The 139990-nt window shown below is 41.7% G+C and overlaps 4 protein-coding genes across 13 annotated transcripts; 2 read left to right on the forward strand and 2 right to left on the reverse strand.

Annotated features, from left to right (window-relative positions):
* Positions 1 to 9946: 9946 nt before the first annotated feature.
* Positions 9947 to 72265, reverse strand: LOC111236905 (DNA-binding protein SATB1-like). 8 transcript variants are annotated; one of them, XM_022765809.1, is made up of 13 exons: positions 72144 to 72265; positions 57943 to 58181; positions 54660 to 54836; positions 53501 to 53627; positions 49972 to 50095; positions 44016 to 44127; positions 42829 to 42906; positions 39479 to 39978; positions 36558 to 36770; positions 31217 to 31288; positions 30478 to 30642; positions 14560 to 14766; positions 9947 to 12714 (listed from the first exon to the last, which is right to left on the reverse strand). In XM_022765809.1, exons 2-13 carry the CDS (start codon positions 58154 to 58156, stop codon positions 12088 to 12090), a joined length of 2616 nt encoding a protein of 871 aa, XP_022621530.1. In that variant the 5' UTR covers positions 58157 to 58181; positions 72144 to 72265; the 3' UTR covers positions 9947 to 12087. The 8 variants fall into 8 exon arrangements, with proteins under 8 accessions (XP_022621530.1, XP_022621532.1, XP_022621531.1 ...); XM_022765811.1 differs by lacking the exon at positions 72144 to 72265 and adding an exon at positions 59512 to 59596 and having other exon boundaries at positions 50047 to 50095; XM_022765810.1 differs by lacking the exon at positions 72144 to 72265 and adding an exon at positions 59512 to 59596 and having other exon boundaries at positions 30478 to 30633.
* Positions 72266 to 105620: 33355 nt separating this feature from the next.
* LOC111236907 (m-AAA protease-interacting protein 1, mitochondrial-like) lies at positions 105621 to 111406 on the forward strand. Of its 2 annotated transcripts, XM_022765816.1 has the most exons (5): positions 105621 to 106125; positions 106930 to 107001; positions 107323 to 107449; positions 108120 to 108264; positions 110300 to 111406. In XM_022765816.1, exons 1-5 carry the CDS (start codon positions 105721 to 105723, stop codon positions 110397 to 110399), a joined length of 849 nt encoding a protein of 282 aa, XP_022621537.1. In that variant the 5' UTR covers positions 105621 to 105720; the 3' UTR covers positions 110400 to 111406. The 2 variants fall into 2 exon arrangements, with proteins under 2 accessions (XP_022621537.1, XP_022621538.1); XM_022765817.1 differs by lacking the exon at positions 106930 to 107001.
* Positions 111407 to 115914: 4508 nt separating this feature from the next.
* Positions 115915 to 121824, reverse strand: efhb (EF-hand domain family member B). Of its 2 annotated transcripts, XM_022765819.1 has the most exons (13): positions 121624 to 121824; positions 121435 to 121494; positions 120687 to 120830; positions 120375 to 120552; positions 120023 to 120133; positions 119754 to 119883; positions 119554 to 119634; positions 119390 to 119457; positions 119124 to 119278; positions 118519 to 118726; positions 117991 to 118218; positions 117300 to 117481; positions 115915 to 116603 (listed from the first exon to the last, which is right to left on the reverse strand). In XM_022765819.1, the coding sequence occupies exons 1-13, from the start codon at positions 121690 to 121692 to the stop codon at positions 116457 to 116459; spliced, it is 1761 nt and encodes a 586-aa protein (XP_022621540.1). In that variant the 5' UTR covers positions 121693 to 121824; the 3' UTR covers positions 115915 to 116456. The 2 variants fall into 2 exon arrangements, with proteins under 2 accessions (XP_022621540.1, XP_022621541.1); XM_022765820.1 differs by lacking the exons at positions 119390 to 119457; positions 120375 to 120552.
* A 373-nt stretch (positions 121825 to 122197) lies between these two features.
* On the forward strand, positions 122198 to 130017 carry rab5a (RAB5A, member RAS oncogene family). Its single transcript, XM_022765790.1, has 6 exons — positions 122198 to 122374; positions 124129 to 124355; positions 125323 to 125474; positions 126342 to 126464; positions 126761 to 126854; positions 128575 to 130017. Exons 2-6 carry the CDS (start codon positions 124190 to 124192, stop codon positions 128688 to 128690), a joined length of 651 nt encoding a protein of 216 aa, XP_022621511.1. The 5' UTR covers positions 122198 to 122374; positions 124129 to 124189; the 3' UTR covers positions 128691 to 130017.
* Positions 130018 to 139990: the final 9973 nt, after the last annotated feature.

Below are 139990 nucleotides of genomic sequence, written 5' to 3' on the forward strand. Positions count from 1 at the left end.
AAGAGAGAGGATTAATGTGGGTGGCAGCGTATTGGGGTCAGGACATGATTTTGTGCAAAATACTAACGAGTGCAGCCTTTCAAAAAGCTGCAGTAAACACAATCTGGTGAGTCTATCGATGCTAGTGCAGATTGGGTTTTGAGCATCTATCATCTTGCTCAACAACAAGAACTCTGTACGATCGTTTTCTGTCTCATTCAACTTCAACCGGAGACGGCTGCAGTCAAACCAGGCGAATGTTCACTGATTGTCCCATGATTCCAGATGACAACCACAAACACACACACACAACACTGACAACACACAGCACACACACACACACATGCACACCTGCACACAGACACACACTCCTGCACACAGCAAATGAAAAATGAAAAAAAAATCACTGAAAACCAGCGCTTTCTCTTTCAAGGGTGTGCTGTGTGCGAGTTTACAAAAGGTAGAATTATGCTGGTGTTTAGTGGACATGGGAAACCAGGCCTGATGGGTGCATAAATAAGGCATGTTGGAACATCTGGTCTTTGTTGTGCGTTCAGACTTTTTAATGTCTTCAAAGAGCCAACTACTGACGCATCGCTGACTACCACTCCTTGCTCCCGCTTCATTTTAGCCGGAAAATTATAAACCATCTTCGGGGAATTGAGTCCCTCAGTCTCTCTCTCTTCCTTTGGATATGCCATTGCAAACCCCCCCATCCTCCCCCCCACCCCCCCACCCCATTTAAGGCAACTTTCTTTTTTACTTAGTTGATTTTAAATTTTTATACTTAGGGAACGCTGGTGTGTGTCACTCATGCGTCGCCGGCTGTGTTGCTGCGAGCGCATATTAAAAATTCACTGCACACTTTTCTCGTCCCCATTTCCCAGCATGCTCAGAACGCTTCTTCTTTGGAGGCGCCAGAGAGTGGGGAAGTTGTTAGATTTTCTGATTATATGGCAGAATAGATTTAGTCTGGAGGCCCCTCTCAACAACAATTAAGCACGCCCAACACCCATGAATTAACACGTATAGGATTCATATCTCATGATATTCCTGTTGACCAATGAGAGCCTTGTTCGAGCTTGTTACTTTCATTACGAGTGTAGTCGCAGGCTGTGTTCAACCAGAGCTCTCCTACTAAAACTTAAATCAACCAGCGACATTGACACATTAGGAAATGTTCCTACCAAGCCCCACGCAGAAAAGTTGCTCAGTCGGCGGGTGCCAAAAGAGACGGCGACACTCTCACAGTGTGTCATGTTGCTATTTTAAGGGAACTCATTCATTGGCACACGGTAATTGAAAGATGACGGCAGACTGTATTCCCTTGAGAAAATGATAATTCCCAGCGCTTTCAATGGTCAGAAGTGTTGAGGAACAAAAGGGCATTTTATGGCCTGCAGTGGGCGGGGTGTCGTGGGAGCTGAATGCCTGTGAAAATTGGCGTGCATGCAGAGGTCAGGACTGTTTTAGTGTGAGGTTAGTCTCATGAGTGACACATGACGCACTGCACTATGGATTTTATTTGTTTGGCCAAAGGAAACGCCTTGTTGCAGGTTGATTAAAACATTGTTTTTTTTTATTCAAAGTTGGTTTCAAAACTGTTTGATATTTACACACAACTGAAATTTTGAGAATCCAAAACGAAGAAGCTGAAACATTTCTGGGTTCCTCTCTGTTAAGCAGCAGCTGCTGGACTTTCAAGTCACAGATCTCTGTTGTGATACAACAGTAGAACAAACTGGTCCAAAGTTTTCTGTTTTGGTTCAGTCATTGTGGCCTCCTGCCTTCTTCTTCTTCTTCTTCTTCTTTCCTTCTTCTTCTTCTTCCCTGTGCTGCACCCTGCATACACACAGCCGCCCATCAGCTGCAGGTCGTCAGTCATCAGGTGATTTAATTAGATGTTAGAAATGATCAGTAAAATCTAGAACAATCTACAATGTCAGACAAACATCCACCAGTGTAAAACTGCTTTGTGGTGGAAAAATAAATATAAATCACCCAACCGGTTTATAATAGAAACTTTGACTTTCATTTGATGTTTTAAGGAATTTTACTTTTACCTTTATAGTTAGTTTTTTCTGCTTTTGTTGAACATGCATCTCTTGCAGTTTGTTCCTCTGGCTCCACATGCACATGAAGAAGAAACATTTGTTTCTTTGTTTTCTCATTTCAGGATTCATACTTTACGTCGCTTTAATGCCACAATCTCAACAGCATCTCCACAGCTGCAGCCATGTTGCCTGAACACATCGTGTGTTCCTCTGCCTGAACTCGGCTCAACATTAAGTCACCACTGAGTATTTACGTCATCAGTGTCATTAAAAGAATCTCATGACGGGATTTCATCTGACCGATTCTCATCTGGTATCTCGAGTGTTGCAACTCAGGCCAGTCTGTTACTCGACCCGCACTCACCTTGGATCCAGACCCGTACAGAACCGAGACATGCCAGGCCCGAGCTCGATGGTCCAGTTCGAACTCGTCTGAATGGGTCCAGGACCTGCTTTCTCATGCAGATCCTCATACAGACGCAGCTTGGACTTGTGACCTGGACCTGTTTGACCATAGGAAACGTGGCTCCGAAACCATACAGGTCCCAGGTTGGGGGTGGACCTGTGAAGGTCTCTAGTCTGGAGCGAAGAACACCAAACGTAACCCTGAACCCGGCGGCAGTTAAAGTTAATCCAGCTCAGTCCAACTGTTTTGTCCTCTTAAAATTCCCATGAAGTCTCTATGTTTCACACTGTGACAATATCACATCATTTCCTGCTGTCTTGTTGAAGTTACATCGAGAGAAATATTCAAACGTATGACAGTTGTTCTGGCTGCATTTCCCAGATCCAATCTGAAGTATGTGGTATCTTTGTTTTGGCTGCACAACATGAGTTTCTAAAGATGAACCCACCAGTTAATCAGGCAGAGGTGACGAGGTTTGGTCTTTTGCAGGAATCAGAGAGAAGAAAACCTCAAGCTTGTGTCTTCAGCTCTTCCAGGAGGAAGTTGAGTTGCAGCACACCTGAGGAGGTAGATGCTCATTTATGCATTGTAACAGTTGAGGAAAAGCTACGATACCAGAGGATTTAACTTCTTTTCCCCTGAAATCAACCATTAATTAGCAATAAACAATTTCTCCTCACTATCTAATTGGCATCACATTTGTCAAGATACAGTTAAAGAGACTGTTTAATTAATTAAACATGAAATAGCACCTTCTCTGAGTGTTTGAGAATACAGATGTAACCGTGGAGATTTTTTTTCTCCACACACACCAACACCTCCACCCCACTCTCAAAAAAAAAAAAAAAAAAAAAAAAAACCGCAGCACCAGATTTGATAAGATTTGTTCTCTTTATCACTTTAATTAGCACCTCCCTCCTGTCCCCTTTGCAAATGAGGGGTAGGTGAGGGGGTTCGGGATTTGATGACTTAAAATGCACACAGCTAACGAGTTATTCATACCCTGCACAGCTGTTAAGGCAGTTTAACTGCTTCTTCTCCGTTCTCCCTCCGTTCTCTTGATGCTTTACTTGTCGAGGAGGGAAAGGTGGCGAGAGGCCTCGCAACTGCTCCATTATCTTGGTAGAGAAGCTCCCTGATTCAAAAAATGGCCATAATTTCCATCATACACCTGTAACAGGAAAGATTTACAGCTATTCACATCTCAAACTTGGATCTTTCCTGGAACTTACGACCATTTTTATGCAGCTCCGTCCAGGTTGTGAAGAAGTAGGTGTTACGTAGGCGCGCGAGGTGTCAAAATAAAAAAATAAAAAAAAACACCTGACTGCTTTAAAGCTGTTTCTGTTCAGAGCTATGAGCACATTTCTATGCATGCTGTATACTTGTGCGCGCCACCATTGCCCATCTGTCACTGTGCAATTATGATCAGAGGAAGGAAGAGCCTGAATGAAGTACCCGTACCTCAGCTCCCATACAGATTGCCGACCAGGAAGCGGCAACTTCTCCTGGATCAGCGTCCCCATGACTGAAAGATCACAACTCACATCTACAAACAGTGACACAGCTGCGAGCGCGCTTTACTTAAATCCACTGAATTAAGTTCAATAAGGTTCAAATATTGCAAAGGTTCTACATGGTTTAAGGACATTTAGGAATATCAAAGACAAGGAGTGAGTGGGATTCTCTTCTTTTTAATTTCTTGTTTGGGAATTGGTTTTTTTCTTTGGAGAAGCCTCGGTGTGAAAACCTCCGCGTTTGCGGAAAAAGTCAAAAACCACCAAGTTCCGTGAAAACGCTCATACCTACAATCCATCAGTTTATCCGCTGAGATTCAGTTAAAAAACAAACCAGCCTGAAACTGAATATATTAAACACAATTCAGACTGATAAGTGGCGAGGCACTTTGACGCGCCGGCGGCCTGAAAAATCTGTGATGCAACTTTCACTGTTGAGTCTGTTTTGGTCAATGCATAAGTGGAACCATTGTGACAAGTGGCATGTGCTGAGTGGTGTTGTTCATCCACGAGTTATTGCTTTAAAATGAAAGTGGTAAGACAGGTTTAGAAAAGGAAAATGGGTTCAATTAGTACTTCAGATAACAAGAGGCCACTTCAGCTAAATTCCTAGAAAATGAACAACAGGCCGCAGGCTCAATAAATAGAGATGAGATGATTTTCACACTAAGTTTTTTTTTTTCACTCTGCACAGTCAGTATTTATAATTCCTTACCATCAGAGAAAGAAAGCAGCAAAACCAACATTTATCAATATTTTAGCTCGTTGTGGACTGATTTTTCTTTCTCTATCCTCAAACCAACATCGCTTTCATAATGTTCGTGCTTTGTAAAATGTATTGGAACCTTCTTTTCAGTCTGGAAAGAAAGGAGATCTATAAACCTGTTTCTGTGGCTTTAAACACGTGGTCAGGTGAACGGACGGGAGGCTGTGGCCGCAAACTTTTGAAGAAAACAGAAGCTCGGTGGATCCATCCGTCCGTTTCACAACATCATGCCCGAGCTACTCGAATTGTAAACTGAGGTTACAAGGTCTGCGCTCCGTGGAGCCACGGCGGCGGCGCTGTTGCGTCTGCCTCCCAACTTCAGACAAAAGCTGTTATGTCTGAGAGCGAGGAGCGGAATAAAAAAGGGAAGCCAGAGGTGTCGACCCCCCCCCCCCCCCTCTCCCCGAAAACATAAATACAAGACCTGGAATGTGAAAGAGGTTTGAAACCAGCCCCCAGACCCCAGCGAGCGCAAAGGTGACGTCTGCAAGCACCGGGCTGCGATCAGGCCTGTTTGTGCTGCAGTTACCTGACTGAGAGTGTTGGGCGTCATACTGAAAAATTAGAACGTGTTAATAAAATTAATCAGCATAAGACACTTTTTTTTTTTTTCCAGAAATCAGCATCCATATTCATGTGAGCATGATGTTGCTGAATTAATGTGATCAGAAAGACGGTTTCAATCCCCCCTGAGTTGGTTCATGTTTAATCTTGTCTCCTCAAAACCGGAAGGCAAAGAGCAGGAGAGGAGGGGAGAAAGCAACTCTGTGATTAATGTTATTAATTTCCACACCTCTAACCTTCTGTTTCCGCTTCTCCACATTTGGAAACCATGTTTTTTTTTTGTTTTGTTTTTTTTTTCTTATTTTGAAAATGTTTGGCTTTTACCAAGCAGCTCAGCTCAGAGGAGAGAGAGAAAAAAGTTTCTGATTTACGTTGGGGTGATCCCGCCGAGATTGCTATCATTAGAATAACTTTATTAGGCTTTCTGCTGCATTTCCTGTTTGATTTACTGCGCAGTCCCAAGGGCTCATGGGTAGGCACTGAGGACTCCCCTGCATGAGCCAGACCTGCCAATGTTGTGCTGCAGCAACCTGAGTGTAACGTCCCTATTAATCTGGAGCTAAACGTAGCAGAAACATAACGAAGGTGCTGCCCAATAAATCTAGCGCAGGCCTTTAAAGGCTGCGGGTGCGCGCTGTGGTGTGTCAGGGTTTGTGTTTACAGCCAGAGACAAGAGAGAGGTAACAGCCATTTGTGGTCTTGCATAGGATTATGGGTAAGAGCGTGGAACTGACACTGCCGTGGTTCTTTATCCACAAAGTGTCATGGCTAAAGGGAGAAACTGATGCATTTACAGGAAACATGATCATTCATTTTGAACTGTGGTTGTATGTAACTATGGTTATATGTGCAACATTTAACTGAACCGTGAACAGTGCAACATCCCCGCTACGTCTCACTCGTTGCTGTTTCTAACAGGCAAGAAACAAGAAACTAACAAAAGAAACAAAAAAACAAAACCATTGTGTAACTAAGCGACCTACGACTTACTCAGATCTTGACTTTGTGCTGAGCTTTGTGTCATGAAACAGCTTCCAGGCTGATTTCAGGCCGTCTTTGCATAACGTCGTCATTTTTGCAACTTTCAAACGATCCGTTTTTCAGGTCGCTAGTGGGTTGTAAGTTTCCTGCTGTCCTTCAACGCAACGTCTTAGAGAACAAGGGACTTAACTTCTCTTTGAGTTGCAACGCGTTCAGAGAGTCTCGCTGTTAAGAATGTCCATGAAAAATTGATGCAAGTACGCTTTGCATTCAAACCATTCATCTTCGGTCGCCGAGTCAGAGCTGGGACGTTCCTGGTATCACCACTAGGAGGCGTCAGCGTAAGGAACTTTCTAATTTCTTTCATTTTTGTACTTTAACGACCGAAGATTTGTACAATGGCCACTAACAAGACAGCTGCAGTGGATTTCAAGCATACGATTCAGTTTTCAACAATAAAAACCAACACTGCCTAACGAGCAGGTTTACATAGTTTACATCCCAGTGCCTCCACATGTTGCTGTGGCCACTGATCACCGGGGTTAAGAGTAAACAAGGTTACAACACTAACAGCTGAGAAAATGTTTCTGCTAAAAGAAAGTGAAGAAGAAAAATGGAGAGAAGAAAACTCAAAGCACCTGCAGACTGTGCCCCAGAGTGACAGTAAAAACCAAGAAACAACTACATTTCATCAACAAACCTGGTGTTATACTGCTACTGCCCGACTCTTAGATCAAAACAAACACAAAAAGTGGATGGGAGGAGTCTGTAAGGTCAGTGGTGGATGGTTGTGCTGCTGCCCAGCTGCGTCCCATGCAGCTGATCGAGGCCTTCGATTGGTCTGCAGCCCTGAAGTCTGTCTCTCGGTTCTTGAGAAGTTTATACTTGTCACCTCAGTTTGGGACAAATGTTCCCGTCCAGAACAAAATGTTTGACCTGGTATTTCTTGGATTCGTGTTTTATGTCATGTCAACTTTCCACAGAATTTGTGCTGACTTCTATTTTTCCCTCTTATCTTTTTTTTTTTGTTAATAGGAGTTATATGGTCAGTTCCTCCTCTGCTGCTGGTGATAACATTATACGTCCTCATGATGCTGTAAATTTTTTTTAACTAACTGTTGAATGTTGTACATTAAGCTGATGAGTGCTGATACTGGCTCAAGCATCACATGCGACGGATTATGCGACAGAGAACTGAGAGACGCTGTGAGCCGTACCTCTCAGGGTTTACCCATCAGCCAGACGCTCTCCAGTCCTGCAGAGCTGCGAGCTCCAGACCACAGCTGCTAGCTGCTAGCTGTTAGCTACATCACAAACTGGGGAGAAATAATACGATGCACACTCATCATCTGCATTCGTAGAGCTCCAAACTCCTGTTTCCTTCAAGTGGCCTGTGAAGTGTTAATGTGCACAGTTGATTGACGTCTCCATGAGCACCCTGGGGGGCTGGTGTTCAGTGGAGCATGGATACGTTCTTTAAATGCGTCCATCCTGCACATGTGCATCCGAGCAATGAAAGAAATGCACATTATGGGGATAACTTATACTTGTTATAAGTCATAAAAGTTTGACTCAAGTATTTCATCAGTGCCTCATCGTCTCCTCTGTTTGTGTTGTGAGTATTTTTTCCCACCGGTGGAAGTAACTAAGTACATTTACTGCAGAGGACTTCTGACGTACTGCACCGCCAGTATGTCCATTTCTACTTCACCACATTTCAAAAGGAGATTGTACTTTTGACACTTATCCACTACATTTATTTGACAGTTTCAGTCACTTTACAGATTAAGATTTTACAAACCAAACATATGACAGGCGTAGAAAACATGTTGCATTAAAATAAGATCAGAGATCAGTGTCGACCAGCTACAACATTAAAATGCTCCTGACACATCAGTGATAATTCAAAGTATCACTTGTTTAAAGTGAATTATTTTCATATTGCAGTTCTGCCAATTCACTCATGGAAAGTATCTGATTTTAAAAAGGTCAAACACCCATAATTTGTTCTTTAAACTGTTACCACCCGTGATTAGTTCACTTTAAATCTAAGTAATGCCTGGATTATATGAAATGTTTGTATATATGATATATTCATATGTCTGTCTCAGTCAGAGATCAATCCACCGCCCACAGTTAGTTCTGAATGCCGCAGCTCGGCTCCTGACTCCGAATAATGTGTTCACATCAGCGTCTCTTCACTGGCTGCCCATTTATTTTTAGGACTGATTTTAAAATTCTTTTAATTAGTTTTAAGGCCTGGCCTGGGCCGGTTTGGGCCGGCCCCTCCCTATAGGCTATTTCTGAGCTTCCAGGGTCTAGGCTGAAAAACCAAAGGAGACAGGTCTGTGCTGTCAGGGCCCCTAAACTTTGGAACAAGTTGCCAGAGGAGATCAGACTCGCAGACTCACTCACACTGCGTGATGTCTTTTTAATTTCATCTACATTTTACTTTGACTTGTTTGGATGTTTTATAATTGACTCATGTGAAACACTTTACTTGTATTGAAAAGTGCTCTACAAATAAAGTGGTATTATTATTATCATTATATATTCACATCCTCTGACTATTTGCATCTTACAGGTGGGTGCCTCCTTTTAAAAATAAGTATGTGTGAGTCTCAGAGGGTTAAAGTGAAACCTCAGTGACTCCACCCTGCCTCAGCCGGCCCCTCACAAACCTTCATGTGGAAACTCTTTATTTGCTCTGACTTTGAGAGTTTCTACAAATATCACAAGAAGATTCTGTATCTGCTTAGGTTTTTTTTCTTTCCCAAACATGGCGCACCGCAGCACAACGTGGCATCATCTCCAGTTTGAATGCTTTCTGAGAAACTTATCTTGTGTAGCCTGCTAATTTTTTTTTTTTTTTTTTTAAATAAGAAGCCCGGGGTAAGAGAGTCAGTGATTCATCAGTCACCATTCTTGTTGTTAATTATGATTTCTATTTTGACATCTGGGAAAGTCTTTGAAGTGTTTGATGCTGTAGAGAGCCAGCGAACAGCCTAATGGAGACAGAATTTTAAAAACTGTTCTGCGCTTGCCAGTCTTCTCTGAGCAATCACCCATGATACCCACCCGTGGTGAAGCTCCGCCGTTCAAGCAGCAGAGCTGGAGCTGCTCTGCTGCTGTGAGGAAACAGCGATCGTCAACCTTTTCAACTTGTGATCCACTGAAACGAAGCTGCTGCAAACTTTTTCCTTTTTTTTTTTTTCTACAGCTATTTTTGTGGACAGTGTTTTTTTTTTTTTTTTTTTTTTATTATTTCTTTCCCAGAAATCCTTTGACAAAAAAAAAAAATCTTGTGACCACCTCCAAGACGGAGAACCACTGTTATAGAAAAGCATTAGCCATCTGTGTGGAAAAACCTTTTCTAAGGCGGAGGCAAACATGGCTGATCCTTATGAAAACAGTGATAATGAGGAGGAGTATTATGGTGGAGTTCCTGTTGTTTGTTGGTGCCTTCACCTCTGTTTGTCAGTGAATAAGTCACTTGTAATGTCAAAATCTGGAAATAATGAAGCTTAATGGTGTCTCGCTACTTTGTGGTGTTTCTTTCTTTTTTTTTTTAATCTCTTCACTTTCCACCTTTAACACAATGATGAACCCCCCCCCCCCCGAACCAAGAGCGTCTGACACGTTGTTTCCCTCTGAACACACACAATGTTACACTCTGGCTTTTTATTCATGTTTTTAAAAAAAAAATAAAGAAAAAGAAACAAAAAAAAAAGAGCAGAACATCAAGGGAACCAGCTCAGACTGGCTGGCACACATCTCAGGGTGTTAACAGGTGAGGGTAATTTCCTAAAGGTGCAGACACCTGGCCTCACCTGGGGTTCACAGTGAGGTCAGGACACCTGTGCTGTTTTATATCTTAACTCCCTGCGGAGGGCGTTCGTTATTACAGGTGTTCACACCCAACATTTATTTATTTCAGGTTTCACAGGTGCTCCAGGTTACACTCAGCAGTAGACGTGAAGATGCAGTAGGAGAGCCCAGGTACAGTCGGTTCGAGAGGAAGAGGCACGACAAGAACGCTGATTTCAATTTTTGCACGGTGAGCTCTTGCACAAACTTCAAATATATTTACAATAATAAACAATCAATGATTCATAAGATGTGATATTTACAGTTATTACAAATAACGTGTTCAGTGACTGCGGCTGAATGAGTCAGTAACTGGAGTTGAGATCTCAGCAGGAGGTTTTGTTTTTTTTTTTTTTTAAAACAATTCACATTGTTTCATCTTTTGTTTCCAGAGGAGAGAGAAGAAAAAAAACAAACAAACAAACCTCTCTGGTGTCAAAAGAGTCTGGTCAAGTTAATGCCAAGAAATCTGTGGTACAATACAAACAGTTTAATTGTGTAATTAACAATCAATAACCACTTCTAGTTAGAACATTTCTGAAGAAAGGAACCGAGAAACACTTATAAAACAGTCAGTCGTAACAAAATAACTGGTGTTCTCATTGAAATAAACTCATAAAAAAGAAACACTTTTATACAGGATATTTATACAGGAATAGCTTTTTGAATTGGATTGTTAACCAAAGGAAGACACATCGCAGACATCGATTTTCACACAGATTGCATATGTTTTTCTTTCTAAGGTGTTCTATAGGTTAGTCATTTTACCTAAGCTTATTTGCATGATAGTAAAAATTGCATACAACATTAATCGTGAAGCTTGTAGCATGAGTTGCTCGACATACAGCACTTATTATAGGCAACCTTTAAAGCACATTTCTCCATTTAAAACGTTTAAGACACTTTTTGTTTTTACTGCCCATCGAAATTACATTTATAAATAGAAAAAAGATCGGTGGAATTTAAAAAAAGCGCTACGCAACATAAAACTTTTTCAAAAAGTAATTACATCAGAAAAACACTGCATGAACTGCAAATAAATAATGTCGGACAACATAAACATGGTGTAATTCACATTTCTAACTGTGTGGCAATTCAGAAAGTTACAGTGACAAAGGTTTTGCAAAATAATCTAACATCGGCAGTGCCGTATAGTACAAGGCATTTGTTGGCATAGTTTCTTTAAGACTGTATTTTTTTTTTTTTTTTTTACAGTTACAATATATGTCTATATATATATTTATATTTCCTCCCTAACAAATATGTAAAGACTGAGCTATTCTTGGAGATGCACCTGGGCTGGGTGATCACGTTCCAGAGGTTGGAGTGATCCATAATCACTTTATGCGCTTTTTAAAAGAATAACTAATCTGCCAGCAGGCTCCAGACTTGATACCTCATGATTAAGGCCTTGTCAACCACTTGGTCCTCGATTTCATTTGCTATTTTATTTTTTAAAAAATTCCAGTTAAACATCACATACGTAAACACCTATCAAAGTCCTAGCAAACTCCAGGGGGACTTTTTTTCTTTTTAAATATAATCAGTAGCTCAAAAAGATAAAGTAAAGTCAGTGTAAAACAACAGACATAGAGTGAGTGCAGTCAGCAAATATCCACGGCAACATACTTAGAATAATTTTTTGTGCAGATTATTTAAATGATGCATCAGTCTTTACAGTGAATAATACAAGTTTTACAAAATCCAAAAAGTAGTACTTGAGTCTGAAATGGGCTTTCCAGTGTGTGAACACTCACTTCACATAGCCTGTCAGTCTGATACAGTATATATAAACACTCCTCATACAGTCTGTGCGCTGTATTCATTAAAAACACTACTTTTCTTTATTTGCAGTGCGGTGGTTCTGTGTCGGCCAGAGCGTTACATTTAGCACAGTCATCAGTCTGTGTGTGCACAAGAAAACTCTCAGTATGGATTCAGACGGGGAGAGTCCTACTCCTTGGCCTCGTGCTCCGACTCTGACTGGGCCTCGGCGCCTCGGCCCAGCTGCTCCTCGATCTTGATGGAGAAGATGGTGTTGTTGGTCTGCGTGCTCTCGTCCAGCTCCTTCAGCAGCTCCCCGCTCTCCCTGAAGTCCGTCAGCTCCTCCTCGAAGGCCGGGCTGCTGCCGCTGCTGCTGTTGGTGTTGGTGGTGGCCGCGGTGCTGTTGTTGTTGTTGCTGGGCTCCTTGGGCCCCTTGGCTGGGTGATTGACGTAGAAGCGCTGGTTCTGGAAGAACTTGATGATGGTGAGCTTGGGCAGGTCCAGCTGGGCCGACAGGGTGTGGATGGCCTCCTCGTCGGGATACAGGCCCACGTCCTGGATGAAGCTCTGCAGGATGCCCAGAGCCTCCAGGGAGATCTTCCCTCCACCGGTGCGGGACTTGATGCTCCCTCCGCGGCTGCCCTCGTCCTCCGTCTCGGCCGGAGAAGCGGTGGAGGGTTGGCGCGGCGGCAACCGGGGGCCGGTGGTGGGCTGCTGTTGCTGCAAAGGCTGCTGGGACAAGAGGGGTTGGGAGGGGTGCTGCAGGGACAGGGAGGGCTGGTGCTGGTGCTGCTGCTGTGACTGGGGCGGCTGAGCCTGCAGTGGGAAAAAAAAAAAGGGGAAGAGAAAGCAGACGGGGATGTTATCAGTGAACACTTATCGGCGCCTTAATAAGGCCTTTCATTAAAATCAATTGAGTTGTGAGGAAAAATGGGCCCGCTGTGTATAGAACAGGCACTTGGTTGGAGGAATTTTCCATGTAATATCTCATTGAATGTAATCAGTTCTGCAGATATGATTTTTTTTTCTCCTTTTTTGGTAGTGGGAGATTGTGTCTCTCATTGTGGGGGTAGAGGCATCAGCAACACACACAGCTACACACACACACACACACACATACAGCTACAAACACACACACAGCTACACACACACACACACACACACACCAAAGACACAATCAGGCCTACACACAGAGGGAATTCACAGGGAAACTGGCCTCTCTATTATAGCCTCTGCTGCTTATCAGGCTCTATTGCCAGGCAGTGATAAACAAGCTCCCTGTGCACAATTCACGTTGCGATGGTCTGGCTGATTTGCCGCAGTGTGAGAATGCTATCGATGGCTTTCACTCTGCCGTCAGAATCCCGTTAGTGTAAACACATGACACATTACTCGTAAAATGTCTCATTGTGTGGTTGGAGAGGGAGTGAGTGGGCAACTCGTGGTCCCTATTGACCCTGCAAAATGGGTGCTCTTTTATTTTCATTTCTGAGTCAGACACTGTAGAATAGGTGTTTCATAATGAAGTTTGCAAAACAGCACTTTACAGGGACTCTGTTTGCCAGCTGCATAAATGCACCCAAAGATGTGATTTTACAGTACCAATATACTGAGCTATGATAGTTCTTGTTGAGCAAATGTGAGCTAATTTGGCTAATGTGTCGCGTTAGTGAAGGACAGGCACAAAATATTTGAACACTGGTCTCTTATGGACAATGTAGAATGCAACATTAAATCAGAAATAATCTTATTTTATTTATCTACAGCCATTTCTGTTTGCATGCAAAGTATGCACAAAATTCCCTCATTCCATATCTGCTGCTGAAATTGATTTGTAAAAGAAATCCTATTACCTTATTTATATCTAGTAAATGGCAGCCTTTGTGAAACACTGGCCATGTCTCCAAGTAACCAAATAACTAATCAAACATTCAGCTGTGGCTCAGACTTTTAATAGAAGTATTATTGTACTTCATTAAGATATTTCGACCGTTAACCGAGCCTGTGTGTTATTTTCTATTCATCTGCCAGATGTCTCTTATAAAGCAGCTTTGTTAAATAAGTTCAGGCTAATGATATCGTTCCAGCTCGTGCTGAAAAGTAGGAACTTTTAAGTGTTGCTGTGTTTCTAATTAACAAGGGTTCATAAAAATTCCTAAGTGTTGTTTATTACAAATTCCTTGAAAATTAGTTAAGATTAAATGAAGGGGGGGGGGGGGGGGGGGGTTTTTGGTTACTTTGTTTTTGATACAGCACTTTAGTAAAAAGTAGGAAAAAATGCAAAACTACAGTGAGCAGAATGTCATCAGGAGAGTGTTTCTGTCTCACACACACCCTGTACACAGCAACACAAGTTTTCTGATTATTTTCTTGACTTATTGATTAATGATTTAGTCAGAATTTCCTTAAAGTTCAAATGTGTTTCCCACATGTAGATCTGCATTTATGAAAATGAACATGTGCATTTCTTTTTGCCCGGGACATATTTGTTCATATGTTGTTTGTATCTGTGCATGTTTACGTGTGTGGTCATGTTTTTATGTTTTAACACATTAACAGTGTTTTCTGAGAAAATCTGTGCATTTTAAAAACAAAGTCTCACACTCACACACACACACACACACACACACCTACATTACATTTTGTTTGTCTCTTGCTCACCTGTAGCTGGTCAGTGGAAACGTGCATCAGGTGCGACGGCCGCTCGTTGTGGTGCTGTTGCCCGGCGCTGCTCTCCTGCTCGTAGATGGCGTCGCGTTCGGCCTGCGAGAGGCTCAGGAAGCGTCGGATCATGGAGAGGTTCTCCCAGAGCGTCCGGTTCTCCGGAGACGGGTCCTCCTTCCAGCGAAGCAGCTCACAGAGCCAACCCTGCAGGGAAGATTAGAGAGAGGGAGAGAGACGGAGAGAAACAGCAGAGAGAGAGAGAGAGTAGAGGTCAGTAAAACATGGTCTTCAGGCTCAAACATGTGCACCTGTCAAAATAATGAATTATGTGTTGTTTAATGTTGGACTGCTGCCTCTAAGATCTTTCACCAGACAGTACGGAAACCGGTTCCTACAGTCACCCAGTCTGACAGTGCTTTACCTGTGATTATTAAACCTGCTTCTTTTGGTGTTAAAATAGATATAAGTAACATAACAAAGTTGCTCCTCAGGGAAGCATCAAAGTGCCGCGATGAAAACGATCCCATGACACCATTTCAAGTGATTTAAGTCACTGAAATGAATGAAAAATACTGTTGTGCAAAAACACCACCAGCACTAAAATAAATCCAAATAAAAAAGTAAAGCTACACGCACTAAACACCTCATTATTTCACAATAGCTGCACCTGCGGTTAGCGTGTTTCTCTGCCACAGCTGAAGATGAAGATGAGAATTAGCCAAGGTCAAGCTACACAGCAGGAAGGAACAATTTAACGTGACGAGAAACACACACTCGCATATTGAGCAGCACCCTTGGGAGGAAGCAAGTGACTCCCATGTTTGAAACATTCCAGCAGAGGGCCATGAAAGACAGAGCTGAGGAAGAGGATGGGACGACTGCAACCTGAAAGGATTCATGTGATTAAGGCAACGAGAGCCACCTGGACAGCTGATTCAGAGCGACACTGACAGATTACTGAAAGTGCAGCACAAGAGGCAGAATGTTTTATACTTTATATTGTTTATGTGTCACAGAAGCTGCAGTACAACTGATGTAAAACCAACTTCTGTCAGTGTGTTTATAATGTGATGAAGATGTTGTTGTTTAAAGCAACAATCACAAGAAAACTCTCTGTCTGATCACGATCAGGAGTTTCTACAGTTTTTGTTTGACGTGTGTAAAAACTTGTTTCTGATGTGATGTTACGTGTAACATGACTTGTTACCTAAATGTGATTTTGAGTATATCTGACACAATCATATAGATATTTATAATTAAAATGTGATGAATAGAGTTGAAACAAAATGGATGAATGAATTAATCAAAATTAGACAGATCATTTTTTAAATTAGTTTTTCAATCTTCACTTTTCAATATCTTCTATCATTTTTTAGACAAAATCTGTCAACCAAGAAAATAATGGACATATTAAACAATAATGAAAACGGTCGTTACTTGCAGCCCTAGATTCAAACTATACGGCCTCCTCTTTTATTTCTGTACTTTCCTTTTTAAAAGTCTGATTCGAGTAATGTTTAAGGTTGTAGATGAGAGAAGGAGAAAAACATTAGACTGAGATGTTATTGAATAAATACAGTTAATAGAAACATCTCACACTTACACGATTCAAATGTGTGTTTGTGACAAATTGTGGATTCACGGCGACACAGACAGAAGGGCTCTGCAGGGGATGAGTGACGTGGTCACCCAGGCTCAGACGTGACGATCCAAACCTCAGCAGGCCAATTTGTGTGAGTGTGTGTGTGTGTGTGTGTGCGTGTGAGTAAGAATGAAAGGAAATAACACACTGTAGAGCTGTGTGGGAGAGTGAAGAGGAGTGGGGGGGGGTGAGGTGGGATGAAGCTGTAGTGAAGCTACAACAGAGCTGTAAAGGGACAAGAGTGGATGAAGAAGGAGGGACGGCTGGGGAGTGCAACCAGCGCGGAGGAAACGCAGCGTCAAAGAGGAGCAGTGAGGTGTGCGAGTGTGTGTGTGTGTGTGTGTTACAGAGGGCTACTCGCTCAGCCGGGTAGTCTATCCTGGCAGAGTGACAGAGCGGCGCTGTAATCTCCCGGCCAGTGCGCGGCAGCACCTTTCATTTCCACAGGATTACACCGCGCTGCTGGTCCGCACACAGACACACACACATGCACACACACAGAGGGCAGAGCCACGACGCCACACTGCATGCAAGAGATAACTCAGCAGTTTGGTTGTCCCCTGTTCCAACTCCTCCCATAAGCCACATCAAACCCAGGAGGGGTTTTGGAGGAAGCCGAGAGGGGGAGAAAGAGAGAGAGACATAAAGAGAGAGAGAGACAGGGAGGAGAGCGGGAAGAGGGGGCCATAAAGCTAGCAAGCTTGCGTGCCCACCTTGTTCCTTTGCCACGTTTATTGTTGCGTTTTTAATTTGCATGCAGAGGGATTTGGACGCTGCTCCAGTTGGGCTGTCTGTGGTTTCAGCTGATTCGGTAGTGAGGGAGAACACACACACGCACATGCACACACACACACACACACAACAAAACACAAACACACAAACAGACGCGCACAAAACCACCACACACCATCTTGTCAAAGCCAGGGAAACAGTACCCCGGCCCAACGATGGAGTAATCCAACTCAAACACTCCCCAAACCAGCAGGATTAAACCCAAAGTAGCAGAGCCAATCAAACAAAGGCACGACGTGAACTCCATTTCAATGCCAGGAAGTCCATTTAATGAAATAAAGTACAGAGTTATTAGTTCACAAGTGTGAGTGTTCGTTTGTGTGGCGTTCCACTTTGCTGTGTGTTGTTTGATCATTTCTACAGTTTCTGAGCTGACATGTAGCTCCCAACAGAAGAAGGTGTTTTTTTAATGTGACGTATGTCAAACAGCAGTTAGCGCTGCTCCTGGCCAGCTCTGTGGACAGTGGACAGTCAGCATTTTCCATGGCAGTTTCAAGAGCTTTGTTTGTGTTTGTCTAATTGCATTGCTTCCACAGACCAGCCAGAGGCAGCGGGGGGAGAGAGAGGTAAGAGAGACAGAGATGGTGAGACACAGAAAGAGAGCGAGAGAGAGAGAGAGAAGTTAACACTTTGACTCAGTTGTTGCCACTAAACTTAATAAAATGAAACAGCCAATGCATAAAAGTTAATTCTTCTAAAACTTGAAGCAGTATGAACTTACTTATATGTGAGTATTCTTTCCTAAGAATGACTAAATCAACAGGATTTTAGGTTCAACATTCCTGCACTCGGCTGATATTACCATACTGTTGCAAATCTGTTTTCCTCTTTATTGTTTAATGTAATTTGTTGAGGCTCTCCACCGCAGCTGACAAGCACCAACCGCTCTTGATTGGATCATGGAACTTGCTGCCCCTGCCGCTAAAGTGTTCCAACACGGTCCAGAAAACAAAAATCTAGGGCTCTTCAATGCAGTGTACTCTGTGTTGTGTTGAAGATCATTAAGGGCTCTCTATAAATAAATAGAACAGGTAGTTCAGAACAGGCCTAGCTTCTGGCCAACACTGACTACAGTATACACTCAATGTGTTTCACAACACAGTCAAGAAATTTTCTCATGTCACCGTTTAACACTTGTGGCTGCAAAATGCTGCGGCCGTAGCAAACAGACTACAAGAAAGACTGACTGACGAGGTGGATGATTATCAAACAGCAGTAACCTATACAACAGATTTTGTTTGATATATATATAAAGATAGCAGCACTGCAGCAGGACTGCATGGTTGAGGTCTCACACCTCTCATCAACCCACTCTGCACAAAACAACATGCAGCCGCTTCCTGCAAACAATGTCAGACCAGCTGAGTTAAAGCTGAGTGTCCAGCATGAAGCGACAGAAAGCCAGCAAGTTAATGACAGTCTGGTTTAGAAGTGGTCACAATGCTCATGTTGCTGCTGCATGTGTAAGTATGTTTGCTAACATGTTAGTCAGACAAACTTCAGAAGCCAATGATATAAAAGAAGTGAGTCTGTTTGCCGCCCTAGTGGTGAGAAATCCCTCCACTCATATTTAAACTTTGTTTTTTTTGTCCTGTGTCCGTCACAGAATTTAATCTCTGGTGAAAACAGGACGTGTTGAAACGTTTGGTTGACTGACCATGTAATCTATTATCTATTACACGACAGAAGATGTGTTGTCAAAAGTTAATCAATTGTCGAGAAAAAAAGCCAAACATTAGCTGTTTCCAACTCCTCAGACGTTTCTGCCTTTGTTTGTTATCACTTATCATCATATCACCTGACATTATATTACTTTAATTTCACAGTGACTTTAAACAAGAGCATTCGAACTCAAAGGGAACGAGAATCATCAAAGTGCAACCCTCACAAATAAAAATCTTAAAGCACGTTCAGAAAGCCAGGATGCAAATACTTACAGCTATTTAAAAAAAAATTACTTTGATTAAGTAAATCAATTAATTATGACAATGAAGAGCAGATCAATTTGTAATCAGAATAATTACAGCCCTAATTTAGACCATTATAGTGCACAAAAAGTTTCTTAATATCTTAGACATGGGTTAGCTGCTTTTTAAGGTAAGACTTAAAAAAAAAAAAACTTTACTGAGCAAATAATGAAAAACAATTTCATTAAAAGTTCAACAAACCACTTCAGTTCCTGTCATGACACAAAGGCTTGACTCGTCTCTGCAGTTAACGGCATTAACTGTTTGATCAAAGTGTGATACTGAAATGTTCTATAGAAGAAATAATCTACAGCTCCTAATAGGCCTGCGAGTCTAACAGTGATAATATTAGTGATGTTAATGATATTAGTAACTGTCAAGTGTTTTTTATTTTTTTATTTCTAAAAAGCACATTTCTGCACGACAGAATTGTTTATTTGACAGATCACAGCATGACATCCCCAAGGAAACTGCTGGAGAAACCTGGTGAGGCTGTGGTGGGAATCACATTTACTGCACATTTACATTCACTACACATTTAAGGACATTTAGACCAGAAACAAATGCCGATAAGCTTTTAAATCGACCTACTGAAGTAAACCGATGCATTCTCCCCCAACCTAGATTACTGGAGAGGCAGTTTATTTTGATGTGAAAAACATCTCTCAGTTGAACTCACAGATGCTGCAAACAGGTTCATCGAAGCAATAAGTACCGACAGGCATAGGATTATCTTGCTATGTTGGCACACACCTGTGACAATATTGCACAATAATCCGCTGCCTCTGGGTCATCACTGCTTAATTAATAATTAGTTTCAAACAACGGGACTAGCAATCAAGAACCACCAGCCTTTTCTTGTTTTACAGCAGACACAGATCTGACCAGAGGCTTGTGGGACTCTGGGGTCATAAGGTGCCAAATTAAAAGGGTAATAAACTCTTCAGCAGACCATTGTATGGTCCTGGTATAAATAGCAGCCGGGTGTTCTGATAAAAATATTTTCCTCGCAACACAATAGTTGAATTCATGCGCAAGATTCATCCAGCTATGCAGTGCGGTACACCGTGTATGTGAGTGCTGCAGTCACAAGCTGCCAATGAGAGCATAGGCCCGCTCTGTCAGAGAACAGCATGGTATTCACCACCCAACCCACCCACCCATTCACCCATTCACCACCAAACTACTGCGGCAAACACCCCCAACACGGAAGCTCAAGAGGAACACTGATGAACAACTGGCCCTTGCTGTGAGACAGGGACAGTAGACAGACAGACAGACAGACAGACAGACAGACAGACAGGACTGTCACACGGCCTGGCCAACACCTTCTCTCTAATCTCATTTGCTTGTTATCAGCCCCATCAGGCTGACCTCGGCCACCGCAAAAATAAATAAATAAAATAAGCCAACAGATGTCCATCAATTTGCCATTTGAGTTTTTTCCCCCTCCTTCCTCGGGTTACTGTGTGACCAAAATTAATGGCTTGGTTTCAAACCCAGAAACAGGCTATGTGAGTATATTGAGAATCATTTGTATGAATAGGCTAAAGTGACACATCAAAAAACAAAAAGAAGAAGAAGAAAAAAAAAAAGAAAGAAAAGAAAATCACAGATGAAGAAATGATTGCGGCCATTGTTGTAGCTGACTGGTTGGAGGACAGAGCAGATTCGAGGGCAGCGACACAAACCTCTCCTCTGTCTGAACAAGGGAGAGAACTAAAAGTAGAGGGGAGACAATGCATTATTGTCTTTCCTCCTCCTTGAACCTGGCAGAGGCCCAGCACTGGCAGACAACACTATGCAGATAAATGCAGCCGATAACACGGTATGTCCAAACCTGTTTCTCTCCCTGAGCAAGCCAAACCAGCGGCTGCACGTGCACATTCACCCCACAAGGTAAAACGTGTGCTGTGCTGTAAATACATTACGCTGAGGTGGACGCCCATCTGCTGACGACAGAGGAGTCTCGAAACGTTCCTGATGCTCGGGCATATGCGAATCTCCCGCAACAATAAGCAATAATTGACTGCACAATTCGGGGGCCAGATTTCTTTCTCTTTTTTTTTTTTTTTTGGGGGGGGGGGGGGGAAGTCAGAACAGAACTGCTATGAGTGACTGTACAATTTGTCTTTGGCATACTGTGAGGAAGATAGGGCAATAGAAATGGGGTCAGTGGCCTAATTGAACAGCATTGGCAACTGGAAGCACGGCTATGATGGGCAAGACAAAAAAACCCTGTGCCCTCCTAATAGACCAGCCATTACGCCACAAAGTCCTGTTTATTTGTCTGTTAGTGTCTTTATTCAATTGTCTTTGTGCAGATAACGGGTCAGGTGAGCCAAAGTCCCAAAAAAGCCTGTCAACTATTACACCTTAATCCAAATTTACCCTCCACTATGGAGGCGTTCTGGTGGTCCGATCAATGCATGATGGGAAGGAATTATTTTATGGTTCATATAGAAACAGAAACATTGATTATCGTAGCACCACTGGCACGGTAAATGAATGCATAAGGTTAAGCTGTGCATTCATTATATATCCAAACTAATCATGTTTTTATTCTTTCTTTCACTGTGTGATAGGGATGATCACGGCCAGGACAAGGCTTCCACTAACAATGTCTGCTAGCGAGATCTTAACATAGAAATTTGTCTCGGTGCAGGAAAGGAGAAGATTACTGAACTGTGCATTCATTATATACCCAAAGTAATCATGTTTGCATTCTTTCATTCACTTCAGAGCCCAGTGAGGAGAAGGTTTGTGCAGGAAAAATGGCTTTGCAAGATCAGAAAATACTAATTTATCTCGCGTTACTGAAAAGAAGATTACTGACTTTTTTATTTTTTTTTTTTTTTAAACATGCTCCACCTTGTATTTAAAATCTGGGCTCTACATAGTCTCCATGTCCTATCGTTGACTTATGTTTTGAGGAGGATCATGTCAATGCTACTGAGCCTCTGAAATAGCTTAGTGCTATGGAAAAAAATACACCTATACTCATTTCCATTAATTCTGTGGATTCAAACTAGTGACCCTGCAATTAACAAGCTCGCCTCTCTTACCATCTCCACCCTCAGGATCATGGCTGGACAACACCAGAACAGAAAAGAACACACGACACAACAGATGGATTGAGGACATTAAATATTTCACATGGTTAGAAAGAAAAAAAAAAAAAAGAATTAGTTACAGATAAAGGAAATAAATTAACATTTTTCTAAAAATATACTACTTTGTTTACACTGTATGTAAGGCTGTTCACCATATGGTGATCAAAGAGTTGAATTTTCGTAACCTCACCATCTGATTCCAATTCACACGCTGGTCCTGAGCACTCACAAGGAGGCAGACTACAAAACAGATGGATGAAACGGACATCTTTTTGAAATGACAGGCTCTACGGATGGTTGGATTTGTAGCCACAAAAATGGATGATGAAATTTCTAGTTCTCATATGTACAAATGTGAAGCTGCTCCTCTCTTATGGAAAGCTTCTGAGGATTAAAAACTGAGTCATCTAAATCATTTGAAACGTGCCTTAAAAAAATCTTATATTTTTTTTTTATTATTATTAAATCATGTTGATATGACTCTGATGTCTTGTCAGAGTGGATGCTTTCCAGATTGTCATTGCCAGATTGTGTCACTATCCTCTTTTGTGTGAATGTCAGTGGCTGAGCTTTAGGAGAGAAATTTGCCAGTCTGAATCATACATGCCAAACAATTATCTCTATTCGAGCTGCGACATGGAGAAGTCTTAGCCAAACAGTGAACGTTGTCTGAAGAGGGGTCGCGACCTCTGCAGATACAATAAGCGAGTTGACAACAATAACAGACTGACAGCTAACACGACACACATTGTGGAGGCAAGGCATGACTGTGCAGGAAATGGCCCTCTCTGTGTCAGCACTTGCTCTCAGAAACAATACCGACCAGTTCTGTGCTGCCGTTTACGTCATGGCTGGCGAACCAATAAAGTGTGCAGGGAATTTTCGAGCAACCAAATAAAGGCAGATGGAGCATAAAGAATAACCAAAGGCAAATGACCAGTCCATCTAAAATTGAGCTCATTAAACATCTGTGTGGTTACATTTTTTTTTTTTTTTTTTAACCACGTTTTGTTCTTTTTCAGCAAAGTCCTTCCTCACACACAACTGCACATAACACAGCAACAATAGTGCAACTTGGAGGTTCCCCAGTGCAACCACGCTGGTGTTGGGTCAACAGAACATTTGCATATCTACAAAATTAGACTGCAATAATGTATTAATGTTACACTCAGTATTTGTCCAAAGTACTAAAAAAAAAAACATTTGTTAGCGACATATTTTATCTCATAAAAAGATAAAATAAAAGAATGACTGTAAATATCAATTTATATTACATATTAGTGAAATTTTGTTCTCTTTGTCCAGTAAAGCACTTGAGATTGTGTATGTGTACAAAATGGCTGAAAATCAGAGTGACTGATGATGCTACAGTACATATGCCTCTTTGTATCAAATATTAGTATTGTTGAAATTGCAGCGTAATCTGGTTTAGCCTGGTGGTGGGCTGATATTTGGGTACCAACACCGTCTGCACAGCTACACACAATGTTCAAACACTGTTCTCCCACCACAAATTTACCTCTTGTTTATAATCTTTTTCTGTTCGCTACTGCTGAGGCAGATGGAGGATGAATGCACAGAAGACAACAAACACGCTGAAGATGAACTAGAGATAAACAACAACGGCAGCAACATTACAAACACAGAAAGCACCTACATGGAGTCTGATTCCATCAATTATAAGAGCTTGATTGAGATTTAATTCAAAGCTGGGGTTTAATTGCTAATATCAAAGCATAATTAAGCTGATAAATCATGACTGATCTTATTGAATTAGGGATTGAAATAGCGGAGAACCTGCAAATTGTCTATGTCAGCTAAATAAGTGTTCTTAATTGGCCTACAACTTTGCTTCAGATACTAATGAAACTGAACAAATTTTCATCCCCAAAAAGTATTTTGAAATAAAATTCTTCAATAAGCAGTGGTTTATTCAGCACTATATCTGTGTGAAATTCATCTTGTACCTCAAATAGAATATTTACGTAAGTGGCAGAAAAGTAAACACACAATCTCAAATGTCTCTCTGTACGTTGGTAAAAAGGCAGTTTATGTGTCGTTCTTTATGCTCAGTTTCCGCAGTACATTGTAAAAGTAGTGACTGAAGAATGTGATGTAGTGAGAATGATGTGGATGGAGAGGCAGTGTTCCTTAGAGAGAGAAAGAGAGAGGGAGAGATAAGGGCAGAGAGAGGAGACTGTGAAAGACAGAGGGAGAGAAAATAATGCTAGCAAAACCAAGTGCACACAAGCACCAGCATGAGTACTTGGATAGGTCCTAATATCTCCCCATGCAATTCCCCCTGACTCACACACACACACACACACACACACACACACACACACACACACACACTCCTGTATGCACACACTTTACACAGACACACTCTCTCTCTCTCAGACTGCATCTGCCGGAGCTAGTGGCTGTAGTTAAATTGAAATATTTCCCGGCGTGTGTCAGAAGCATGCAGAATGGTAATTATGACAGATCTGATTAGGCGGGCCGAGTCGGGCGGCTCCGGGCTGCAGGTGCGACCTTGTGCATTCCTGCGTGTGTAAATAAAATTAATTACAAGCGTAGGGGGCGCGCAGCGCGTGACATCAGCGCGCACAGGGGGGACTCCCACGGGGGGCACCCTAATGGAATATTTTCCCCGAGTCTAATAATACAGTTGGTATTGACTTGAGGTAATTAGGGGGATCATTAAAGCGCTTTTCCCGGCGTATTTGCCTGCCTGATCAGATTAGCGAGAATGGGCCTCAGAACAAGCCCTGTGTGGTCTGTCAGGAGAAGTGGAGACAGTGGGAGAGGGTTAGCTAGCTAACATTTGTAGGAAAGAAAACACTAGCAAAATACTGTGCCTGTCACATGGAAAGAAGTACCATCTGTTAACAAGCTAGCAAGGTGTAAGGACTAGTAAGGTTAGGCACACCACTAGCAGGGTACACACTGGTTAGGAGACCGATCTGCTCAGATAGGGCTAGCATCCTATTCAAGAAGTGCTAGTTCAGTTAACTAGTAAACACCTGCTCCTCAGCAGAGAAAATTTGTCATGTATTATTGCTCTAGAGGTGATGACTAAGAGACAATTTGGAGGCATGACAGTCAGGGCAGAATCCTCGTTGGGTCTGCAGGGTAGGAGGTAGGCGAGGAGGAGAGAGTGAGTTGTGCAATTGGAGACAGATGGGGTGAGAGGTGGCATGTAAGGCGTAAGTGAGAGGGATGGCAGGAGAGACACAAAGTGCTCTGGGCATGCTCAGTGAGACCCCATGCTCCTGCTAAGAGGAGGAGGGTTCGATGAAACAGGCAGTGGAGAGAAAACAGGCTGGTGGGAATTCCACTGTCCATTAAACAATAAGAGAAAGGCTCATTTCAGAGGGAGGGGAAGACTTAACTGTTTGCAAGATAATTCATTCGCTAAATTAATTATTCAGACAGCTGGGTCTCCAGTTCAAGAAATTGTGTCTTTAATAATAGAGAGGATCTGGCCTAGCCTGTTTCCCATGGCAACCTAATAACCAAGCAGGCACAGGAGATAAATAAATAAATCAATTAATAACCAGTCACGGCCCTTTTAGATCCCTAGGGGTTGTGATATGCTCTCTCTGATCTGCCTAATTTGAGGGAGAGAGCGTTGTGGGGAACTGTGAGTCCACAGACAAAAAAAATGAAGACGTCTTGATGGCTGCCCTGCCACAGCACAGAGAGTAAAACTTATGAGAAGTGGTGCAAAATTGCACCGTGCAGCTGAACACACACAGCGCCAACACATTAAAACGGATCTGATAACATCTTCACTGTATCAATTTTACTATCCCATGATGTCATTTAACACCATTTGTACACTCTTCATGCAAAACATGACTTCTAATGTACTGACCTCAAGTGTCTCCTCAGAAACAGACAAACCTCTGAACGGTCACAATCTAGAAACAGACACCCAAAAGGTCAGCCATCTGCCCCTCTTATTAAGCAGCCATTGGCCGGAGCACAGTAATACAGGCAGTGTGTGTGTATTATGTGTGTGTGTGTGTCGTTGGTTTGGTCTGGTTGGGTGGGTCATGTGCTAAATATCTGAGATTAAAAGTAAGAAAAGGGTTCAAGCCCCCATAAAAGACGTACGACCACTGAACACGCTCACCCGTAACAGGAAATGAGTCATTTTCAAAACATGAAGGAAGCAGTTGCAGTTATTCTATCACCCTCCCTTCCAACTCGTATCAGTGTCCCCACCCGTACCCACCTCCACCCACTCCCCCACCTCTCCAGACCAACGAGGCACTCACTCCAACCCTCCCCCCCACCCCACCCCACCATCACCACCCCTACCCTCCACTCGAGGGACTGCCGTGCCAGGCGGGTGCAGGGTGACAGATGGCATACACAATCCCCCTCCCCCCACCGCTCCCCCTCACCCTTACTGGCACCAGCCCCCTGCCCGTCCCCCCCCGGTGGCGCAGCGGCGGACCAGATCAGTGCCATTCTGTCTCATTAGAGCCTGGCTAATTAGCGTAGCCTCTTCCAGGGGAGAATGAGCGAGTGAGAGAGAGACAGAGAGAGAAAGAGACATGGGGAGGGCGGGCAGTGTTGGTGGCAGTGACTGCGTTCTGTACTCTACTGGTCAATGAGGAGTCGGAGGGCTTTGAGCCCTGCGGTGCGCTGGGCTCCCAGGGTGCTTGTTTTATGACAGCAGGGACTCTGATTCCATCCATTGCGCAATTCCTCTCAGGAAGTGTCGGGGATGTTTAGACATAAAAGTTATGTCAAAGGAATGGCCCCAAGCTGCTCCACCGCACCGTCGGCTAACCTCCCATCGCTCAACTGAACATTAGCCGCCCTCTCTGCCAGGCTAGCCAACACAGCAAGCCTCCCCTATTAACGTGAATGAGAACAAAGCACACTAGCTTGCTAGATAGCACTCTAGTCCTACTGAGCCAGTTAATAACGTTGACATCAACTCCAGGCTATCCAGATCATGGCTTGCACCTCTGCAGGCTAAAACGAAATGGGCTGTTTGGCGAATATAGCTACTTCTGGCAGTGACATCGCTGGATGTGAACCAGTAGCACGCAGTTGTTTTCTCCAAGTCTGACATCTCCTCAAGCTAAATGGAGATGGAGCGTTCTTGGAGCATTCGATCAGTTTGAATCATTGAAGGATGGATCATGAATAATGATTCTGATTTTATCAAAGAGTAAACGTAATACGTGTCCTAATGAATCAGAATGGCTGGACTGCATGGCATGGAATACGTCCGCTCAGACTGCGCGCATTAATCTGATAGAGTAGTAATATGGCTCGGGTTAGAGTCACTGCTCTATAGTTACTACTCTGAATATGTGGCAGTAAAAGTGTGATTGAAATGCAACATTGAATATGTGAGAGGAGGGGTGGGAGGTGGGGCAGTTAAGGGCTGGCAGAGCCCTGCTGTGGTTACGAGCCCTAAGAGAGGACAGGATGGCTGCGTTCCAGGAACCCCCCCAAACACACATACACACATACACACCAACACACACAAACACACACATTCAAATGTGCCTGCACATAAACCCATTTCTGATGCGCAGAGAAGCACACACACACACACACACACACACAAACACACATCTATATATAGTATATACACACACCTCAGCATACACACAGTGGAGCATACACCAATCAGTTAACTCCTGTTTACTGCTCCTCTACCCTGGGGACCACCGCTGCCGGTGACCTCCTTCAACTCCACATCTCTCTTAGTTCTCTCCTCTCAGTTCTCTATCGGTTTTCTCCTTCCTTTCTAAACCGTCTGATCTGTCGCTCTGTGAATGAGGCTGCACACAAATGGTAAATACAACAAGAAGCCCGACATGATGCAAACACACCCACATACATATGGGACCAATACCAATACCGATCCTGGTCACCTGATCCTGTGCTTGCGTAAGCATGCTGGGAAATCCTAAGCTGAGCTGAAGAGGTAGAGGTTGAACGGCACACCGAGCTGGCAGGACAGCGCCAGCCTCCGTGATGAGGCCTCTTCCCCACCCTCCCCCCACAATTATTTTCCTGGACCCCATATGGGCATCCTGCCAGTCCAGCCCATCCTCCATCCTCATCACCAGCCACATCCACACTGCACTGCACTGCACACCGAGCTCAGTACCAGCAGTCTCTGCTCGCTACTCTACCCAAAGGCTTGGTTGGTGGTTATTTTCTTCCTGTACGGATGCAGCCCTCTATGGACCTAAGCTTTTGTAACGATGTTGAGCATTTAAATATACACTTAGCTGAACTTCCTAGCAGACTGATTCAAACTATAATGAGCTCATGAACAATTAAACCTGCTGTACTAAACACTGAGTATCCCAGCCAAAATTTTCTTTTACTGACAGAAATGATCTAGTCACATGAAAAGATCGTGTGACGTGAATAGCAAACCTGAACAGCAATAACGCCGCTTCCCCCAAATATGGATTCTTGAAGGAATCTTCCACAATTGTTTATTCTTTGTTTGGGGCACTTGGGAATGGAAGATGGTTTCAATATTGTGGAAATCTTTTCTAAAATAAAACAAGTGACGTCTCATCTACTTGAGACTGTTACACAATGATATTGTATGACATTTTATAAACATCAGTAAAAAGTGTGGACAGAGGAAACTGCTCTGCCAGTTATTTTCTAAATTAATTATTTTGTCAATAAAAAGGTGAGAAAATTTTGAAAAGTGCCAATCACAATTTGTCAGAGACACATTCAAATTACTTATTTTGTTTGACCAATAGTCCAAAACTGAAACGTCCAATTTATTATGATAAAAGCAGCAACTGCTCACATTTCAGAGGCTGGAAATGTGACTCAAGCGATTAACTGATTAGAAAAATAGATTCCAATTAATTTTCTGTCAGTCAACTAATCAATTAATTGAGAAAATGTTACAGCTGCACTGCGGTCTACAAAAGACAAAACAAAATCTGTACAATTCTCTGCCCACAGAATAAAACGGAATAAGTTAAACTACAATCTTGTCCCACTTTGAATAGAAAAAGAAATAAGGCCAATGGTGGATTTTTTGAGGAAACTGCAACAGAAGACTGGGTGCTAGTCTCTGATTTTCAGGGTTCAGGGGTCCTGACGGGGAGGAGCAGCCGCTGGCCTGGCGGTGCTGGTAGATGTGGCAATGCCGGCTGGGTAGTAAGGGGGGAGACCAGCTGCCCGGGGAGCGCCCATTACGAGATGGAGCCAGAGATAAGTGCTCTCCCAGGCCCCCTTTCACAGGCATAATTAGCACACTTCTTATCTGCTGCTCAATTCACATTCACACCCGCCTGCCATGAATGGAACGTGAAAGAGAGGCAGAAATCGGGGGGAACGAGAGAGGTAGAGGGGCAAGACAGAAAGATGGGAGGGAGGTGGAGAAGGCACGGTGGAAACCTGTTCCCAGACAAACCTTCATTTGAGAAGAGAGACATGTTCGAGTTAATGCTGCGACCGCCTCGCTCTCCCCCTTTTCGCTTTCTCCACCCTTCCCAGGAGTCTTTGAACTCCTTAACAAAAACAGTGGTTTGTGCATCAAACTGCAATTTGGTAAAACAAAGCTATCTGGGGGTATAATCATCCTAATCAGCAAGAAAAAAATAAAGCCTTTGCAGATATTTCTAGATTATTCCGCCCTTGGTGATCTATTTCTCCCCCCCATCTTCTTCATCAAGCACAATTGTGGAAATCTTCCCAACTCTGCCTCCGACAGACACATGAAAACCTTTAATAATAACTCCTTAGTGCTACATTTTTAAATTGCTTTTAATGAAGAGTTAAACTTGTGGTGTGTTTCTCTCTTTTTTTTTTATACCCTGTTTCCACCACACACAAGCTTGTATTGTGTGAGCTCGCAGCTCTCTGGAAGAAGATAACAGGGGCCCCGATCTCCTTACTGAGTGCAGCTAATATAAACAGGTTTGTTTGGTGTTGAAACACTGTCGACTGTTAAACTCCAAACCCACAATAAAGAAGACATGTGTCATTATGTCGATTAATCACCACAGTGATGCACTGAGGCAAGTTTGGTTTCATGTTGGATAGATTTCTACTTCTCCTCATTTAACTGCATGAATTTCATGATGTCGTGCGCATTTATTATTGAATATTGTATCATCTGATTCTTAAGATGAACTTCACTGGTGGAAAAAGACAGAACGCTCTTTTCATGCTGCATGCACCTGAACCTTGAAATGAAACGGTCAGTGTGCTTTTCTGGAAGAAGACACGGACCGAAGAGCAGATGACGAAGAAAACACCAATGCGGTTTTTATACAGCTGATATATTTGCAGTAGGACTTTGGTTTTTTGCTGTAAATCTTTCTCCCTGAGGTGTTTATCGTGTGTGTATTGGGTGTTTATCGTGTGTGTATTGTGGTACCTGGCTCTTGGAGGCAGCCACTTTAGCGAACAGAGCCTGGGAAACCTTGGCCCTCTTCATCTCTTGCTGGATCTCATCATAGATGGTGGAGTTGATGTTGAGGATGCAGCTCTCCGTCTTGCCGTTCCACTCGCTTGGCAGAGGTGACGGTTTCACCTGTTGAAACAGTAATAGTAAAGAGCAAAATAAAAATCCTATAAAACAATTTGAAAATTTTCTATTTAAAACTCCATGAGTCAGATGTTGAATTCACCTTTGTGTATGCTTTTGGTTGTGTGCAAGGACTTGGTCACTGTGCTTTACCAGAAGATCATTTACATTCATTCTCACAATTACAACAAATCTATATGTTTTGTGGAACCGCGCAACAAGATTTCTCTTAATTTTTTTCAGACTTTCCGATACAAAAATTAGGCTTAATCACAAAATCTAGTTATCAACATTAGATGTAATTAAAATCTAAAGTTTTCTCAGAGCATAAAACAGTGTATCATTACTATTCTATATTTACCTTATCAATATTTCAAACAAAAACTGATCAGAATCCAAATATTAGCCCTGCACTTGAAAGATAAATTCACATGTTGCTCCTATTAATCTTTCCTGCTTCATAGATATGTAAATATAGAAATAGCAAACACAAGTGCATGCTGGGAGATGATAAGCTCTAGAATGTGTATGGTCTATAAAAATGTGTAGTAGTGGTAGAGTGGTGAAGGGGGTGGAGTTATTTGCTCACAGGGGAAATGCCCACGGGGATTCGGGGATTCCAGTCCTCAGGCCTTACACTGTTACAGTCTTCCCTCCGGGGCTGCAGTGTCGGGAACACAACACAACCATATTTGTTCAGACTCACACGAGGAAAAAATAAAGAGAATATCCGGCTAAACACGAGCATTCACAAACGCTGACGCATGCAACCACCTCACACACACACACACACCCATGTAGATAACACCCATGCACAGCACCAGCGTTATTTTGCTCAAAAACACTTAGATGTGTTGTATGAAATGTTATTATTCTTGTGTCAAGCTGGTGATTAAAACATAAATGCAAGTCAAGTGAAATCAAATCATCGTCATTCAGCGGCTTGTTGTATCTTGACAAAAATCCTTTGACAGAGTAACAAGTGTCCTAATAAAAGCATTACCCAAGATCCATTAACATATGAATCATTCCATACGAGCCCTTTCAAAAGGAGACTTCGACAGGGCTGGGTTGGAGTATGAGTACAAGGTATGCAAATAAACCATAATAACACCAGCAGCTTCGAACTGATCACAGAGCTTGTGATCAAAAAACATATATATTCAAGTATTTGTCTAGACACCTAATACGAGCCCCTTTCTGCATTAAAAACAATCAAATTATCCTAAAATTTGCGGTGACGCTGGAATGTCAGAGCCTTCCTGGGCCTTTCATCCTGTTTTACAGCAGCTCAACATGGGCTTGTCAGTCTGAGCGGTAGGTTACCATGTCAAGCTAATTGTTAAGGCCGGGACGTGCACTAACTGGCTTTGGGGGAGTTGAGCCGACCCATCAGTACACGTGAGAGAAACATACCTCTGCATCTGTTTTTATGAGGCCAATAAAAACCCTCCTCTGTCTCTGGCTCAATTGCCACCCTGGCTGATTTATGTGCTTAAATTCACACCGCATTGCTCCATAGGAGAGGCTGGCAGATGGCCAGGTGTATGAGTGTGCAAGCGTGCGTGTTTGTGGGTGTGCGTGTGTGAGAGAACTGCCTTGTGTACGAACAGGTTTACATGATAAATGTTAATGGGTTAAAGTCATACAGGTGAAGTATATTAGCCCTCAAGATATTGTACTGATGTACCAAGAGTATTCTGAGTGAAACAAAAAACACAAACCAGAGGCTTTGAGTTTTGGCTCATGTTTGAAATAGTTGCAGCTTGTATATCAGGTAGTATTGTTTACTGTTCGGCTTGAAAATCTATTTCTGTTTTGTTATGTATCCGTACAAATCTGCAAGCTGGTCTCCGATATGCTAAAAGATTCTGTCAGGAGGGGATCACTGATTTATAATTCACCTGATGTGATTACTGAAAGCCTAAAAATCTCTGCTAATAAAAACATTAACAGCCGGTGATTTAGGAAAAAACCCCATCTTTTTCCATTCTTGTACAAAGGTCTACTCACCACATCAGTCTGAAACTCTGTCCTGCACTAACACAACCTCTGATTGCAAAGATGAGCTGTGAACTGCAAAGTGGCTCTGCTCAAGTTCAGCACCGCTGCCTCTGAATGAGACTCTTTCCTTTTAGTTTTTGTAAGGACAACAACTGCGGGGGAGCCTCCATTTTAGAGTTGGGTGGGCCGGTGCTTCTGCCTTTCTATCCTTCTCACCTAAATTAAAGCCAAATCTTCACTGAGGACAGGACAGAGGAGGCCTTTGTCCGCCCCTCTCACCTCCTAGATGCAGCTGACCGCACTTCAAATGGGCTTAAGTGGTAGAAAGTTGCCACATACCTTTCAAATGAGGGACACAGATTTTCGGCGAGGGTACAAAGTTGTTCTGTGGTACGCAGTGATTTTGAGAGAGGGACTGACTAAATGATCTTTTACAGAGCTTGTCATCACTCAGTGAGCTTTATTTTCGAAATGGGAGGGCTGTTAATGCTGCCTAATGCGTGCTAAAAGGTCAAAATTAGCACAAAAAATTATCCATCATTTGTGCACCATTCTCACCTGTGTGGTGAGGGCAGGGATGATGCAGAACTCATTTACATGCAGGAAGAATTGTAATGTATGTTCTCTTGCGTGCATGTTGACAGAATGAATTGGCATTGATTCATTCCACATGTTTCCAGACAGGTAACAGCCTGATACAATGGAAGGGAATGTGAGGTGTGTAACAAAACAATGTACTAGGGTGGTGCTTGTATTCATACTTGCTTTTGTCGGAAGTAAACAGAGTGTACTAATGAGTGCACAAGTATGTCCATGTTTGTACAGTATAAATTTGTCAACTCAACAGTTCACAGGACTGCATTTATTCACAGATGTGGTTATGTGATGTATGGATGTAGCCACTGCTTTCTAAACTATGACTGCCCTTGTGCTCCACTCCAAGACAGAGATATTGTCTATTAAATTTTACTCTCATTGAAACTTCAAAGAACTATTAGTTTTGTTTCATAATAGTTAAACAAACATTCCTCTGAAGCAGAGTTGCTCTGAAGGGAGAAATTATCTCATTAACCCTCAATGGGCAGAGCCAACAACACAATTTTTCATAGCACTTTGCTTTGCTTTGTAGTCATCCTGACAAATGTGACTACTTGTCTGGTCTGCACGGAGCCCACAAAGAGCTGTGATTGGTCGTCTTTGGCTGCTTTGTGTTTGGTCCTACATGTTTCCGCCACTGATAGCCTCTGTTCATTATGAGCCAGTCTCCGAGAATCAGGTTGGGTAACCCTCAAAAATGATTCACAGGTACGGGCATGGGTAAAAATGAAGTAAATGCGAGTGGGCAGCGGGTGAAATTAACATGAAAGCAAAAAGACAAAAGAAAAGAAAAAGGAAGAGTTGTTTTAAACGTCTAAAGCAGTCTATAATTTGAGATTTTTTTTTGTAACTGCCTACCACACAACCTACGTTCCCATCTGGCCAAGTGACAGGATGTCACTTATCAGATAGCAACCTAGGCTAGCTGTTAGCAGATCAAAATGGATAACCTTTAGGTGAAAACAGCCAGTGGTGAAAACAAAATTGTGTGACCATGGACTGTGAAAATAATGTTATCCGTGGCTTTGTTGCTTGTAGACACTGGCAAAAAGGTATTAGCCCTTGATGGCCGCAAGCTAGGCACCTCATCACTGAGGAAACACATCAACAGCTGCAGGAGCACAGGTGCCGTGTCGACCGAGAGACACTTTCTCAGGAACACAAGACAGGGAGGCCATAACCCAGTTAACGGTAAACATCAGATTGTTTGAACCTGTGTGTGGTGATGGCACGAGGCTTGATTGACATCAGTGACCGAGCTAGCGGAGTGGACGCTCAGCAACTTTTGCCTGATCCGACAACTGTGTCACGCAGACTGACAAAACAGTGGACAGAGGACATTCGCCAAAGCATCATTCCAGAAGTGACAATGCAGCTGACTGAAAGCAGCAGAGGAGTCACTTTGGATGTGTGGACAGATGATTACCGCAAAATCGGTTATGTCTGTGTCACGTTGCATTACATCAACAACCAGTGGGAGCTGACTGAGCGAGCGCTTTGAACATTTGAACATGGATGGTAACTTACAGAAAAATGCCAGATAACCACAGATCAGCCATCATGCAAACCGTGGCTAAATACAACCAGTTCTTAAGGGCTGGGTTGTGCAGCACGTTCTGACTACAGTGCTGCATACGACACTTGGACAACCAACTGATGATGACGTCTTTAGCAAAGAGGTATCTGCTCTTATTGAGTTGCTTGTGACCTATTTTAAGCAGACAAACTGCAGACTGAAAGCATCAGAGACTGGAACAAGCTACACACCACGGTGGACTGTAGCACATCTTTGCTCTTCTGGAGGAACAAGGAGCATTTTTGGCGCAATTTAAGGACACTACCAAAGCCACTGAAGGAAAAATGGCTCCGAATTACAGTATGACTGACAAATTTGGGCTGCATCTCCTATATGAGCTCACAATGTTCTTGCATCCCAAACTGAAAAGCCTGAAGCGGCTTGCAGACGAGGATGATGCGATGAGCATTCACAGCGATGGTACATTATGCCTATATCAGTGTTTATGCCAACAACCTTGCAAATTGGACAATTAGAAGTGCCAAATGAGTCATTTCAGTAATCAAACCCACTTTAATAGGCTATTTGAAGGCAAGAAAAATCTACGTACAGTTTTAAAGGCGCTTTTTATGCAACTTGAAGTGTCTGTCGGCATTATTAAAAGTTTAAAAAATTCATAGATAATTGTATCAAATGAAACAATTTTTTTCTGCTTTTCCTCTTTGCATTGACCTAATTTACTTTACAATTTTCAAGAAGTCAAGGAAAAGTGTGGAAGCCACCTGCAACCCACCCCGTGCCCACTACCAGAGCAGAGGCCTCATCCACAGTCAGCAGGTGATGATTTACACAATTTATTTAGAATTATTTGAAACGTTCAACACTTGTTTGTTTTATTTTTAGGTCAGACGGTTGTGCTTATATATCCTGATTTAAAATTTAAAATATAAACCCTAATTTACAAATAAGTTGAAGGAACCAGCTTAATTCAGTTACACACACTGAATCTTGGTGTGACCTATTTTCTGTGACCCTGCTGTGGCCCTATAGCTCCACCTGTTAAATAGGTGCTGTTTAATTAAATCCATTCATGAGTCAATGTGAGAACTAATCAGATGTTTGTTTTGCCTAAGGCTGTTGAGCAATTGTGCAAGTAAAAATAAAGCACTGTAAAGTGACTGTGTAGCTTAATTACAGGCATGGGGTGGGTTGCTGGACTTATATTAACGGGTCACACCAGGTCCAGATTTGATTTAGAGATAACTGCAGGTAACAGATTGGGTCCAGTACCAAGCTTTGCAGGTGCAGGGAAGGTGCAGACTTGTGCAGGACTCTGCACTGAGCATTGTTTATTTTTTTTACCTCCACTGCAACACAAGTCAAGTTTGTACTGAGTGAGCTAAAAACATCCCTAGTTCTTCTCTATATGACTGTTCTCTTTTAGGAAGTAAATAAAAGAATCTAAATATGATTACTTTAGGTGCACAAAAGACACCTGTCTTATACCGCATGATACACTCAGCAAGTGTTGCAGCACTTGATCGGGCCAAACCATAAATCAGTTCCTATGCTGTAGGCGTCTACAGGATAAATCTACCTCTACCCCCTGACTTTTATATTCTGATGCTCTGGTGAACAAACACCTTTGTGCATTCATTTGTATTTTTCTGTCTATGAAGGAACTCAGCCTCTAAGGAGTGTTTGTAAACCCAAAACTTAGATCTACTAATGAAATCCTACATAGTAACATTCAGGACAACATTAAGAATAACCACAGGAAAACATGCGCAGAGACGTACAAAACATCTGGTACCTGTACAGGTCGGCTGGGTGGAGTGCTGATGAGCGGAGCGGAGCCCATTGCGGAGGCGGCTGTCAGGCTGCGCTCCCTCTCCTCCTGATAGATGCGGTCACGCTCAGCCTCTGGCAGCTGCAGGAAGTTCTGCATGGCGCGCAGGTTGACCAGCAGCGACTGGGAGGCTGTTTTAGGGTCTTCCTCCTTGCGTAGGATCTCAGACAGCAAGCCCTGCATGATGGGGAGGCGGGAGACGGGGGAGTGAATGGTGAGATGGAGAGGAGGTGAGAATGATAGAAAAGAGACCAGAGCTCCCAGAGAGTGAAAAGGTTGGGTGGTGGGGGAGCAGGAAGAATGATCACATTAGAGGATTCTTAAATAAAACAGCAAAAGAGAACCATAACTGTAAATGGAGATTCTAATGACACTAGAGACATGATGGGCTTACATCCACTTAAGCTGTAAACTAATACAGCCTTTTAGCGACTTAATATTTAGACCACAGTTTGTTTTTTAACTCCACGTGGAGTTTTTGTGTAGAGGTAAGTGGAGTCACAGAAGTCACTCTCAACCTTCCGTCATTAATGTTGTAAAATCATGTCATCAGAGAAAACTTTGTATTCTCTCCTCCTCCAAATCCTCCAGACTCTACAGAGCTGTTGTCTTCAAGTAGAAACATATCATTCTGCACTTCATCAGTGATCATTATTGGATGACAAAACTACTTCATTGAAACTTTTGTGTGGCCTTCGAACTCACTACACTTTGGTTGATGTTAATTCTGCACATCTTGGACATGTTCTTAGATTCATGTTGTTGCTCTGGATGAGAGCCGCAGCTTACTCGACTGAAATGTGGAAGTCTTATACGGCGGGCAATCAGTGTATCCTCTGTTTACTTCTCAATAGCGCTCAATTCCGTCATTATGAGACGGCGATGACTCCATTATCAGAGACGTGTGATTGGGCCTTTTCATCAGCTCTTGGCCACACACTGTGCAAACCATCGCTCTGCTTCTCTCGCCATCAATAGGTGTGATTTGGTAATAAAACAAGGTGATGGAGAAAACATACTCATGCTTTTATTTTTATTCATTTTTTTTTTTTTGAGCATGCAAGTCCTCCTGGGAAGTGAGTAAAGCTGCAAATATGTGCTTGGTGCCGTTTGTCTGACTATTAAAATGTATGCAACTAGATGTGTCATGCTTAAATAGGTAGGTCTGCGGTATCCAGACAAGTGTGGACAGATACACAATCACACTCAAGAGTGACGTTTTTTATGGCGAAGGAGACTTGATGTACACAGGTACTCAGGGGATAGATTAACGGCATATCGCTTTTATGTTTGTACTGTGCGTCTGTCTGTCGGGGTCTGCATCCAGTGTGCGCATGCTTATCATTCTTCGCCATCAAACCCACGCTGTTTATCTCTTTGGTCAATCAGTTTCCGCTCCCAAAAAGAAATAAAAAACGACCTCAGCTCCTCCCCTCTGCCTACTGCATTGACAGCAGCACCTTCATGTCATCACTCCCCCACCCCGGCCCCTTTCCTTTTATTAACACAGGCTGGTGGAGAAAACACACGCCTAATAAATAATCCTCCAAAGGCAAACTCTCCAACGGCACATTGGGCTAATTCCTCATATCAGCCACAGATAAGACTCTGTTTGTGTGGGAGCTTGCCCATCTGCACAAAAAAACCACTGTCTGACTGTTTCATATAACACACACACACACACACACACACACACACACACACACACATACACACACACGTTTATATTTAAGAGGGAGTTGCTGTATGTTCAAATCCTAATAGATTCTTATCAGTTTCAGTTTTTTCTTTTTCATACACAACGACTTGAAAGCGAATAGAGTGGTAATGAGGTTTTCTGTCGCCTCCTTCCAACCCCCTCTAACACACACAGTACATCTTAAGACATTATCACTGACTTCTGTGTGTGTGTGTGTGTGTGTGTGTGTGTGTGTGTGTGTGTGTGTGTGTGTGTTTAAGGCCTCTGACTATGAAGTGAAACCACATATTTTGGCAGAGAGAGAACGCACACCATGACCGAGCCCGGGTCTTTCACATGGCAGGCTGCCAGCTGTCTTCAAGTACATTAGAGGTGCTAGATTACTGAAGTGTATGAGAATTATGAATGAGATATAAGCTGTGGAAATAAACAGACTCAAACACCAGGCCTTTCTTAATACTTCTCGGTAAAAGTGGTCCCGTAAAATTGTTTTATAACTTCCTTAATGTGATGTGTTTCCTCTGAAACAGGATGTTGGTGTGGAATCCTACACAGACTGAGGGATACACTTTAAGTATTAGTCATGAAGAGATCTCTTGTTACATTTTTTTTTTTTTGTTACATCCTGCAACTGTAGTGTTGCTGCATGATGCCACCAAAGATGCAGCAGTTTTCCAGGAAGTTTAAGTGCCACTTTTATAGGTTCTGTTTGTACTTAAAAGGCTTTATTGCCTTGTGAATATCTGCATCAGACTGGGGCATAAAATTAAAGATATAAAAATGAAATTAAAATTAAATTATATTAAAAAAATAAATTAAATACTTTCAATAATTATAAAATTCCAGTACCAAAGTACATAAAATAATTCCTGCATTAATAATTGTCTGTTTTATAATTCATTTTATAATTTTTTATAAATTACTGATATCAAAATCCATGATAAATATCAGTTCCATTAACCTGCAAATTATGATCCAATTTGGTTAAATCTGAGAATATTCAGTCTCGACCTGCTGACAAACCAGAGCTCCTTCATCAAAAGAAGCGTGAAGTGGAATTAAAAATCAAACTGGTATAAAGATATAAAGATGGAGTTGGCAATTTTTAACACTGACAATAACTTTAGTTTTTTACTTTTTTTGTTAGAAGTGCCTTTATTCCAGCCCATCTGTCTTCCCTCCTCACCTGGGTTCTGTTGAAGGCCACGCGGGCGAAGACGGCCTGTGAGATTCCAGCCCGCTTCAGCTCGTCCCTCACCCACTGGTAAATCTCGGAGGACACCTCTGTGTTTGATGCCACCTGTGGCTCCAGGGGCTTGGTGTGGGAGCTGCGGTTGACAGGTGGGTGGTTGAGGTACTGCTGTGACAGGGACTGCTGGGCCAGCAGCCGGTTCACTGCATACTGCTGGTTGAGGATCTGTGCCATCACGAGCTGCTGGTTGACCAGCTGGGGGCTAATGGGCGTGGACACCAGACCCGGGTGGTGCAGTCCGGGGAGCTGGGGTTGCCGGCCTCCTGTCTGGCCACCGTGTGATGGTGGAGCGTGAGGCAGCGGCGGCACCGGCGAGGAGGGGGTCTGCTCCGCTGTGCTGCCGGGGATGGGCTGCTGCTGCTGGGAGAAGCCCAGGTGATTGTGGTTGTGGTTAGAGCCGGGTGGAGAGAGGTCAGCCAAGCCATCCATCTCAGCTGGAGGAGGGGAGAGGAGATAAGGAAAGAGAGGAGACAGAGAGAGCAAGAAAGACAGGGTCAGTTATTGATTTCAAGTCTAGTTTAAACATCACAAAGAAAACACAGGACAGCAGAATGCAGAAAAGAGAGAAAAAAAAAAACTACATTACAAGTGCTGGAGATTCTCAAAAAAAGTTAAACCTTAAACGCAAAATTATGGCCATCAGTTTAATAGCCATTGTCCGTAATCAGAAGAAATAAAACAGATCGTCTCTGTATCAGATCAAACTTGAGCCCTGAGTGAATCTCAGCCTGTCAGCTAACATTCCAGCTGATCAGCCAACGACTGGTTAAAAAAAGAAAAAGATGAAAATGCAGATAAAAGAGCTTCATTGTGTTTGACCTGTGTCTTCCACAAGCCATGCCTTCGAAATTAAGTTCAGAACGTCTGTAGCCTCATCATGTGAAAAAAAATCTTGGAGAGACAGTGGAGTGTGTGTATGTGTGAGTACAGGATTAACGTGTGTGTGTGTGTGTGTATCTGCAAAGACAGAAGCAATGCTGATAAATCTGATTCTCTCTTTACATCCTTAATTCTAAAATAAGGAACACAAGCCAGCCAATATGACATTTTTAGGGGAGGGTGGTCTAAACATAAATGTAGGGAGCAGTGAACGGAGACAGGAGGAGGACGTTGGAGGATATGGTGTGTAACCTGAGGAACAGCCTTGTTTTGGATGTACTAAAACTGACTTGACTTGAACTGTCTGTGCGCCGTCATTTAATGGCATTTGAGAGATTTTTGCGGCATCTCTTGCTTTGGGAATCTTTAAGTCCATAATGGCTGCTGGGGAATATTTTAAGACAGGTTTAAATTATGTGCTTAGAGGATGAAAACAATGATTTAACATTCAAAGTGCTACCCACAGCGAAGTGAATGAGCATTTGGAGCCGCAAGAATGTTTCCAGGTTTCCGTCTATCTTTAAGGAACTCGCATATGCTGAGGCTGGTTTGCGTGCGCTGTGCCGAGTGAGCGAGTGAGCGAGTGTGGGGGCAGCGTTTGACAATTCATAAGGATGGCAACATTAACACCTTAGAAGCGTACTGCGGCCTCCACATTCCACAGAATAGCATCGTATGAGATTGTGAAAAGCGTAAATTGCTGTTATGGGCGGGGGGGGCGGGGGGTGTCTTCAACAAGCTGAATTTTTCATCAGATGAAAGATTAAGTGTATGGATGCTTTCCAAAAATACCCACAATAATCGTGTGTTTGAGCTGCCTGTTTCTTAACTGTCAGCAAGCACAAAACACCCAGCCAAGACGGGTCTATTGAGCGTTTGTCGAAAACAAATGATGTTTGGGGGGGGGACAAAACAAAAAATCTTGGTAATAATCACATCTCTTCCCATAATCCCTGGCATTCCCTGGCTCTGATGGTATGGCGTGCCTATTCACTCATATGTGAATGTGTGCGTTTGTGTGTGTGTGTGTGTGTGTGTGTGTGTGTGTGTGTGTGTGTGTGCACGCATATCCTTGCTTGCACAGACTGCTGGGGGGCATGCTCACAACACACAAACACACAGGCACACGGAGGCATTTCCATGCAAATTGAAAAGAGAAGGGGTGACAGAAGAGCATGGCAGGCCCTGGGAGAAAAAGGCTGCCACAGAAGCGGGAGTCCTCGTGTGGAATCCTGCCACAAAAGAGCCCCGGATTAAACACACAATGGGAATGGGATGTGGGCTGAGGGGAGGGCGGGAGTGTGTGTGTTTGTGTGCGAGAGAAAGAGAGAGAAGGAATGAGAGAGAGACATGCAAAGTGACCTAACTCTCTCTCTCCTGTGTTGGCGTCCCTGCACTAGCACTGCCACGTCAAAAGAAGCGACGCCGTATTCGCTGGCGGCCGGTAACTCCACTTCAGCTGGCAGAGCGGTGGAGCAGCTTGCCAGTACCTGTGACCAGGTACTTATTCCCCTTGACTTCAGGCTCAAACTGCTTGCTAAACGCAGAGTGCTGAAGTAAATGCAGAGTCACATGTGACGCCGTGGCCAAAGCACAAAGGGATGACCGCGGCGCTCTCTCTTCCAGCCTTCATACTTGGCATTTCCCCAGCACTTGCTCTTCCTGCCATGTGTGGCCGTGTACGTACAGCAGACAGCAGCCCGTCATGAATATTGAGGTTGGGGGAGTTGCCGCGGGCGTGTGGTGGGCACCTGAGGCTCATGTGCCAAGGTTTTGTGTCTGAGGTTTGGCTTACATGACACACGGGCTCTAAGAGTTTGTGTGAATGTGTGTAAGCTCATCTTGAGATGTTATCGCTGCCTCTCTGTACATATACATTGTGGTTTTGTTCTTATCAGTTGCTGATATCCTCAGAGAGAGTGATACAAAACATTCAGATGAACCGTTTAGCAGCCCTTGCTTCTCTGAGAAGCATTAAGGAAAAACCTGCACGTTGTCATTTTAAGTTTGGTTATAGAGTGAGAGGCAACAAGGTGAATGAGTGAATGATTTTAAAGTGCTATTGAAGTTTTGGGATTAAGATTAAGATTATAATTAACGTGGATTTTACACTGAACATACAGTTTAGGCATTAAGGAAGGAATGTGGCTCCTCGCGTGAACTTTTTGCATTAATCAAGGTGAGGCAACAAAAACCTGGTCCATACAAAATAAAGCGCTGAATTGTGTTTTTCTATGAGGTTTAGAGTTGTAACAACAACTGGGGTTCAGCGTGTAGTTGTAAGTAACCAAGGAATTCATTTATGTCAATGTCCTCCAAAGTTAAAAAAAAAAAAAAAAAAAAAAAAAAGTGTGCATGTGTGTGCGCATGTGTGTGTTTGTGTGTGTACCCATGTTGCGACATACCTAGTGCATTGGCACGCGGGCTCTCACGGAGGACACACGTACCCAGGTAGCCCTCCAGCTGGGAGGGTTGGCGCATGCCTGCACAGTTGGATGGCAGGGAACGCACATGCACACACACAATGACACACACACACACACACACACGCACGCACACACAGCACACAGTGTACAGTGGTGAGGACAGAAACACTGGGGTTAAGACTTCCTACTACAATTTTCACCCACTGCAGCTCAGCACAGATATGGCAGCAGCACCAGGGCCGAGCTGGCAGCTGCAGCAGTCCTACTTTTGAGGAACATACAACCAAAAAAAAAGAAAAGAAAAGACAATTGTGACAGAAAATGTGTAGGAGTATGCAAGAGAATACACAAGTAGAGCAGGTCTGAAGTAAATAATGTTCCCAGCGTATGTTACCACTTTAACAGAAGAAAAAAAAAAAACATCAGATTAGATATGATCACAACACGCTATTTGCATGGACGCTGTGAAAACATTTTGCTATTATATCTTTTGTGTCATCACTGCGAGCAGCAGCACACTGGCAAAGCCAAAAAAAAAAAAAAGATTGTTCAACAGATTGTTAAAGCTAATATCTCAACATTAAACTGCATTATGAGCCTCGCAACAGAGTGGTGTTCTGCTTAATCAAAAGACAGAAAAATATATCGGAATTCTATCTCTAGCAAGGGTGCTACTGGTATTATATAACCTCATTTCCTGGCGGGTCAAAGGGGATTTTTTTTTTTAGATAATATAAAGCATGCGTTGTTAGAGGGTTGATAAGAAAACCTAATTGAATTTCAGACTAGGCGGTGGCTGGTTGAAGTCATTGCTGCTTTTTGTTCGTGGAAAAAAAAAAAAAGCGTTATACTCACACACAAACAAAAAATAAAACAGTTAGAGGCCTCTGTTTGACTCTAGCATTAGTGTTAGTTAAAGCAATAATGTATAAATCAAAGATAACACTGTGTTCAATGGAGTTATCTTGAATTATTAGATAACAAGATAAAAATGTATTTCTGCTTCATGCAGCAGCAGGAAGACAAAGAGACGGTTGGTTAGAGAACATATTGTAATGGTGACTGGTGTGTATGTGTGTGTGTGTGTGTGTGTGTGTGTGTGTGTGTGTGTGTGCAAAGAGACAAAAGTGTGAGCGCCATACTTTGCGCCCCTCCGTTTTGCTTACCCATCATATCTTTTGTCTTCTTGAAATGTTTATACCAGCGCCCAAATTCCTGACACTTCGCCGCCGACACATTTGCATAGTAAGTGCTGTTCACAATGGAGGAAATCATACTCTGAAAGAGAGAGATTGATTGAGAGAGAGGGAGAGAGAATGAGAGAGGGACTTTAGATTCTCATTGTGGAAAATACAGACATAATATTAAAGCTTGTGAAACATGCAGTAACACTGTAGCTTGTCAAAACAAATAAAAGATAGGGACATGGTAAAACCCAGCACTAAAAAAAAAATATAAATAAATAACAAAAAAAATAAAAAAAAAGAATAAAAAAAAAAAGAAACAACGGAAAAGTATCACACATGCAGAAATGTCCGATCTCCTCCACTAAAGGTAAAACAAATTAAATCAAACAAGGCTTTATCTGTTCTTTTTTTTATCAAATGCCGGTGAGTTTGTCTGATTTTTTTTTTTGCGAGTGGGTAAATTTTAAGGTCAACTGAGTTCTGCATCTGTTGACATCAAGAGCAGGCGGCAGGAAAGATATTTACCTTCAAAAGTAAAGAAGATAACGGCTTATTGAATATCAGCATCTGGGGAGCCGGGCGATGTAAACAGATAAACCTCTTTTATTTTTCAGCTCTTTATTTATTCAATCTGTTAAAGACAACAACTTGAACCAGATTGAGGGCCGCACTGAGCATGTCGTTCTCCGCCGCATGTGTGCTCTACTCTCCCTTTACAGTCGACTCTTTGCCCTCTCTACATTAACTTCAACCATCCTCCTTCGCCTGAGAAAAACAAAGAGACTTTTTTTTTTCCTCTCTTCCAGTTTCATTAAAATGAATGTTTTAACACCTTGCCGGCCTCCGGGCGAATAGTGAGGTTGGTGCAGGAGAAATTGTTTTTGATTGTTATAAATATTCAAAAGAACCAAACCATCTGTTTTCAAATTACAGGTATGCCATCTTTATCATTTTCTATAATATATGCGCTTGGAGGATGGTGGGGGAACCTTCTGGCAGAGCAGCATGGTGGTGGGAGCACAATCAACTGGTACAGGATGATTCTGGTTCTCTGGCTCCAGCTTCTCTGCACAAACGCAGGATGCGAGGCGGCAGCTGTGCTGTCAGAAAAGGTTGATCTGGCTGAACTCTGAACTCCTGACCTCTCTATTAAAGCTGTATGCTTCTTATGTGATGGCGACACTCCTAAGGCTAACACATGCTCTACCAGAACACAAATAAAACTTGGCACAAATGTGGTCAAAGTTCATGGCATCCAAAAGGAGCAAGATGGACACAAGCTTCTTTTACCAAACTGTAGCAGGGAGGGATCTAAAGCAAAGGCTAGTCAGCTTTAAGCACTTGTTTAACCAGCCTCTATCTACAAAGAGTTATAGGATGAAACATTTCCATTGGACCAATATTACCACACTGGAGTTACATACAAGCTAGAGTTCTCAAAGACACTGACTGTATTAGCTGCCAAGTCTTGGTGCAAAAGTATTAAAATGCAACTAAAAGCAAACAAAAGCAACTGAATGTTGAAGATGAGTTCACTCATTTTTGTTGCTGTTCTTTAATTTCCAACCACAGCCACTGGTCATCATGGACGTGACTCTCACTGTACCTGCTCATACCAGGTAAAAGTCAATTTGGCTGCTTTTCGTCACTCCCATTCAGCTGCTTATTTTTTTTTGAGAAGTCAAATATGGGAAAGTGAGGTGAGAGTCACGTTGGTGACCGCAGCTGGGTGTGAATCTGTGCCAACATGCTGTGGTGCATCATGCTGTCATGATGAAAAACAGGAGGGTGAAGAGTTCTGCATGTGGACTTGCAAGGGTCCGCAGCAAAGCAACATTAATTCAATGAAAACCCTGATAGAGTTCAGGTTAGGGTTAGGAACGCAGAGTATCGATTTATGCCTGAAGCAGCTCCTTATTTTGGATTCATGCAAATGTAAGTAAATAGCAAGTGCAGGTTCAGCCTTTTATGGTTTTAAAATGATAACTCCTGTTTATTCCTCATGATGTGGAAAAAAGCCAGTGCAAAGCAGAATGAATGATTCTGCTTTTGATTTACTGCCGTGGGAAAAAAAGTGAATATTTAGGATTACAACTGGTGAAGCAGCAAACCACACATTCCAGTTTAACCTGGTTCTGAGAGCCAAAGATCCACCTGAAAACCATATATTTAAAGTAAGAAGAATTCTCCTTTAAGTCAAGGGGATAATGAACTCCTCTCCTCCAGCCTGCCATGTTTTATTTACAGTATATCTGGGCTAACGCAGCTCCAGGCAACAAACAAGAGGCCTGCAGAAGATGGTGTGCCTTTCTCTCTGTCTCTTCCCATCTTTCTCTCTATCTCCCTCGCTCCCTCTTTCTCCGCCATCTTTGACACAGATGTTCTAATAAACGCTCCTCATTAATCAGCCCTCTCCCTCAATACATCACTCTACCTCTCACAGGGGGCCCTGCGTGTATGTGTGAACGCAACAATACACACACACACCTATTCTCTCTCTCGCTCTCCCCACTGCTCTGTCACACACACATGCATCCGCACTAAGTGAAATCAAGCAAATAACCAGAGCCTCTGCTGCCACTGCGGTGCCAGCAGGAGGACTGTGCAAGGGCTTGTCAACAGGTAGCATGGCTACGTATGTGTGTGTGTGTGTGTGTGCCAGTGTGTAGGAGTGACTGTGTGTCTGTGTGTGCATGAGCATGTGTATGGACCCTTTAAGTGATAGCCATCTGCAGCACAGAGAGCTTATCAGCAAGACCAGGAAGTGGCACTGGGCTACTATCGGTCCCCAACATCTACTCTACACCCCATCATGGGAGACAGGAAGAGAGAGAGGGGAAGAGAGAGAGAGAAAAGGAGAGTGTGAGTGTGTGTGATTGTGTGTGGTTGTGTGTGAGTGTAACAGAATAGTGTTGCAGCAGGCAGGTACTGTAGGCACCCAGCTGCCAGCGATAAAGTGTGGAGCACACACTGGCAAATGCAAACACACACTGAGCACAACCCCTGCAGACAAACACACATGGTGCAGTTACACAAATGCACACACACATGTAGATTAACACACACGCACATACACAATTAAAACACACACACACGCGCGCACACACACACACACATTCCAACTTAGCCTGATGTCTTGAATCAGCTGGGGAAAACGCGCATCCCATTTGCAACACTGTGCCTTGTCTCTCGCCAACATCTAACACAGCTCAATTATGGCGCATATCCACCTCAAGTATGGTGACCCCCCTCCCCTCCCCTCAATCTAACACACACACACACACATGTATGTATACACACATGCATGCACACACATGCTCTGGCAACCAGGTTGTGCCTATGGCAGCTGAGGTGGTGAAGGCCTGCAAAGATGGCATTTTGATGACTATTTGCTGCTACGCAACACAGCAGCTGGTGCATCAGGGGCCGCCCAGTGAGAGTGAGCAGGGGGTGGGTGGGCAAGAAGACGAGGTGGTGGTGGCAATGGGAAAGAGTGGGGTGAGGTGAGGGGAATCTCGTTTGTTGCCATAGTTTCTGCGAACACGGGCAAGGGGGTTGCTAAGCTTGGTAGCAACCTAAGAAGAAAATAACAAGCCTGGTTGGCTGACTGAGGCAGAATCAGGAGAAGTTTTATTTTGGCGGTGCCTCTTCAAACTGTTAACAGTGAATCTCACAGGTCAGAATCCGTTCCTCTAGCGGAATGACAATGGGCATGAGTGAATATATTTTCTCAGAGTTTCCTTGTGTAATTTGTAGGCCAAACACACAAAGCATGACTCCCCACTACAAAAGAATGAAACTAAATGTTTGACAAGGCGCTGGACAAAAGCAGCATTTCACAAAATAACCCCCCACCGCCCTCCCCTCCCTGCTCCGCTGCCCCTCCTCTCCCTCTCTCTTCAGAGTCCTGTTCAGAGGTGGGCTAATTCTCTTTCACTCGCTCGCTGTGATTCTCTCATCTGTTAACCTCTCCTTTCGGTCTGGGATTACGCTGCAGAATATCAAGGAAACACTAATCCTAAAAAGGTGCCAATCCTCCGCTCCCTCCTGCAACACCCCTTTCCCCTCCCACTCATTTCACTTCTTTGGTCAACTCAGAAAAGTCAGAGGGTCGGACAAATGCTCCTCGGCTTCTCACCTCCTCATCAGACTGCAAGCAAGCGGAAAACGTCACCAGTCACAAGGGCGGGGAGATCATGTATGGAGACAATGTGGGGACATCCCTCAAATGTGACAACCGCTCTCAAAAACCAATTGGGTTTAGGAGGAACAAACCAACGCTCTATGGGTGTAGCAGGCCACATGAAACCCCACAGAGTAACAGATGTCAAAAACCATCATTGCAGCCATGTCTGAACAAGGCAGACACAGATACATGTATGAATTAACAACAGAGCGAAGCTGCCAAATTCTCTTTAAATTACACTGAAAACCTAAAAACTGGATTTGTATTTTGAAGTTTGTAAAAAAGCCAAAATATAACAAATATAAAATTAATTTTGACTGAAGCTCCCATAAATCTACAATGGCTGGCGACAGTTTCTGCATGACAGTAAACATAAGACCATTTAATACCGTTTAGATCTGAACTCAGGGACAAACTGGCTGTTAAAATACATACAAGAAAGAAAGAAACAAATTCAGTTAAAGATATTTTCAGGACCATCTTTCATCCTCACTGGAGAGCTGAAACAATCTTCAGTTTAATTTGAGACCGGTGTGTATGTGAAAATAGCGAATGTGTGTCTGAGGGGGAGTGTGTGTGTGTGTGTGTGTGTGTGTGTGTGTGTGTGTGTGTGTCTGTGTGTTAGATCCTCTGAGCTAGCGTGTGCTCTCCTCTGAGCCGTCTTCACATATGGACCGTAAACAGGGTGATTACCAGACCGGGCTGGGCTCTGCCTGAACGCCACCCAGGGACTCTTTACATCATCAGCGCACTGCTCATGCCCGGCTAAACACACAAACACACACACACACACACACACACAGAGCAGCCGCTCACACACACGCAGTGCAAATGAGGGTCTCCAGGTGACCATACGGTGGCCTGGGAGGAGAGCTGGCTTCATACTGAAGGCACCTACGCACACGCTTGGATCTAAATACACATACACACATGCAAAACACAAATAACACTTTCACATATATACGTCCTGTGCATTGATATATGTTTCACAAACACAGTCCAGCAAATGCACACAGACGCACACATATCTCCTCACACTGTAACACACACACACACACACACTCAGACATACACACTTTATTGGCCCCTGTGAGAGATATACTGCCGTTTCATTCCACTCACTCCAGAGCTGCCTCTATGATATACTGACTACACTGCCTGTTAATACAATATCTGAGCTAGTGCTTTCTTTCTATCCAACCTCCCAGCCGACAAAGAGAGAGAAAAAAAAACAAAAAAAAAAAAACAGAATATAACACCTAACATGTGAATGTAGATATCTCCTGCCTGATGCAATGAAATGTTGAGAATGAACTAAATGAGAAAAAGAACAAAAACAATCCAGATCGTTCTGGGTTTGGGCCAATGTTTATCTAACAATAACCATACGTTCAACAACACCTCTGCTTTTTGGCTGCCGTTGCATACAATTCCCTTCGTGTGTGTGCGTGTATGCATGAGTGTGTGTGTGTGTGTGTGTGTGTGTGTGTGTGTGTGTGTGTGTCAAGGGGCCGTAAAAAAAAAAATCATGCGACAAACAAATGAAAGTAGCCATTGATTTGGGTTTTCTATGCCGATTCTCTTTCCCACTTGATCAAACTCAGGGCATTTGATAATTTAAGGATAAAAGACAGAGGTGATGGCGATAGGGGTGTTTGTTTGGTTGTGTGGTATGGTTGCAAGGGGGGTGGGGTTGGGCTTTTGTCTTTTTTTTTATTTTTTTTTAATAAGCAGACTGGGCTTCAGCACCTGTGATAAGGGACATTCTTTAGCCAGAGAGCTCTGATTCATGTCTTTGAGTAACTCCTTGAGGGCGTTTCTTACTGTAGAGTGGCTCCATTGCTCGGGCGGCAGGTCCTCCAGCTTAGGACAACTGTGGAGAGAGAAAGAGAGAGAGAGGGGACATACGGGGGTTTGGGGTGGAGGGGGATAAGGATGGGGAGACAGGGAGAGGCAAGGGGGCGGGGGGTAGATAGGGATGCGGAGGGAGAGGGGGGAGACAGGGGTGAAGGGAGAGCATGAGAAACAATTCAGATGGAGAAAAGACGGAGATAGAAAGGAAAGCCAGCAGCCCTGATGGTATCTTAAATAAAGTATACAAGCCGCAAATTCACAATATTTAAATCATTTCATCTGATTCTAAGTGTTGGATAGTTCCCTCAAATCTGTAGACAGATTTGACCTATATAATTATGGAGGTACATGTGTGAGAGGCAACGTGGAGCAAGTGATCCTGCAGTAGCCTTTACACCAGACTGCAACATTTCCTCATCCAACATCATTGATTTCAAAGGAGCTTTTGACTCAATCTGGCATGACATCCTGTTCCTCAAATTAATTCAAAATGGGAAATAGAATACGTATGGCATACTGTAGGTTTAACAATGTATAAAAACACCAAGTGCAGAGTTGCAATTACTGATTATTTTCAACGTATGTCAATTATTTTTTCAGTTTAGTCCATAAAATGTTAGAAAATAGTAAAATTAAGACCATCACAAGCTCCCAGAGCCCAAAATAACGTCTTAGAATTACTTGTTTTTGTCCAAACAACAGTCAAAATCCCAAAGACAATAACAAAGAGAAAAGCAGCAAATCCTCACATATGAGAAGCTGGAACCAGCGAATGTTGACATTTCTACTTGATAAAACACTTCAGCAATTAATCGATTATCAAAATTGTTGTTGATTAATCTTCCGTCGATCAACACATCGATTAATCGACTAATCGTTTTCAGCGCTAATCAGGTGTTCTTTTACAAATTGGCAATTTGGTAACAAATTACTCAACCCACCCCTCCCAAAACAAAGGTGTAGACTGGGGTTGCAGTCTCAGTCAAACCCTGTTTAAAGTATGAATTGATGGATTGGCCAAATCAGTGGAACGATCAGATAGACAGAGCGGTGGAGACAGAGAGAAGAAACCAGAGAGAAAGAGAGCTGAACACACGCGGGCCCCCACTCGTTTTTCCTGCTGCAAGCGCCCCTCCAAGACAGACAGATTTCATTTGGCGCATCAAGCAGATGCATCTGGAGATTGCTCTGTCTCTCTCTCTCTCTGCCTGCCTCACTCTCTCCCCCTCTTTCATATTCTCCCTCTCTCTCCCTCTCTTTCTCTCTCTCCTGATTGTTCTGATTAGTTAATTACTTTATACAACACATCTGCTGGATTGATGCATGAATTATACATCAGCTGCATGTGGCGACTATTATTTCGTGTTACTTCTACCTTCCTGGCTCGTGCTCGGCAAAACAATTTAAGGTGTTACTGGCTAGATTTCTGCAGCATTCGGGGTGGGGGGATTGAAGGGATGGCGGGGTGGGGAGAGAAAAGGGGGGAAAAACAAATACAAAACAATAACAATACTGACAACAAAATGCAGCATCAAAACAGATTTATATATCAAATAGACTGGTTTTGCCGTTAGGTGGTTCTGGAGATGCTAACTGCAGGGATTCCGCTCTACCTGAGAAACACTCCTAGAGCACCTGAAGTGAGCTCCAGTGAGAGCGCCCAGTACGCTCTGGATAACACTTCACGTGCGTAAGACATATGTTCGATGTGTTTCACATTGCAACATATCGCTGAATTACTTTTCGTTAAACCTGCCTTGACACTTGACAAGTGAGAGAGATGAGAGACTGAGCGAGAGGTGATGAGTGCCCACTGTGTGTGTGTGTGTGTGTGTGTGTGTGTGTGTGTGTGTATCCATAAATCAGTCAGTTGGTGTGTTGGAAACATTACGAGCGAGGAGATAACAGTGGAATAGAAAAGGATGCGTGCGACGTTCGACGCTAACATCTGCTTGTAAGAAAACACGCAGCCTCACACACACACACACACACGTGCGCACACACACTCAAACACACAAACAATGGATTTTCCAGAACACCTTAAACTGCTCCAGCAGCTAGAAAGCCTCTGGGGAGAAGGACGTGAACAAGAGGAGGGAAGGAGGGAGAGACAGAGAGAGGGGTGGTGCAGAAAGACAGCTATCCATGCATTCAGGGCTAGCATGCCGGAAATAAACACAACCTTCTGTATTCTGGCTGGTGGACGTATTCACATCAATGTGTGTGTCTACTTCATTGGTGAAGGCGGGAGGCGGTGGTGGGGATGGGGGGGAGAAAGAAGGAGAGAGGAGAGAGATGGAAGAGAGAGGAAGAGGCAGAGTGAGGCTGGAAAGGAGTAGGGAACAGCTCTCCAGAGGGTTGCAGAACACTGGGTTAGCGTGCAGCTGGCACAAGCCTCCACACCAGCGCCGCTCAGTTGTTTGTGTGTCTGCGCACGCGTGTGAGCGTGTGAGTGTGTGTGTGTGTATGCTTTTGTGTCAATGAGCACATATGAGCCTGTTTGTGTCCATGTCTATAAATGTTCGTATGCTCTCGCCGTGTGTGTATAAATACAGCGAAGCCTCACACCTACAGAGTAGCATTTAGCATACAATATGGTGAGTGATGGCAGAAGACAGCGAGTGCTACTCGGTGTAAGATGGTCTTCCTTATTATGAGCGATGTAGATTCAGAAGAAATATATTTTACTTAATATAGCCGGTGTAGCCAGATTTCTTTATGGTACTATTTCAGATGAACAACCTTGTATTCGTCTGCTGTAGTCATTTTTAGCTATGCACTCTCCAGTTGCCCATCACATTCATTTTTTTATGTCAGTGCTCGATTCAAAAACTGTTACTTTATCATCATATTTCTTCTAAGTTTTGCCAATCGCCAAAGCAAAAATAGCACATTAGTTAGCATCACTTACTAGTTAAATTTAGAGCAGCTACTAAAGATGAATCTTGATCGCTCACCACGGTATAAGCTAAACTGTCAGCATGGACGCGAGCATGATTTTGGTATCTGTGTTCCCATCGCTTAACGCTTACACCGACAAATAAACCAATCGCACCACTTCTTCAGTTTTTCAAATGGGTTTTTTCCACTTCCTAGGAAAAGTAAGTCTGGTTTTTTTGTGTGTGTGTGTGTGTGTGTGTGTGTGTGTGTGTGAGTGAGTGAGTAATAAAGCTATTCTCAGTTTCTAACATGCACAGGGCCCAGGCAGTCTGGCACCTGCCTTTGAACCCACAGTATGTGGTATGTGTAATTGGTATACCCGTGCCTCTATACGTATAAACGCAATTCAATACTGGTTTGTGTATGATAGGAAACATCATCACATCTTCACACAGTTTGTGCTTGTGCACATAGTGTAAACTGCACAGAGAAAAACAACTTGCCTGTGTGTGTGTGTGTGCGCGCGTGCGTGTGTGTTTCTTACCTGTGCAGCTGGATCTTGAGCGTAACCACGTGGTAGACGTCCTGCAACATGTCGGCCACTGTGGCATCCGGTGCGTCTGTCACATATGACAGGGGGACAGGGTTCCACTTCCCCACCTGAATCATGCCTGAATGATGCACACACACACACACACACACACACACACGTGAATGGGAATAATGACAGATATGGACCCACAAAAGCACACAAATCTACATAACAAACAGTAAATCAGTGCATAGGAACAGGTTTATTTTAAAACAGTGCTGAGTAAAGCCACGGGTAGTCTCCCCACAAGTAGTTTGGTGACCTAAACACTCTTACAAACTGAATTTGTTGCTGCAATCACAACAACCATGCAGGAATTTCTCCTGACGCTACCTTGAAAAAAGCTCCAGCCCACACAGCAGGAAGTGAGAAGGGAGACAGCTCATGGGAGAGGTGAACCTAGGATGTATGTGTGTGTGTGTGTGTGTGTGTGTGTGTGTGTGTCTGTGTGTGTGTGTGTGTGTGTGTGTGTGTGTGTGTGTGTGTGTGTGTGTGTGTTGAAGGGTGATGGACAGGCTATAATAAAAGAGCACGCTAAGAGGCACCTTGAAACAGCCACCCTCGGCCTGTGTGTGCTCAAGTGCAATTAGCAGACCCTTTCTTCCACCTGCCCCTCCCACCTACTGAGTCACTGAGTGTATGTGTATATAAATATATGCAGTATGAGTGTGTGTTTGTGTGTTTTACTTGCTTAAATATACAGAAAGAGATTGCATGTAAACATTCTGATGGGTAAGCTTTTGCGTTTGCGTTTAGACTGTGTGGGAATGTGTGTGTATGTGTGTATGTGTGTGTGTGTGTGTGTGTGTGTGTGTGTGTGTGTGACCCCTGAGAGACTTGAGCATCTCCTGTCTGGGATCAGTGTCAGGATGTGTTACTGTGGCTTCAGATCTGCTGGCGGTAGGCTATTATGGTCGCAGATTGTGTGAGTGAGGCTTAAAGAGTGTGTGTTTGAATGTGTGCACGAGTAACAGCATGTCAGAAAACGCTGTAGAGAGGACGTTAATGAGCATTAGAGCGATAAAGCAAAGAAAAAAAAAAAAAAAGTGGCAGACAAGGGTAGAAAATGAAGAGATGATGATGAGAGTCAACGAGTGACATCAGCCGTTACCTTTGGCCTGGGCCGCTGAGCTGTGGGAGTAGCCCAGCGACAGCAGGGCCATCTCAATGAGCTGGTTGAAGAGCATGTCCTTACGCACCAGGACGAACTCGGCGTGCTCCTCCTTGCTGTCAAAATCCATGGGGTTCTCGTAGTGCTCGACTACACAGAACACAGGCAGCATGTTGCCTGAGGACACCGAGACACAAGACACACACGCGTGAGAACTGAAAGACTTCATGTGCAAACTTTGACCTTCAGTTATCTATGTTTTTGCAAAAGGGACGAGATTAATATCTAGTGGTGATGATTAAGTTACATAGAGGTTGAGTGTCAGGGGATTATGAGCGGGTGAGTTGATTGCTGCTGGAGTGGAGGATCTGGACAGAGTTTGGACCACAAAGGCATTTTTCATCTTTTATAGGGCAATTCCCACCTAAACTCTCACCTCTCAGTCTCAACGGCAAACTCTCACATCAAGGTGAGTAATCAAACGCTCCTTAGGTGCATGATAACCTCCACAATTTCAGAAACTGAATTAGTTTTGCTCTTTTTTTATTTAGAAAGGGTCTCTTGTCTTGTATTTTCCATGATCTTCCTCCTGAGATTTTTCAAGGATGGTTTTTGCATCCCATTTTAAGAAGCTTTTTATTAACTATTGGAGGATTCCTCTTTGCAGCCTCATGTTTTTCTTCCAGGCTTCGCGATGATGACATAATATTACAGAGATGTTGCACTATGGCCTGCAATGACTAGTATGATTCGTGTGTTTAATAAGAAAATCTACATATTATAGATATGTAGCAGCCACAAAAAAAATCCTTAAACTCCTATGTCTCCTTTTGGCACAATAAACTGTTTATTCGCCGTTGAGGTGCTGGGATCACATTAGCCTTTCCTTCTGCCTGCCAACCCAAAATCATCTTCCCATGATGCAGCGCTTCAAATCCCAAGCCACCTCTGCGCCCTGAGGTTTACAACTCTGTGTCAACAGTGGCTCTGCTGTTAGGTGGAATGAGCAATCCTTGTCCAAAGACTGACGAATGTTCAAGGGACCCACTGTGCAAATATCACCCAATGTGCCATTTTTGCTAAAATAACATCTCTGAAATTTAAGGAAGTTTTCAGCCATGGGGGCAGCTCGGCCTTTTGAAGCTGCGGTCTGAATGAAAACAGCAGCAGATTATTCAAATTTTCTTTGATGAGTGTTGATTAGGACAGTATCTTTAGCTTACTGTACTTAGTACATCCTGCAACGTTTATGAGGTGGCCTGTTGCCCTACTTTCTCAGTATGTCTCCGCTCTAATGCCACCTGGACAAATTTCTGTGCATTTATTGTCCTTGCTGATTAAAATGATTCACATTCTAATATTTTCCAATCCCAGGCATTCCAGAAGATGCACACAGCTCTGGCAAAACAATCAATAAGCCGACAGATGCCAGGGAATGTGCTGAAAGAGCTGCTTTTCTCCTCCCCTGATTTTAATAGATAAAGATCTAACAATAAAGACTGCTGTGTAGGTTCATTTGGGGGATCAATACTGGCTTTGTTTCCAGGGAGCCCAGAGAGGGCTGCTGTAAATATTGTTTCGGGCTCGGACACAATGCCCACTGTGGGCCCTCTGCGAAGCCTCCGTGGCGGACCGCCCACCTCCATCGGCTGCTTCACCCTTTAGCCAGGAAGAAGCTAAATACACTGATGAGAGGGGAGGGGAGAGGAGGGGAGAGCGATGAGGAGGCTAGGAGGAACAAACGTTGTAGGAGGCCAAGAGAAGCAGAGATGATGAAGGTGAAAAATTAGGCTCTCTCAGCTGGAGCGCGACATGTAGATTAAAGGAGCAAATAAGAGAAACGGCCCATCTGAGGACACTCACACAGCCACATTCCAAGAGTTCCTGAGTCCCTCTTGCCCAAAGAAAACCAAACCAGCCAAAAGAACAAACAGACGAGCCTTAGCGGCCAAGTGCTATTACAACTCCAAACCTGCAGGTTTTCAAATTCATTTCCAACACACTAAAATAAAAAATAAAAAAACACACACACACACAATCATAAAATTGTTCATATTTCAGATAGCTTTGCCCGGCGTGTTTTTCACGAGATGACACCAGTTATATTAAAAAGCTATGTCATAATCTCAAAGTAAAGGCTCCCTTTAAACAGCAATGGCTCTTAAAGGACCGAAACTTCCCCTTAATAAACAAATGCCGGTGCAGGAGGGCTGTGGTTGGAGAGAGGAGCAGTGACACAGCGCTATGCAGCACGACACAGGAATAATTCTCACAGTGTTCTTCTATTAGCTATTGTCTGGGCAAATAAGTGGGAGTGTGTGCTGTGTGTGTGTGTGTGTGTGTGTGTGTGTGTGTGTGTGCTGAGATGACTACAGAAGCATTGTAAAAAGGTTTAAGAGTTTTGGAGTGCAAGCAGGGGGTTTGGTGGGTGGAAGATGGTGTGTGTGTGTGTGTGTGTGTGTGTGTGTGTATATTAGTGTGTGTGTGTGTGCGTGTGTGTGTGTGTGCGTGTGTGTGTGTGTGCGTGTGTGTGTGTGTGCGTGTGTGTGTGTGTGTATTAGTGTGGGAGGGGGGCTATTTAAACTGCATTCAAATAGCTTTCCTCTATTTATATGGTTTATTCTTTTCTTACTCATGCACACAAAACTTAGTTCAAGTATATTTGTTTCATAATCAGTTTCTATAGACTGGGTCCGCAACCAACAATTAATTACTTTATTGATTATTTTGTCAAATATTTGATTAATTAATGAATTGTTTAGTCTCTGAAATTTCAGAAATTAGGGCTGCAGCGAATGATTATAGTCATCGTCGGTTAAGCTGACAGTTATTTTCTTTATTAATTGTTTTGTAAAAGTGAAAAATGCCCGTGACATTTTGCCAAAGCTGAAAGTGAAATATTCAAACTGCTCGTTTTCATCCCACCGACAGTTCAAACTTGGAAAAATTCTGTTCTCTGTGACAAAAGACAAAAAAAAAAAGCAACAAATCCTCATATTTGTACATGTTTGGTATTATTACTTGCTGGGTGGTGATTAATTTTCTGTCAATCAATTCATCGACCACTTGTTTCAGCTCTATCAGAAACAGTCAGAAGTGCCTCCTGCAATTTCCCAGACCTTGAAGTGAAGTCTGCAAATTGACTGTTTTGTCCAAACCACAAAAATGTACAATAATATTTAATGTTTTGTCATTTTTGCTAGATGACTGACAAACCTTAAATCAAACAAAACTTTTGCTAGAGTAAATGATGAATCGAGTAATCATAATCTGTCCCTCTTACCTCTCTTGTGGCAGGTCTTCAGCAGGTGGCCGGTGGGTTTGTACGGGACCCCGGCTAGTTTGGCCCCAGTGCTGCCCAGCCTGGCCCGGCCCAGGGGGCTGCCGTTCTGCTCCAGCCGGGGCAACTTGGCCGGCGGGGCCTTGGCCTCTGCCATGCTGTTGACCAGCTCAGAGTTCTCCTTGCCCAAACACGCCTCGCTGAGATGTTCCATCATTCTCAGCACCTCTGCTCACTATCACCTGGGGAGACAGAAACAGAATGGTTCAGCTGTCAGCGGAGATATGTGTGCGGCATAAAAGCAGCACAAGAACGAGCAGCTACAAAATCTTTTAAGTTGATATCACTGACATGTGAAGACGTGAAGGGACATTTTTATAGAGCAAAAAAATGTGCTTTAAGTAATTGAGACCTCTGAGAACAGACCCATTACGGCAGTAACTGTCAATTCGCTTCAGTAATGACGACTCGGGCCACGGTGACGTTTTCGTGCCACTGTAATGTTCCCATTTTTCAACGCATGTATTATGTATGGGTGTCCCGCTAGAGATTCCCATGCGAGAGGGGGCAAACAAGCCCCGGTTTTAGTGCAAACACATTAATTTGCTAGGAGATTCCACTTGAATGAATACAGTGCAGTTCAAGGAACAAGGTTCTGCTGTGGCGCACGCAGAGAGGGGGAAACTAACGTAATTCAGTTTCTGAGTCACTTCGTGTGACTTCACATTCATGGCGCAGCTCGGAAGGAAAGGGAGGCGAAAGGCCGCAACGTCATTTCACAGTGACTGAGACACACACACACACACACACACACACACACACACATACACACAAACACTAAATCTGTTACATGTCTTTACAGGTGTGAACTTCGCTTTTAGACTTTGCAAGCGCAGAGAGATTGTTATGGAAAGCAATAAGTTTACAACTTTGGGATGGGAGAAAAAGCAGCTTCTGGGAAACTTCAAAATAGACAGTTGCTGACTCACTATGGTAGTGATCAAAAGTTAAAGTGGAGGAAAGAAAAGTAAAGACAAGAGAGGAATAGATTTGAAGGAAAGATGGAGGCTGTATGGCTGCTTTGCCCACAGGTGCTTTAGTGCACAGACAGAAAGCCACTGACTGAGGCTGACAATTAATACATTATTTAAGCTCCCTGGGTAAACTTTTGTGGTCAGGCATCTGATTAGTTTAATACTTGACTAATATAAGATGTGTTTATTTGTACAACTGCAATAGAAAAGTAATCATGGGTGGTGCTGCATACAGGTTAATGCACGGTGCTGATGAACATGAACTGGAACGCTGTTATCAAAAGAGCGAAAAGGGCAAAATCATCCACCCCCACGCAAAAGATCATGAACTCCCCCATTCATAACATGCAATGAGGCAACTAATTCCCCACAAATAGGGGGCCAAAGGAATCCAGACCCGGATACAGTCCGGATCCAGGTCAGGATTTTTTAATGACCTTAAAACACAAATACAGAAGCCATAGTTCAAATGGACACATCACCCCTAAAGGAGGGAGTTAAAGGAGGACAAGTTGAGTGAAAAAGCTTCCAGACCAACCTGAACCGCAGCACTTCAGCACCGGGGAGCATATAACACCGCCTGGGAAACGCGTCTTCTTCAAGTTTGTACAGGGCAGAAAAGAAAAGAAAAAAAAAAAAGAAAAAAGAAGAAGAAACCCCAAAACAACTCCCGCTTCCCGGTTCCTCTCGTTATCTCTTCTCTACGTGTGCATGACAGCAAATGATTATTTAAAAAAAATAAGGCGAACACACACACATACACACACACACACACACACATACACACACACACACACACACACAAGTCAGTGTTTGAAGAGACGCTTTCTCCTGCTCTTCTCCTCAGAGGTCTGACAGGCGGTGCGAAAAAACAACAACCCGGCGGGTCTGTGGAAGAGACGACGAGGTCGAGATGGACCGTGATAGGCGAACATTGGTAAGCGGTTATGTGTGTGTATGTGTGTGTGTGTGTGTGTGTGTGTGTGTGGTGTCCGTGTAGCCCTAACGTTAGCTAATTCCGTCCAACTGGAGGAAAAAAACGGCAACCGTAACCGTTAGAGCCAGCGACATTTAGCACAAAGTGAGCGGTTAGCCGCGTCCATCGGTTACAAGTGAAGGCGACTTCTGCTTTAGTTCGCACCACAACATCCAAATCGCTGATATCGGCAGGCAGGCAGCCGTACAGTACAGTTAGCAGCCGCCAGTGGAAACCAAAGCACCTCGGACACAGTTGTAATAATAATAACCGCCGCCGAGACCTAATAAACCCTCGCTGTGTATGTTCACGAGGGGACTAACGTACATAAAAATAGCTTAACGTCGGCTTAGCTAGATTTGACTACCGGCAGAGACGGACTGAGAGAGAGAGAGAGAGAGGAAAAAATAAAAAAAATAAAAATAATAATAATAATAACCGACTGTGTGATCTTGCTATCGCGTTTGGAGGCGATGTGGAGACGATATGCGGACAGTCGAAACAGGTTCGCAAAATAAAACAAGGAGAGGGGGGTCAAAAAGTGCGGTTTACTTTCCGATGTCGAGCATAAATAAGGCTTGCTGTGGATGCATAAGAGAGCTGCCTGCGATAGTAATAGTAGGAGGTGTCCTGTTGGTTGGGGATTGGCGTCCGGACGGAGCTCCTCTTTCTTTCTATCTCCCTCTCTGTCTCTCCCCCTCTCACTCCGTCTCTCCCTCTCTGTCCCCATTAAATTATTAGTTGTATTGACTCATCACTCCCCCCTCTCCTCTCCTCGCTGCTGGTGCTGCCGCTGCCTCTGCTTTCCCTTTCTCCTCCTCATTTCAAATGGCGTGGTACAAGGGGTAAAAAAAAAAAAATAGGGGGGGAAAAATAAAACAGAAGAAAGGAAGAGGAGGAGGAGGAGGAGGTTGGGGGTGTATGTGTGTGGGATGAGGAGTGTGTGTGAGAAAGAAAGAAATAATCCCCCTCTTATTTCAAAAATTAAAAAAAGGAATAAAGATAATTCCTGCGCATCGCGGGCCGAAAAGTCCTGGCGGAGAATAATAAAGTGGAGAAAGTGGACAGGGAGAGAAGACACACACACACACACACACACACACACACACACACACACACACACACACACACACACACACACACAACAGAGAGGAACGGTGGTGCGATTTCCGGCTGTGCGCGCAGGAATTTTTAATCAGCTTGATTAGAGTGAGGCGGTCCTGCATTTATTACAGGGTAACACACAGATGCTCTAACACACACACACACACACACACACACACACACACACTGGACACCTTAATTTATGTTTTTTTTTTTTTTTACTTTGGACCAATTTTTTATTTTTACAAAATATTCTACATGATGAAAATTACACGTGGGAAAGAGCAAAAGGTAAGGTGAACTATCTGACCCTCAGTCAGTGCTGGTCATTCTGACATAAATAAACTAAAGAGGACTCAACAAAGACAAGTTACATGTACAGACAAGCTCTGGTGTGTCCCCCAACACCAAGTCCTCCAATAATTTACATCTGTTTGTTTAAATAGCAATGTGTGCAATCAGAATATAGACATGTCCCAAGAAGTCTCTTTCCTCTTTATACTGACTAAAGTGAATTCTTTTCTTATTATATATGCTATGAGTTGATATCAGAAATCAATCATCATAAAACCTAAAAAGTGGTTCAGTCTAATAAAAAAAAAATCATGTTATTGTTAATTCTTAGACAATAACTAAAAGACAGAGGGTAAATTTGGAGACATTTAAGTAGATATTCGTTTACATTCAGTCTTAAAAGACCACATCATGGCAATAATAGACATTCTGACTTTGCAATAACATATATATCAAGTTGGAGGGTTCTCCGTGTAATCTTTAGCTACTACATTGTAAATATACATATATACACACCAAACAAACAAAATTAATTGATTGTTTTTCCTCTTTGTCATATATTTAGGTCAAAATGAGAACACCTAATGATAAGGTATGCTCTAAAAATCACATGAAAAAGGTTTATTATGACTAAAAAGTAGTTTAACCTCTTTATACTACAAATAAAAAGGTGAATTTTGATGGCATGTCATAACCCTACATCTACGAGTGACTATTTTCTTGTCAGTAAACAAAAAAATGAAAAGAAGAGTGACGTCCCTCATCTCAACACCTAGCTTTTGTACTGTTATTCTTCTGCTATTATTTCACAAACTTTACCTGCATAGCAGGTCATACCGTATTATGTCAAACTGGATTATACAAAAATATTAGACAAGCTAATCTCTGTTGATATTGTCAACAAAACCTTGAACTGTCAAAAGTGGAGGAAGAAGTGAAAGGAGGAATGTTTAGAGGCTGGAGAGCGACACAGTTTCTGGAAACAATGGTAGGATGGAAGGTTTTCTCAAGTTGATGTGTGAGCTATTGTTATTTTTATTGTAATTATTTCATGAACCTTTCCCTGCTGGCAGGCTGTGGAGCTGCCGAGCAAACTGCAAAAATATCAGACAAGGTAATCTCTGTTGATATTGTCAATATAGGCCTGATATGGTGTTTGTACCTAACCTTAAGGTGGCCTAATAATAACGGTTTCAGTGTGACTTTGTGAGCAAAGGCCAGACTAATATCTGGTGGAAACACACACATGCTGTAACTACACCAATCCTGTCTGTTAGTGTGAGGTGTATCTAGGTCTCCACCTGTAGGTACTATGAAGGGGGGGGGGGGGGGATGCAGGGGGGGGGGGGGGGTAATGTGAGGCAAAGGTCAAAGTTGAGACCACAGGGGAACGTTTTTTTTACACACTCATTCTGAAATCATATAAATAGCATGTCTCATAAAAGCACTGAAAAGTATATAAGTATTCATCACTGTTGTGACCATATAAAAAGCAAGGTGGGTATTATGAGCCAGCTCATCAGGCCAATATCTGTATCAAAGAAAAATGAACACGTATGTCTGTCCAGGTTGTGTAAGAACAAAAACAGGAAACCAACAGAAAACAGGAAGTGTGTACACCTATCACGACGACAAAGCCAGAGGTTATGAGCCAACCGTGGAGGTCAGGCGTGTGTGAAATGCTTCACACCGCTACCTGCTTACTAAGAAGTCAGGGCATATAAATTGTCTCTGTGTGAAACCATAAATACAGTTATAGTACATTGTCTCAGACAAAGCTGCTGTTTCACAAACAATGCAACGCCACAAGATGTGTGCTTCTCTGCTTCACAGCAACCACCGTCAGGTGACAACAGCAGTCGGAGAAACTCTACGGAACATCTCTGAAGAAAAACATTCAAATTTACGGGAGGTGTTTGTGGATCAGTTTTAGAGGAAATAAACACTGGAGCCCTTTTAAAAGAAGGCTGACACTGGAACAAGTCAAAACAACCAATCACGGAAGAAGTGATGGTGTGTTGTATCACCATGCAGCAGAAACACGAGTTACACCTCATTCAACCCCTGGTTGTGAAACCAAATCCACCTACCCATGTGAGGTCAAAAGTTTGTTCACTTTAAATACACTTTTGTCCAAAAAAGGCTGCATTAGAAATTCATCACAGAAGACCAGTAAAGAAGCTTTAGTGGAAAAAGGCAAAGTCAAACTCATCTCTCAGACCTGAGATGGAACAATGCCTTGCAATATTGACACCTAGTCAGCACGACGTTTAAGTTTTGAAGGGGCGACAGCTTTTTAAAAGGGGAGCCACAAGTGTGGTTTTTTAACAGGAAATGGAAGAGTTGTTGTAACTGCATGTATAAGACCCCGAGATGTTTGAATTCATGAGCAGCGGTTGCTGCACAGATTCAGTGATCAATTCTTATCTTAACCATTCTCAGGGTTTCAGTGAGCTGCCAGCACGGTGACACCAATGAACCTGAACTGGAGACACAGCTGCGGTGTGCAGTGTGGTTAAATGGTTCTGCTATGTGTCTGAATAAAGGACCCAAACTGTGGAGTAATTACTATATTTTCAGGGATTCATTCACTGAATCTCTGAAAATCAAGTCACTGAAGATGTCCAAGGAAAATTCACGAACAGATCATGTTGAAGTTACTGTTCATCTTGAGCTCCTTGCTGTATGATAGGTGCATTAAAGAGGATGAAATGTTTATTGTAATTGTTTTAAACACAAATAATGAAAATCCAGTAAAAATTTCGTGTCTAAAATGAATGTGAAGCATTTTAGTGTTTCATTTTTCCAGAACAGGAGGTTCAGGTTCATTGGTGTCACTGCGATATGTAACAACATGAATCGCACAGACAAGCTGCAGCCACCCTGCCACACACACACACACACACACACACACACACACACACACACACACACACACACACACACACACACACACCTAAACCTTCTCCTCAGCAGATCATTTTGTATCACCTAGACCTGCACGGCATCACTGCACAACATTTTGGATGTTGACATGTTTTCCACGTTGACGTGTTTTACATGATTTTCACTGTAGCTCCCGTCTCTCTCTTTGTTTTTTTGGGGGGGGGTTTTTTGTGTTGTTTTTTTTCCTTGGCCGTGGTTAGCAGCGTTCGGAAAACAGGAGCGACGGTGAAAGCGAGCCATTGTCGGCAAATGCTCTTTTCTATCTGGCATGACGCAAGCAGCCGCAGTCATTTCCACTGTGATTGTCGGGCACCATCAGAGAGCATCGATAACCCCTGCCAGGCCTTGGCACTGCCAACAGGTGCCGGCACTGCCAGCTAGGTTGGCACCGATGTGGCTGTGAAAACCCTCTGACATCCAGAAGGGCACAGATTTGCACTGAATGCACCACTGAATCAACACTGCTGATTATCAATTAACATATACCGTTTTGTATCACAAAGAAAAGAGGGAAAAAATGGGTTTTGAAACACAGAAAGCCTGTTTAAAAATACTAGCTGTGTGCTGTTATAATCATGTGCTGAATACAGATTTAGCTCTGTTCAAGGTGGGTTTTTACAAGCCTGTGCGGCTTTGTGTTGGGGAGATACAGTATGTGGTGTGTGTGTGCTGCGCATGTACACGAGTGTAATTGTTCCTGCAGTATTTTGTGCCTGTTGGCTACATTTGTAAAGAAAACATGGAAAATGACATGAGAAACATGACAAGCTGAATGCTCAATTGCAAACAAAAGACACCTCATATTTAAACGGCAGGAGTCATAGCATTACACCGCAGATACATGTCACCACCTCTGTGTGTATTACCACAGATACTCTATGTTTTTACCCTAACACACTTCTCTAAACTATCGCATCTGGTCTGCTGCTTTTAAACCACATGTTTATATCTCAGGAGGAATTAAATAAGATGTCTGTCTCATTAAAAAAAAAGACACTAATAATCAACACAAAGGCGGGAAATGAATAAGATAATGTATCATTGTTGGCTCAGCATTGAGAAGCGCTGTGTCAGGCGAAGCCGGCGCCTTCACTTTACTGTACGTAGGTGTTGTGATGTCTTCATGCTCGCCACTTGTGATGCGTCTAATGGGCATTAATACGATTATTTGGATTACTAATACAAATTAGTCTGCGCATCCAGTCTGAGCACACAGCACAAACAGCACTGGGGTAAGCGCTGTCAGTGGTTCAACTTTGAGCTCTTTTCTGCAAGTGTCTCCCTCAATAAAAACACACACATAAAACATAATGGTATTATTAGAAGCTGCAAAGGATTAAATAATCTGTCGGGGGAACGTGTCAAAACACGGCTGCGTCAGTGTGGGTGCACAGACGAACCTCAGTGAGACATAAAGATGTCATGTACAGTGAGAAAAAAGGAAAACGAGGGTGGTGTACATAAGATGCCGTGCAAAACCAACAAGCTGTTAAATGAGTAGTAAAGCTGACAAAAAATGAAATCAGTCTCTTGTCTAAACAAAACTATGAATTAATGAAGAGGCAGATAGTATTTTCTGTATCGACAATTCCTGGTTTAATTTTATATTATGAATGAAAACGCACCAAAAAGAGGCTTTTGACTTTGGGAAAAAAGAAACGGTTTAGTGCCGGAGGCATTTTTAAGGTCATTATGTGGGTAAATGAGTTTCAAAATACGTTACAGACCAGATACTATACTACTATTAAAACAAAATATTGTGTTATGTCTAAGAAAGACAATATGGAAAGTCCAGAAATCTGAGATCTCAGTGACACTCAGTGATCACAACAAGCGCCATGCGTCATCATGTTGTATGCAAGGGTTTCATTTTACTCCCCGTCTTCTCTGAAATACATTTGTTTGTCAGTGACGCCTTATTTATTTTAAATGAATCCTCCTGCACGACTGATGCACAAACACGCAACCAAGGTTCACGTCTGTACAGAGTTCAGGGTCAAGGTGGTTTATTAATGTTCCCTCGTCAGACATCTGTGGACCATGAAACATTTCCTTTATCGGTTGTTACGAGGTAAGCACAGATAGACTAAATATTTCATAATGAACATATCCTCCAAATAAAATGAGTTTCATGTTTTCCATTAGCCTCTAATACAGCGAGTGTGGCTTTCAATTACTAGTGAAATAAGGTGATTTCTACATTTCTCATATGTCCGCGCTTCGGTGTGGGAGGAAGTAGAAAAGAGAGAAAGAAAGAACAAGGGGGATGTAATGAACTGAGAGTCGGCTCCTAAGTGCTTAATTGTTTTATAATCACATGAAGTCGACAGAAATAGAAGCGGAGCGAGTGGTCTCCACCTCAGGTCTGCTAACAGGAAGGCCTAACGCCAGTTGGCCTCGACGGGTCTCTGCGTTGCCTTGGAAGACAAACATTAGGACGTTTTTTTTTCTCCCCCCCCCCCCCACCCTTCGGTGAAGCTCCACTCGCAGCCCTCATTCTCACCTCATAACTCTCCACTCTCGACACCCACCCTTTTCGTGTGTGGTGTGCACTGTACACAATGCAACTCCCACGCAGATGCACGCCACACATGCAGACGCATGCACATCCGCTCAGTGGCGGCGAGCGCTGCTTCGGCTGTGTCAAAGGAAGCCTCTTCCATCCGGGTCCGGGCCTCGGCCTGAACCCTGACGCCGCAGTCGGCCTCGGTGTCATCGGGTTGACATCAGCCGTGAGTTACCACTGAGCCACGCCAGGTCAGTCTTGTGTCACAGGAATCTGTATTAATGATTCACAACCCTTCACCGCCTTGTTTATCACCCTCCCTCCCTCTCGCTCTCTCTCCTCGCCTTTATCGAATTATGAAACCAATTAGTCATAGAACAATCAACGGGCATCAGAGGAAGGGCCGTTTTTAAAGAAATGACTTTTCTGTCACTGCTCGCTGGACCCTGGTCATCACATGACCAAATAATTAAACTCTAATTTCTGCCTCGTGGATCGCAACAAATAAACAGTTAATAGAGTTAGAAAGACAGGGGTGTTTGTGTGTGTGTATAAGAGACAGAAAGAGATACTGTAGATGGCTTTGTGGCACAGAGAGAGGACAGACTGAAGGGGTGAGAAAGGTTGCCACGTCCTGCTGGGTTTTTCCTGAAGTAGGGCAAAGGCGGTGAAGGGCACAGTACCCGGGCCTTGTGGGGAGTTCTTGGGAGTGTTAAGGAAATGAAGGCAGGTGATGGGATGGTGTTACTCGCCTCAGTGTGCAAGGAGAGACGCTGAGATGAAGGGAGAGATGAGATGGGGGGGGGGGCAGCAGCTCTTAATATCGAGGCTTAGGCAGAAGTATTGAATGAGAGGTGCAGACTTAAGGATGTGGTTCTTTATCTACGTATTTTTCTTTGCATATTTAATCCCTTGTCAAAGGATGCATCATCCATCCAGACGAACAAAACAGTTGATAAGGCAAGGGTGTGTGTGCGTGTGTGTGTGTGTGTGCGTGTGTGTGTGTGTGTGTGTGTGTGTGTATGAGACAGAGAGAGAGAGAATACAGTATCTGTTGAAATTGTTTCATTGGAGTATGTGGGTGGGTATTAACAACCTGATCTTAGCGGGATGCGCTTTCCTCTAAATCGCTCTCTTTTTCTTCCCCTGAACAAAGGATTCAGAAAAACCTACACAGATCGGATGAAGACAAGCAACGGAATAAAAGACAATGAGTTTTTTTTTCTTCCCAAGAAAAATAAAAAAAACATACGTTGAGACTTGTAATAATGTCATTTGAACCGTGAAAACTTAAACATGTATGCTTTCTTAAATTATATTTGCTACGGTAGCATGAAGCACGCTAAATAACAAGAACAGCAACAAAATAAATACAAAAAATACTAACATAGGAGGGATGTCATTTTGTAAAAGCGTGACAAAACCGACATGACGGACTTTGGGTTTTTTTTTTTTTTTTTATCTCCCGGGAAGGACACGCCAACCCATTCGACAAACGGGGCTGATTGTGAGGACCCGAAGACAATGTGACGCTTTTATCACTAAGCCAAGGAATCTGGATCAACACTATGCAAAGCATATGCCAGAATAAATGCAGCCCAACATGCTGGGACAACATAAACCCCCACTCTCCCCTCTCGTTTTCTGTCTTCATAAAGAACTTTCCAGATAATGACAAAATGAGCTGTAACTCCCGAATCACACACCAAGCATGCACCCAGGGTGGCATGTCTATAACTATCAGAGCAGAGGGGTGGGGTGGGGGGTGGGTGGGGGGGCTTTCTTACATTTTTGAGCCCTGGAATGCAGCAGTCCCTATTAACGCACCAGCCTTTTCTCTTCCCAAAAACTAGTTGCAACATGTCATCAAAAGAAAACAAAAAAAAAAAAAACGTTGGGGATCATTGTTATCTTTCTCCACTATTAGCAATCATAACAGAGCTATTTCATACAGGGGAGGGATCGAGGGGGGGGGGGGGGACGGACGTGTGTGGAGGGATGGAATCCCCAAAGAGCCACACATTAAAAAACGAGACAGGCCTCTTATTTACTGGCGACAGTCTAATAAATACATTTGCTGGCAGCTAAACAGGTATTTACTCTGCTCCCTACCACAGGTATAATTTCACTGTTTGCTGAGCTGTTATTTTGCTACAGTGATAATTATCGAGGTGGTAAAGAAAGACGATTAATGGTTTTAGCCGAGATATCAGTCTCAGCAAAGTGAGGCACAGCCCAGCTCTAAACTCCCAGCAAATACTCAACAGTAGGGGTTTTTAATAATCTGCATCTTTTGCTGCAGGAATTCAAAGCACAGCCCCAGCACAGAGCTAAGATAGAGGTTTCTTTTTTTTTATGTGTGTGTGTGGGGGAACAACAACTTTGCCTGGACATTTTTATTTACCTGAAAGCAATAAAACTGATTATTCAGAGCGTAATTCAATTTTAAAGCAAAGTGATGAAGCATCCTTAATATCATTTCAGGACACACCAAACAGCAAAAACAACAACAACAACAACAACAACAACCTGTTCTCTCCACTGTACAGACTAATTGGTCTCTCAGGGTCACAGGACAAACTTTGCCGTCTACTTCTGCTCTCATCTGACAACCTGCTCTTCAACATATATTAACACTGACGATGAGCGAGGGCTGGGCACGCCAACATGCAGCCGCTGTGTTGTACTTAACTAATCTGTTCCACGCTGGAGGGGGTGTAAAGTTTAACTGGTGATACGCAGGACTTTTCGTGGGATGTGAGCACCGGCGACCTCGGGTTGTGATGCAAAAGTGTGGCTGGGATTTAAAAAGAAAAACACACCAAGAGACACCTGAATGTTTGAGAACATTACAAGCTGATTTCCTGCTATTACACTACTACAGTACAGTAAATGCAGCGTGCACTAGTTTCGATTAGTTGTAATGAAAACAAAACTAAGCTATGACGTGGGGGGGGGGGGCACAATATCTGAGTATAACAAGGTTAAGGTAGAGAGGTGGAAACACTTGGGTGTTTTCCCAAGTCTCTTCCTGATAGTAAATCACAGTCTGGTTATTGTAAGAACTGTGAACATGACAGAACACAGTCAAAGGAATTAATAACATGCTAATAAGCTGTGACAGATGTTTAGGCTTCTCTGCTGGATCTGTGTGACCTGACTGTCAAATGCAGCGCCGCCGTCCCCGCACTCTTGATTCTTATCATTCCTGTCAAACAAGTTTATGCAGAGAAAATCGTGCCAAGCAAACGTGGATGCTGCTGTGGACAACGTACATGAGCATTTCTGTGCCACTTTCAAAACCACAAAGTGATTAGACAAAAACAAAAACAAAAACAAGTGGATGTAATGAAGGTTCAGAGCTGAGGAGTAAAACCGAGAAGTTTTGTTTCAGCGTTCACAAAGCTGCCGTTGAGGCTTTCGTCTTGTCTGAGGACTGTTACCAGAAGTGACACATGGCAGCATGAGACAGGAAAGGAGTTGTATGTCGCTGCTGTCAAAGGCACTGACCAGATAAGCCACAGCACCTTGAGCTGCCACAGATCTGTAACAGATAAAAGGCACCGTGCTGAGCCATAACCCGTTTTTTCCCATGCTGAGGTGCCACGCTTGACCTCGTAATCGCATGTGAGCAAGCAAAGCAAACAACCTGACGACAGCAGTGAGATAATAAACAACCAGTGACACCGAAAACCCAAGATTATTTCAGGATAATTGCTCTTTAATTATCTGATCGAGTTTCTGATTTAACGCAAACTTTGTTCACCGGATTTTAGTGTAATTTTCTCTGCACTTTATCCTCGTTTTCACACCTCACCATGGCCCAACATACTCTTTATGACAGACCTACAACACAAACACCATGTATTATCTGACATCAGTGTATTTGTGCTGATATTTATATATATATAAATAATGTTTAATATCTAAGTGAAAGCCACTCACCATGCTGGTGTACGTGTGTGTGTGTGTGTGTGTGAACTGTCAGCTATTTTCTAAAGGAGCAGAGAGTGAAACCTTTAAAAACCTGTAAACCACAGAACACTGGTGCCCACGCACTTTTAAGATGGCAACACATCTTCTCATAACTGAGCTCCCTGTCTCTGTCTCTCTCTCAAGCACACACACACACACACACACACACACACACACACACTTACACAAAGGTCTGGTTGTACCCGAAATTACTTTATCAGCACTGTGACAAAACCTGCAAGGAAGACCAAACAGCATTACTACACCATCTCTGTATCATCACATCTATCTGACTGCCTCAGACCAAGTCAGGCAGAAAGACAGTAATAAACCCGTTAACTGTTTGTTTCCCTCTGAGTGGGTCACACTTTCCTTTTTCTTTTTTCTTTTTCCTTGTTGTGGCTCAGTCAGTGTGCTTCTCACAGTCACACCAAGTGTTTCATGCTACAGCAATAAAAGTGTTGAAGCAAGTTGACACGTAATTAAATAGTAAGTATATGGAGAGAATAAATGAAGTGGCTCTAATGGCCTAATAAAAAGTAGTAAAAGTAGATGGGCAGTTGGGCTGCAATAGCTTCAGCGTTTCCAATAGACATGTCTGACAACACACTTCATTATAATGAGTAAAAAATAAACTGTTTTAAATGATAAAAAAAAATAATGAAAGAAGATTCAGCCTTTAACTCTAAACAACTTTATCCACAAAAAAAAAAAAACCAAACCCCATCCCTGGTTCCTAAAGTCCTGAGGTCAGGAGCAGCGGAGGCAGCATCACTTCTTGCTCCTCTGCCGCGCGCTGAATAAGTTGTTAAATGAATTAGAGGAGATGCATGTACTTAACCCCGCGAATATCACGAGTGCTTTGCTTATTCGTGCAGAAATGACACAGGCCTGTTTCTGCACATTTAAAATTAGATGTCAAAAAAATAAAATAAATAAATAAAAGTTCTGAATGCGTGCATTTATATTTACCATTAAGCGTGACATTCATAGTCTGTTTTTTTTTTCTCTCTCTCTCTTTATGAAATATTAAATCCGAGCAGCCACTTTTGGTGTGTGTGGGTTTTAAGTGATTTGGAAGATAGGTCTGTAAAATTGCTTTTAATTCATTTAGCTGCCAGTAATTTATCCTTCTAATTCCAAGGAGAGGCGCCGTATTTTTTATAAGTCATGCAATAAAAAATGTGATTTAAAACAAACGCAGAGACAGTAAAAAAAAAAAAAGAAACACACACACACACACACACACACACACACACACACACACACACACACACACACTCACACACGCGCGCGCGCACAGAGGCATGTGACAGAATGACAGCCGAGCAGATCACAGAGGAGAAACTGTACACTAACAGGACCGTACCTTTAAAGTCAGCAGTCGCCCGACCTCTTGTTTTCCATCAAAAGTTGAGCAACCTCTTGTCACTGCTCCACGAGAGATCCAAAAATAGGCGACTGCTCTGTGGAGGAGGAGGAGGAGGAGGAGGAGGAAGAAAAAACTGTTTTAAAAAGTCAAAAGTCCTGCGGATGAGGAGGGGAGGGAAGTCGTCTGGTAGAAACCGCGCTGGCGGAGGTTGAAGTTGGGGAGCGCACACGGCGGATGGAGCGCAAGAAATGTGAGCAACCGTGCGCTGCGGGCAGCGGGGGTGAAGTAGAGGAGAGGAGAGTAGCGGCATGTGAGGAGGGCTGCTTTGAGAGGGTGGCAGGTAAACGAACCGCCCCTCCCCGTTTCTGATGCTAAAATCGATGATTTGCCAGCTGTGGCGCAGCTTGTCTCATTGCCCCACTTTGGTTTTTACAGCCGCTCCTCTCCGACGCGCTGATCTCCGGGGACAGAGAGAGAGAGAGAGACAGAGAGAGAGAGAGAGAGAGAGAGAGACAGACAGAGAGAGAGAGAGAGAGAGAGAGAGAGAAGTCACTGCCAGGAGAGCTCTCACACTCATTCATTTTCATATTTACACGCCACATGTTTGTATGTCAAGAAGAAGAAGGGGGAAAAAAGTCTGGTAAATAGTCGACTGCGCGCAGCGGCGCGCGTTTTGCTCCGTATAGAGTCGAAGCCTGTTGTTTTAACAGCGGAGGGCAACCTGCCAGCTCCGCTCCCCGCACACCTGAGCGGCATATGAAACCGTGCAGCCCGGTATAGAGCGGTATATACATCAGATGCTCTTATACCGACATAAAAGAGCTTGTTTATTAAAGCAGATGGGGTTGATTTGTTTGAAAGAAGAAGTTCGCACAAAAAAAAAAAAGTTTGCAAGAATAATTAAGTTTGAACAATGCTTGTTGAAAGAGAGGCTAATACTGCAGTCTGTTCTCTTGCTGTGTTTGCCGAAAGCTATTTTTTTTTCAATTAATTTCACCAATTTAAACAAGGTTTTAGAGGAAAATAATGATTATTCTGACTATTCTGCAATGAAGATTTCTACTGAACCAGAGTCACTTTTATTTTATCAGTGAGAGCTGTTGCTCTTTTGTCTTTCAACTTAGTTTAACTCCGGCCATCACACACACACACACACACACACACACACACACACACACACACACACACACACACACACACACACACACACACACACATATACGCGCGCGAACAGCCTCTCCATCACATTTAAGAATCCTTCCCCGGGCCTATCCAAAAAAAAAAGAGAGAAAATAAAAATATAAATCTACGCTTAAGGAATGCAAATTTGTAAAAAAAAAAATGTACGTGGAGAGCAGAATAATTTGATTTTTTTCTTTTCTTGGACATCTTTAAGAACACAGCCTGAAGCAGAATCAGCCGAGGCACAGAGGACAGTGACAGATAACGGAGGGGAGGGAAAAAAAAGCTTTTATTTTCGCCCTCACAGTGTCTAAATGTATTTGTGCTATTTTAATTGATTTTCAGCTGTAACTATATTGACTGCTGTATGAAAAGTGCAGCATATATTAGTGGCTTTTTTTCCTGCCACAGTCTGAAATTATAGACGAGAGGAGAAAAAAAATCTCAAGTTTCAGAGAGTGGTAAATTAAATTAACCACTTTTTAATGAAGAACAGTATCACAGTTAATGGAGGGAGTGTTAGAACCGCCTCTTCATGGTGACTCCTGTTATTATACTTCTACATGTTGTACATTAATGTTTCCTACAATAGATTTTCAAATCAGGGGAAGAAAAAGAAATATCTTCCTGCATGAATGAGCATTCCTCATTCACTCATCCTGTGTGATTTTTATCTTGTCTGTGTCCATCATGTGTGTCCATCATGTGTGTGTGTGTGTGTGTGTGTGTGTGTGTGTGTGAGCAGCTCCTGCATATGTGGTTAAATACTGTATGTGAGCCAGTACTGTGCCTTGTGTGTGCACAGTGTGTCTGCAGATTGTGGTTTGCATGCACATTTTTATTTGTGTCATGCATGTATGTTTGTGTGTGTGTGTGTGTGTGTGTGTATGTGCGTTTTTGAACTTGCGTGCCCCATTTGTGCACATTTATACTCAATTCTTGTGTGTATGCCTCTGTATGTGTGTGTGTGTGAGTGTGTGTAGAAATGATTGACAGTTTGCATCTGCATAAAGGCTAACCGCTCTGCACTAGCAGGTGTGCAGGAGCCCACAGGTAATGCAGCTGTTTACTTACAATATGAATGTGTTTCTCTTACCGGGTTTAGCATAAATAACACACTGATACATTTACATTTACACTTAATTTACACATCCCATTGAAAATAGAATTAGTGTGGAGGAAAGAAAAAAAAGGAGCAAAACGAAGCCGAAACAAGAGAACAGACGGTGAGAGCCGAAGGAAAGGTTTTGGCCTGAAAAAATCCTGAAAATTATTTTTATTTATCTGATAAGACAGAGCAGAACTAGAGCCCTTATCGTAAGCTGATATGTACAAATACTTCTCAGAAAAGTTCATTTGTTGTGGTTTTGGGACTCCACAAAAGTTTCATTATGAAGCATCTGAGATCTGCATTTAAAAAAAAAAAAAGAGGTAAAAAAAAAAAAAAATCACACACACTCTCTCTCACACACACACACACACACACACTCTCTCCCACACACACACACACACACACACACACACACACACACACACACACACACACACACACAATCTCTGCATATGATTCACACCAGTTCTCTCCTGGGAGACTGAATGGGAATTGAAAAGTTCCAGTAAAGAGATTCAAATTTGCTTTCTGCATAATTATAAATTCATGCTAAGTTAGGGATGTTTTCATCATTACGGACAACAGCTGGTGATTTCAATGCAGCCTGTGTTTTATCCAACGACTCATGTTGCTGCCTCCGAAAGAGCCCACATGTGCTGCAGTTAACACTTTGACCACAAGGGGGACCGGTGAGCCTCATGTTAAAGAGGGTAGGGAGGAGAGTAGGAGAGGAGATGACCCCTCTTCATAAGACATTTTATACTTCGGGTTTCAACATATTATCATCCAGCTGGTGGTGCCAATATCTAAAATTCAAAAGCAAACGAAACCCTGACCTCTGCATTCAAACGCAGAGAAGATTATTCGTGCGGCAGCGACGTGTGAGAGCTGTGGATCAGCTCCAAAACGTTAATGCAAATTGTTAATGTGCATCTATGTTGCTGAAGCATAAAGAGGGCACGTGGAAAGCACAAAAAACAGAGAGGCAAATGTGTGTGAAGTGTAAAAAAATCAAAGCAGACCTTGAGCTGAGACATTTCAATCGTCTGCACTTTTTCTTTTTTCTTTTTTTCCTCTCTGAAAACAATAAACAGCACTTGGAAAATTACAAGGGTTATACACCCCAGAATTAATCTTTCCAACCCATAACTAAATAGAGAGACACTGTTGCCTCTCCATCAAGTGGGTATATTTTAATTACAGGCTATTGACTACTGAAAGTAATTTGTCTCAGAAAGATGCCCAAGAGCTAAAAGACAGACGTCTCGTCTAAATCTGGAATGCTCAGCCACTTTTTTCGCTCTGGTTTTGCGGTTAGCTCTTGCAACTTTCTTCAGTAGCTCTTTTATAATTGTTCACCTTCTAAAGATTAACAAGGATTCCCGGGAAGACTAACATTTGTCTACTGCTGTATCCGGGGTAAGCACTGTGGATTTTCAGATTTTTTTTTTTTTCTCCCTCAGCAGGAGTTGAAATTGAAGAGTGTATTTCTCTGCCTTTTCCTTACTCGCTTTTCATTTCAGCACCTCTTTGAATTTTGAAACAGAAGTACTCCACAAGCTCACCTCTTAAATGAAACACTATTAATCCTCATTTGTGCGCTGCCAAGGAGGACAGTGGAGATGAGAGCCAATCAGAACAATAAAAGCTGACCCACAGCGGCGCCTCCAAAGCGCACACGCCTCCAGCTGTTAATGGGATGTCAGTCAGCTGGGCGAAAGAAAACAGCCCAGAAGTGTAATTACTGTCTGGTGTGAACTCTCTCATCAGCTGTGGAAGCTTAATGTCACTTAGTACATTACTGCATGTGGGGAGCGTCAGCTGAACACAGCTGCCCGGATATTAGAGGACACAGCGAGGAAAGTTTCTTCAGGTATACGGAGGTGTTTCTGAAACACAATCGCCTGTCAATCACACTGTCAGGGCCGACTATCTTTTCCTTTAACTTCCTGTTAACGAGACCATCCAAGAAACCAACCGTCTCTTACCTGGATCATCTTTAGACTCTTAGAACTTGACCACAAACAAATCCAGTGATCAGGTGGATCAACGAGGATCATTTTTGAGCTTGTTCGAGCCGAGAGTTTGGTGAAACCTTTGCTGCTTGTAAATGCGATCAGACTTTACTGATCCCCAGGAGCGAAAATGAATCATCAGAGTTTGTTATTATTGATCCGGTATTAACTGTTGCCTCAGTGGTGCCAGTTTATTAGGGTTCAAACTCTGAAGAGGTAGAACCCCATCGAATCTGCGCCGGTTTATGATTATTCGTCATCTTATGCCGCAGCTCAAATTGACCAATTGAATGGAATGAGCCACAGAAATGAAACTTGGTCCAACAAGTGGAAATAATGTCCAAATGGTTCTCAAGAAACATGAGCCCAATGGGCAAGATGGCAGCGCTGTCATTAAGGCCCCAAAACACAATTTTGCACATGGTGAAAAACAGTAACATGACATCAAATTTTTTGGGTTTTGACTATAACAAAACTAAATCTGGTATACAGTACTGCAGAACTGAGCTAAATAATTCTACTATAAATGGGCAAGATTGGTCCAGAAACATTGTCGCCAACAACAAAAACATCTTGGAAAAAGAAGGATCCTATAGCAGCTAATTGGCCAATCATCATAAATCTTGGTAGATACTTTTAGTCTATGTTTGGGGGAAGGTTTACCGAAGCATTTTGAGCCAAACCCATAGAGGTGTTTATGCTCCGGGGGATGTATCAACCAGGATCTGAAGTGTCATATTGACTGATGAATGTGGGCGTGGTCTACTCATCAATATCTTTCATCTTATGCCATCGCACAATTTGCATTTGAGACAAAGATTTGAAACTTGGATCTATAATTGCGTCCCAAGAAATATGAGTCCAATCGGCCGTTGGTGGCGCTATAATTGAAAGACAAAAAAGCAAAAACTTTTCGGTCTCTCTCCTTGAATGAAACCTGCTCGTTGCTGCTTGCGGCTTTTATTTTGTGCGGTGCTGCTTCCTTTTTGTATACTTCTCATTGAGTCTCGGATGTTACTCACCCTGGTGAGGATAGTTTAACCAGAGCTGTTTCTGAGGACGCTGTGACTGCGGTTAGCGTCAGTGTGGAGTGAATGGACGAATGCTTCACAGTGGTGGAAAGTAGCTACGTATTTTACTCAAGTGAGGAGAAATGTTGTACTTTTTAATCCAGGTTTATCTGACAGTTTTAGTTCCTTTAGAGTTACTTCACAGATTAAGATTAGAAAACAAACATTTGATAAACTCACATAGTTTCATTTGAAATTATTCATTATTTTACAAAAGATCTTTGTTTTTTCCTCTTTCCTTTCCCATAATTATCTTACAACCTCTTTTGGTACCACTGGACTAAACCACCTGACTGTAACCTATATAAAGTAGTTAAAACTAGCTGCACTTGTGCAGCTTTAAGAGTAAAATGGTTCTGACACATTGGTGTAATTTAATAACATACGTCAATCACAGGGGCCAATTTAAAGTTCTTTCAATACTTCAAGTGCATTTAGCTGATAATATGTCTGTACCTTTACTTTTTGTAGAACTGTTTTTACAGTTTATTATTGGCACCTTTATTGAAGTAAAAGGTCTGACTACTTTTTCCACCGCTGATGCTTCAGCAGCACTAATGTGCTTTTGATGCAGCCTCAAATATAAAATGACCGTTTTATGTCTGCCAGAGGAGCCATCAGACAACAGGTGTTAAGAACTGCTGGTAAAGGGTCTCGAGATCTGGCAATATGTTGCAATAAAGCTGGCATTTCTTCACATGCTGATATCACAGATTATTTACTTCAAGCGGCGACGCCACCTGCATTAACTCTAATTTTCTGCCACAGTGTCGGGAGGGAGGAGCATGTTTAAAGACTTCAAAAAATCAACATCATACTGCAACTTCTGCAAAGGAAAGTTCTTGTTCGACACTCTGCCGACATCCACATCCCTCCATTTCTACCATCTGTAACCTTCAGCTTGTTTGTGTCAGGCTTGCAAACATGGTTGGATGCCGGGCATGTCAACCAGCACAGAGCCATGGGAACCACAGCGATATCAGGCCTCTGTGTTTGACATGCATCTCAATGCAGTGCCGCTGTCACAGTGAGACACCCTATCTCCTGGAGAGTTTATTAGCTGTGCTTAATTAAACAAATGTGATTAGAGTGATCCAAACTCACACAACTGAATCCCCGGTAAGGAGTCAGCCGTGAGAGGCGGCTGTGGAGAGGAAGTCGAGTCACGCATGGCTTAGCTTTATTAATAGCGCCTATTACTCACCAACGTACACCTTGGCGAGCTGCAGAGTTTAACATGTGAGTAATGTGCGTGTGCAGCGACATTTCAGGTCCACTTTTGAAGTTTGTCAATCACAGTTTAGTGCTGACTGTCAAGAGAAAATGAAGCTCTGGTAATTTGATTGTAATTGATTAATGGTAATTTACTGCAAGATATGTGGGTGGGATTTAGCTACGGCTGTCACTCGTAACCAGGTGGAAAGCAACAGGGAAATTTTCGCTAACTTGTAAAAGATGAATCACTCAGAGAGACAGAGAAAGATGAGAGAGAAACTGAAGTAACTCCCGAGTGCTAATATTTTAGGGGGATTTTAACTCTGAGTCATTTCAATTCACCGACAAGTGTAAATTCTTTCTGTCAAAAAAATATAACGTGCTACTCAGAAGTATTTCTGTTTGAGGACAGAAGTTGCAGAAAGATGCTGAATCTCAGAAACTCAGTTAAAGTTTGAACTTTCTCTGCCCTGTGCATCTCCTGAATTTGATTGTGCACTCATTAGTCAATCACAGACAACCTAGACATCCAGGACTGTGCTATTTAAAACAATGGTCTCTCTATGTCTGAGTGAACTGAGCGGATCTGATGAGCCACTGCAGGTAATACAGCTCTGATATGTTACTGGGTCAGTGCCAATTCAAACTAATGAGGCCTTCAATAGTTTCTTTAAAAAAGTTCAGGTAACAGTTCACCAAGTTTGGTTCATTTAAATGATCAATTCAAACTTTCCTCCTTTGAAAATAGAGTCCTGTTATTGTCCTCTATATTAGCAGTCTGTGGGGGCAAGTGGGATTTCAGTCAGCATCAGGGACAGTCAGCATCATTCACTTTCAAACAGGTTTTTCCCCCAAACCGCAGCTACATATGAACAGGCTGCAAAAACCTGCAGTGAAATATTATTTTATTTCTGCACACTTTTTTTTTTATTTAATGTTTTGGTTGCATGTCTTGTACCATACGTCAAGGTCATACAGTTTACTTCCTATAGAACACCCCTTAAAGTGCATGTTCACGTTTTTCCCAGTGCGTTAAAACAATAATGACACACTCATATGTAAACCGAAAGCGCTGTTAGTTGTTTTCAGTGTTTCACCATCAGCTTTGAAGTTTGATTATCTGGTCTGTGCAGATGTAGAGTTCAGCTAAAGCTCTTTATTAATCTTGTGATATTACTCACCATCTCCTCCATCTTCAGTGCTACAACCCAGTGATGAGGTCAGAGCAGGTGGACTGCAGCAACCTGTCGTGCATGGTTCAAGGTCAGGAGAGGCAGATGTCTGAAAGAAAGAAAGAAAGAAAGAAAATAAATGTTATTTTGGGAAATGCACGTAGCAGAGTTGGAAATCTTTAACTTACTCTTTTGTTTACTGTTGGTTAGTTTTTTTTTGCAAAGTACAGCAGCTCCAGAGGAGACAGTGACGTCTTTATCAATAAAGATGCAAGCAGTGAGAAGGAGGGACAGTTGATGGATGTATTTACGCTACTTTGTTTTGTTGCAGCACCATGTCATGGTATCCCACATAATTATATAGGGCAAACAGGCATGATGTAACCATGGCAACATATGTAGGCACCAGAGCACACCTGTGTTGGAGTGAAAGGGAGAGTGTCTATGTGTGTGTGTGTGTGTGTGTGTGTGTGCGTGTGTGCGTGCTGTGCGTGCAGCCTGAACTACTTTGCAAAAGCGGTTAAAGTTTCAGCTTCATTGGAGACATTAAAACAGTGAAGCGTAGCATTAAGACTCTGATTCAATTAACTTTTTTTGTCCAAGTGAGAGATACTTTAAAGGCACAACGGTGTTAAAATGCTGTGTGGAGAATGTTAAGCACACAGATGCTGATGTTAGGTGTATGTTTGCTGGAGACAAAATCATTTCTGCTAATGTGCACTGACTACTTGATCACGCACACAGGAAACACAGTCTGCTGTTATGAAGCTGTAATTAGTGTGTTTGGCGTGACTGAAAATCTTTACTTAAAATAGATTATTATAAATAAATAAATTATGATTTGATTTGATGTCACTTAATGAAAATTTACTCCATATACGAACATTTTAAATAGAAAACTTGGTATGTTTCCTCATACTAACTGCATCTTAATGAACTTTGGTGAAACTCTTTTCTCCAGTCGTTTTCATTAACATGGAGCACAGAGGCTGCTTGTGCCTATCTTTTAACATGGCTATATCTGTACTGAACCGTTTATCCAGGCCTGCAATGCCATTTTGTAATGGTGCATCCATCACATCACCATTAAGAATTGAAATGCCTTTAAGCCTCTTACGCACATTTCCCTTTTAGCCACCATGACTTTTTAGATACCACTGCAACCAGAGGAATCTCTAATTCTGCATAATTTTTTAGCAAAGCTTGGCTAACCTAATTGTGTTTTTAATGCCTGCTGCTGCACAAGTGGAGACACAGCAGGTTATGTTAGGGGAAGAATTTATGGGAACTTATTGTTCAGGCGACTAAGTTGCAGTGGCACCTGTGCATGAACTCGGAGTCCAATTTAACAAAGGCTGTTTTAATTCTGTTCCTGAAGCTGTGGACGGAGCGAGCAACAACACAGAGTTCCGCTGAATACGATTGGATGAAGTGGAGCAAATGCCTAAAATCTAACCGCTAGACCAATTACCAGGTTAAAATACAACAATGGAAGTCAATGCATAAGAGCGTTAGCTGTGTGTTCAACACGTCTAACCCTGAGTTAATGATGAGCATTGAATTTACGCCAAATTACACAAATTATCTGACTGTTTTTGTCACCCCACAACAATGTACACCCCACAAAAAAGTAGTGTGTTTCATTCACACTGCTTTTTATAGAAGAAATGGTCGATTCACCCCCATTGTGGTGGAGGCAGAAATCTCAGACATATCTCTCAAAATCTGGCCACAAAAAAACCCTAAACCATCTGTATGGTTAGATACCACTAGAGTGGTTTTAGTGCTGCAGCTCCATAAAGATGGGAAACTCACAAGAGGCAAATAAAAAAAAAAAAGAGAGGTCAAAACCGAGGTGATTTGGGTCAAGCACCAAAGCTTCATCCTATATTTCCCATCTTGCAGCTACTTGTGTCCATTCTGCATGAAAGTCTCAATCCCAGCGTTAACCCTGACAACATCTAGACAACTGACAACTTTAGAAAACTCCTCCAGAGCTGCAGAAGACGTTGTGTAAGTGTTTTCACAGAGTGAGAACTCCTAACCATGATGAAAACACTGATCTGTATGTGTGGAAAAAAAATCAACATTAACAGGTCTTATTGAAATTGGGATAAAAAGTGACCGTTTAAAATATCAGCGAGTGATCTCAGCCGGCTCGACGGGAGCCATAGAGAAAAAAAAAAAGTCGCCAACCAGTTGAGTCGTTTCTTTCACTGCACATGGAAGCACTGATTCATTTTTAAGTGTGTGTGGAAGTGTCAGCGGATCATCCATCAATCCGGAGACATCTCCATACGCTGCGATGCATCACTTCATTTCTAACAATCGCTCATACAGTAAACCTCTAATCCAGCTCTCGAGTTGCCTTTGACAGCAGCTTAGCCACCCTGCCATCCAGCGTAACACAGCGGGTGCGGAGAAGCCCTCAGGGGTGAGATATCCTCCCCCCCCCCCCCCTTTCCACCTCCTACCCGGTTGCCCCTGGTGACAGTGACAGAAGTCTGTAATTGCCACTTCGTCAGACGGCTTCATTAAGACGAGCATTGTCTGCACAGCTGAATGACGGTGGATGGGGAAGAGAGGGGAGAGAGCCCACAATGCAATTACTGCATCGCTGTGACAGGTGGGGCCTCCAATCCTCTGCGTCGGTGGGGCCCTGATGCATGTTGGGGAGCCACGGCAGGCTCGCATCATTTTTCACCCCCCCTGTCATTAGTTGGTAATGATTGGATTATTTTGCAGATGAATCGCAGTATATGTCTTGCTCACAAACATTTCCTGGTCGTATTAATCAAAACCATCAAGGCAGAGCAGTCAGAGCGAATTAAAAAAACAACACGTCTAGATTAAAAATTACTGTAATCCTTCATCAGTGTGCCTTTAACCCTTTGATTGGGGGGGTGTCGTGGTGTGTGCCATCTCTAATGAATGTCTTTGACTTTGTGACAGTCTTTATGAATTGTAAAACCCAGATTATTGATAATGTTCAAGGTTCACAACACTCGAGGAGCAGGAGTCGCATCAACGCAGCGATGCAGCCACAAACGAGGAATGTTATCACGTCTTTCTGCAGCTCCAGGAACTTCTATGATCGGACGCTGCCTTCGTTCAGTGCCGATGAATCTCAGCGGGCCGTTATAATCTGCAAGGCGAGGGTCACATGACCAGCTGGGGGGTAGCCAAACTAAGACTACCACTGCTGAGCTAGTCTGCTAGCATGTTAGCATGTTTACAGCATTTATGCCAAACTACAGTGTGTTTGACAAAAAGTTTTATTTTGTTTAATTCACTTCACTTCAGACAAACCTGCGTCCTACAAATGATGTTTATACGCAAGAAAGCTGCAGCAGCAAATACAGTTTGTAGGAAACAAAGTAGGAAGCAAAGGAAGTCATGTTTTTTGGGGTTTTTTTATGAATGAAGCTGCACATTTATTAAAAGCAGCGAATTCACATGGAGGTGGATGGGGTGGATGCCCGGAGTATAAAGCACACGACTGTGGTTTAAGCCACAAAAGCACTTTGTTGGAGGTTAAGGAAAGATCTTGGTTTTGGTTAAATCTTTGGTCTTTCCAAAAGCTTTGTTGTCTTTTCACTACAATATCCCTGTTCATTATCTGATATTTCTCCAGCCACAGTCTGAGCAACGCTGGTGGAAGTCTTTTGCTGAGTCACAGAACACACATTAAAGAATCTGAGGGAAACTTCAACACTAACAGAGCTGTAACACAGAAAGTTTGAATGGATTCTCAAATGTGGTTTTCAAAACCTGATAAATGACAGAATATGTTGGTTTGAGCATGCACGCAGCTTAAAATGGTTAGCTCCCTACAAGTCTTTACTTAGTTTGTTTCTACCACAATCATAATTTCTACATTTGAAAATGTTTGCATTGATTAAAGTTGAATCACAGTCATAAGGTGCTGCTTTGTAAAAGTAAATAAAGAAGAAAAAAGGTCCTTCTGCTGTAAAGAGCACATTATGTCCTTCTTTACTGACCAGAAACTGAGCTACCAAAGAGTAAACTACAGCCTGGACATAATAGTCCAAGAAAGTACGGTTGCATTGATGAGATGTAGCATGTTACGCTTTCACGACTTAAGTTTGTGTCCTGTTACAGACTAGAACAATCAACAATTTCTTTTTTAAACAGACTGTAATTGTCTTGAATAGATATTGTAGAAACAAGTCGTATAAAACATGTCAGCGAACATAATTCAGGGTTTGCACTGATATCAGTGTTGTCTTGCGTGATGGTTGAGCAGTGACACCTGACTGAGTTAGTCCAGGTCCAGGTGAATACAGTAGATTATATGTGGGTTTGATGTTATTTTATTAAGAAAAGCAAATAAAAATTCCTCCTAAAAGATGTTGAGATAAATGATATTGCCATGAAATATACTTTTCTTTTTTTAATATAACTTTCCAGTACTTTGAGCACCGGAAACCAAATTACATTCACCTCCAGTACCATTGTACGGAGTGGCATCTGCATGGCTATAAACCACTAGGTATAAATGAGGAAATAGTTTTTTTTATTATAATTTTTATTTCTAATGTTTTAGCGTTAAACTCTCGCTATAGGATACCTTCTTATTTCTGCTGTGAGACTGGATGATGTGTGAAAGCAGCAGCCTGACTCGCTCTCGCTCAGTCCACCCCCAGTGAAACACATTCCTTTCATCCATCGAAATTCCACATGATTGAAATTGCCCTCGGTGGAAACATATCATAGCCATCCACGGCTCTTGGACCGCTCCCATTGGGCGGTTCGGTCCATGCCAAGCGCCTGGGTTGGCCGAGAGCCTCCAGGGAGGCCGGGGCTTATGTCTCCATGGGCCAGTAAGCCTAGAGGCCCCATAGCCCTGGGAAATGTAGCAAATCAGGGGTGCACCTTGGCACTGGTGCCCCCCCTCCCCCCCTCCCCCCCTCCCCTTAGCCTTAGGACTGTCATAGCTAAAGGAAGGCTAATGGTGGCCAACTGTGCAGCGAGTGGGTCTGGGGTGTTGGGGAAGCGTGTCTGTAGGTTCATCTGGATTGGCGTCGATAAGGATGTGCGCTCTTCGTCCTCTGCCTATCACTGCCATGCACAGGGTGGGAGCTGAGTGTGACACGTTTATGTTTCTGTGAGAGAGTGTGTGTGTGTGTGTGTGTGTGTGTGTGTGTGTGTGTGTGTGTGCAGCGGTGGCACAATGATGAGAAACTGGCAGACCATCTCCAGAATGCCAACAGTGACTGATGCCACACCAGACATTCCTTTCAGAGGAAACGGCGGCGTGGTCAGCACCATGCCAGCTTCCACAGGCTCTCAGGACACCAACCCCCCCTGCCCCTCCCAGCCTCCCTCCTCCTCCCCTCTTCCATCCTTTAAGCAAAGACCACGGCAGCGATGGCACCAGCTTCCAACGGATGTGTGGAACTGTGCAAAACGGGAAAACAAACAATGTGGGAAGATGTGTTTGGTCTCAACTTTTCAGATTCGGTTTTCGTTGCGCTGCACTTTTGTTCTTCATTCAACTTTGTCAAGTATCGGATCAAACACATTAGAACACAAGCCTTTCCTGGCTCAAAGGAAACCTCCATCACTGGATTTTCATACACTCAATAAATGGTTTTGTGATAAAAATTACTTTCTTTGGTGGTCCCATTATTCCCAGCCCGCCGCATCTGCTTCCATTTTAATTTAGGGGTGGGCACACGTTATAATTGTTAGAGCTATTATAGTTATGATTTACTAACAGAGCTTCATCAGTGGCCGCACCAAAATTAGTGAGCTCCGTCTCCCCAAATATTTGATTATCTCGTGCATTGATACGTTTGAGAAACTTCAAACACACCTTCACTTGTTGGCTTTTGACTGAATCTGAGGCTCTTGTTTTGGCGTCGACTGTGGGTGTTATGAATTAGTGCACATTTGTTTTCTGCTCCATATATTTTGTAATAAACTGAGTTGTGTTTAAAGTGTAATATAGATACATTTGACTTGTGTTGCAGACTTTAGCCTGATAATCCCAGATTAAGTTGAAGAACTACATTTCTACAGTATCTGCTGCATCTGTGGTATCATTAGGTTTAGAGACAGATTGTCATTAAGATTCATAAAAATACAAAGATTAAAAACCGGTCTGTGACAGGAAAGTCTGGACTCCTGCATCAGTCAGATTCACGACGCACCCACTCACCATCCTGATCACCACACCCTGTACTTCCTGTCTCACTGCATTCAGAGCACAATGCTTCCTGCACTGGACATAAACTGTGAGATGCATAATGGTCCAACATGGTGAATGTAACGCTGATAGAACAGTGTTGGACAGAGGCTGTTGACAGCGAGGAGATAAAATCATGAACTGTGTGGTGTGTCATTGTCATTTTAGAGACGTATGAATGTGTATGGCACAGCAGGGTATTAGGGGAAAAAAGCGCTACGTCAGTGGTTAAATCAATGCTGATGAATGAATGTGACTTCTGCTTTGACTGGTCAATAAGATTGTAAAAGTGTCTATTAACCATTAACAAATAGCAACAACTGCCCTCGATGTATGAATGTGTAAAAATATGCTATATGTGTAGGAAAAAGCGCTGTGTGAGCGGGTGAATGTGGCTTCCATTATAAAGCGTTTTGAGTGGTTGATAAGACTGGAAAAGTGTTATATAAGTGCAGCCCATTTACCATTTAGACAAAAAAACAAAAAACAGTGAACAAATAGTGTGCTGTGAGTTTACTCGGACTCTGTAGTCGCCTCCATCCACTATTTCGAATCTGTTTCTTTAAGAAGCTTTTTCAGTTTTTTTTTCTATTGATGTTCATTTAAAAGTCACGCGCAAGAATTCATCCCGTGCTTGTGTTTGTGCCAGACCTCTCGTGATCCTGCACCTGTCGTTCAGTGCCGTTATGATTGTCAAGATTAAGACACTGGTGTATTTTAGTTAAAATGACTCGTACGTTCGGTTTCTACTCTTTGTTTCCATCATTTCCAACTCTGTTCCAGGCTTCAGAGTTTCACTGACAACAGTCGAGTGGATGCAGCGCAACCAGGAAATATCTGGATGTGATGTCATGATGCCTTTGTTCGGCTAAGTATCCACAGTGATAAGAAAACCAAAGTTTAAAAAATGCTGTTTTAGGATAAAGTCTCCTGTTCATCTATTTACTGAAAAAGTTAAATTGCCCTAAAAAAAAAAAAAAAAATAAGAAGTGAAAATCCACGAAGTAAAAGATATCATGAGCCACCCTGCACTCCTCCTGTCAGACAAGCCTCTCAAACCTCGCATCTCAGATTATTTCAGAGGTTAGGGGGGTATTCAATCGCCAGAGCCCCTCATGCTCCACCAGGGCTTAAGTGATGACACAGAATGATTATAGCAGCGGTTAAATACCTGGTCTAATGAGCCAATTAGCCCTATTGACATCCATGGCTGTCTCAGAGGTGGAGTGAGTACCACGTACATGCTCCTTAATCAGAACCGATAACACCATTTAGCCTTCAAACGCTAATCCTGACTCCGGGGCTCTCTCTGGAATCCACTGTGATTTCTCTGTACTCACGCTGAGAAACTTCACGCCTGATTCATTTTCAATTCCACTCTTCCTGCACAGTTGTAACTTCACTGTGGTTTTACAGCCATTATGACTGGTGAGTTTTGATATGATTTTTTTTTTTTTTTTTTTTTTGCACAGGATGTTTCCTCGCTCGATATCTTTCCTGCATAGAGGATCCCTTATTGCACCTTTTACTCCAACTGTATTCATGCAGATATTTAAACCACAACACACAGTAGTCTTTTATTATTTAATCTGTTTTGAAGATGTAAAAACAGATGATGGAAAACCTTTATTCTCGGCTGATTTCCGTTTGATGGTCTACAAAAAACGAAACTGAAAAAGTGGTGACAAGTGCTTCAGGTAAATTTAGGGCATTTCATTAAAAACACATGCCACAACAAAGAGACTGAAAGACAAAGCTTTAGCCGCGGGCACTTGTTGAGTCATAATGGTGTGAATGTTTTGATATTATTCAAGTTACTGTAAAATTATGCGTCCTCAGTCTTTCAGCACCGTGAGAATATCTCAACATGTGCACCTGAAACCATTTTGTTTTTCTCAGCATCGCCTCGTTGATTAGGTTTATATCTGAGAAAAGAGAATCAGTTTGACCAGAGGCAGAAAAAAAAAAATCCTGCACTGCCTCCCCGCTCTTTAGCTAAAAAAAAAAAAAAAAAAAAAAAAAAAAAAATAAAATGTCATATTCGAGGAAACGTGCAGGTTTTATATCGAGCGCAGGCAGGATGCACAGACTGAGTGAAGTGCAGTTTGATCTGGAATAAACGGAACGTATTCTTCTGTGTGTTTGTGGTTGAAGGGAAGCGAGAAGAAGAACAACTGAGGTGAAGCTCGCTGCCTATCTGTTCATCTTGACTTCTGAGTAACAAGCATCAAGGTCAGTCACACACACACACACACACACACATCAATGTCCTCTCACACATGGGCATGCAAGCGCACACTCACAAAGACAACTGACGGATACACTTGCTCACACCTGCATTTAGGGCATTTACATCTGTCACATGTGGCGTGCGCACACACACACACACACACACACACAAAAGTCACAATTACCACCACCTCCAAATGAAACACACTCATACACATCTACATTAACAAACTTTAACACACACTATTCTCACTACCTCCTAATTAAACCTCACCGTCACACAAATACGCACACACACACACACAGGCACATGGCAAGCCCACAACAAACACGACCTTTAAATCATCCCACATCTTCTCTTTGTGTCTGTATCTGTCGTTCTGTCTCTCACACATGAACACTCACCCCTGCGCTTCTTGACTTGTGAGGACTTCACTGACGCAGCTCTGAGCCTCAAACCTCAACCTAAACCTAACTAAACCCTGAAAGCAAATCTTTACCCTCAAAATATATTTTTTGTCTGCACTCTCCCAACATGTCCTCACACTCCAAATTTACCCACATTTTTCAAAATTACCACATTTTTTCAAAAAATTTAATGAAATTATCCTTCTTTTCAAAAAGTCTTCACTTTCTTAAGAAAAAAACTCTTTGTAAAATGTCTGTATCTTTATCAAAATGTTATGAGTTTTTTCCAATATTAAAGGCCTTTTCTTAATGCACAATATTCTTGATTTCCAAATACGTCCAAACTCCTTTTTTAAAAATATCCTCACATAAAAAATCTCCTCTCTACACAATATTCTCACTTATTGAAAGAGTCCTTTGTTTCAAAGAAACCCTCACGTCACAAAAACGTCCTTACTTTCCAAGACTTTCCACACTCAGATAATCTGACTTTTCAGAAACATGTACCTTTTCAAAAATGTCTACACTTCCTGAAACTGTACGTACTTTTGAAACAGTTTCCTACAATGTCCACACTTACCAAACGCCTTCTCACTTTTCAAAAACACCCTCACTTTTCTTAAAGTGTGTTCACTTTCCAAAAACATCCTCAGTTTCTGAAACTCACCCCCAAAGTCTAAAGCTTACACTCAAGTATAAGAACACACACACACACGCGCGCCCACACACACACACACACCAGTCTGAATATACAGAGGTGTTATAAAAACCACGTCGAGTCTCTCTGGTCCCGATCGGTTTGTCAGTAAATCTCGTGTCCAGATGGCGAAGGAGGGAGACATCAGACTGTCGTCCCCAAAGAAGCAGATCCACGGAGCCACGTATTTGCCGTGAATCTCTTATCCGCCATCGTCCCTGAGGACCGACAGAAGTGTCTACGGGGCCACGTCTGCCTGCCTCTCCAAGTGGCCACAGGGGAGGGCCAATTAGGAGTTCCCTGTGGCCTTAATAAGAGATGGAGGGAGAAGGAGAATCAATTAAACCTGCGCTGACCCCCAGAAACAAGGCGGGAGGATCCGTCTCCACACAACCTTTAAATGAGGCAGCAGTGTGTCGGCTGGATTTTAACTCCTGCCCCGCTTAAAGACAGATTGTGTGGTGGAGGAAAACAGGAAACAGTTTATCATTGAGTGGAAAGTCAGGATGTGGAAGTGGGTGGGTGGATGGACAAATATATCACTCCTCACATACTTATTCGTCTTTCATTATCAGAAACTTTACTACCCATGCGTGCTGAATGTGACGCTTGTCTATCGGCAAACTTCTGCCAAACATTAGTGCGTGTTGAGTTGATCTGCTGTACACTCACTAAAAGACTCTTAAAGGTTCATCTGGATATTTACTTGGAAATAATTAGCTGAGGGTGTAACAACCAAACACTGACTCTATTCCCCCTATAACAGCACCAAATGATCCAGGAACGTTCCTGTGAATACACAGTCACGTCAGGCAGATTTCAGAAAACCAGGAAATAGTTTGACTTTTAAAATAAAGCTTTATAAAAGCACAAATACAAACTACAAATATTAGTATACAAGTACATGTAGATGATTTAAAATGGCCCCTAGACCTATTTGTGTTCTTATGAGGGGAAAAACAGTATCATTAACCTTAACCTCCATAAGTACAATTGATATATAAAATCCAATTTCAAGCACAGAAGTGGCTGATGAAAATAATAAAGTACAGCACATTCAGGCCCCCCCCCACCTTGTCAAGTTTACGACAAATAATTTGATTTGAGGTTATAAGAAGCTGTTGATGGGGGTGTCCCATGGCCTGGTGGTTGAAATACTAAATAACTGCAACATTTCAATTCCAACCAGGGTCATTAGTTGTATGTCACACCCCTCTCTCCCGCTGCATCACCTCTATCTATCAATCTATCAATGTAAGTGGCAGAATTAAAGCAAATTGACTTCACTTTAAAAAAAAAAAATTTTATTAAAAAAACGTCCTCACTTTCTACAACCGTCCTCATTTCCTGAAAAATGTCTTCACTTTCGGAAAATGTCAGTTTTCAAAAATATCTGTAATTTAAAGAATAACCAACAAAATGTGCCCAAAAGGTTGTTGGTTTACGTCCACACCGCGCTCATTTCACTTACTCAGGCATGTTCGGTTGTCATAACAGCACTACAGGTGAACTGACAGACCATCTAGGTTTTCATAGTGTTTCTCATAATGTCTGTGGAATTTCAAATATCACTGACAGAAACACTTTCTGACTTATCTGCTCCAGACGTGACGACAAGTGGAAGCTTTTGATTGTTAAAAAAAAAAAAAAAGAAAGAAAAACATTCGACAGAAGGAAGTTGATGTGTGAGGAAAAAAAACTTGTAGATATGCATTGCATTGTGGGTAGCTTCCTCTCATTTATGTTTTGGGATTCATCAACAAAGACGTGGAGCGAAGCAGCGTAGGTACCTCAGGAGGGAGGCGAGGATAATGAAAAGTTTGATTATCTGAGTTGCACTCTGTTTTCGACAATAATTCATAGCAGAAATTAAATTCTGCATACAGTTCTCTTAATTCGACTTTAATTAAACAATACTCTATAAATGGTACTTTCAATGACCAAATGTTCCCATGTAGCCACGCTGAGGGTCCCCAGCCATTAAGACTGATATAAAGTTGGTCTCATGGGGCCGGACTCGAGTCTGATTTGCAGGAATGACAGCTGAGGACTTCAAAAAGTTAATTAACTTTTCAATTAGGACTGCATCTGACATTGCAGTTGTGTCTGCTACAGAGCAGCTACACTGCTGTTCAGGGAGAGACAGACTTATGTAATAGATTGATGCACTTCAGTGTCTTTGAGCACTTGAATAATGGTTTGTAATGTGAGCATGTGGCATTAGTGATTGCGCTGTGTATTTGTTTTAATTTGGTTATTAGGAGAATTTAGTCGGTGCCATCTAAGATTTCACTCGGTTACATTTTACTCCACAGATATGGAGGGGTTCGTGTGGCACTTTGGGAACGTTGCTAATTGAGTTGTTTGCGTTTTATCCACAGATATTGTCCGATATGTAGGATTAGTTTTCTATGGTGGCAAAGAAAAGCTTAAACACATTATGGGTAATATTGGGTTTTACTTAAAATTACATCCGAGTAAAAATTGTTTGAATAAATCTTTATTATCTTTTTTTTTCTTTTGTTTTTTTTGCAAAATAGTCAAATTAAATTCTTACACCAGCAATGCACCAGAGAAACAACATTTTGATCAAACTCCCTATTTAGCATTTATAAGCTGTATATACACACAAGATTGTAATGCAGTTATAGAGCAAATATAAAGTAAAGACAAGTGCTAATTGGAAGTGCGTAAATGTATTTGTCTTCTCCTGAGAAGCTTCTGTAGTCGATGTATAAACAGTTAATGACTAATTGATAACACAAAATAACAGAGCTGTAATAAAACTGAATCATGTATGATCACACACGAACACATCCATTACAGTGTTTATGATCTGTTTTAAAACACACGTATAAATCATTCACAGGCAGCTCTGAAACAGTAGTTTGACAAAATATTCTTCACCTAAAACATCCGTTTACTCGACTTCTGCAGGAGCTTTCACCCTCCACTAATGATTATTATCATTAGTGCAATTAATAAATGTGGATTGTTCAAAATAATACATGAAGTAATATTCTATATAATTACAATTTGTTATCATTGTTGATAAATGCATTAACAAACACTCAAATGTCCTTACATCTGCTTACAGCTGCATTATAGTGTGTTCTTGTGTGTTATGACCAACTCATTAGTCGTCTATACACTCACAAACGCTGAGTGGTGCCATTTAAATAATAATACCTTCAAAAATACATCGGCACAGTCTCATTACTTCTCCCTAAGAACGAGTCAAATGTTGTTCTACTTGTTTGTTCTCATTACTGCCGCTGGTGTCAAAACTAGTTATTAACAGACAGAACAGGAAAGAAAGAAAGTTTTGAATAACCTGCACATTAATCTCAACATTCTCCTTGTGGAGGACGGACAGCCATTTGTGCATCCTTCCTGATATTAGATCAAATATCCCCACCATTTACTTACAGCCCACCTCCTCTTGAATGCAATGTTTTCAATTAGCGCATGATTCCTCAATTTTCGGCTAATATTAAGGCGTGTGCCAGCCTCTAATTGAAGTGGCTGGGTGGCTGTGTGCGCTGACGTGGGGACAATGTGCTAGCGTGGAGCTACTCATTAGCCCGACAGTGCCTTACACCTGGGGTTCATTCAGAGCACGGGTCAGAGGGCACGGGAATTTGTACGATAATTATTGACAAGCAGATGTTATAAAATCATTTATGGTAATGCAATCATAATAGATGGGCTTTGTGTCGCCGGGCAGATGAGCAGAGGGGGAGAAAGTTTATGCGAGGAGGAAAGAGAGGAGGGAGATTTACACCAAGCTGCTGGAGTGATTGCATTAAAGCCTATGTAGATGATAGAGAAATGTATGGCGTGAAGAGCACCTGCAAACACACACACACACACACACACACACACACACACTATACATAAATCTAGACATTAGAAATGGTAAAGAATGGGGAATAAAGCTGCTTTAATGTGTTTTGTTGCCTGTAAATTCAGCGAAGTCGAAATCCGAAAAATTAACAACCATTTAGCACAGACGCATTTACATCTATATTTGTTTACTGTATAGGAATCTGGTGTGATCTTATGTCGCAAAAATAGCATTTTCCTTATGTCTTCAGAGCTGCAGCCCCACTTTAAATGTGTGTTTAGGTATTTTTGCCTCATGTCTAGCTGCTTTTGATCACAACGTCGCCGTTTAATTATAAAAATAGCCTCTATCCCCAGCATAAGGAGGCTCCTCACAAATAAAATATTAAGGAGGTGGGGGGGCTAGGTGTCTTTACATATATTGTCATTTGCTATAAGACACCCTATCTGTCTCTCGAAATGTGTCAGGAATTACCGCCAATTCCAAAAACATGCATTAGCCCCCACCTTAGGTGCAATAGTTCTTTTTACAGCGGGCAAATATCGCAGCGAAACACGGCTGTGCGAGGCAGCTAACCTGGCAGCTGGCGAAGAATAACCCTGCACAGGAAGAAAGCAACCATGTTATCATGCACACACATGTGGCCTGGGTAAAGATTAAGCCGTATTCATCCCTGGCTGCTTCGCTCTCTCCTGCCTCAGTCCATCACAAGATATGGCAGCCGTTCAGCCAGGAAGCCAGGAGAGGTGCCATGGATTTCACGGCGTTCCCAAATCAGGCCGTCTGGAGACTCGGGCGAGGTGCTCCGCCGCTGCGCAACTCGCCTCGGCTTTCCCACAGATCATAAGCTCTGTACTGATGCCGGGGGTTTGGAATTTTTGTTGGATGGGAGTGTCGGTGCTAACAGAGGCTCCCCTCCACCCACCCTAACACACACGCGCACACACACACACACACACACACACACACACAGACAGACACACACACACACACACACACACACAAACAGCCTGAATACAATCCCCTGTTGTGTGCATGGAATTGGGAATCATCTGCTGATTCATGCTTTCTGAGGACTATTGTTCGACAGCATGTTAATATTTTCGGGGAGTTTTTTTTTTTTTTTTGAGGGGAGTGGATTTGTTGAATGAAAGACAGAGAGTAAGAAAGAAAATGATCATTTAGCATGGAGAAGTGAGGGATCATTGCATGTCCCTGCTGAGATGTACATTATCACTAAATGGGGCTGGGGGCTCAGAGTGGTGTTGGCCTTGAGTTGGGAGAGAGGCTTACACCCCGAGAGCTACTTAGGGGCCTCTCGGTGCTAAGCCGCTAATAATTCCTGCCGTTGCCTTAAAAAAAGGAGAAACACAAAGGGGAAACAAAGTGATGAATGCGGGGTGTATGGTAATACATCAGGCCTTGTTCACAGTGAACCGGAGCCTTTCACAGCGTAGGTGTGAGTGCTGGGCCAGCAAGACAGGTCAACATTAATAATAATGAAAACCACATTCAGCGCTAGTTTGCTGAACAAGCTGCAAGTGTTTGCAAAACAGGAAGCGAAACGCACATCAGCAAGCAAAGGTGAGACTCCATCAGCACCAGAGATTATTTTCAGTAATCTGCTGATCACTTTCTCAATTAAATGTGTCCATAAAATGTCAGAAAAATCATTTCCCAGAGTCTGAGACTGTGTCTTCAAATTCTCCAACAGTCCAAGACCCAACAATATTCAATTTACTGAATATATGTCAAAGAAAAGAGGCAACTTTTTCCATTTGAGATGCAATTTTTTTTTTTTTTTTTTAAACTGAAACGATTATTCAGTTGTTATTAATTTTCTGTTTAAGCCCTGATTAACATTAGAGCCTGTATTAACTAATGCTAATAGCCCATCTCACTCTCAGAATCTCCATAAGGAGACACCAGGGCTACAATTATATTGATAAAAACATTTTTAAAAAATCATAAGACAGAGATGTTTAAATTTTGTTTGGAAAGATATGATGTTGTGTTTTTAGGACAGAAAACTATCTACAGATAGTAACATGCACTGATTTACAAGATTTGGTGTAAAAATCACAAAATTTTGCTCATTTGCACCAGCTGTTAGGTGGTAACAATCATCCTTCCATTTTGTCATTCAAGACACACTCCTCATTGAGGGTGTTTGTCACAAAAAAACTGAGAATTGTTTGCACTATGCACAGTAATCACAGGTTGTTAAAGCAAAGAGAAATAACATTTATTGGTATGAATTTATGCCGTGAACTTCAGTCATAAAGTCTCATTGTGTGGTCTAAACTTTTTTAATGGAAGCAAATGAAAACGAAAGGCACTCTGCATCGCCTTGAGAGAGCTCAGAAGTGATGCCAAAGGAGCCAGGTAATCACAATGGTGTATCCAGGCATAAACGATTAGCTTACCCATCTGAATATTCAAGGTGATGCCCGAGCCATTTGTGTTGTGCTTCCTACATCCTCGCTTCAGCACACACAGATGAGGGGGGCCGCGGCACTGCGGCGGTGAATCCAAAGTGGTTTCCCTGTGTCAGTAATTTTTTATTTTCGAAAAAGCCACTGGTGCAGTGTATTAGTCATAATTTATGTTTATCATCCCTTGTACCCCGACTGACTTCAACAAACCGTTTAACGCTCCAAGCATATGTGCATATGGCGGCTTTAATAGCTATTCTGCATGGAGGAGCACTTTAAAGCCTCTAAATCATTTCTTTGGACAAACACTAATGAATTATGTCACCACAAGTGCAATTCAAAAGTGCAGAGGAACCAGTGGTAATTATTGGGAGGCTTGGAGATTTTAATTATCAGGAGTGGGCTCCTTTAAAGTGTAACTAACAGGATTCACGGGGAGGGCGATGATGGGACACGTTAGATCCTCTGATGGAGAGAAAGAGGATGGACAAGATAACTGCGAGCGGGAGGAGACTTTACCTCCAAACTGAGACGTCAAGTGACTTTTAATTTGAAATAATAAAAATACACAGTGAAAACAAAGTCTAGTTAACGGAGGGATCCCTCACCTCGCTGCTGAACGAAATCCTCTTCAGGATTACTTGACAGAACATATTACGTAACCTGTTGTAAATTAGCTCTCCAAATGTGTTTTTTATTTTGTTTATTCATAAATCTGTTTATGAGGTAAAAACGTGCCCCCTCCCCCCAAAATAACAAACAAAAAAAACACACACAAAAAACAACAACTAAACAACAAATACCATGTTGTAGCTTTGTTGTTGATCATGAATTAATCAGATGTTTGTTTCCTTGCATGCGTTAAGGCCTCGTGTCTCAGGGTGAACAATAGTTTGAGCATCATTTAATAAAACATCACCCTTCCTCCAGTCTAAAGCTCCCTTGTATCCTTCACTACACAAAGAAGCACAACTTTATAGATTTACCTTTAAATTATGAGAAAAAAAAAACACAGCAGACATGTTAATCTGTTAATGAGAAGGGCTCTGTTATATCATTTATGCTGATTCTAAGCGCCTTCTCTGAGCTGTCTGGAAATAGTAACTTGTTTGTCAGGAGCAGCGCCTGATTTTTGCTTAATGCATTAAATTCTGCTATAATTTCATCTCCTAATTTTTTTTTTATCATATTTACTGACATTTTATGAAGTTTGTTTATGAAGCCAGTGACAGCTCTGAAGGCTCCTCTCACCACACGGTGTGTATTTATGTCTGAATATGTGAGCAGGACCCATTATGAATGTCCTGAAATCAGATTTATTCCAGTAAAAATATCCTCATTCCAAATCATTAAAAAATGGCAACAAGCTGTGGTGTGTGTGTTTTTTTTTTCACACACAAAAAATAGCTGAAATATGGCATGTGAGAAATGTGCAAGGTGGCCGTCTTACAGAAGGTGTAGAGGTGGGATAAATTTAATTACAGCTTCAAATATTCATTTGGCAAATATATCAAGGTTGGAAACACAGGCCCAGAAATGGCAAGCCAGCCTGGCAGGCACTCACAATAGCGGATGGCAAATGACAGTAATCCATGAAAAGAGACCAGACATTTATAGAATTTATAGAGAAGGACTCGCCATTCCAGATCTCTGATGTTTGTGGGATTTGCTCATTGGCATGTTAAATGTAGGAAAATATATATAATAATCCCAACCTGTTTTTCTTTCCACTACTTTGGTTGCTAAATTTCCAAATTGATTTAGGTTAATTATTGAGCCACATGTGTGAACACATTTTGCAACAACTTACCTGATGTTTTTATTTTTTTTTTGTCTTAATCAAAAATGAAGTTATCCACACATTCGCGGTTTTGAATGTTACTTTTTGCTTGTGAGGTGTATTCAGGGTTAGATGTAAGAAAGACAGAATGTAATGGAGTTTCAGACTCGCTGTTATCTGAGTGTAATAAACAGAATCATACCGATACTTCCAAAGAGCAGTTCGCAAATTTTCAGTTAAGACAGAAATGAGCCATCACCTCTGTGCATCTTTTGTTTTGCAGGCCTCAGACGGTCACTCAACACAATCGCAGTAGCAGGAAACGTAACACGTGAGCCTTGCTGCTCTCTGATCTGAACACGCTCGCTGTCTCGCCTCCAGCTGTGCAAAGGGTTGTAGCGCCAGCGAGACGCCAAGCACAAGTGCAGGTACACCAGGGCACTTCCTCTTCCTGTGAGAGCGAGTGAAGGTGGCCTACTTTGCCTTCGTTATCGCGCTTTAACCCTGCATAAGGTTGATTTAATCAGCAGGTTGGGGATGGGGGGGTTAAGGAGGGAGAGAGCCTGCCTCACCTTCCAGAGCCTGGAACTGGAGGAGAGCACGGGGGCGGTAAGTGGTTCTCCGAAGACCACACAGTCACAGAGAGTCCCGCTGCTGGTGCCAAACAACCCCCCTCCCCTCCGCCCTACACCATCACCTCCTCTCACTGGAGCAGTCAAACCTCACCCACCTCACCTCCACCTCCAGGGAGCTCCTCCGTCTCCGGTGCTGCTGAGGCTCCGAGCAGGGCTCGCTCCCAGCGGGAGAACACGGGGCGTCAGCTGGTTTAGTTGAGCTCTAATAACAAACGGGTGCAAAACAGTTAAGTGAAAGGTAGAAACTGACACTGACCTACATAAAAGCCACAAGACATCTCCACTTCACATCTCTCCTGCATGCATCATTGTCCTTTTATATTAAAGGCAAACAGCAACAGAGTTGAACTGGTGGATATTTGTGATTTTAACGTTACCAGTAGACATCTACATGAAAATAAATGTTTGTTTTGTTGCTCTTTTTCATTGGATAACGTGGAGCGATTTATGTCACGCTGTGTATGTATTTCTCCCCAGATCAGCAGAGTGCGACAGAGCTAAGCGTAGGTGCGCCTGTGCGTAGGAATACCGCAGTTCAACAGTTCACAAACTGTAGTTCCAAGGAAAATGGCTGTTTGACGGCGAGATAAAATGGTGATCCGGCGAATTGATATTGTCTATTTTATGTGGGCATTTTTTTAAAGAGGCTAAAGCATGCCCTTGAGGATGGGCCCGTCCACAGTGGTTAGATGCTAATCCGAATCTGCTGCAGCTAATACTCTGACTTTAGATAAGTACCTTACACAACCCCATGTCAAATAACCCAAACTATCACACAACACATATCTGTGTGTTTTGTGTCAGCCACAACCTTTGTTTGCTATGAAAAGGAAGAAGGCCTGGGTTATCATGAGACCCCCAAAAGAACGATAGCATCAGTTATTTCAGGAAGTGTCCCAAAATAAATATGTTTACGTTCAAGTGACAAAGCCCTCTAGTGGTCACATTTATTATGACAGGAGGGAGGAGGAAGTCAGGGGACCTTATCATGGAGAGGCAAAGTGAGTGAAAAACATCACACTTTAAGTCGGGAGACTGCTGTTTGCTTCTTGTTTCCAACCTCGTCATGGTCATACCCTAACTTTAACCACGTTTATTATTGTAGCCATGACAACGAAGCTCCTCTAACATTAACAAAGTACTTATTTCAACCCGAACCGAGATCTTTCCTCTTAAACCTGATCAAGTTACTTTCGTGCCTAAACCAAACCAACGTCCATCAGGGTATTTTGCAGTTTGGTTTGGAGGACTTGTTGGGCAGAATGCTGAAAGATTTTACATTTCACTGTTAAAAAACTCAATATGTATCTCACAGGTTTTTCCTGAGAAAACTGTCAACTAGGAAGTAATGTGCTTTTGTGCTAACATCAACCTTTGTTTGGGAGAAAAAAAGAAGAACAGCTGGGTTATCATTCTGGCAGAGCACCACCTACGAACACTTGAACATCATCAGCCAATAAAATCAAAGGAAAAACATGTAAAAGAGTCGGACACAGCAGTTTGATTGACAAGTGAATAGTGCATCAATAAATGCTTAAACACCAAAGAAAAAGAAGCAAAGTGAGCGTCTCACAAAAATGAAGACACACACGGTGCCTGGAAATTATGGGATCAGCTTGCAAGTAGTCAAACTGCTTTACTCGAACCTTCCTGCTGAACATCTATCTGCACGTCACCTTTGCAGCAGCAGATGTAGCAGCTCACCGCCGCCTCTCAAATGAAAGACTAAGCCTAAGAACTGAATAAATTTGTCCACAAGCAGGAGCCAAAATCATCAAACGGCCTTCCACCCTCCTGATACAGGAGAGCGGTCCATGTGGAGGTATGGAAGACGCTGGCGGCAGCAGCGGGACGGGCGGGGTAGAGGTGGTGGTGGCAGCGGCGGCAGTGGTGGTGGGGTACTAATCGGGGAGGGAAGGAGGGATGGATGGATGTAGGAGGAGGAGGAAGGGAGGGAGGGAGGGAGGGTTGATAAAGCCTGATCTGTGCCACGGGGCATTTATGGCTGTTGGGGATGCAGGGGGACGGGGATAGGGGGAAACGGGTGGGAGGAGGCATTGTCTGCTGTGTCCGCGCGTTTATAGGATTGAGCTCAAGTTTCCTTTGTGTTTCCATTTTGTTGAGGGATTATGTTCTTTGAGAGAGTTGTGCAAGCAGGCAGGCACACAGAGTGGAGGCGGAGAGAGAGAGAGAGAGACAGATGGAGAGAGAGAAGATCGAGAGAGAGAGAAGAGGATGGTGAGGGTAGCGGGGGGGCACGAGGAGGGAGGGAGGATGTCTTTGTTCAGAGCATTGATCATGAACAAGACAGATAGCAGAGGGTGTATGTCTGCATGAGTGTGTGTGTACAAGTTAGTGTATCTGTGTGAATGGTTTTAATGCCACAGTGTGTGTGTGTGTGTGTGTGTGTGTGTGTGTGTGTGTGTGTGTGTGTGCTGGAGCGAGTGTGAGCAAGAGCGAGCAAAGCAAGATGTCAGGACATGTAACCAGCCATGTAACAATTTAAAATCAATTTGCCTCCCAAGAAGAAATCGCTCTGCGAGACATTTTTCCCTCCAAGCGTTTACAGGACTTTCATTCTATCTAAATAGATATCAATTACATAATCGCCTTGCTTCTCTCCGCCCGGCCGCCGAATGCAAAGTTTGTCACACTGAGCTGTGGCGTAATTGTCCCCCGCGCATAATGTTTTGCGATTGCTTGTGACATTTGCAGTGTCATTGATCAAACAGGGCGCAGTTGTAAATGAAGACACAAAAAGCGAGGAGCCAGGAAGGGGTGGAGGAGGTAGAGGAGGTGGAGGTGTTGGGGGTCTGACACTTCTTGTGATTTGTGTTAACTGAAGCAACAGTTTCATGTTGGAAACCACCTCCTTTCCCCTCGAACATGATTCCAAAAGTCACATCCAAAGCAGTTTTCTCTCATTAATCAATTGGTAATGGATGAAAGTCTGCGCCTCTCCACAATTCATCAAAAATTCAGAATGAAAAAAAAAAAAAAAAAAGAAACTGGAAGTCTTAACTGGTGATAATCTGAGCGCTGAAAGTTTTCCAACTGTGCTCATTGAAAAAAAAAAAAAAACACCCTGGTGTCTTTACCTTGTTCCAACCCCACTGGGTAACCACGTACCCATTGTGTTTTCCTCAACTTGTTAAAACACCACATGGTATATTTGCATAGGATAACCAACATGTATAGTGAATCATTTGCATGCCTGAAAGTGCACTTGAGTAACCGTAATTACACGTGACACCAATTACTCTGTTACTTTGTATTAAATTATAATGGAAAATTCCACTAGAGAATTGGAGCCTAATTGCATCTTAATTTGCATAATTTTGCATATTAATCACATCTCCAATGAATAATAAATTTCAGCAGATTTTTTAATTTATGCATAGATACAAAAACAAGTTGAAAAATAATTTGTGAGTGAAAAAATCAGGAACTATTACTTAGAACATTTGTGCTAATTTCTCTCATTACCCCGCTCTCAAGTCAAAGATATCTCTACTCTTGATCAAGCTTTGCATTTTGAAATAGAGAGTTAGTCAAAGCTTAAATAAAAAAATAGACCAGAAAGAAATGGAGGAACATAAATTTTGGAAATATCCATGCATCCATTTTACATAAAACTTTGTGGCTCTATTTAAAGCTCTCTCCACAGCAGAGATGCCAAACGCATTCTACAATGATAATTCAAATCACTTTCTGTCTTTCCCTTTTCTCTCTCTCTCTCTTTTTTTTTTTCCTGGTCAACACCTGTGCCTGCTATTGTGTGTGGCTCCCTGCCAGCACACACAAAATCCAATACCTGTAGCCCAGATTAAATTCAAATTCACAAAAACAACATATTTTCAGATTTAACATGCTATCCTTTCCAGCGGAAAAAGTTGACGAAGTTATTTCATAAATAATGAAAGAAAAACAAAAAACTAAAATTAGCGCTTCTGAGTCCATCGTCATTTCACCGAGGAACATTTTCAAAACTGACATGCTGGAGTCAGAGTGTACAAGTTAGTTAGTTTTATATTATGTATATTTTATATGTCTCAACCTCTTGTGACTTCTGATCCTTAAAACAATGAAATGACTATGATCTACTTGCAACTCTGTACACGTCTTTGGTTTTCAAATAATTTATACTAGAAAAATAAAAAAGATTTGAGGAAAATATTAAAGAAAAAACACTCAATAGAAAAATTGAGATTTCAGACACTAATAAAATCATCAGGTGCAGTGTTTTACTACTGTAATTTTCACATCTATAAATGCATTGTGGGATTGTTGCAGAAAGCAGTGTTCATGCCACTGACAACTAGTTTTTTGTTCGGTTGTGTGTATTTTTGAGAACAGACAGTAAATGGATTTCACTATATTCAATGAGTAGGTTGTTATTTTAGATACAGTCCTAATGTTGTGGAGCTGAAACATGTTTCTGCTTCCTCATCCTATTGGTTGTCTTGTGACCCCTCAGATTTATTTAGCTCGGGGCCACTGGGAAGTTTCACCTGATATACATGAACGTCAGACATCCAAATTCTGCTTAACAGAATTATTTTAAAGGAGTGATTTAATCCATCAAACATAAAGTGATATATTCCAGAGCCTGGTGTGTTATTCATGATCACTGATCAACCACTTTTCACCTCTGCTCCACCAGTGACCTGCCTCGCACACTCTGGAGGTTTGCTGAACACGACACCTTCATCCCTGTCGGTGGATGTTACCCAGGAGCTCAGCTGTGGACAACAGTGCCTTTCAGTGGCTCAACAGGAAAGAGCTCAACGGAGACACTGGCTACAACATTAAAGCCCTCACACACCATCTCTGTGACTCTGGATTACATTACAGGCCTTTGACACTCTGAGCTGCAGTGTCCTACAGTGAGTGCAGCAGATAAACTTGAATTATTTACAGTAAAAATACTAAGAAAACACCTTAACAACCTATTGAGAAAGATTGAGAGAGTGGAGGAATAACAGACTGGCAGTCTGGGCCTCGGTGCCATCACATCCACCAAAGAAATGTGTCACTAAACACCAAAAAACTTGTATATTCAACTTTGTCCCACAGCATTTAGGCCGCTCATTTAACTGTTCACTTCTATTTTCTTTAAATGTTATCTCCCTAGATGAAGGTCTAACTGCTGCTTCAAAAATAAGAATATACCCTGACAACAAAATACTAGCTACTAGTCATTATGTTTTAATTTGAAAGAGTATTTTTTAATTTGAAAAACTGTCATATTAAAAGACACCAACTCTGGAAAATCAGAATCTGCCTTAAAAGTCCACAGTGTGAAGTGTCTGTGTTTGACTGTCAGCGCCTCTTCAGGATGTTGAAAGCTGTTGAAAGACATGACCTCTGTGTCGTCAGCAGGAGCCACAGCCCTACTGGTAGGATCGACGTGTCAGACTGGTTTTAACTGGTTTTGGAGGCAGTTTAAATCTGTTAGTTCATACACTACGCTTTCTTTCTATTGTTTGCTTATTTTCAGTCGGTAAACCTCGTCTGTATGTGACAACTTATTCGCGAGAAAGTTTACAAGTTATGCAAAAAAGCAACAAGAAAACCAAGGGCCCCCGGACAATAAGAGGCCCAAAAGTTTCCCTCCATGTAAACTAATATCTGTTAGAGAAACTGCACTAAAGTACAAAATCAACTAAGGTGGGCCCAACATGATTATCTACTGTTGTGGCCCTGTCCTGAAGAGACATTATGTCAAAATCTTTAAGAGCTTTATTATTATGATGTATATTATTCTAAAATCTTGCATATGCAAATTAAGTTTTTTTTTTTAATCAAACTGCCACAAACTAGGTATTCTTGCAGAGATGTACTGGTTTCACTGGACTTAATGGGAACTCTGTCTTCCTTCCTATCTTCACTCCTTTCATTTCTCCTTCCATCCTCCTCCTCCTGCTCCTCCTCCTCACTCTAAACCTAGTTAGAAATCTTGATTATGGTGTTATAAACAGCAGCCTGGCCTCAAACTCTTTTTCACTTGTGTGTTTATCTGCAGATTCTCCAACAATTAATCCCATCCAGCGTGGAGTCGTTAATATTCTGCTCCATTCGACTCGCAGATGTAAAAAGCATTCTCAGCTGACACACGTAATTACTATGATACATCCCGGAAAGGTTTCCGTGTCTGAGCGCAATCTCAAATAACCAAGTGCTGCGCTGCTAATTATTGATAAATAAAATTAGTTGGGAGAACTTCAGGTGGGCGGGGCCGCGCGCAGGTGTCTGCCGCGTGCGTGTGGCAGAGGAGGGAAGAGAGAGACGGGAAAACGGCGCTGACCTGTAATCACCGGGAACAGCGGGGACTTAATGATGTTTTGGTCTGCTGATCAAATTTCACATTTTCGCACAATCATTTTAGGCACCTGCGCAGAAAACAAAGCCTGGGCGGAAACTGCTGGCCCGTAGGAACAACTGGTTCTGTAGTGTGTGTGTGTGTGTGTGTGTGTGTGTGTGTGTGTGTGTGTGTGGTGTTGTTGTCCTTTCTCTATCGTGTTAATAATACATGCACGCACAGATACTTAGGTTTGTTTTGTAGTTTTTTCATACTTTATAACACACAACACACACAGGTGACACCCATTGAGGCACAAAATCTGGGACAGACACACACAACGACCACTACCACACTAGCGACATCCAACACACATACCACAGACAACACGACAGATAAATGGATATTTATCTCCCTCTACTGGATTCTATCAGTAAAGCCACTTTGCTGCCTTTAAGTGCTCATCGTCAAACACAGCTATAGACTCTCTCTCGATAACTACAAATATTATTTGAAATTAAATACGTTATAGGCTAGTTATGTAATATGTGCTGCTAGAAAATATTATACATGGTTTTGCTGAACGCTCATAATGACACTGGTGAGCATAGAAACCCAGAGCCAGCTTGTCACTGTGGATAGTTTCTTTTAAATCGACTAACAGTTATATAAAAGCGATAAATAAAAGTTTGTGTCAGATTAGGCTGTTGTTTCTGGTAAATCATGTTATATATTGTTTGAAATCTACTTACATCTACATACTGTACATTAATTGTTTGTATAAAAGAAATGCCACATGTATATTTTCATATTTGACCATCATGCAATCCTTTAACTTCCCATCGACTTTTCAACTTTAACTATCCTGAAGGAATTTTAGTCTGCAGGTGAGATTAGGAGCAGCATCAATCTATTAGTCAAACACACGTGATCAATATAAAATATATTCATAAAAAAATATATATATATACCAGTTTAAAGTAAAAAAAATAAGTACAATCCAGAGACACTACTACCGTACTTTCAAGTGTAACTAAATCCTAATATAAAGCAAAAATAAAGCGCTCCACCTGATTGTTTCTACATTTCCAACAGCACTGGAAGGCAGCAGTCATGTGTGTGTACGTCGTGTACGGCTGAAGGATTATGGGTACGGCATGGGGTGAGTTGCATAAGGTTGCCGAGAAGGCAGCTGTGAGTGGAGGCTGTTTCAGCCCCGGTCCTCGGGTCACACGTCGCATGTAACGCCGCGTCCTCCTCGCTTCGATGCAGCGGATCGCCAGTCTCGCTGCATGCCGGGAGTTCGGCGGCCTCGCGGCGTGCAAGCCCGGGGTCTGCGCCTTGACGAGGGGCCCGAGCTGCAGCGGGCAGCCGGTCGTGCACCGGCAGTGGGCGGGTGTGTGTGCGCGTCCTTTCTCCGGGGAGCACGCAGCGCAAGGCCGCAGGCTCTGCAGGCGGAGGTTCGCGTTTGTGAGTCAGAAACACAGACTTTTCAGCACCCAGCCCGGAGCCGACAAGCCGGAGGGGAGCTCCGGTGGACAGCCCGATATCTCCGTGGTCGGCATCCCTGACCCGCTCACATGGATCCGCTGTAAAGGCATCATGTTCCTCATCGAACTGTACTTTGAGTTAGACGTCAACTCTGTAGAGTTTGACAGAGGAGTAAAACAGGTAACTATTGACGGGTACCAACACGCCCTCTACTAATTACCATTAAACCAATGATGTAGTAAGAAGCTGGGAAACGTTTCCCTGTATGTGGTCCATAAAGGGCTCCAAACATCTCCCTTTATTTGTTTACGTGGCATTGGTTTAAAAGTTTGTGATTCTTCAAATGTAAATGAAGCATAAAAACTGATTTTCAGACATTTCCACGAGGGGGGTCAGAGGTCAAACTTAGGATGAGACTGATGAAAGGCTGGAGGGAAGGTATTATAAGACCTAGAGGAGGTTTTTAGCTCCTCACTTTTAATAATAGATAAATATGTAAGGATGAAAACACACCTAAAGATCTCAGACTGCCTCATCATCAATGTATCTCAACAGCAACTGCACTTGTAACTTTGATCAAACCCATTCTTGGTGTGTAAACCTCACCTCATGTCACCTGGTAGCTGTTCAGCAGCAGCAGTGGTTGTGGAGTTGTAGATGCTGAAATGTACTTTTGTTCTGGCTTAACAATTTAAATCCTTAATTTGAACTTCTACAATTACACCTGGGCAGACACATTCTGTTGATGAAGATTGTGTGATATGATTAAAAGCTCCAGAATGGCAACTAAATGGACCTCACAGGGAGACTGTTTTCTTAACTAGACATTCAGTGGTTGTGTATTTGGTTTTTCCCTGTTATTACTTTGATGAAGACAAAGGTTTCCACCAAAGCATCAAAGTTAACACGACCAACACAACCCACAAACATTACTGACCATGATGCAGGTAAATAAACACCTGTCTTGTTCCTCATCCGACCCAGGCTTTGGTCCATGTCTCCAATGTGATGTCCTGTGGCAGATACCATGAACTGAGAGGGGTCGTGTCCAATGAGGTAACAAATCATGCACATGCTGGAGATTTGTGCCTTCTGTTACGGACCACTAGTACTATGGAAACTGAAATAAATATATATATATATATATATATATACACATGAACATGTGATATATATGTATCGATTAGACTCCTGTGTTTTTGGGCAGTGTGTTCACTTCCAAAAAGCACAGCATCACATTGTAAAACAATGTTTTGCAGTCCAACAGTGTGATTCTTATACAACATTAGGTTTAAATTCATCACACGGGTCTCACGATCAAATATAATCCATGACCCGGTCAGTTTTTGTTTTGATTTGTCTCTCTTGTGCTTTCAGATGGTAGAATATATTGAGAAGAGGTGCCGGTCTCTCACCAATGCTCAGAGGCAGCAGCTAGCTATAACAATGGATGATATTATATTTGTGCTTCCAGAAGACGTGTCTGTTGTCTTTGATCAATATGGTAAGTTTTGCACAATTCGTTTTCATACAGTAACAAACAAACAGAGGCTACGTCTACATTACTACCGCCCAGCTGACTGTTTTAGTGCCGTATCAGAACTGATCTCCGTCCATACAATCACACCTGAAAACGCATATCACATGACCATTCACGTACACTTGGCATGCAAATGGCTGTGTAAACAGGAAGCAGATTGTCTACTGAGCAGTTGGGTAGTTGCAGAAAATACTACAAACAAGGAACAGCAAAGACAGTTGTAGCATTAAAATGCACAAAACAGCTGCTACCAAAGAAAACAAGGTCAGCGACGCTTGTATTCGTTGTCCATGTTGCCTTCACCACTGGTAGTCTTGACACGTTAGACACAATCAGCGAGAGACCTTGGGTGGGTCGGTATCTACATCATTGTTTCCAAAGGTCTCCATTTTAACTCCGGAGTAGTGTGAACAGCAGGTGTAAACGTAGCAAAAAGATGCGTTTTAAAACTAAAACGTAGTTGTGTGGACATGGCCTGAGTGAGAAAGTTGTATGACACTTGAGTTGAAATATACATTCTGTCAGGGTTACTTCCTGGTCAGTTGAGGTCTGTCACAATCTGAGAAAGCCACTTAAACTGCTAATCTACTGATGTTGCTGGGCTGCTAACTCTGCTCCGTCTTCCTCTGTGCAGGTAGAAAGTTCTGCTTCATCGTCATGAGGTTTTGGCTCCTGTCAACACACGAAGGGCCCGATGACCCAGAGGGCACAAAAATCTTCAAAGTGGCCTCTAGTGAAGACAGCAGCCCGCAAAAGAAAATTGCGACTGCTGTTTATGAGTAAGCACTGAGCTCGTTGTCTGCACACGCATCACAAACACACCATGTGTCCAAAAGTGTGGATTACAACAAATCTTCCCTCAATCAGCTATGACATGTTCAAATCTATTTCACGGCAGCGTGTGTGCTGGGTCTTTTTTGCTTAACGCTCATTTTTGATCATTAATTTGCTCAGATGTTCGGTGCCAAAATCTCTGTTTGCTTTATTTCTCGGTATAGAGTATGTTGAATCACAATTAAAAAGGTACAAATATTTACTTGGAAAAATAATTATGTGTTGGCAAAAGCTCAAGTTACATGCATGCCTTCTAACATATGGCAAGTCTGATTTTGTTGGGTGGATAACAGAGCCACAGCTACACACAACATGGTGGTGAGTTAAATGTTTTTCAAATATAGAGTGAGACCATGACTGAAAGTGGTCTCAGACTTCTGGACCCGTCTGTATGTGGAAAGGATAATTGAATGTCATGTGTACAGATGCAAATTTATCTAATGTTTAAATCCTTTCTCAGGGAAACGGTGAAACTGAAACACCTTAAAGTAAGAAATATGAGTAGAGGCACTGATTGGGGGAAAAAAAAGTAACAAAAAAACCCACAAATGTGGCTGTATTTACTTTAACACGGTGCCTATATAGCTACCACAGTGGAAACAGCACATCGGTAGAGCAACTGAAACTCCAGTCCTCCGTAACTGTCTACACAGGATGTGGTCAGGCACAGGACTGTGTGCAGGTCATTTGCATTTTGGTTGTGCTCACAATCTCTGTAGTTGTGCTCATAAATCAGCAGAAGGCAATCTTGCCAGGTTGAATCTTTCAGCCTTTGGAGCAAGTCTGAATTCACAAAACATCTACAAAACATGCAAAGAGGAAAATTAAGCACGTCTTGTCCTCATTAAGAGCACTCTATAAATGAATCCTTACTCTATCAATTATCCTCTCATTTGTTCCAAGAAAATAGCATGATATTGCTGAGGAGATTCTCCTAATGTCAGATTTATAATCACAATAATAGCTGCTCCAGCTGTCTCCATCTTTATATCTAAAATTTTCTTTCATGCATGGATGAAATTCTGAATATCAAACAATTGACATGCAGCATGTAGGTAAACAAAAACTTTTTCTGGTCACTGTCTGACTTTAAAAGATAGTCAGAAAATTCTTCTGCCTAATAAATGATGAGAAAATGTATAAGGGGATTCATTAGTTAAGGCTTAAAAATATATCAGTGAGCTTCTTCCTTGATATCGACTAAACTCACAATTTTGCAGGTACCAAATATTGTGCAAGTATTGTGGCTGTTTCTGTAAAATGTCCTCATGTCTGAATGAAGCCAGAAGGAACATCAACATAATGGACAACCATGCCTGAATAACAAAAAGCCATTACTTTAACAATATGAAAAGGGCTAATAGACTCCAGTTCTGATTATGTGTAATTCTGGTGCTGCATCACTTCAGTCGCTCTGATTTTAGTTTAAAGAAACACTGAATTGTTTTGCTGCTGTAAGAGAAAAAGGAGGAAATAATTTCACTCCCAGTGTGCATGTAACAGTTAAAGCCTCTTTCCGTTTCCTATCAGTAATCCAGTTAGTTGTTGGACCACACGGTGGGGTCTATTCTACCTAATGCCCACCTATCTAGTTGGCCAGATTCTCCCTCCCATTGTTTCAGGTCTTAGAATCCCCTCTGAGAAAGCCTGTTACACTTCAAATGTTATCCCAAAGGCTAGCAAACAGTCTGACAGAATAAGGAAGCCATTTTCATAATCTTCACCTCATTATTTTCAAGGTGAAACAAGAAGCAAAACTTAGTTTGAATGTCAGCGTTAGTCAGTCTGCCTTTATCTTCTGGACTTGAAATAAACTTGTACTACTAAGAATTTACGATGCTCTTCTGCAGCTCTTTTGAATTTTCAATAGTGGAGCCCCTGGGTATGCATGATTTACATCAGTCTGAGGAGCTGTTCATGTTTAAAATGAGAGTAAACTTTCTTAGCTCCCGTTAAACATGTCTGCCTCTTTCCCTCCAGATTCCACAGAGAGCTGACGAGGGGGGCCTCTCCTGACTGGACGGTCACGACTGTTTGGCACTGGCACTGGAAACTGGCGGAGGACGCAGCAGCAGACTAGTGTTCAACTGGATTTATTTAAGTATGAAAGACTACGTTAAACTGGACAACAGTCAAAGTGAGCAGCAGACTGAAGGTGAACATGAAATGGGACCCAAAGCCATAGCCACTGAAGCTGTGCAGACAACTCAAGACCTCAGAACTTTATACATGAAACCAATCCTCCTACTTGAAGGTCATCCTTTGATCCTCAGATGCCTTTAGTTCCTTCCTCCAGTGATTTCACACTGTTGAAAATGTTAGTAATACAAGTCAAAGTAGGAGTAACACTCATTAAGTGTTTTTAGCTAAAATATGGACAGCGCGATGAGGTCACTGGAGGAAGACTCTCTTTTCCTCTGACTGTGTTTTCTGGAGCTTGACCTACAGTACGCATGAAAGTTTTTGTCATGGGATTCCTTGGTCATCTCTATTATAAGTGATTAACCTTCATTTGCTAAGGAAGACCATGAGATGGGGCTGAAAGCTCACAGAAAAGTAAGTAAAATATTGTTTCCAAGGTCAAAAATGAACTTTGACACCCAACTCCACATTGAATTTGTTAAACCAATAACCTGTATCAATAAATTGTTTGATTGTGACACCAAACTGTACCTCTAACCCTTTAATTTACACAGGAAATCTGACCCTCCCCAACACTCACAACCAATACTTATGAGATCTCATCTACACTGTACCAATAACTGGCCACTCTGACATTGCACTGATGAACAAAGGGACTGTACAAATACTAGACTGGTAACTTCAGCTGAACCACACTTGAACTATACTACGACACCCTTTCCACAACATGTCCAAATAATATAGTACAACATGTGTAACCGTGCACAGAGACAGAACTGTTGTCCTCTGCATATGGCAAAATTTCTTTTTGATGTAACTATTTAAGAAACTATTGACCTTATTAATTAGAATTAAATAAACAATAAATCCATGGCAAGGAAAAAAAATGAAAGTGTCCAAATAGTCTCTAAGTTTGCAACGTTTCACACAACAGTTTCTGACCTCAGCATCAACAGGCTTGTGTAACAGCAGGCAGCATTAGCATTAAAGGCCAAGTCCTTCTACTCCATAACTGTATTCTCCACATGATTCATGAAACATGTAAGGGACCAAATATAAGAGTATTCTGGTACTTGTGATAAGAAGCAAAGTGAAACAAGATAATCCCTTTTCCATAGTAGGCAGGAGGGGGCGTATGTTCTAGTACATGGTTGTCGGCAACGCAGTTGACTGTTCAAGGAAGTACTTTATGGGTCATCAAGAGATCACAACACTAGTCTTATACCAAGTGAAAATAGTTGTATAGCATGGCTGCAAGCAAGGATGACAAATTCTACTAAAAAATTCTCCACCTGTTTAACTAACTCACAGTGTCTGAGCCCACAGTCAATGCCAGAAACGTGTCACTTGTCAAAAACATCACGTCTGACAGGCTTGTGAATGCTGCGTGTCATCCCATTCTGTGAAAGCTTGCTGCAGCATTATTAATGTTGACAACATATCTGACAAACAGAGAGGATTCTGTCATTAGCGGCCACTAATTCATGCATAATGAAAAACGCTGAGGATTATTCTAATTTTCCTGCATAGTAATATGCAGTCTGTGGAAGTTTGCGTGGGGGTTTTTTGGTTCCAGTAGAGCATCTCGCAGAGTCATAATGAGATTAAATGAGTGCAGTTAGCTTAGCACATGTCAATATGCTCATGGATATGGTGAGAGCACATTAAACAATTTACCACGCCTGTGCATCACTCAGTTTAATGGAAATTAAGAAAAAAACAAAAACAAGTGGTGAATATACAAAAAGCTAATGTTATTTTATTAGTTATTTTACTGTTTTGTGATGCTCTGACATGTGGATCAGTCAAGGCTGTGTGCCAACCTGTTTCATTAATCTGGTTAGCGAAACCGATTGCAAACAATTCCTCGTACCTCTTTGAGAGTGCGTCTTGTTTGTATGTCTGCATGTGTCTCAGCTCCAAGAAGCCATAAATTAATTGCACTCTCTGTCAGACTCTAATTTTAAGGTTGATTAGTAAAATTAAGATAAATATGCTTGGAAATCAAATCTAATACTCTGACAGGACAAATGATAAAAGGTACAGAGAATGTACCTCAGTATTTACTCAAGTGTTTTACAAGCAAAGGAACAGTCTTGCGGGGTTTTGTTATTAAGTCCAAAGCAATCAATTAAAGATTTAATACTGTTTCACAGCAGCTTAGGTGTACCAACAAAACATGGCATGTTGCTTTGAACAAAAAGCTAAAATGTTGACACGACAAATTAGCAGTTTCTATGCATGAAATTATATTTTTCATTTTAATAGTGAACTGGATTCTCCATAAACAGACATGTAACAGGGGGAAAAACTTCCTTTGTTTACTGACATGTTTATCTCTAGTGAATTTGTGGTGCTACTAATATTATGACTAATGAATACAAATGATGGTTGAGAGCCGTTAAAATGTGTTATGTTGTCTATAACACAGGAAAACAAAATCTAGGCAAAAAAATTTCTATTGAATTTTTTCCCCTGATTAAATGCCATTCAGTGTCAGTGCAGAAGATTCTCCACTGAGTCTTTGTATATTGGCTAACTATAGTTATACTGACAGGAAACTAGACTCAATATCCAGGCAAGAACAAAGTCAAGTCAAGTCCCAACTGAAACAAATCTCAAAACTTTGTGATGTCAAGACCAAAAGCAGACTCAAACATGAATGTAACACTGCCTGACAAATAGCCATGATAATAACCTAATTATAGACATAAAGTATATATCCATTCTGAAAAAGTTAATTGATATTGTTTGGTGCAACTTCAGTAAGTCGGGCATTGTCCCGGACCACTGCAGTAAAGGAACTGAGCTGGAAGGCGACGCTTTAGATCTACCAATCAATCTACATCCACCACTCAGCTCTGGTTATGAGCTTTGGGTAGTGACCAAAATAAAGAATGCGGTCCCTGAAATGGGTTTTCTCTGTATGGTGGTTGGGCTCACCCTTATTTAGTAGATAGGGTAAGTAGCTCGGACATCCGGAGGGAGCTCAGAGTAGAACCACTGCTCCTCTGTATCCTCTGGTGTCTGGACTTCCTTGCTTAACCTGCTGCCACCGCGACCAGACTCCACAAAAATAGCAAAAAATTGATGGAAATGGATCTCACAGAAATCTCGTTGGTATCTACAGAAGGTTGGTTTATATGTAAACAAGTGAACCCACCCATACACCTGACAGGTGTGTCCCCTTTGAAGAATTCTCAGAACAGTTAAGTCAAAATTTATTTACTGATCTAAAATGTGGTCCATGCTCCAAACACTGCATGTAATACTGCATCAAGTGGTTTGTTGCTGTTGATGAAAATAGAGCTTCAACATGCAGCTCAGTTCTCCAGAATATCATCGCATACAAAACTTGATGGCGTAAGATATAAGTCCATATATTGAAAATGTACAGTATGTCTCTTCACATACTCTTCATTTGAACGGGTGCTCTGCCAGAAACTGCTAAGTGGCTTCCAGCGAATTCATGAAATAAAAGGAAAGGCAGCTCTCCAAAAAACCATAATCCAAAAAATAGGTCAAGAGGAAGCTCAGATAAAGGCTTATATGACAAAACGCATTAGTCTGATGTTAGCCATTAAAAAAGGTTTCATTTTTAAAATAAGTTCTATGGAGTGTTGCTTTCCTGTATTTAATGTTTCAACAGATTCATAACCAGAATCATGATAAATGAACAGTGTGAAAGTTGAGCAGAATAATAGCATATGATACATTTTCAGTGTGCTATTCAGTGTGTAATAGCACAAAATAAAATGAAGTGATTATGTGCAGAAGACACACAATAGTTCTGAGTATTTAGTTAGTTCACCTGCCAGCTCAAATACACCCCACAGACAAAAAAAATTAACATTTTGTTTCTTTGGACTTCATACAGAATAGTGTAAGAATGCATCACGTCCAAGACAGTACAGCTTAAACTGAATACTAAATTTGTTCATTTAGATCTCCAGTACCTACTACTAACTATTTGACAATGAGGTAACTGGTGGTTGAGATTTTTATACTATGGTTTTCAAGCAAAAACGTAACAACACAACTAGGCATCGGACGATATGAAAATTTCAGGTCATGATTATCCTGGCCAAAATAATTGCGATAATTATGGAAATATGCTTTGAACTCTGCTGCTCTAAAACATAACGAAATCACTTTATTTTTTCCTTTTTTGTATTTTATTTAGTATAGTTCGTGCAGTTGCCGAGTGAATTTGCAGCGGAAATACTGAATTATAGATTTAGAAATGCTGTATATGGTAATTTCTGCATGCATACAGCCTACTAAATGATCAAACTTACATTTATAGTTGTTGTTGCTGTTGATAAATACATGCACTGCCATGTTATGTGTACTTGCAACGAGATTTCCTTTCAAATGAAATAAAGTTTAATTGATTTGAACTATTACTTATGAGCGACGGCCAGATTATTGTTACAGTTAAAGATTGAAGGACGAGCTGTGCTAAACTGCGGACAGCGGAGATGCGTTAGCTAAGTAGCTATTTAGCTACTTAGCTAACGCAGTAGCTATTTAGCTACTTAGCTAAATAGCTACTTAGCCACCTAGATAACGTTAGCTCAATACACTGCTCACCGAAACGTCACATAACGTTCACAACACACAGCAGACACAACGCTACGAACATTTACATACACGTCAACGTTAGTATAACGTAACCAACACTAAAGTACGTTACGTTAAGTAACGGTAACTTACAGTAACGTGAGTTAATTTTACCTGTAGTTCGGCGAACAGGGCTAAATGGTCGTCGCGGAGATGGGAGTTCAAATTGGCGGCGTTGGACCGCGGCGCAGACACCTTCTGCCGCCAGGTTCTGCGGGTGGGCGTCTCATTTTCATGTTCCACTTCTTTTCCCTACGCTTGTGGATTCATGTTTTACACACACAGAGTTTTGAGACAAACTTTTTTCCTGTAGTGATGTTAACTGTGACTAAGTGTGTCAAAAAAAAGAGAATAATTTCACTGAAGCTGTGTATCGAGGCTTGATTCGTTCTATCAAAATCACGTGACCAATGACGTCGGAAGCTTCGTTTCACGCATACACACATCCACGTGACTGCGTCTAACTCTGATTCAATGGTTTAAAAATGCGCGAAAAGCGGTGCAACTTCGTGAATCGTGAAACACCTTCCACACAAGGTTGAGCCATCTGGCGGCGGGCCGGGCTCGAGTCCGATCTGAGGCCCATTGCTAAATGTCTTCCTTTCTCCCTTTCTTTTTACTCGATGATTTCATGAGTTTTACTTGTTTATGAAAGATAAATTGTCCAAATCAGAAATGCAAAATGTTATCTTTTTTTCTGTTATTTGGAGTATGTGGTGGAACTGTTTTATTTATTTATTTATTTGTGTATCATTTTATTTATTGATTAATTCATTCATGTATTCATCTATCCATAACTTATTGCTTCAAGGACATCCATGTGTTGGTCGGTTGTGAAACGTTCTACATAACATACGCTTTTTCTCACATTGACCAGCCGATGTGCCCATTGAGCTCTGATTTGAAAAGCCTCAGGAAATGAACCATTTTTTCATACATCTGTGTTGAAAGCTTTGCTGGTTCGGAAAGCGTAACTTCGCCACCGCTGGGTTACGATAGGCAAGCCAGGCCTAGACAGCATTTTCAAGTAACTCGTGAGGATATTAACCATTATTCCCAGTCACGATTATCCCGATTATGGAAATTCACCACAATCGACTTATTGTAAATGTTTTTTATCGTGATAAAAATCATATATAGTCCCATTCCTAAACGTATGTATCTTTCTTCCTTCAGGGTCAGATATTTTGGCTTGCCAAAGTCCATTCTTCTTCATTATGTCAAAAATGCATTCCAATCAAACCGAAACATTTTAGGGTTACAAAGTTTTCACCAGACAGCTGAGATATATATTTAAACAGAAATAATGATTATGATGATGATGATGATGATGGGGAAACACTATACCAGTAAAAAAAAAACATCTTCCATATTACATTGCTTTAATTTCCTTGAGTACATTACAGAAAACCTCGACACAAACTTTCCCATCTGGTTGCTTCATGGACGCCAGCTTCCAGGCCTCCTCAAAGGTCTCCTCAGAAATATTCACACCCACATTCCTGAAGATCTCTGCAATCTGTGAAGAACAGGATGAAAGGTGTCTGACAAAAAACCTATTGCACTAAAAAAATAAATAATAATAATAATTAAAAAAAAAGGTTCCCCCTGAGTTGAACTTTCAATGAAGTCTTAAGAGTTCAGAGACTTATTGATTATGTAATGTTGCAGATTATTATCTAATAGAGCACAAAACATGAAAGACTGTCTACTGCTGAGATTGAATTGTGTAAAATGAAAACTGTGTAAAGATTATAACTTTCCAGTGTCAGGGAGAGTGATGTTGACAGTTACAACTGTTTTATCATGGAGGCTGAATACATGTATTTCAAGTCGCTTTAGACAAAAGCACCTGCCAAATGAATGTTATGTATGCAATGGAATAGAACAAAGTGAAATTGTTTAATCAACATTGCCATCATTAATGCTGTTAGTAACACCTGTGCTTTCCTGCTATGACCAGAAAAAATTGTCTGCTATGAATAAAGTATATTAACTAACATGAGTCTCATTCATCACCTATTCATTTTTCAAAAAAGGTCCACTTGGTCAATAATAATTAAATCTTAATTTCACACACATCAAAAACAGCCAATGACATAAAAGAATTTCTGATAGAATATCTTCCCTGTTGTGGCTTCCCGTTATTTATTCACAGTAATTCTAATTTTCTATTTAGGTACACTGTACCACTGATCTGGTGCATGGTGCGTACCTCGCTCTTGGTGCGAGGACAGAGCAAGTGCTCCTCATGAACACCCTGGAGAGCGTGAACTGATGGATGCAGAAGTTTTGCAGCTGTGGATGTATCGCCGTAGTTAGTAGTGTCGCTGACTCTCTTGATGGGTGGAGCTGGAAGGTCAGAGCGCACAGACGGGATCCCATATGTGCGACTGTCTATGTGAGCGAGACCAGATGATGAGTAAGGATTTTAAGGAGGTGGGAATGAATGAAATGTAAATAAGTTAAACTGTAAAGCTGTTGTATATCAGTCACAGACAGATGATGTCCTCAAAGTGCAGAGCAAATTTAAGTATGTTTACACAATTATGACTCAATTATGACTATGAAAATGATGATAGAAACTAACTATATCAATTCATCTTAATAAGTTCACTTATTTTATTTATCCCAAAATGGTGATTTCACTTGTGTCATGATTGTGTCATTAAGATATTTGCATATAAGGAGCTGTGTCTGCATATTGCTGTTCTTGTCTTTTTCACCATTGACATACACCCTTGATCATACTATGTTGTTAACCACAAATCCCAAAGGTTAAGAAAAATGTGAAATGGTGAAACTGCAATCATTTTCATGTCTACAGTCTGCACATTGTGTGTGGATGTGCATGCTAATGTAGTGTACAACATACTTATCACAGCAAATCACTATTGCTGACTTACTTGATGTGAGCGAACGATCACTGATAGCCCCGATGAAGGAGGAGGAGGTGATGAAGTGATCTGGGTCTGCCTTGTGTCGCCTTAGGGTCCTGAGAGTCTTCTTTGAGCTGCCTTGCTCTACGGGCTCCAAGTCCTCAGGTTTAATCAAGGCCTGAGAGGCAGGAAGCTGTTCTGATTCTGACAGAGGCTTCCTCTCTCTGTTAGCTGGAGCTACACTGGTCTGACACTCTGCAAGAGACAAAAGATACAAAATCTGTTTCTGAAAATTAGCCTACCGATAGCCTCTGCATCACCCTGGTGCACAATAAAATCAAGCTTAGGCTATTGAGTCTTTTATTGCCAAATTCTAGTGTTATTTTTTTGCAGTCTAATTCAGTACCTGAGAGCTGAGCAGGGGAATTTAATGAATAAAAATATATGTGAAGCAAAATGGCCCTAAAAAAGCATTCTTACTTTAAGGTTAAATAATCAGATCCTCTTGGAGCATTATAGTAAATAAATTGATTCCTAACAATACATTTAACTGACCGTTTGTTATGATGTCTTGCTCCTGAGTGTTGATGAGCATCTTGTCCTTCCAGTTGAGGAAGTTAGCAAACTCCAAGAAATTTATCAGTCCGTCTTTGTCTGTGTCACAGTAATCCATCAGGTCATCCAGGACCGGCCCACTAACATCCAGCTGGAACTGACGGCACACTGCCCGCAGGTCCTCTTTATCAATCATTCCCTTGCCTTTCTAGTGATTTACATAAAGAGATACACATGGAAAGGCTCACCAACTACAGAGTGAATTATAATAGCATTGTTACTTTATCCCATCTTAACACTGGGCTCATACCACTGGCTTTATCTCAAACCTTGCAACTGGCCTTTCTCACAGCTGACTTGTCAAACACAGATGTAACCAATAACATAAAAAATGGCTGCCTGGGACAAAACAGAAAGCAGCTTTTCCTGCTTTGACAAGTAAAAATGTTCACTGTGAGAAAGGATTATGCTCAGCTTCCTTTGGTCATTCTTTGGTATACTAAATGTGTTATTTTAAGTGTGATGAGTTAAATAGTAAGCAGATTGAAAATACAGGTCAATAGCATTGTGTGACCCTGCCTGTGGTCACTCCGTTTATACAGTACCTTGTCATAATGTCTGAATGCCTGCAGCAGGGAGGGGAAGTTGTGGAAGTTGACCTTCTTGAGGTGGTGTCGCACTGTGTTGACAAGGCTGCGCTGTCTGTCTCGACCTCTCACATACTGCCCTGGCTCCGTGGAGTGGATTGTTTCTCCGACACCTGTGCAAGAAGCAGGCAAGATGTTGTATGCTGTCTCCGGCATGTGTATATCTTACATATTCCAATATACAACCCAGGGATTATATATTTTTTACAGAAACTCATGAATACCAAATTCATCCAGTGGTAAGAGAATTCCAAAGGTATGATCTGGTGGAACGTTCAAGGAATTTCCTCTCCTGAAACAATGGGTTTATAGAGAGGATGAAGTTCAACATTAATTAGTCAAGTTTAGTCAGAGGCCACAGGACTGGTCAGAGGAAGTATGAACCTACGTCTTGTTCGCTTTGTAAATTTGTGTCTCCATCTTTTCCCTGTTCCCAGATCTCTTCCAAACAGTCTTTGGATTGTAAAACCTGTGGCATAATAATATGAGTGAAAGATTTTTAAATTACATACACACTGAATGGAAACACAATGTTATGGAAATTAACGGCAAAACTTAAGTTTGTGGCCAATTTATTTCAGCACTTACTTCTGTGTCTCGCCAAGCCAGCGGAGAGTTTTGCCAAGATTACGGCCATCATTAAAATGAGGTGTGAGGATACCAAACCTGCTGTCTTTACTGCAGTGACTCCAGTCATATTTCCTATCAATCCGCTCACCTGAAGAAGAGTAAGATGATTTTATTCTTGTGAAAAACAGACACCACATTTCAATATGATCCATAAAATTTAACAAATAAAAAGTTGGGGATAATAGTAAAAGCCTTATACATGACATGATTTTTTCCATTCCTCTTACCAACAAAATAGGCATTGTGGCTACGAACATAAGCCTCGTGTCCCTCCTGAGATTCCCTCTCCACCTCCTCAGCTGTTTTTGAAGGGTTAATAATCTCCCACACATCCAACCCTGGACAAAAAGCTCCTCATTTCAGTAAAATGACACCTACTCTTATGTTTAATATTTACAACATAACATTTAAAAACAAATCAGAACACTTTAAGGGACAACTAGCATAATTGCAGAGTTGACCCATTTTTAATAAGAGTAGAAAAATATTAGCTGATTCATGTTACAGTATTTGTATCTTACCAGATTTAAGCCTATTTTCCTTTAAAAAATGTTTTATCTTATTTAATGTTATACCTACCTTTAACCATTTTAATACCAAAGGTACTTTTGTCATTATACCAGGTAGGAAGTCCAATATGCTGATCATGTGATCTTCCTAAAGGTGCTCTCTGACTGGAAGTGTACACTACTTCACTCAGCTCTTGTAACTTCTTTTGGAGCAAGGTCTTTTTGGGAGGATTTAGCAAGCTTCTGCCCTGTTGAAATCACATCACACACAATCATAAAAACAAAGAGCCAAATCTGGGGTAGTAAAAACTCTCCTTATTGTCCCTTTAACCCTTAAGGAGGTGTGTGTGTGTGTGTGTGTGTGTATGTGTGTGGAACTCACGGTGAGGGATGATTTGGTCTTGATGCCATGAACAAGAGTGCTGGCAACATCTGGATCATTTGCTTTGCCTGAGTGCACTCTGATAGCTCCTGGTTCTGGTTGGATGCTGTTGCGAAATTTCCTTACCACAGGCGGGGTGGAGGGCTGCAAAGTCAAAAATGTTAATATGGGTTATCAGAGAAAGTGAAGAAGAAAATTTACAAATCTGTCTGTCACTTCAAATTATATTCATACATTCACTTTTCCAAAGCACCCTGAGATAAACCCAAAGTGGTGGAATGTTACTAAGTACATTTACTCAAGTACTGTCCTTAAATTGAGTTATTTATACTTTTGAGTATTCCCATTTTATATTACGTTATACTTCTACTTTACTGCATTTCAGATGAAATATTGTACTATTTACCCCACTACTTTAATTTGACAGTTTTAATTATTTTGCAAATTCAGATTATTCATACAAAAAATAATAAACTCATTAATTATGCTGTATTCCTGTGGTAAAAGCAACACAGCAGTATATAACCTTTACCAGCTGCAACATTAGTGATACTTAATGCATGAACAATTATAACCCAATAATATATGTAATTCTGAAATTAGCCATTCTGCATTTTGAGTATTTATACTTTACTATTTCTACTACTACTTTGTACTTGAAAGCAGGACTTGTAATGCAGTATTTCTACACTATGGTACTGCTACTTTTACATTCTTGAGTAGCTACCCCCTCCACCACTGGACTTACCCTTGCCACTTCTTGTAAGCAGCTCTTTGCCCTGTCTCCCGCAGGTACTAGTTTTCCGGCCTGGTGGTAAAAGAAAAAAATATATATATAGACAAAGACAAAGGTTTATTTAGATAAAACGCCCCAGACTCAGTATAGCTGGGACTATGGCAACGTTAGCTCGCTAGCATTATTTTAAAGTTGACTTACCGTCGGTATGTGTGGACATCTATCTCTATATTTCAATTGGTAAGAGGTATTTCCGCCAGTCATGTTCATATTGAATTCACATGTAGCAGTAACAGACGAAATCACTTTTTGTTAGTCTTAATTCTTTCTCCCTGGGGATAATTTGCACAGGTTTCTAGTGTCACACTAAGTTCTTCAGAAGACGCTAAGTTGTGCACCTGTTTGACTTCCGTTGCCAGGCAACAACAGATTGCCAAAGTCCTTATACCGTCTCTGCATCCGTTCAATTCAAAATACTATGACACTGTGTTTGAAAATACTTTAGGGTGAATATAAAGTTATCGTTGTGGTAATTATTTTTATTTAGAAACGGACTGTTTTAAACCACATATTAACGTTAACAAATTCCCTCTTTTCGGCCTATATACTGTTGAGAGTCTGGCTCTTGATGGTAGTTTTTTTTACGGCTGTGTTTTGTGGTTATTTGGAAAGGCACGTACCAGTAAATTGGGAATAGATGCTTACATATGATTGGTCCGTCGCGCTGATACGTAGGCGGATTGTCAATTCTAGTCATACGATCTGTCATCATCCTTCGTACAATGCGAAAAGGGAAGTTGAAAGAAGTGGGAGAGGGACATCGCAGAGCCTTATGAAATCTAACGTTACAGTTGCAGGCTGGGTACTGGATACACTGTGAACAGACACTGAAGTGCCACAAATATTGTCCTGGAGACAACATTCACATTAACTAGCTTCCTCTTTTTGGCAGGTGAGTAGCTAATATTAGCGTTAGCTGGCTGGCTAATGGCTATCCAGAGGGCTCCTCCCGATGCGGGTAGAGCTAAACAACGTTAGCCAGCCCAGTGTCTATTATCTGGCTAGCTAACGTTAGCTAACCGATACTGGAAGGGCCAAGCTAGTTAGCATAGTGAATAAACGTTGTTCGGCAGGTGAATCCGAATGAGTCATCATGTTTAGATCATTAGCATATTGATGTTCAAAATAACAAACATCCGCGACCCTGTTTAGTCCACTGATTGATAAGGTAGGTCACTGATCTAACGTCATGCAGCTAACGTTAGCTAGCTGTCACTAGCTGTACACACCCAAACCTACATCATCTGTGTTTTGGCATTCTCAAACGCTATATAAATGTCAGATCTAAGTAGTGTGTATACGCGTGGTGTGTAATGGGCTACCTAGATTGAAACTAACGTTACAGAGGTTAGATTACGCTTTAATATAGGCAGAGATTGGTTTTGAGCTAGCTGTTGCTACCGCTAACAGTCGTTACTCTGCTAATTCGAGCCAGTCAGCAACAACATAACAGGTTATTTGTGGTTAACTGTGTGTCGTAATGCGATTTCGACGAAGTTGAAAACAATTATTTTTGGACTCATACTCTGTGTTTACTTGGTTGCTGATAAAAAAATAAAAAGATATGCCCCAGTTAGAGAGGTAATCTGTTCTTAACTGGTCAATATGGTTGGTGTTGCTGTTCACCTTCAATCTACAGATCCGGGCATGGAAAACATTTTCCCACATATATGCCCAGACTCGTGTCATTACTAATCTCCTTTGTAACAGTCAGTCTCATAGAACTTAAGGCTACAAGCAGGAGTTGCCAGAGGTTTGTTGTTGCAGATAATCACAGCTACACCACCTGGTCAACTTTTTTTCTAGAGGGTGAACTTATAAAAGCACAGGTGAGAAACTTTGGCAACTTTGAAAGCAGAAGTTCAGATGCTCTTCGCCTGCCAAAATGTTGTGTTTAATGTCAGGTGAAAATTGACTTTCACTGTCTGCCAAACTCTAGTATGTTTTTGCTATACCTGTTTTACTTATTTCCTTAGCTACTTATTATGGAAAGCAAACACCTATTGTTTAAAGAGGAAAGACTGTGTGGCTGGTAATTTGAAACTTTTGTTGACTCTGTGTCTGTAGTGAATTACAGTAAATTTCCCTCCATGGTCATTGTTTTATATTTGTAACTCTGGCCTCTGGAACCGGACTGCTTAAAAAGAAATATTGTAAAACCACACCATGCTATAATGTTAAAATTCCTATAGACTTTATAAGTATGACTGTGCATAAATGTTGTTTCTAACAGACAACCACTTATTCTGAAAGCTTTTACTCCAGTAGTACAATAAGTATTTTTTTTCTGCCTGAAACTGTGACATAAAGTATGCCATATTATATCTTAAAATCTGGAGTATTCTATGAATGGACTTGATTTAACAGTGCCAACATATGGGTAGAGAAGAATTAACAACTACAACTGCATCTGTGTTTCAGTTGCTGTATGCTATAAACAGCGTGTGCAGCACATGAATTGCTTCGTTGTTATAATCATGACTCATAGTTTGAGACCATAAAATGTCAAAATATATGTGTAATTTACTAATAAACAGTAAATCAGTAAATTTGTATTGTAACCAAAATTATGTCCCGACATGTTTGAGTCATTTTGATTTTTATTATGTGACAGTGACAATGCTTTCTGTTCTCTCTCCTGTACAGGTATTTTCTGAAGTTTTTCACAGTACATCTGTGTCCAGAGGAAGAGAGCAGACAGTGTGACATGGCAAGTAGAGGTGGAGCTACACGACCCAATGGGCCAAACACAGGCAACAAGATTTGTCAGTTCAAACTTGTGCTTTTAGGAGAGTCAGCGGTGGGGAAGTCCAGTCTTGTACTTCGTTTCGTCAAGGGACAGTTTCACGAATTCCAAGAGAGCACAATCGGAGGTATGCATCTTACTAGACTTACTTTTATTCAAATTCTTGTCATGGCAAGACTTGCAGTGAATCACACAACTGGAGTAAGCATTAAATATGTAGATCATGTTCATAATCGCACAAACAAATAGCTGTCAAAAGGGCCATGTTTTCTGAACAGTAAATAGAGAGAAAAAAAAGTGGCAATGAAATAAGCATTTGTGATTCCAGAGTATAGGAAATATTACTAAGAACGGAGGAAATCAGTTTACAGTTGAAGATGAACGTGAACAGAGTACTGTAGGAATAATCAGGTGAATTCCCAGACATCTACCCTTAGTTCCTGGTCCAGTGGTTTCCATAAGGTTAACATCTACATAATCTTACACTTATTAGTGACTGGCAAACACACTGCTGAACAGAAATAGCATAATTTAATCAAATTCCATCCATTCCATTGCATTGTTATTCTCACTTCTCACTGTTAGTCTTCCAACTCACCTGAGGCCAAATGAACACACCTGAACATTTGTAAAATTTGACACAATTAAGAGCACACAAGGCAAAGGTACAGTTAAAGTTATAACTTAGGTTATCTAGTCAAACACCCTGAAGAACCATTAAAAAAACATAATAGGGTCTGGGTAAAGCCATAACTGGAGAGGTGCAGTCAGTGGGCAGTGATGGCCTAAAGGTTTGTGACCTGAAGGTCACCGGTTCAATCCCCAGACCAGAAGTCAGCCCTGAGTAAAATAGGTGAATTCCACCTAACTTAATACCAGCACCCATCTAGATTTTGTATGTTCTGCATAAAATGTGTTTGATATTACTTGGACCCTGTTTTCAAAATGTGGAAATGTGGACTAAGTCAAGCACATAATCCCCTTGTGTGTCTCCAGCATTGGTCTTAAATTATTACCTCACAGAAAGACATTTTGTGCAGCTCAGTTGCTACAGGCCCATTTGTCACTGGCTCCTCTGCTTTGTGCCCCTGCAGCTGCCTTCCTGACTCAGACAGTATGTTTGGACGACACAACAGTCAAGTTTGAAATCTGGGACACAGCTGGTCAGGAGCGCTACCACAGTCTGGCTCCCATGTACTACAGAGGTGCCCAGGCGGCCATCGTGGTGTATGATATAACAAATGAGGTGAGTCAGGTGCAAGGTTTTCTGTCATTTGGTGGTTGTTACCATACCTGCTCTTACTAACCATAACAGAAACAAGGTTGTTGTCAATGTTGAGAGGATGGTGGGGGTTTCCATCTTAAGTTTTCTTAGTCAATCAAAAAATAGAAGCTTATTTTTGGTATCTTGAAGAATAAAGAGATGAGTCATCACTCAACAACACTTCTGTGGACAATGTATAGTATAAAGACGTCATACCTACGTTAGTTACTTGACTCCATATTGGTCATATTGGTCTTGGAACCTCTACATAGTCTCTGTATTAGACAGCAAGTATCCACTTTTCACTGTCTTTTAGTTTTAGAAATGTTGCTTTCATCTGCAAGATGAAAACCTGTTGACATTTTCATTAGTTTCATATTTCATTATTATAATGAGACTTTATTCCTTCTACTCTTTGATCAAAAGATAAGGAAAGGCCTAACCAGACATCATGGGAAGGCTACTCTTGTCCTCTTCTTCTCTGTAATTACGCAACGAACGAATCTGAGGACAGATGATGCGGAATCGTTTTCATTGTTAATTGGCGATCGTTAGTTAGATTGTGCCGGACTCAATTTCTTTTATGGCGTGATACTCCGTCTAATATTCGTTTTGTATAGATAGAAAATAGAGTGTATCGAAATTCACTGCTCGCTTGTTTCTTTTAGGGCCATTTCTCATTACTTTATTGGTCACAGACGGCTGTCGTTAGTGACAGCTTTTGCCGTGTATACCTGATGGTGCTATTCACTAACCTGGAAGTCAAACCTGCTCCGGCCACCTCCACGCACCGCCCACCGCCCGCCCACCTACCTCATCCCACCAGCCACGATATGTTTTGTTTGCCAGGAGTCATTTGTACGGGCGAAGAACTGGGTTAAAGAGCTTCAGAGACAAGCCAGTCCAAATATTGTAATAGCCCTGGCTGGGAACAAGGCTGATCTCGCAAACAAGAGAGCACTGGACTTCCAGGTTTGTCTTCTTCAAATCCTTTTGAATAAACTGAGGATGTAAACAGAGGCAGATAGATCATTACAAATAAACTGGAAGTTGTGTCAGTGTCTGTTGCAGTTATCATAAAAAATTCACAGGGCCGATTATTATTTATGACAGGTTTTGACAGGAGAACACATTCTCTGTGTGATCACCAACCTGTGCACCGCTCGTTTCCTCCACCTTTAGTGTTTCATCCATCCAGGATTGCAAACTGTGAAGTACTTAAAGTGATTTTAACTAATGGCTTCCTGATGTGGTTTCTTATTTAACAGGATGCACAGTCATACGCAGATGACAACAGCTTGCTTTTCATGGAAACATCAGCAAAGACCTCTATGAACGTGAATGAGATTTTCATGGCCATTGGTAAGTGTCTCTGCTGCGATATGTCTGAAGACTTTTAAAAGATATGAAGTGGATTATTGCTTGTGAGCCTACTTCACAGAACTAGTCACTATAGCCCTGACACACTCAGCTGTGTGTTATAAGGATGGTTTATGCTCTGTCTTGTGTTTTCTGCTGGAGTACCCTTGAGCAACAGTAAAAGACAGTGGTTGTGCAGAGCATCTCTCATGTGAAAATGTGAACGTTAAGGTTGAACAACAGATATACATAATTTTCTGCAGGTAGTTGAAAGGTGCTTTGTGTAGTTTGTTAGATAAATAACAGATGTGATTCCCCATATTATAAGTGTAAACATGACTACAAATCCCAGAAATCCTTTTGTTTCCTCATCTCCCATCATCACCATGTGTGTATAGTATGATAAAGTATGATATGTTGGATGTGATTTACCTTTATCTGCCATTGCGAGAGACTCTTGCTTTAACCCACTTCAGGGAACGCTTCCTTCTGAGTCTGCATTTCACTGCCAGTTACATAATAATAGGTCGACAACGCTTTCTCATTACAAAGCCTCCTCCGAATCCATCAGAGAAATGTAGCCTGCCTTTGCCTGAATTCGGAGGACGCAACTGGCTTCACCCCTCAGTATCCCATAATACATTGCAAGGCAGTCGGTTTTTAGTGGTGCATTCAGTCTGTTCTCTTCAGCCCATAATCACTGGTACCTACCGCTTTGCTGGCTGTTCAAGGGCAAGCTCTTGATGATTGTTTTGGAAACAAAGGTGCAGTTTTTTTTGGTCTCAACTGGGGAGGAGGCACATTCTCAGCCGGGGTCTTCAGATCCTCTGAAGGACACTGTCCCGTTAGAGAGATGCAGCACTGAAAGCTTTAGCTACATTTGCATCAAATGATGTGTGTTTCTTTTTTACAATAAAGGAATCAAGCAGCTTTCATGCTAAATAAAGCCTGTCAGCTCTCTGTGTAAAATGTAGTTTGAGGTATAACTAGTGGGGCCAATACACAGTTTGTCCACCAGAGAGTGCTGTCTTTTCACTACATATTCTTTAGAGTGAACACACCTATAGTCAACCCACTTATCTATGCTCAAGACTGTGTGAGCATGTACAGGCTGTGCTTGAGCTGCAACTAATTAATCAATTAGCAAAAAATGACCTGGCTACTATTTTGATAAATGATTAATAATTCTTCAAGCAAAAATTGCAAAATGTTTTTCAGATGTGAAGATTTGACACTTTTCTTTTCGTATGTGACAGTGAACTGAATGTTTTGGACTGTTGGTTGAATAAAACAAGCAAATGTGAGGAAGCTTAACTGGCACTTTTCACAGTTTTCTGACATTATACAGAGAAAATGATTAATCTGGAAAATAATCAACAGGTTAATCGATGATTAAAAAATCACTGGCTGCAGCCCTACTCTCCTGCAAGGTTTGTTGCACCTCAGGTTTGTTGTCTCAGGATGAGACAATTTTCGCTGTTTTAATTGTAGTTAGTTTATAGAGGAGGAAGAAGGAAAATAACTTCTGTTATGAAAACTACACACTGGGACCAGCATAGAGTCATGTAGTGTAATAGAGTGGCTGTACAAGTACTCAAGAAAGTGTGTTTGATGTTACTCTGTAAAATAAATGTTGGTGTCCTCACAGGTGTAGGGTCTCTACCTGTCTTATCAGATAGTCTTTGCTCTTGTCATCACTGACCTTATTGTTGTGTCATTGCAGCAAAGAAACTACCCAAGAACGAGCCTCAAGCTGCCGGAGCCAGTAGCGGGCGGAACCGGGGAGTGGACCTGACAGAGACGGCTCAGCCCACCAGCCGTCCCTGCTGCAGTAACTAACCCTGCTCTTCCTGCTTATCCTCCCCCCTCACTCACACACACATACACACACACACACACACACACACACACACACACACATCCCCCACTCTGACCCCTCCCCTCCACCCCCTCTCAACATCTGGACATCGGGCTCCTTGGCTCTCTGACGTCAGACCTGACCCTCACCCTCACTCCCCTGGATTAGCTAAAAGACTCTGTATAGCTGCATTTCTAATACCTTTTTTTTTTGTTGATGTTCTTTTTTTTTCTTTTTTTCTTTTTTTTTATTTACTTTTTTTAAGAAGTGTATATCAGTATAATGGATGCATGTATCACTACAACGCCTAAAAAAAAAAAAAAAACAACACATTTTTGTTTCTCATTAAGTTTGAAGACTAACCCCATTTAAGAAAGCTGAGCGTGTGAGAAACCCGTGGACGTGTGATTGTGTCGTGTGTGAGTTTCCAAGAGTGATTTGCTGATGAGAAGGTGTAGCCTCATTTGTCACTTCACAGGGTCGACTGGATGCGAATTATGTTGCCTGTAATACTCTGCGTGTGTGCGGGTTAGGTTTTGCTCACAATCACAAGAAAACCAAATTGTTCCCATCGCGAGACGCCTGGCTTCTCAGACTGTTTGTTGTGAGGCACTGATGTGTCGAGACAGTGCCAGGAAAGTCATTCAAACTGAGAACCCTTCCCTCCTCACATCTGTTACTGAAGAGAACATCTTCGTCCAAGGCTCCTAACGGAAAAGTGTGGAAAATAAATCTAGTGCTCTCCAGTTTTTTGAAAAAGTTGGAAACACACAAAAAGGTATTTTGAGAACATAGAAGAAAAACAGCCTTGATTCATGTCAGGCTTCTCATTATGTGCAACCAGTCAAATTTTGTTAGATATATATATATGAAAGCAAAAAATATGAATCTTCATCTTTAGAGCGACGCGGGCTTGTTACATTACTGTACATCACATTAAATAACACGGCAGTCACAGTGTGGAAAACATGCAAGTTTGGGAAAGTGTAGGAACATCAGGAACCAACATGAAACCAGTATGACAAGATATTTAAATTCAGCTTTCCTCTTCAACGAATGCTTTCATGCTGCAGCCTCATCGAGTTCATTGCAGAAGTCCCATGTCAGTTCTAAAACAGATCCGGCTTCAAATGAAAAAGAAAATCAACAGGAAAAACTGCCAACTGTTGAACATCCTGCTTAGTGAGTCATCTTACAAAGACTTGAACGCACGACTAGTACTATGTTAAACTCTTGTTTTTGTTCATCCACTCTGTTTCTGTTCAGGCCAGTAGCTGACCTGCACCAATATGGGTGATCTGAATCAAAGGGGAGGGGGGGAGGGGTGGTGGTGGGTGGTGGTGGGTGGTGGTGGTAGTGGTGGTGGTGGTGGAGGGTGGTGGTTTTTAGAATAGAGTTCAGACAGCACACAAACAGAAAATTGGACTACTACCCATTGTCACAAGTCTGTGGAAAAAAAATATACTCTAATGTTGTTATAGGGTGCAATGTTGCAATGTTGTCTTCTTCCTCCTTTAGTACAGCTTGCAGAGCTCACAAGCTCACCTGGAAATTTATCTAGAGATTCCGAACAATTGTACAGTTCAATATAGGTCTGCTTTTTTTTCTTTTCTTTTTTTTTTTTTTTTTAATTTTCATTCTAGACATTGTCACAAACTGGTCAAATGTTAAGCAGTGGTGGTCTTTTTAGGTATATGTAGTGTTATTAACAAAATCCCTATGTGGTGTCTTGTTACTTTTCTCAGAAATGGTCCATGGTCATGTTTGAAAGGAACTTTTATTTCATTGCACAGTGTTGATCATGTTTTAATTAATGATGACTGCCCTTCGATTTTATATGACAGACTGTATTGGACTTGCTAACCTACGGCTATAAACAGGTAGCATAATTAACCTAACTGGTGGTCTCTCTTACAGCTCAATGAATTTTAATGATGTAAAACAGCATTACTAGTGATGGGCTGATCAGTTTTGAGTGTCTGAATACAACTTAATAAATTCAATAAAGAGGTCTCTACGCCTTTTTGCTCTCAAGTGAAGTTTTGAAATAATTTCACACAAGATGTGTGTGTTTAATGAAACCACATTTCATGATACTCAATCTATTGACAACCTTCAAATCCTGTGGTCTATGACCACAACTGAGATGTTTTTTGTCTGAGTGCAACAGTTTCAGAGTCGGTGTCTCTCCGGATGATGTGAAGATGAAGTTTCAATTAGAGCTTCACTAAGTTATTTATCATCCAACAGGACTACGTCTAGAGCCATGCTAGCATCTCTTAAAAGGCTGTACTTAGACACAGCAGTGCTTTGAGCTGAAAGCTAACATTAGCATGCTAATAACCCCACAATGACAATGCTAGCATGCTATGTTTACCATGGTCACCATCTTAATTTAGCATGTTAGAATACTAGCATTTGCTAACTAACCAACTAACTCAAATGTAACACTAAAGTACAGTTTATGCTGTATTTAAATGTCATTAGTTTTGCAAGAATTTGAATTTTGACCTGGTAGTACCAGATGAAATGGGAGCAAAATTCATTGCAATGTTTCACTCAGAACCACCTTTGTCACCTCATGGTGGCGCTAGAGGGAAGTTGGGATCACTAAAGTCAGCCGGTCTTTTCTTCTGGATTCCAGATTTTCAACTGCTGGACCCTACTTGAAGACAATTTGTAATTGTGATCTTCATTTTTCATTAGTTTATGACACTTTAAAGATTATGCAATTAAATTATAAGAAGGAAACCCCAAAAATTTAGTATTGCACCTCTGTAAAAAAGAAAGAAATGGTGAGTGGTCAGAGTCTGAGGTTGCCTGACTTCTAGGTCCTAATATGACTCAAGCTCAAAAAATACTGGATCTTAGAATTCCCATAATGCAACTTGAAAGCATTGTTTTGTTTTCCCATCATCTGCTAAACACCCACATCTTTCAAACTTGACACTCCCTGATGGTAACTTTTTTTTTTGAGGTCAGTGTTTTGGTGGCCCAAGCCCAAATAACTGGTTATGTCACTGAGGGTATATTAACTTCCCTTTATAACAATTCTAAAAGACTGTGTTGTACTGCCTTTAATAGGTAAACTGATCAACCATACTTCTAACCAAATTTTCCAGTCACTCTATTAGGCTCTGTTGTCTTTTCCAGGTCCTGTGTTTCCCAGATATTTCCATCTTCTGCCTCCTCTCTCTGCTCTTGGCTGCCTTCCACCCAGACGCTTCACACACTCCCCGTTCTCAAATTCCTCACTAGACGAGTTCTCTGAACTCGAGACCAGTCTGATCACATGTTTGGCAGAGACTCAAATCTCTGTGCAGAAATGACCTCCTGGTCCTGTCAATGACAGTCCTTACAACCTCATTAACAGCCTTGTTCATCCAGCACCACCCACACACCACTCGAAGCAAGAGGCAGTAGATAGACGGGTTTTAAGGGTGTACCACACAGGGATCAATAACCAATTAAGCTCACGGTGACTAAGCGGCCAAGACCTCTTGTAGCCTTGATGATGTTCCTCCACTCTGCTGTGAATATCTAAAGGGTCAGTTCACCAATATTACAAAACATCGTCTCACTTAGCTCTAATGTGTAACCACCATAAAGAGACTTTCATTCACCCCCATAGAACTTTAATCTGGAGAAATAAAACCAAAACTTCTGGAGCTTCCCATCATATCACATCTTCATTAGGAAACGGAGGGGAAAAAATGGATTACAGCTCCATGACAACTGGGCTCAACTCCCTCTGTTGATGAAGCTTTCTGATCATGTGATATGATTAAAATCCACAGAACAGGCTACTAAATGGACCTTGGTGAGACAGTTTTCTCAATCACTGTTTCCAAGGTCAAAAACAAACTTTAAACCTTTAAACCAAAACGATATATATGTAAAAAAATACCACTTGAGAAGTAATCACTTCTGTAAACACTTCCAACACACATGTTTTAGTATGTTTGTTGTGTGAGCAATTTGGGTGAACTGACCCTTTAAGGCCTCAGTTTGAGTCCTAATTTGTTAACATTTCAAGTTCAAAGGTTGGGGCTTATTGCATTATGACAAAGCTTTAGAGCACAGTATATTTTTAGTGCTAAACTTCCAGTCTTTTATTTTGTATGAAGCCATATCCTTTTGAATATTTTGATTGTAAGGAAAGAGGACTTTGACATCGACAATTTTACAAATATATAGCATGATAACCGTCGAGATACAAATTGAAAGACATTTTTCTACGTCACAAGCTATGTGTTACTTTGCTTTCCCACAATGCACCCCTTTTTTTCATTTTTTTCATTTTGAAACCCACCACTAACCGCAGAGATGAGCAAGGCAACTTTCTGCATAGGTTGGATGGCATTTTAGTTTCATCACAGGAAAGCTTGCCAGAAAAGCTTCAAACATGTTGGACCCGATGAGTCACTGTGTCGCCTGCTGCTGCACGAGGAGAGCTGCCCATTTACTTTTGTCGGGAAAGTTAAAACACAGCCCTCTGATGAAAAGCTCAAACATAAAATGAATACCAACCACAGTCTGTGATTACAATCTTCCCACTGGGAGACTCTAACCCCTGATCTTTCCCACTGTCAGTCAGACACTGTGCAACCTGAAATTTAATTTCTGCACTGTGAAAGGCTTTCCTCACTATGTTATGCTCATCATAACTGAGTGGGTAAAACGTGTTGTTGACCACATCTGAAGGCAAAACTCTTTATACTCATTCCAAACAGCTAGTGGGGTGAAAAGCCCAGATACTGTTCAACAGGCATAATGCTACTTTTTCACAAAGACTCTCTTTGAACGAGTTCAAAATTATGAACTCTGTGTTGACACCTAATGTGATGGAAGTAATTGTATGAAAAATGAAAAAAAAAAGAGCTGGAGAAAGGAGTTTAAACCCTGCTTACTCTCTCACCTCTGCACACCTGGCCAATTGCTGAATGATGTTGATTTGCTTGTTACATTGCTGGTTTTGGAAAGTTACAGAAATTGTTGGACTCAGTCTTCCATTTCTGATGCCCGAAAGGTTTGGGTGGAGGGGGTGACGGGAGGTTTTTGACCTTTTCGATCTCACAAACATTTGGTTTGAAGCATCCTGAAGTTTTTTTTCATCAAAGGTGTACTACTAGAAGAATAACGGCTCATAAGAATAGATAGTTGGGATTTGGATGGACAAATCCGCTTGTCAAAGTCTGCACCAGTCTTTAATTCTAGAGAGTCCATCACTGCTTGTCTGAAGATATCACAGTCTTTTAACCTGAATTCAGCTGTTTGCCAACCTTTCCACAGTTTCTCTGGTACATTTGAACTGTGCAGGATGTTGCTGTCTGCAGTCTGCCAAAGAGGAGAATAAAGTAGAACCAAAATGTTTTGTGGGTATTTTGACATTTTGGTCATAAGCCTGTAAACAAGGTATAAAAGTTTTCCGTGCAAACTGGGAAAACTGCACTGAAGTTTTGACCAGGGGTGTAGTGCTATTATAATTTTCTTTTTTCAAACTCATATTAATGTGTAACAATATTTGAGTCGAAACGTGCTGTAATAATCTCTGAAAAAAGAGTGCATTATCTAAACTTGATAAATTATGTAAATTAGACATAATTGATTGATTAGGTAGTGTAAGGACGACTGGACCATAGATATTATGTGCACATTTAAGAACAAGGATCCAAGAGCCATTTAAAATTTAATTTATTGATTAAGGGAGTACATGTATACTGTCAAAGGAATAGCTCGTCGAGGAACAGGAACTCTTCAGAAGAAGCCAATTTCTGGATTGTCAATCTAAAACACTGCAAAACTCTGTTATGTGGCAAAAGGAAAAGTCTCAGAATCAAGTTGGTGTTTACTTCCATGAGGAATTTCTGTCATGTCCATCCACTGTGAATTTGGTGTCAGCTGTGATAGAAATTCCCCAATTAAGTGGCATTTTCAAGCGTATTTTCAAGATTTCTTGCATGACCAAAAGGTCCATGAAACGTGCTCAGTGCACAACTGTCCATATAAATTTGTTTGGTTATGTTTATTTCATGTATTCCTCCCCTTCACAGGGTCTAATAGGCCTTTTTCATGCAACATAGTTTGACATGTCACAGTAGGAAAAAACCCATTCCATTTAGCTGCTTCAGTTTCAGAGGCTCACTGTCACACTGTCATGGCTTACTGGGACACATGAATAGAGCAGAGACACGGCCTATTTATGTAACAGGCCGTTTTCACAGGCCTAATAAGTTCTATCATAGGACTGTGGTCGGATTGTGTCTTCTATTCCCTGTGCCATACAGGCTCTGAACACAAAATGACTGCAGCAGGGAACACTTGTTACTTGTTATTTGCTCTCTGGTATTTATCTGCTGCTACCTGCTCATCTGCACTGTTGTATGTTGTGCATGCTGTATGTTTTTAATGCTGTGTTGTGTTATGCAGATTGTATGTATTTTTTTTTTTTACTGTACTTTGGGAAAAGCCAGACAAATTTCCACTTAGGTGGACTATAAAGTCAATCAATTAATCAATCAATGAAACACACCTTTGTCAGTTCATTCATTAAGACACAACTTGAGACACTAAATTTGGTTCAGTGCTACATAAAAATACTTTGACAGCCTCCACCCATGAGGCCTTGAAGTTACGCCAGACAAATAAATACAAATATATTTCCAATTGCTCTTTGAATCACATATTGAAACACTCATAACTGGTTTCATAACAATTCTTGGTTCAATACATTCACCTGCATTTCAGTCTGGTTTCCATGCGAGGGCAGCAGTGCACTGTACCTACAGTATATGATATTCCCATCAGCCCGGCCATCTCTGGAAGAAAGGTCTGTTTTTAAAAATGGCCTGGAAAATGATATCACTCACTCCGCCTCCCACAAAACTGATGCATTTGCACTTAAAAGTGTTGACCTGCTGGTTTGATACCCACTCTTCACAACACATCATTTTCATCGCAACAACATGAACAGTTGAATTTTGAGCTGAGGTGACAGAAAGGATGATAAGGCATTAGAGAGTTACCAGATACCTGCAAGAAAATGGTGCATCTTTTTATCATCTTGCTTAAAGTTGGTAAAACGCTGTTTAGATCTGAAACAAAATGTGATTAGTTGTAAGTAAATCAACCAAAGAATTGGCATGGAGAACCTGAATGCACAAGTTTGAATCCTGTAGCTACTGACTGCAGCCATGAAGAGAGAAAAAAAGAAGAAGAAAAAAAGGAACATAGAGAAACAAGGCCACTTGGTTGCTTGCCCAGGGAAAATCAGTCATCAAATTAGTCATTGACCATGTTTACATGGGCAATAATGTGATGTGTTTCCATTTAGTTTTGCAACAAGTGATTATTGCTTATTGGTGCTGTCAGAAATATAAATTGCAACTTCCAGTGCACCACAGGCGTTTTTCCCAGGAAACTCTAAGTGTTTGGAAATGTACAAAGCTTCCATGAACTGTCCAGTCTGAATCAGTAGTTTCATTCAACCAGTTTTCACAGAGAATAGCAAAACAGAAATTTCAGAATTTTATGAAAATTAAAAGTAATTAAAGAGAAACAAGAACAGCCTTCTCCACCTTCACCTGTCAATTAACAGAACTGCCAGCAGACAGGTAACAACACTGTGCTGTTTGCCTGCCAGCATTTGATCTGCTGAGGCAAAACACAAGGTTAAACCTCTTGAAAGTCACGGCTGTTGCCCGCTGTGATCTCCATGGCCGGTGGCGTGCGTCACCTGTCCTGGCTGTCACCGGCAACCCTGGGACGTCGCCATGGCGACAGCCTCATTATAGGGATAACTCTGCAGGCTGAAAATATTTCCGTTATGTTCCTCGTGATGTTGTGATGTGCAGTGGTGACCGGGGAGACACTTTTGCAAAGTTTTAACTCCTGAGCTACAGGCTGTGAGATATTTCATTCACGTACGACCTGCAGGCTAAAGATGGGGCAGAGGAAACAGTTACCACGGTGACAAACCGCAGTGGCCTTGGCTCCTGAGCTCCTGTGGTTTATTGCTACGTGGCTGATGCTTAGGCTGTCTAATCCACCCAGCTCTTCAGTGGCTCACACCTTGACTGCATGACATTGGGGTTAGGGTGAATCAGTGGTTTGAGGAATGAAGAAAATTTCCAGAATAGGTTGATGAATTTAATGATATTAAATGCTTTTCAAAAATGTATTTTTAACAGATTAGTGCACGGAGAGACAGGACACACACACAGAGGGAGGGGTTGGCATGCAACAAAGGTCCAAAACCAGGACTGAACCAGGATTGAACCACTTTTGCTGCAATTATGGTGAATGTGTCTTCACCCATATTCACAATCAACACATAGGTTGTCTTGGCTGAAAAAGCTTTGAAGAAAAAAATTTGACATTTTTGGAGTACACGTATTCCCTCCGTTGTCAAGACTTAGATGAGAAGATCTCTACTACTCTCATACCTGACAGTCAGTTATGAAGATTTAGCTAAAAGATGGTTAGCTTAGCACAAAGACTGGAAACAGGTGGAAACAGCAAGCCTGACTCTGTCTAAAGGAAACTACATCTGCCTATACACCGGCACCTCTGCAGTTCAGCATGGTACCGTATTTGTTTATTGTTTTTTTTTTGTTTGTTTTTACAATACTGAAGTATAAAAACAACATTTTGTGGTTTTACAGGGGTTTATGTACAGGACAATTTCTTGACAGCTACTTCCTGAGGTCTTGCCTTTAAAATGTTTCATTTCTGTACTTTCCCTTCTAAACATCCGTGAACCATACTTACAGTAATAGTTTTAAGAACACACTTATTCCCATTAAAGCAAAAAGCACAATGAAAGAATTACCTGCAATCATTAACTGTAAGATCCATTAATCAGCATCTACATTATATAACAAGTACCATCTGATGTACACTTTTATGCCAAGTGTGATAAATGAACATACATGGCCATGGAGGGAATACAAGCCTACACTCTGAGAGCTTCAGTACAGCTCTCTATACCAACTGAACTGACTGAAATAAGCTCAATAACCCTGAGCAGAAGATAAAATCACTCTCTAAGCTGAGTTTTTTTTTCACTCTGCAGCTCCAGGAAGGTTATATTAAGAGATTGTGATCTTCCAGCCGCACCACCTTGCGTATAGTACCAGTGGATCTTTCATCCGGTATCTCCAGCTCTTTTACAGATACTTTACCTCCATATTGGTCAAATTAAATGCATTAATGTCTTCTGCTGGGATGCTTATTTGGTTCCTTGAGGTGAAATGGAGCAGTGTGAGTATTTATATGATGGTACAGGCTGATATATGGGCTAGAAATGGTAAATGAAGCTCTCCTTTTACTAGTTCCTCGTCCTTGAAATTTATAGCACCTCTCAAATGTGTTCATTCATGAGTGCTCTTGGCTGGACAGTCAGACACACTCACTGTGTGTTTATAGCTCTGTGATATTCATCAGGGTCAAAGTGTCTGTCTCACTTGACTGACATCTGTTTGAGCCAATAATTAATAGCTTAATAATTGATGTGTCCATCATTTGGGCAAGGTGATTATAGAGAGGTTAGGTCAGTCTGTAATGCATGCTAATGAGAGGTCACCAAAACGACCTCTGTAGAGCTTCATACTGTACACAGTCCATGGCATCCAGGAACTGATGAATATTTCACTGTTAATAGTTTCTGCTTCTGTTACCTTTAACACAGTGAAGTGTTATTTTAACTTTCTGCTCTCAGAACCAGCAGCAAGTTTTCAAGGACTTAAGTTTGACTTTAACTCATTTATATTCATTCAAGTTGAATATCCACTCAGCTAATGCAATAGCCATAGCTGGTGTACGTTTGTATGGTGAAGACAATTTTGGATGATATTAATTTTCTCAAATCAATAAAACTGGTGCCCAGACATGACAAATTATTCCCTAAATTTGCAGCAGTAGTTGTGTTTTCAATACTAATTTCTTTCACACACCTTGAAAATGATTCAATTAATTCCTCAATGAACCAATTGGACTTAATAGTTTTAATTTGACCTTAGTCTGAGATAGTTGAATATATATCAGGTTTGAAACATAGTGTTGCATTATTACATCTCTTTGCAAAGATGTATGGCTGAGCACTAATTAAAAGAAAGCAATGGTGTATTACAACTCTGTTTTTAATTTCATAGCTCTGACCATCAGTTATAATAAATTGTACTTGTACTGGTGAAAAGAAAGTATCAAAACATCAATATATAAAGATTTAAATTCTTGCTAGGATTTTCCAAAAGATTTTGACCCAATGTCAATTATCATGAATCAATGAAACACTTAAATTTATCTTTTTTTTAAAAGAATTTTCGACACTGGATTACATGAAATCCATCAAAACCCCTGTAAATACTTAAAAGAACATGCAAGTGATGTATTATTGCATTTCCCAGAAGTATCCTGACTTTATTTCCAAGTATGAGTCAAGCTGCATACAAACTGGATCCAAATCATAGTATAGTAAGGCATAAAAATGACATCGTATGGTAATACATAAAAAGTCATAAAAACGACATAGTATAGTAAGGCATAAAAACGACATAGTATAATGAAGCATAAAATGTCACAAAAACGACATAGTATAGTAAGGCATAAAAAGTCATAAAAAAGACATAGTATAGTAAGGCATAAAAAGTCTTAAAAATGACATAGTATAGTAACTTATAAAAACTCATAAAAATGACATAGTATAGTAAGGCATAAAAAGTCATAAAAACGACATAGTATAGTAAGGCATAAAAACGACATAGTATAGTGAGGCATAAAAAGTCATAAAAATTACATAGTATAGCAAGGCATAAAAAGTCATAGTATGGTAAGGCATGAAAAGTCATAAAAACTACATAGTATAGTAAGGCATAAAAAGTCATAAAAATGACATAGTATAGTAAGGCATGAAAAGTCAAAAAAACGTCATACTATAGAATGCATAAAAAGTCATAAAAACGACATAGTATAATAAGGCATAAAAAGTCATAAAAACGACATAGTATAGTAAGGCATAAAAAGTCATAAAAAACGACATAGTATAGTAAGGCATAAAAACGACATAGTATAGTGAGGCATAAAAAGTCATAAAAATGACATAGTATAGTAAGGCATAAAAAGTCATAGTATAGTAAGGCACAAAAAGTCATAGTATAGTAAGGCATAAAATGTCATAAAAAGTCATAGTATTGTGAGGCATAAAAAGTCATAAAAACGACATAGTATTGTAAGGCATAAAAAGTCAAAGTATTGTGAGGCATAAAAAGTCATAAAAACGACA

Source organism: Seriola dumerili, unplaced genomic scaffold (genome assembly GCF_002260705.1).
Source record: "Seriola dumerili isolate Sdu_G_001 unplaced genomic scaffold, Sdu_1.0 BDQW01000756.1, whole genome shotgun sequence".
NCBI classification, from domain to species: Eukaryota; Metazoa; Chordata; class Actinopteri; order Carangiformes; family Carangidae; genus Seriola; species Seriola dumerili.

What these genes read in the sequence shown, in the direction of transcription:
- LOC111236905 (XM_022765809.1), bottom strand. Translation starts at nt 58,156, where the DNA reads ATGATGGAACATCTCAGCGAGGCGTGTTTGGGCAAGGAGAACTCTGAG. An exon ending in CTCAGCGGCCCAGGCCAAAG is followed by an intron (nt 53,628 to 54,659) that starts GTAACGGCTGAT and finishes TGCATCATTCAG; the next exon opens with GCATGATTCAGGTGGGGAAG. An exon ending in GAAGACAAAAGATATGATGG is followed by an intron (nt 42,907 to 44,015) that starts GTAAGCAAAACG and finishes CCAACTGTGCAG; the next exon opens with GCATGCGCCAACCCTCCCAG.
- LOC111236907 (XM_022765816.1), top strand. Translation starts at nt 105,721, where the DNA reads ATGCAGCGGATCGCCAGTCTCGCTGCATGCCGGGAGTTCGGCGGCCTC. An exon ending in GAGGGGTCGTGTCCAATGAG is followed by an intron (nt 107,002 to 107,322) that starts GTAACAAATCAT and finishes TTGTGCTTTCAG; the next exon opens with ATGGTAGAATATATTGAGAA. An exon ending in TGTTGTCTTTGATCAATATG is followed by an intron (nt 107,450 to 108,119) that starts GTAAGTTTTGCA and finishes TCCTCTGTGCAG; the next exon opens with GTAGAAAGTTCTGCTTCATC.
- efhb (XM_022765819.1), bottom strand. Translation starts at nt 121,692, where the DNA reads ATGAACATGACTGGCGGAAATACCTCTTACCAATTGAAATATAGAGAT. An exon ending in TGGTATTAAAATGGTTAAAG is followed by an intron (nt 120,134 to 120,374) that starts GTAGGTATAACA and finishes CTTTTTGTCCAG; the next exon opens with GGTTGGATGTGTGGGAGATT. An exon ending in CATTCAGACATTATGACAAG is followed by an intron (nt 118,727 to 119,123) that starts GTACTGTATAAA and finishes GTAAATCACTAG; the next exon opens with AAAGGCAAGGGAATGATTGA.
- rab5a (XM_022765790.1), top strand. Translation starts at nt 124,190, where the DNA reads ATGGCAAGTAGAGGTGGAGCTACACGACCCAATGGGCCAAACACAGGC. An exon ending in TGTATGATATAACAAATGAG is followed by an intron (nt 125,475 to 126,341) that starts GTGAGTCAGGTG and finishes TTTGTTTGCCAG; the next exon opens with GAGTCATTTGTACGGGCGAA. An exon ending in TGAGATTTTCATGGCCATTG is followed by an intron (nt 126,855 to 128,574) that starts GTAAGTGTCTCT and finishes GTGTCATTGCAG; the next exon opens with CAAAGAAACTACCCAAGAAC.